Source organism: Dryobates pubescens, chromosome Z (genome assembly GCF_014839835.1).
Source record: "Dryobates pubescens isolate bDryPub1 chromosome Z, bDryPub1.pri, whole genome shotgun sequence".
Classification (NCBI taxonomy): Eukaryota; Metazoa; Chordata; class Aves; order Piciformes; family Picidae; genus Dryobates; species Dryobates pubescens.
In genome coordinates, this window is record NC_071657.1 from 122527797 (window position 1) to 122671975 (window position 144179).

A 144179-nucleotide genomic window follows, 5' to 3' on the forward strand; every position below is an offset into this window, starting at 1 on the left:
CCTGGATGTCCACTGGCAGGTGGAGAGCACCAGTTCCAAAATCTCTTGTCTCAAAGGAGCAGAAACTGTGATCCCTAAGACACTACAAAAAGTGAGTAAAAGTTCAATGAGAGCAGTATCAGGAAATTTGTTCTTAAACTCAACCAAGACAACAAAGTAGATGAATCTTTGATTTGAATGCTTAATACATTGCATATCTTTACCATAAGCTGGGTGGGAAGGAGTTGTGTTGCTACCAGTCAGCCTTTTCCCATATGCTGATGTGAAACTACTGAAGAAGCCTAAGAATAGTGCCTAACCATTTGGTTCAGATCTTCCTGGGGCAAAACTGGAGTGTGCAGCTGCATGCGTACATTCACTGCCTTGCTGCAACTTGGCTGGACTTAGCCATTGTGATAGTTTGAGGCTGTGCCTTTAAGGACAAGCAGTGCTGAGACACACTGGCTAATGTTTTCGGTACTAGAACCAAAACATTCTGATATTCTAAACGAATTTCATTGGTGGATAAACAAAAATTCAGCTTTAGATTGTGAAGCAGTTGGAAATTTTTTTTTCCTCAGTTCAGTTCGGTTTGGGAGTTGGGGGAGTTGGTGTTTCAGCCTGTTCTCCCTACCTGCTTCTTCTGCGAACTGCTGGAGTTGGCCTTCAGATAAGCAAAAACTAATCCTGCATGGGCTTTTGAAGCTTACCAAAAACTCTTTTCCTTAGTAACTTGCCTTTCTCTCTCTCTAACCCCTTTTTGGGGAAAAAGGGAGGTAGGGGGGGAGAGAGGGGGTTCCAAGGAGGGGATCCCTCCCTCAGGGAGGGATTTTTGTCGTGTTATTTCTCTTTGCTGTGTATTCTGTGTATATATTGTAAATACCTGTATATATTGTGTTATATATAACCTGCTTTCCATATATGCTTGTAAATATATAGCTTGCTCTTCAACTGGGCTAGTTGTGGTTTCTTACTCTGTGGAGGAGGGAGAGCTAAGCCCTCTCTCAACCTACCACAGCCATGTACTCCTAAATGCCAAAGGCACAGGGTTATTCTGTGTGCCCTCTTCTTTCACTTAACATGCTAGGTTTCTATTCCTGCTTCAATATTTGCCTTCACTCTTTTCCTACACTATGCCTGTGGTAGTCTTTGCACTTCCACAGAGCCACTTGGGAGCAAAGAACTAGAGTTGCTGATACTGGACCTCCTCCCACCTCTTTTCTTACCACAACTTTGTCTTTTTCTGGACGTACCATCCTCACTGCAAGTCAGTATACTGAGTGTCAAGGGAAGGAGACAGAGCTTCCTGGTCAGCACAGAAAGTGGTTCCTGGTAGGTAGGAAAAACCATAGTGAAACATTATGAGGTACAAGTGCCATATGTTTCTGTATCTATATTACAGATAGATAACATTTTGGAGTAGAGGGGTAGATATATAAGCACAATAGAAAATGCTTGACAAGGATGTAAGATTTTGACTACCAGGGTTATCTGCATTTCTGAAGACTTCCTCTACAGCTTCCTATGTAAAGGTCCATGATCTGCACTCAAGGACAGCACATGGACTACAATTAGAAGAGCTAGTCTAAAAAGGGAGAGAGAGTGTACTTATATTCCCAAAAGAGCTGAAAGATTATAGTCTAGGTTCTCATATCAGTACAGCATGTTCTCATCCCTACCTCTCCAGAATCATAGAATCAACAAGGCTGGAAAAGACCTCAAAGATCATCAAGTCCAACCTGTCACCCAAGACCAAGTGCCATGCCCAATCCCCTCCAGAACACCTCCAGGGACGGTGACTCCACCACCTCCCTGGGCAGCCCATTCCAATGGCTAATGACTCTCTCTGTGAAGAACTTTCTCCTCACCTCGAGTCTAAACTTGCCCTGGTGCAGTTTGAGACTGTGTCCTCTTGTTCTGGTGCTGTTTGCCTGGGAGAGGAGACCAACCCCCTCCTGGCTACAAACACCCTTCAGAAGCTCCACTGTATATGGCCTATGGTTTTGCAGTAAGAGAATCAGCTTCTCCTGTCCATTTACTCAGACTTTGTTTACTCAAACTTGTGACACACGGAATTCTTAAGGGGAAAATACGCACGTAGATGCACTTTCAAGAATAACTTTATTTAAGAGAGCTGGCTGGAGAACATATATCATGTCCTAAAAAAAATATGACATTTGAAGTATTACCCAGAAAAACCAAACAAAAATCCACAACCAAACCAACGTACAAGGCAAAAACAAGAGCTATCAGCTTTCTTCTAAGTATCATTAAAAAGAATATATTGCAATATTTTGGAAAAAGAAAAGAAAAGAAAAGAAATATCTTATTATAATTTGTATCTATTTTTACAGAAAACCAAATCAATTTTCAAATTTAAATTGCTGGAAAGAAAATAGTTCATTAGTTGTAAAAAAGGAAAAAGAGAAGCTTTACTATTTCAAAATGTTTTCTTTTCCCTCCCTTGTCAGACTCCCTTCTCATAACAAAATTATGCAAAAATTGTCATGATAATATGAAAGCATTCATCTGTCTGTCTACCTATCTATCCACCTACTTTTCATTTGCCTCATAAGCTTTCCCATCATTTACTCTCTCAATAACATTAAGTGTGAACTGAAATCCAAACTGGCTGTACATACACCAGAGGTTTAAGGTAAACTAAAAAAGTTTAGCCCAACTCCAGGGATTATCCAATTCCTTGAATATAAAAGCAGTTGAGGACAATTCACTCTCAACTGTTCAAGTTTTTGTATTACAGAGGAGTAGAACATATTTATAAAGCAACAGTGATGAGTTCCACTTCCTCTGAGTACTAATGCAATTAAGAGTGCTAATAACACCCAAGGAGAGTCTTTTCCCTGAAAACATGTCATCGTCAAGCTTTCTTAATGATTATTTTTTACAGTGGATTGTTACTATCATTCCTGAGACAGAGCCTGAGAGTTTATTGATATCAATGCCTTTCAAGAAACATATCAAGAAATAAAACCACTGCACCTCCAAACATATTTGTTGAAAGCAGCAGTAAGCTGACAATACACAAAAAATGTAAGCAGATGTTCATTTCTCTCTGGGTCCATGCCATTCAGAACATTCATCAAGAGCCACAGCTGCATCAGTTTTACACCAGAACATTCTAAGAGACATTATGCACTTTTCCTCAGAATGGGCTAAAACCTCATTGCACGATTTTTTTATTGTATGCAAATGAGAAGTATCTGATTAGGTCCTGAGGCAGCTTCACCTAGGTGTTCACAGGAATAGCAATGGGAGTTGGGGAAGAATATTTCATAACTGAAGTATGTTTTCCCTTGGGGGACACCACCATTTGATTTTGACATTTATTTGTCCTGTGCTGTAAAGGACAAAACTACAATTACACTTTTTTTTTTTCCCTTTTCCTACAGTGCAATGGGCATAGTGTCAGAAAAAATTAAATCAAAGAGTGTGTGTTCTCAAAAAAAAAAAAAAAAAAACAAGCTTTAAAACCAAATTTAAAGAACATACTTAGAGTTAAGTAGCACTAGACACTTTTTCCATAGTCTACTTTTAATACTATTTGCAATATTATTAACATTATACAATTATCAGTTTTCCACTGACAGCTTTATATAAAAGATGCATCAAAACCAAATCAGTTGCTTGAGCTTATTTCTATTTTATTTGTTAGGCTCTTTTACTTATTTGGAGAAAGTTGATGTAAATTAACTGAATACCAGACTAAATGAACAGTACCAATAACAACTCTTGCATCTTGCATTTCAACCATATACAAATGTTTAATATGCAGATTATCACGCAACAAATAGGTATTCATTCTTCAATTTCACCATCACAATTCACACATCTTTATGTTTGTGTTGGATGGCTGCTGAATTGGTTGGGTAATAAACAGCCAATTTTTGAAAAGTCATCAAGCAACTTTTTAAATTAACACTAACCCTCTTTTTTATTATTATTACTTTTTCTTCTTCTTTTCTTTCATAGCAGTACAATAGTGTGGATTGTTTGCTTAGCAGAGATAGCTCTCAGAAAGCCATTTCTCACTCTGGGATAGCTTGAAATACAGTCATCCTCGGTTCCGGAGTTTGGGAGGGGGAACACTTCTCATTATACACATTTATTTCTTTAAAATTTTGATAGTGAAAGAAAGTGGAACATTATTATGATCTATATTTTTGTTCCCCATAACGGTTCATGCTTTCTACTGAAGGCTTCAAAATTTCATCATGCCTCTTCAAAAAATGAAAGCTATGCATTTTTATGATTTTATATTGCAATTTTTAAAAAAGCTAATATATTTGCTCTTTAAAATGTACTGGTTTATCATAACATATTATAACATTTAGGATTTTAATACCAGTGCTTTAGTGTAATAAAACTTTTAGTGATTCCCTGGCATGTCTTGTTCAGACTTAAGTTCCTCATTTACATATCTGATGTCCCCCAAGAGACAGACAAGCTCCAAGTTAATTATCCATGTAGCTGTAAGAACTCCTGTTTCTTGGTAAGAACTCTCTAAAAGAAAACTAACAGTTATTAAATATTACTCTGAGTTTCAAAAGTAATTGAATTGCATTTAAAGAGACACTAAAGAGATACTTAAATTTAATATTCTTTGCAAACTAAATAATATATAAACCATGTACAACTCTCAGAAAATTCACAAATAAAACAATTGTTAAAAACTAACGAAAAGCCCAGCCTTCAGTAATTTCAAGTGCTGCAAATACTCAGAAGCTAAAGGATTCTTGAACAGGCTGTGCACTCCTCCCTAACAAGTAATCATTTTACACAAAGGCAGAACAGAACCTGTTGAAAGCAGTGACACAATCCTGACTGTTTCTAGTGGAGTGGGGTTGCATTACTAATAGCTTGTAAAAACGTGGAGACAATCATGCTCTTTACAGAAAATAACAAGTGACACATTACATACTTCTGAAATTAAACCCAACTGTTGAAAAGACACCAACACGTCTCTTGTATCTCGCCAAACTGTAATTATAGGGAGGAACAATACAGTGTAATGGGTTAAAAGCCTCCTTTCCCAATCCCTTTTTCTTCATGGAAGTGAAGGAACGTAAGATGCACAAAAAATTCCATGTTGAGGTAAAGAGTTGAAATTAAAAGAGATTAACATATATTTGAGATAATATAATGCACAATTACCTTAGCCTATGTGCAGAAAAACGCAGAAGCCAGCAACCTATCCACCACTCCCATCCCACACCAACCCAGCAGAAAAAGCCAACACACCAAACATGGAAGCCAAAAGCACCAACCAGAACAGAAAGCCTCTCATGTTACAATCAGAACTTCAAACCCCATAACACTTTGCTCCATCCAGCACTTTCATTTTGAAGCTGGCATGGCACAGCATGATAGGAAAATCAGCATCAGATTCAACTCAACCTATGACAACAGAAATACTGTATAGTGTATGTTGTCACTTGTGACTAGAAGCATCTTTTACAAAGTTTGATGTTTCACAGAGAAGAGGAACAGAATCACCAGCAGTCATAAATTTAATTCTAACTGTTATACACAGCTTCCATTCACATAGCATTCTAATGCCTTCAGTAGGGTGTTAGGCAATGTACCTAATACATGTCATCTGTGCCTCATTCTCTGTCATCCTCAGCTGCAGCTGGCAACTTACAAGTACAGATATCAGGTGAAATAATTAATCTGAGTATTTTACAATAAATGAACATGTGCATCTATTTCCCAGAGTCTCATGATGACTTGTATCAGAAGCAAATTCATTGACTGTCTCCAAATTATTACATGCTTCTATAATTAAGTTACAATGACTGAATAAAATGTGAATGCTCTTCTCCACGCAGAAGACAACAATCTCATTTCACAAAGACCTTGGAGGTCATTCAAGTAACAATTAGATGTCCTACTATCTATACTAAAAAGAAAGAAGGTCGAGGGCTGAATAGCCTTTCTTCCATTTTTTGTAGCTTCAGTGCTCACACAGATGAAGCCACAGATCAACACACACAGAACACCTGCCTTGCAAAAGTTATTTCTGCCTGGCAAAATGGGAAGAGTAGTACCTCTTACTTTACAGAAATTGATTTGATAACAAATTTCTGTCATTTTGGTTTCTCAATATCACTATGTACAAAGTGAAAAGCACTAAATGAAACCATTGTTAGTGTTCTGCTATGCAAAGACAGAGGAGAATCAGTACTTATGTCAGCTATGTACACACTTTAACTCTGGGGTAGAAAGCACTAACATGAGAAGAGAGGCAAGACCTAGCTTTTCCATGTCAACCAATAGTCTTCAATTCTGCATAGAAAGAATATCTGATATTTTCTGGCACTTTACATTTGATCAGATGTTTGATTTATTGTGATAAAGACAGTTAAAGCCAGTAGTCTTCGCAGACTTTGAGAATGCAAAATCTCACAATCCTACCACTGGCTTTAAAGAGGACAGCTGAAGAAGACTTCAAATAGACAATATCTACTCAGAGATGATCCTTTCTGGCTGAAATAAGGAGCAATGCTGACAGACAGCTGTAAAGGGAGTAATTTCAATAATCAGAACAGTGTAAAATTGCTTTTGGATTCTTGCCATTGTTTTCAGTCCATGCAGTAGTTATTTCACGTGAAGAAACTGAAACTAAACAGTTCTCTATGACAGTCTTGGTTTTACAGTGAAATCAATTCAGGCACAGAGCACATTCTTGGGTCTACAGCTAAGTAGCTGGTATGAAAGTTTTTGATAAATAATCAGTGGTTTCCATATCTGTTCCCTTGCATCATTCCCATGGCCATATCTCATCCCATAGCAAAATAAAATTAGTATCTGAATTCGTACCACAACACTACATGTTTATGTTTGCCACTCATTGAGTTTGTGCAATACAGAATATTTCACTGTTCCATGCCTAAGAAGAACTGAAACATTTCATGCAGTATTTAAATTCATGTAACTGTTGATGGCACAAATTTCATGCACTTCATCATAGTATTTGATGTTGTTTAGGCATCATATTCAAAAGGCAAAGAATATATCCTGTCTCCTCCTTGTGGCACAGAGAGAAGAGATCCATTAAAAAGGTGCTCATGTTCAGACGAAATAGCCATAGAGTGCTCCAGTGTTCAAATTATGTGTGTTCTTTTTAAAAATTGAATGCTGGATAATGATTTGCCATACTGCTATACTACAGGTAAGTTCAAAAGCAGTCATTGTCAGTATGCTGATTGATGTAAAGCTTTCAGTCTCTGGGGAGAAGAGTATAGTACTTCCTACTGCTTGATCCACAAAGCAGCATTTACTGCAGCCCACCTTCCTGGTCTGTACAGCATAATACATTGCTAGATTATGGGAGTTAGGGAATTAAAAGGAAAATTAAAGAATGGACAAAAAAGCCATGACCCCCTACTCCACAGGTGAAATGTTTGAGTCCCCATCTCAGGGTACTGGAATTAGACACTAATTGCCATCCAAATACCCACTACTCCCTTTCACCTAAATATTTCCCACTTCTGGATGAATAACCAACCTAAAATTTAATTGAAAAAGTTTCAATTTAACATTTGCATCCTGTGATGACTAGCTGGGACTGGAAGCATTCACAATCAGAGCTACAGTATAAAAAGGGAGAATAGCACCATGTGAAAGAGCCCAAGTTAAAGGCAAGAAATCAGAAGGGGGAAAAAAATAAAAAAAGAAAAGAGCTCAAAGAACACACACTTCAAGTTTCTTTTACTAAGAACCAGCAACTTACACTTCGAGTGATACTTATATGCCAGGTGGTTTAATTCTGTATGTGTTACTTAGTGATCTCTATCTGGATTTTTGTAGGCATTTTCTCATGACTGTTGAACAGAAACTTGCAATACTACCCATAACAGGAAAGCATTATTGATTTGTATCTGCTTTGATGTGATGCTTTTGGGGAGTGAAAACCAATCCGTTACAATCAGACACTGCACGGCCTGAATTATATTGAGGGTCCCATCAATATATAGAATATGTGGGAGAAAATAAACAGTACTGACAAAAGGTAGACCTGACCAGATTATTAACCAACTCTGAGTGTTGAAAAAGGAAATTCATGTGGGATCCAGACAGGTCTCATTCTTAAAGACCTTTTGGGGACAAAAATACAAGAAAAGAAGTGTGAGTTTGTAGAGTTTTTTGGGGGTTGGTTTTTCAGGTGTTGGTTTTTTTGGGGTTTTTTTTGATAGCATGCAGGGAAGGCAAAGGAAAAGATTTATATTTTATGAAGCATTACAGTGACTTCTCTAACAATGCTCTTTCTGGTACAGAAATGCAGGTGATATTCAGAACTTGCAAACTTTGTTGGCAGCCTTACAAGTATTTTCTGTTACAAGTTTTACCTATGAAGGAAAAATGGAGCACAGAAAACCAAACCCCAAAATCCTTGCTCAAAAATGTTTATGATCTGAGAGGCTGAACATGAGAACAAGCAGTCATCAGAAAGAAAGACCCAAAAGCAATGATTAGAAACAATAGGAACAATATCTGAAAGACAAAAAAGAATATGAATTGATAGTGTTGAACAGATAACATTCTCCCTACCTCCTCAGAGTTTGTCGCCATCTACCTATCAACCTTCACGCAGGGCAGGCAGGCAAAGGGGAATATTGGTTACAAAGAAAGATGCCAAGATGAGGCTGGCCAAAGGCAGGAACAAGTGTCAGAAACAAAGTTCTTGCAATGATTAAAAGTTTAACAACAGAATAGAAATACAGGTGTGTGTTTTACAGATTTAATAAAAGTTTGGATCTGATTATGCAATGTTTTGCATCTTGTTTTTTTTCCTTAAACTTAGAACTCATCTGTAAATCTAAACAGTACCTATTTTTGCAGAGACAGAAATACATGAAGTTCAAATGTTAGGCTAGTGCAGAAACAGCTTCCAGCTGCCTCTCCACATCAAGACTCCTGGTAGGTATTTCACTTTAAATGCAGAGATGGTAGTGCTTTGCCAAGCCAAAAGTATTCCATAAAGGTGGTCAGATGAAATGGTCAAATACATGACAATAGCTGATTAGAAGCAGAATTACATAGGCATAAGGGAAATGAGAAAATACTGCAGGACAGAGTCGAAAAGAGCTTAAAAATATGACATCATGGTTGGTACATGTACAAGAATGACACAGGAATATAAGGAAGATCTTTCATTTTGCTTGACTCATGTGACACATTTTCAGCATGCAAAGGTAGAAAACAGATAATCAAAACATAACACTAAGAGTGACTTCACTACACACGGGTGGCACAGGTATAGCACAAGACCCACAGAAGACTCACAACATTGTGAAGTCAGGCAGAATACCTTGGAGTGTACCAAATGGCACTTGACACTTACAATGAGACACTTGAAATATTCTCCGTCAAAAAAAAATTCTTTTCTCTCCAAAAATACAAGAAAACTCTCCCCTAAATGCAACCACCAACACAAGATTTCTTTAGACTTTTTATCTTTCTTTAATGCTACTGAAATATCTTTAGATGGAGTTCTTAAAGAAAAAGTCAGGTTTCACGGAGAAGTGAAGGCCTCTGAACTGATGACTTTGGACATGGGTTATTTCTCTTGCAAATGTAAATAGTCATGACCTAGTGAGTTAGACGCAGAACAGTATCCTGCATAATAAAGGCAGATGAGTCCAAAGCAGGGTCTTAAGTTTAATTATTTGGAGAGGTTTATGAGATTCTACTCTTCTTAGAGTTTCAATTTTTCTTTGGAAGAGTAAATAAAATTAACTCAATTTCCAGCTGTGGACAGATTGTGGGCAGATAGATAATTACCCTGCCATACCCACAGGTAGTCATCTTTCCCCACTGTTCAGTAGCATTTGAATTGCTGGCCTTATCACTCACTGTTTTTGACTTTGTTGAGAAGAATAGATGTGACATTTCTCTCTTAACACAAACATATATTAGTAAGCCATTTTTAGAGATGCAGGTTGAGGGACCATAAGGCACACGTTTGGGCAGATACATTATAGCAATTTTGGTAACAACAAAGACCTGAAGAGAATTCTTACATTTGGAGAGAATGTGATTGAAAGTTAAAGGATAAAATCAGGTATGTGTCACTATTCTCTCAATGCTAAAAGAAAGCAGGAAAATAATGACCTGTAATTCCAACAGGGAGCAAAGAATCAGACCTTCTACAGACAATAGGGGTGTTTCACCCCATACTTTGCTTTTGATTTCCACATGAAACCATACACTGAATAAATTCCTGGCACAGTTCTGTCAAATTACCTATCACTGCAACCAGTTATTAAATATCTAGGTTTGACAAGAGAGGTGATAAATGACTATTAGGTGAAAAACAAGCATGTTTGTGTTTTGATAGTTTCTTGACACAGCTGCTATGCAACCAATAAGAGCTGTGTTCATCCAGATGGCAATGACCTATGGGCAATGCTATACCACTTTGAGTGCTAGAAAAAATAAGTATCTGACCTCAGTCAGGTGATCCAGAATGTGTTGCCCTGGCACCAACATACTCCACAGCGAACAGACAGGTACTATGAAAAGAGATCAGAAAAGCCTAAGGTTGGCTACAGATGGCCAGGAATGAGACTATCTGAACTCTGGCCCCTCGTAAAACTTCAGGTATGGCTCTGCCTTCAGGCTCCGACCCCAGATCTGTCTCCTAAGGTCTGATGCATAAGTAAGAATGGGCTTTTTTGCCAAATATCCTAGTGACCAGTCCACTCAGAGATACCTGCATGCCATCTTCTCCAAAGCTTAATGAGATTTGATTCCCAAAATGCTATACTCGGCAAGAGTGCCCTACCATCAAACTAGAGCTAACTGCAGGAGTAAAAGAGGGTAGTGAGAAGATACTCTGTAACATTTCTCTCCAGATTGGGCCACTGTGCATTGAAAAGGGGAAAAAATCTTGGAGTCAAAATGCAATAGAGAATTGGGATTCTAAGTCTGAAACCTGTGGGTAGATGGAAATAAACAGTCATGTTAAAAAAAATTATTTATGGAACATGTGGATAAAGACTGAAACATCTTGGAAGCCTTCTTTTACCCAATTAAAAACCATTCTTCTATCTTTGCATACTCTGCAAGATGAAGATGACAGAATGAAGCATATATGACTAGAAAATAAGCCAAGGTGACTTTAAAAAATATATTTTGTGGCATAAGTGATGACAGAAGCCACCACTCTGTCAATGCCCAGAGTTTTGAACACATTATTCCAAAAAATTAATTTCATTTCATTACAAATTCATGGTATTCTGTAACTAAAAGTTTTAAAAGAAAATTGCAGTATATTATCAGTAAATTCTTTTGTCTTTATTATTTTCAATAGATAAACAATGGGAAGGCAATAAAAATGCCTTCACTCTGAACTCCAGACAAGAATGAGAAGGTAGTCAAGAAAAATGAATAGAACAGGAAAACATCATAACGCCTGAGAGCCATTTGTGACAAAAAAGATTTCCAGCATGAATACTGGCCTTGCAAGTAAAATGGGGGAGATTTTGCACAGATTCATAGCCAGTGTAGCAGTCATAATCTTTGACACGTATTATTTTTGAGCCACTGCTGCCCCTATGCAATGTGTTAAGACATTGAACTTCCAAATCCAATGAGAAGATGTCACAAACTCTACTGCTCTGCTCCACAACACACAGTAGTGAGTCAGGGCAAGCCTCCAGGAGACTTTAAATGCATGGTGGAGTTCAGCACCAAGGCAAGAGAAGCCTTCAGAAGCTTAAACTCTCGTACTTGTCTCTGCAATTTGGTCTGACTCAGATCCAGCAAACACTGCAGCTGCTGCTTTTCCTCATACTATCTGTAAACAAATGTACCCTGTGTGATTAGCAGGTTCTTGTTAAAAGAAAAGAAAAAAGCAACCTGTGCCAGGTTAACACAGCCTACTCTCACACCCCTGCTCCCCAGGATGGAAGGGAGGGAAAATAACACCAAAAAAACCCCCAACCAACTCTGGGTTAAGATAAAGAGTTGAGATGGAGTGTTTTAGTGGAAATGAGATAATGCAATGCACAATTATCCTATTTGCAGAAAAGCACAGCAAAATGCAGAAGCAGAAGCAGCATAAGCCAGCAAATTACTCCCCACACCCACCCACTTCCCCCCGACCTCCCCCCAACCCTCAGCCAACCCAGGGGAAAAGACCAACACCCCACACCCAAAAGCAGCAACTGGAACAGGAAACCTCTCATGCTACAGTCAGAACTTCAAGCCCCATAATACTTTGCCCAGCCAGCATTTTCATTTTGAGCTGGCATGACAGCAGCATGCTATTGAATATCAGCAGCAGACTCAACCCATGGCACAACTAAACACCAAAAAACCCCCAAAACAACAACCCACACACACATTTTTTTCATATTAGAAAAATCCATTTCTTTTATTGCTTTTTAGCCATGGGTTCTTTTATTCACTGTCTTGCAGTATTGTACATCATCTCAGTCAAAAAGAAATTGATATATACTTGTGGCATATCTATGGACTCAAAATTTCTCTATCTTGTGTTCTCTGCTACTCAGTTTACATGGGTAATAAGGACAATAGTATTTCCACAGCTTTTCCTCCTTCCATACCCATTACAGGTTCTTAAAATATCTCTGAGAAACCAGATTTAAGCTACTATGTAATGGCTCATTGAAAACACAAATTCACTAATTTTACTTTTAAAATGCTACTCACTTTGGTACACAAAGTTATCTGAAAAGTGCTTTAAACCAAAATATATATGATACCAATTGCAAATGATCACAGGGAGTTTTAAGACACAAAATTCAAAACATCTGTTGTATACAAATTCTGCATAGATGGAGCCAGATATTGCTCCCTGATCCATATTTAATGTTTCCATTAACATAAAGAAAAGATAAATATTTTCAGATTATTCCATAACCCTTCTATCTTCAGAGAGCCAGAATCCACAAGCACCTGGTTCATTTCCAGAAGGTTCTGATCTCTTTTATCACACAACTATATCACCAAATACAGACACTGATTGAGGATGTCAAGGGGTAAAATTAAGTCTGCAGTGAATCTGAACTTGCAGATTCAGTTCACCTCTAATGTACATTCAAAGACATTGTGAAAGTGGTTCCAGCATACTTATACACTAAAACTTTTAGGATGCATTGGTTTTGCTTTAGCTGTCTTTGGATGACTTTGTTAGAGCTCTCTAACAGAGAGGAGTTTGGAAATAATCTGCCACCATTTTGATTATTATTGCAAGGCCTGGAGTGCCATAAACACAGATTAGGAAAGGGATTAGTGGGCATTTATTACATGAAACTACTTACTTTTAGCATGGTATTTCCTGTATTTATAGTAAGAAACACATGGTGGTAAAATAAATGGCATACAAGCCTTACTTGACATGATCTTTGATATTTGAATACACAAAAGATGCCCTAATAAGCTGTATCTTTTGTGCTTCTTCAAACCTGAACAAAATCTTCAAACAAATGTACTTCTATGGGCTAAATTCTGCAATAGTTAAAGGCCAAATAGGTTTATCAATTGCTGTTTTATCTGAGGCTGAAAAGACAATGACCAAATGCCTTGAGCTCTTTCACCAGTCTCATCATAGCTCAAAGGAAGGATAAACCAGTTAAATATATTAAATAAAAAAACAAACCCTGAATTCACAGGTTCAAACCTTCCAAGCCAACTCTTCTGACCTGCTGCTTTTAATGATAGTTACAGATCAGGGTCAAACTGTGGAGTTAAGTGAAGACATTTATTGTTTAGGGCAATATCATTCCTTGCTTCTCAGATTGCTATTTAGCCAGAAATGGTTTTATTCAAAACAAATCTGATAAAAGAGAAAATGACAGGAGTAAGATGTAGCTCCTCCTCTTCTGCAAAGGATTCATCCTCCCTAGCAGAATCCTCCTCTCCTTCTCCTTCAGTTTGACAACTGCAGAGTGCCAAGACATGGAAATCATCCTTCCACTGATGACATCTGTCTCCCCAAAGAGCTCTGGAGGCAGTTATTGTCATAGCTTTGGAGTCTGTCATATGATTAGGTGAATATCGAACAGTCTGGGACTTCATTTCCTTAATGCTAGTTCCTATGACTCACATTTGATTGGCTGGAATTAATGCAATGTATCATTTTATTTTAATTTTTGTGTGTGTGTTAAGAAAGTGAAGAAAAATGCTTAAATAAATTTATCCATCAGGCTTGAAGTTTGGTGATGCCTTCTCATTCATTTATTGTACAGTACATCCCTCACTCTCAGTCATCATTGTCCATTTATGCATCTACTGGAAACACTGAGCTTTCCTTGTTATGTGCCACTTCTTTGCAAACAGAGACTTCAGAACACTCTCATTAATGAACTGTAAAGGAAAAAGATTTTTTAAAATAAGTCTCCTAAGAAATGACATTCAAAAAGGAGTAGTGATTAATATCAGAAACAAGACAAAAGAGTTAAAGAAGTTTTAAGTATTATCCTTTCCAGCACAGCTATCAATAGGAAGCTAACAATAGTATTATTGCTATTTACATATTGGTAACATGCTGGTATGAATTTGCATAACGTATTGTGGTTCTATGCTCTAGGGAGTTGCATTGTAACATATTGGTGCTTAATGAACTCTGAAAAAATTGATTTTCCACAGAGTAAATTAAGGAATGCATTATAGCTGTTAAAGCAATCTTAAGGGAAATCTGAGGCTTCCACTGCAGCACCATGCTTAGTAAGTAATAAATTACATGTTATACTTATTTGCCTTAATTCATGCTAATTTTGTCCAATTAATGTATCACAGTAATTCAGAAGCCTGTCACAGGAGAGCTAATTATTTATTGGATTTTTGTGTTCAGCTCCCTAGGAGTCTACTAGCAAACAAACTCGCGACTGTCTTTCTGTTAGGTCCACAATGACATTTTTATGTCTTACTGTGGAAAGAAAAAGAATGTTATTATTTTCTGGTTTCAGTTATAAAAAAAAAAAATGGATCATTATTCATGTAAGTTAGTTTTTTGTTTACAAACTAGTGTCACATCGTGACAGACTGCCATACTTTTAGGCTGAGATCCAGTGTTTTTCCTCTTCATGTAAATGCCTGAACATGACATAATTCTTATTAAAGACCCTGGCAGCACTTTTCACAACCTGAAAGCTTCTGCCGAGTGCGTGTAAAGTTCAAGAAAAAGATTCTTCTTATTCTTTTCACTGAAATCTATGTTTTTCAAAACCCATTACCTTGAAAAATCAAGCACAACCTGCCCATTACAATTGATGCTCTTTCACAAAAATAGATTTTTATCGTGTGGCAGAATGTTAATTCACAGCAAAAAATGAATTATTTATGAGATTAACTTGTGCAATTCATACTATAAATAATATGGCAGTTGCTAAATAATTTGCACAGAGTGATAAGATGCAGACATCACAGTTAAACAATAAGAGAGTCACCAGCTGTGAAATATTCACTATCTGCTATCATTCTGTCATGCACAAGCATTTATAGAAAATTATTTGTTGGGGGTGGAAAGTATTAGATCTGATACTTGGCTTCTTCTCATGGGTAGAACGAGAATACTTGTCAGTTGATTGCTGTCTTCTACTTCATATGCAAAGAAGTGATATTTCTTTAAATGCATAATACAAAGTGATGTTACCAGTAGGCTACATGAAATCGTGATGTAACCTGCCGTAGCATGATGCCCATGACCGACTGTGTCACAAATTTAAAGACATTTATTTTAGAAGAACTGGTGAGAATGAAAGCATTACCCCTGCTCTTTTTTAGTCAGTTGCCATTGATCTGTGTTTGCCTATAGCCAAATGAGTACCTGGTACTTCAGTAAACATCTCTGAGCAATATATCATCTTACACTTACTGCAGCTATTATTGTCACTTAAAAAGCATCTGTCAAGTACTTCCTAATTTTCTACTATTGTTTTTCAGTTTCTTCATTCTGGGTATATAAAAGCTTGACAAATAATTAATTTTCCAGCCCTTGTTTCTTGTAAACAGTTGTTTAACAGTTTATGGCATTTAGAATTTGAATATTAGGTGGTTTTTTTCCATTTTTCTCCCTTGACTTCTCCACTCTAAAAACCATCATTTACCCTCAGTGTTAAGCCTGTCTTAAATCCTATGAAAGACAACAAGGATAACAACTGAGACAACAGGGATAACAACTGAGTTTCCCCTTTAAATAGGGGCTTCATTTTCAGAATGAAAATGCACTACCTGTACATCCATGGCAAGTGCAAAGAGTATGGGTATCACTTCCAAAGATAGGAGCACGGTAGGCAACCATACCACGTAAACATGATAGCTGTTTTATGAATTATTCAGGAAAAGGGTGAACTATCCAAAAGGGTTACAATAAAAAACAAATTAATTAAATTAATTAAACAAATTAAAACAAATAAATGAAAATAGAATCATGAAAAAAAGACCTTATGACAATTTCAAAAAAATTCTTCCTGTCTGAAAATATTAATAACTTTTTCCATCTCTCAATTATTTTACTTCTTACTTTTATTCTATGAGTAGTCTGCACCATTGAATACGGAGAAGTTTAAATAACCTCTTCTGGTGATCCAAAATCTGCACTGCCTGACAGTAAAAATCATCTAGAACACTAATCATAGAAAGCAGGTGACAGAGGGGTTGTATTGTAAAGATGTCACACTATGGATATACAGAATAGGAAAAAGACTAAAAAAGTTAAAACAAGATTTGGAATCCCTAGTTGGAATGAATGTTTTAAAGTGCCCATGTATATTTTCTTGTTAACTTAATATGTTTGCTTCTGCTAGACGTAGCAGAAACTTCAAAGATAACTTTTGTATTACTTTAGTATAGAAATGTTAAAATACCAAACCCACCAAAACACCCTTGGAGAGGGAAGGCTGGCAATGAGGAACTAGATATTCATTAGAGATTCCATTTGTAATAGAGCTTTGACTATGTTTGCTGTGTCTTTCTCCAAGCCACCATCCTACAGAGCCCAACTGCCAGAGGAAGGTAAGGAAGAAATGTATTATAGTTTCCTCTGCTTCTTTCTGGTTGTGCCACCCCATAAATGCCTCACTTTAAAATCCCCTTCTTTACATGGAGGCACTTGTTTTTCTGCTAGTTGTTTAATTGGGTTCTCTTCTGGTCACTCAGAATATGATAGAAGGATGTATAGAAATCTTGAGGTAGAGCAGCAAGTGTCAAGACTGCTATGAACTTCAACAACCCAGGAGTTCATCAGCACTCTCTTGTTATACTAAATGCCTGTAGACAGTAATTTCTGAATCTGTAAGTTTCCCAGCACCAATGTATTTTGTCATTCTACACAACACTTGACATGTTCCAATACACTATTTCTTTCCAACACAAAAACAAGTCCACATCTGGAACATCTTTGTGTCACTTATTTCCCCTCTCATACCATTGCCATCTCCCCAGAAGAGTTCCATCAGTAAAGGGTTTCACATCTCCCTTTCAGACTGATGAGATTTTAGTGGTCTTTCATCATTCAACAAATGAAGAAAGGCTTTTTATGAAAGCAGAAATGCATATTTAAATCACATTCATGTTACAGATTGTGTAATCAGTGTTTCCTGCTACACACAATCTGTCCTGTTATGCTGATAGACAACCTTTGTCAGTCCATAAAAGTGGAGGAAGGGAAGGGAAGGGAAGGGAAGGGAAGGGAAGGGAAGGGAAGGGAAGGGAAGGGAAGGGAAGGGAAGGGAAGGGAAGGGAAGGGAAGGGAAGGGAAGGGAAGGGAAGGGAAGGGAAGGGAAGGGAAGGGAAGGGAAGGGAAGGGAAGGGAAGGGAAGGGAAGGGAAGGGAAGGGAAGGGAAGGGAAGGGAAGGGAAGGGAAGGGAAAAAATGGAGACAAGGAGAGAGGAGAGGCGAGGGGAGGGGAGGGGAGGGGAGGGGAGGGGAGGGGAGGGGAGGGGAGGGGAGGGGAGGGGAGACTCAAGGAAAGGGGGTGGGGAGAGGGGAGGGGACCCTCTTAGGGAAGATTGCCACTCAAAGCAAAATCTTTCACTGGAAGCAGCATTCCTTCAAAGGAAACAGAAAAATTTTGTAGATTATAGAGATTTCCAAACCAATCCTGATCTCAGTGGTTTCAGAAAACAGTGCTGTTTGATATAGCTGCATCATTCTAAGCCACAGCTGGGTACAGAGATAGAATAAATGTCTTTCTAGAGGTTCATATTATCATGGACAAAATCAGTGCAGGTATCACTAGAGGGAGAGAGAGAGAAGGATGTGGAAACACTCATAAAACTGCAAGCCTATACAAGTAGCATTCATTTACTCACTGAGTTCAGAAACAGATTACTTAAAGAAATAAAGGGCAATGATAGCAAGACTTTTAAATGATAAGTAAGTAGCACCTTGGCCTCAATTGCAACACTAAATTAACCAGAAATCACGTAAAGGAAAAGGTGATCCAACTCATCATTAATTATAGAAAGAGAAACGATGCAGGTTGGAAGGGTGCTCCAGAAGTCATCTAGTTTGATCTTCTGCTCAAAGCAGGTCTGTTGGCTCAAGTTGCCATACTATTGAATGATTAGCTTACTAGGGCACAATGGAAATTGGAGATAGACAAGGATGGATGTTAGTAGTTTGTTATAGAGTGAATTGTAGCAATAGGGAAGAAAAGGGAAAAGAAACTTTAAAGTGGCTGTAAAAAAAGAGGCAGACTATTGCTACAAATAAAATTGCATCTTGGTCCCATGTTGCCTTACAACATAGGTAACTGTGTAAATAATTCTAATGGACACCACTACAGATCTGCACCTGCCTGCTCATGCATTGTTGGTTAAGAATACACGCAGACTTGCTTCCAGACCACACTCATGACCAGATTCTTCATCCTGGACACCATGGGCATTCATTTCATGTCACCCAAACACTATCATAATTAATTATAGGTATTTTTCTGTAATTCAAAAGCTGACTCTCCAGTTTTATCCAGAGTTTAAGAACAAGTTTTCTTGTTTTTTTCTATTAATCTAGTTAGCAGAAATAACAAGAGTTCTGCTTGCTTATCATCGTCTCATAATACTGTGGATTTCCTTTATTTTTTTTTTCCCATATAGGAATCCTGTTATACATTTATGTTCATTTACATTTACTTCTTGCTGCTACACCTTCAGCTGTGGATCTACAAACCTCTGTTTCTTGCAAATGATGGTTGCACATATATAAATACGGGACTGGCAGTAATCAATTTCAGAACCTCAGTTCAATAAAATCACCTATGAATATCTCCATTATACAAGTGATGCCACCTGATATGCAATTGACCCTGTGGTCTGTTGAAAGATTGCACCTCTCCAGCTGCCCATACTAAACTCTGTCTTATTTTTTTCTTTTTTTTGCATACTACTACAGTTCACTGTTCTGTTTTGTGAGTGTTTTATATTGTTCTACCAGAATTAACACAGGGACTGCTTTGAGATCTTCAGGTGAAGGTATTACAGAAATGCAAATAAACTACTAGGTTATTATTTGATACAGAGGCTGCTGTATAGCTCTACCTAGACATTACATTTACTTTCCATGCCTATCAGCATGCACTCAGAGATTGATAGATGATGGTTTTATAATTCTTAAATACTTTTTTGATATCCTAAACCTATAGAGCCTTTAGACATTTTGTTCAGGAGACTTGGAATACTTTGCCACTTGAAATAAAAAGAGCTTCAATTGGCAGGGTTTTAAATCCAAACATTTAAGGCACTGATTTTACTTAGTTTTTCTAAAGTAACTCCTTTAGGAAATTGAGTGCTACACTGCTAATTTTAACTTTATTCATTTTAAAGTGCTCCAGGATACTAGCACAAAGGGCACTGTAAAAATTGCATTGTGCTGTATTAGGTTTGAGTAGGATGAGTTATAGAACTGTTGGAGACTTTGAATTTCCAGAATTTAGTTATTACAATGCTTGTAACACTAAAGATTTCTTATGTATGCACTTTATGTTTGTGGTTTTTTTCTTTTTTTTTTTTTGTGTTAATAATCATAATTTCTAAGAATTATCTACTGTATACAGTCTGTCACTAAAGCTTTGTAATATTTTTCTGTTGCAATACAGCTCTATGAAAAGATTTTACAGAACAGTTATTCACACCTATATAAATGTTATTTAAGATGCAAATGTCCATTGCCTAAATTATAGTGGAAATCCATTTTTCATGCAATGAGTCTTTAAAATATTTCCAGTGTTGATTAACCTGAAATGGGATTTTTCTTTTTCAATATGATAAATATTCTCTTTGTATAAATCTAACTACAGCACGCAACAGTGTGTCTGAATATTACACCGTGAAAGTAAGTTACTGTGCATTCAGGGTAACCAATACAAAATTAAGTAATTTGTATTCTTTTTAAATTTTAGAACACTTTTATTCTGCAGTATCTGGAGGTTTATGTCCTGCTGCAGCACTATCAAATGTATAGTAAATATATAAAAATTATTGTACTAATTTTCCTTTGATGATTATACAAATTTATTCAGGACTATATCATTTATTTCAGTAAAAAACTGGTTCCAAGTATTTCAACTTTTAAAACATTAATAAGATATTATAGGTGTATTGTCCCCATAAGTATTCTTTAAATAGGTGGCACAGTGTGAAAATGAGAAAATACTCTGATTTGTCCTCTCTATTTTCCAGTGATTTGTCTCAGTCGCATGTATAATCTCACATTCACTGGAAGTAATAAATATCTAACACAAGCAGGCATAGAAGCACTTTAAAATAAATAAATAAATAAATACATAAATAAAAGTAGCAAAACTTGAAAAATACTACCAGTTCAGAGTGAAGGATAATCAAAAGCATTCAAAAAAGTAAACACTGTCTTTGGAAGAATAAATGGAACATTCCTTAACTGCTTTTCAGGACCAGTAGAAAATATTCCTCACACACACAGTGGTTTGGGTTTTTTTCTCATGCATCTCAACAAGGAATAATTTGTGAAGGGATAACTTGGTGTAGAAACCCAAGGTGGATGAACTTAAGCAACATTTCAATAGATATACCACCAAACTTCAGTGGGTCACTGGGGAGACAGATCGATGGAATGTATGTTATCACTAACATCAAAAAGAATAGATCTATCCCAGTAAAAAAAACCACCAAACTCTTTAAAAATTTAAAGCATTATCTATAGCATTTTTATTCAGAGGGTTTTTTTAACAATTGTTTGCTTGCACACTTCTTTGACAATAGTAAGTTCCCACAAAACCTACCCTTATGGTCAAAATACTACATGGACTTTTTTGGATTCTATGTATAACTAGATTTCATAGGTACTTCAGTTCTGTTTAAAAATATAAATGTATTAATGATTATAAGCCTTCTTAGCTTTAAAAGAGGGCAATAGTGCAGTTACCCCAAACCCACCAACAACAAAAAATTGTAAGTCAAGCAATTACATATATTTTTACATTCATGTTCTCTATATTAAAGTACATGTTTATCACAATAAAACATGAAATACTTAGCATTTATGTTATGTTATCTGCCTAAGCATGGCTCTTTGTACTTTCTTGGAATACATCTTCAAAATTTCCAGTGTATCCTTCACTCATGTACTATAGACTCACCTTTTTCTTTCTTCATTGAGACCAACAAAATCTGTGGTTTTATCATCACCCACTTGTTCAGTGCCAAAGTATAACAGGCACTTTTTTTATGAACATAAAGTGCAGTGTTTGTGCTGAAGAGACCCACTGAATTAAATAGTACAGGGCCTCTAGAGACCTCCACCCTGCAATGGATTTATGGCAAAACACAGCCTGATGTGCCTGGAAGAATGTAGACAAGAGCAGGCATTAACAGGGAGGCAGCAAGAACCAGAAGTACCACTCAAAGTCATGTGTATGTAACATTCAGAGCCTCCTGTAGTTTCAAGGTGATAATACAGATGACAACTGACTGAGAAAGAAATAATAACTGTAAATTTGTTACAATCCTGTGATAATCAGGAAAGGTAACTAAGATCTGTGATGTATTTTACTGTTCAACTGTAAAATAGTATGATTAATGTAAATTAACTTAATCTAATAAAATACTTAATTTACCAGTAGTAGTGATACCTGCAGCATGTTAGAAACTGTTTCACACTTCTTATAAGCTGCACAATGGCTGCTCTTTTTTATTTAGAAAATAGAAATTCACAAACAAGAGGGAGGACACAGTCTCAGGCTGCACCAGGGGAGGTTTAGACTGGGTGTTAGGAAGAAATTCTTCATAGAGAGAGTGATTGCCATTGGAGTGGGCTGCCTGGGGAGGTGGTGGAGTTGCCATCACTGGAGGTGTTTAGGAGGAGACTTGATGGGGTGCTTAATTTTGTTGATTAGATGGTGTTGGATGATGGGTTGGATGCGATGATCATGAAGGTCTCTTCCAACCTGGTCTGGTCTGGTCTGGTCTGGTCTGGTCTATTCTATTCTATTCTATTCTATTCTATTCTATTCTATTCTATTCAGTGACATACCTGGGGAGAACAATTTCCGTTAAAATATACTGGTTTCCTAATGAAGAGTCAAATCTTTTCCTAGCAAGGAGAAAACAAATTTATTTAAACAATGTCTTGCTTTTCCCATCCACAGTTTTAAGTCTATTCTGTATTAATCATATGGGTTGTTTTTCTTGAATAAAAGAGTTGTACAAAACGATCAATCATTTACTTTGGCTGAAATTAGCATCTTTTATGTTATGAATTTGGCTTAAAGTTTCATTCATTATGGTTATTAAGGAATGGATAACAACACAAATCACTTTTCCCCTTGGTTTTGGGTTACAAGATAGAATACCATAACAACTTTATTGGAATATATTTGTGGTTAGAATGAGTCAGAAAATTTCACCCATGGAAAACTTTTAATTGGAAGCAAAATGTAAGAAAGTGAAATATTTTTATTTGGAAATCTTGCCATACTCTTGCCAAGAGCTGTGCTCCAAGTCTTTTTCACTGAGTGTAGTTCATGATGAACATATTATACATACAATAGTAGCCTTTCCTAGCTGATCTGGCTCAAGAAAATCTTCAGAATATGTAGTGGAGGTGGCCAATGCAGCTTCTCATTTAATAATACAGAGTCAGGAAAGATGGCCTACTACTCTTCTAAACTCCACAGTAAAAGAACCAGAGTGGCGCACTGCAGCTTTCTAGAACATTGTCCTTACACTGGGTTTTAATGTAAAGATCACATCTCTTCCATTAATAAATAAATTATTTTAGGTCAGAAAAATGTTGGCCATTTTAATAATCTCCAAATACTGAAACACTACTCTCCGAGCAAAGAATGTCTTCATAATTAGTAAAAGCAGTAGTCACTTCCATGCCACAATTGCTTTAGAATAGGTCAGATAAATTGTACCCAAAAGCACCCCTTTCTATTTGTGGGCTCCCAGAAATGTTGGGGTAACTCATTCAGATATAGATCTCTGATACTAGGGAAGATCAATCCCAATTCTGGTCATCAGTTACACACTGTTCTAGTGCAGGGAGAAAAAAAAGAAAGCTTTCCCTTGAGTTAGGAAGTAACTTTTTTCTCCTTCTTTTGAATTCTTTGTGTCCACACCTTGATGCTATATCACAGAGTGACTGCTGGATCTCTTTCAGAAGGCCTTCACACCATTTTCTGAATAGTGAAGAAACAGAAATTTTCAGTCCTATTTCTTCTTTGTACCTTCATATAGCTCTCACAAAATTTCAGAAAAGCTACACATACATTTTGCAAAAGAAAACAACACAAGGGTCTTGCTCTGAGCAAGAGTTTTAGTTCAATTTTCATGTTCAGCACTGTGAATTAAATAATAAAATTTTGATATGTTTCTGCAATTCAGTTAATTTAACCAGTATCATATGTGAGTTTTAAGAAACGTCAGTCTGTGGTCTGTATTGACATCTCAAGTACAACAATTTAAATTTACATTGACTCCTTAGAAGTCAACGGATTCAATCCAGAGTAAGTGACAACAAAATCTACTCTGTGACCCCTAAATCCTCCCAGTACAAGGACTCCATTGCTGCAGAAACCCACTTTTGAACTTTGCATTCTTTTCTTACAAGAAAAGCACTTACAAGACTAGCTAGGATATACGATATTGTTTTCCTTTTGCCTACCACAACATGAAGGTATTCAGAAAGGTCCCATTTTGAATATTTTCACAACTCTAGTCCAGAAGCCCCTCTCTACATATAGAGGCAATTTTAATGCTAGTTACATATTGTTTGTATGTTTAATTTCCAGTTGGCAATTATCTTTGGAGTAAGCCCCTACCCAGCCCTCCATGTGTATTTTGTAGAAATTTAACTTGTTAAAGCTCATTTATTTGGAAGTTTGATACATAAATGAACATAAATCAGTGTAAATGGTTAGAGGAAAAATTCTCCAGATAAAACATCATTCTTAGGATCAGAGTATATTAATAACATCACTAGTTAATATGAGTGTTTCGCTGTTTTCTCACATACTTTTGTTGCATTTAATTTCATGTACTGCAATAACTACCAATTTCTTCATGCAGCTCTAATAACAGCTCTTAACAAAAGTATGAGCATAACTTACATGAAAAATCTAGGTATCTGCAGAGCACCTTTAAAAAATACTAAAGATTTGTTCCACTTGTTTCTTGACCAACTACCTGTAACCATTGTGAGTATGTATTGCACAATGGAGATGTTGATAATTACCCTCAGACTGTACCTTATCTTTACTATAAAACTCTTTTGTGGTGCATTCACATTTCTTGTCCTTTCACAGTGCAGTTAGTTCACTTGAAGACAAAAGCAAGAGGAATCTGTTTCAGTTGAGCTATTCCTTTTTAACAGACGCTTTCTGGCTCACTTGCAGAAGAAGTCAAAAGGGAAATTAAGGATTGAGATTAGCAATTTATTATTTTTTTCCCCCAAGCTTTGAAAGAACAGTAAGGTCATGGGTAATTTTACTATGTATTTGTCACTGATGCAAGTATTTTCTAATTGATGGGTTGACAACTATGAGACAGTCCTACACTTCTGATCCTCTAAATGTACAGACTTCCAAGATGTCATCATCAGATCTTAAATTTGTCCTACTGGAAATTCCTTCCAAGTTTTACACTTTCTTCAATCACTGCTATTGAATTGCTACAAGAACAATGAAAGACTAATTATGTTAATTATATATTAGTCTCAAGCTATGCATTCTAGACACAGTAATAAGCTTTCATTTTCATACAGGTTGCATATTACTTGGAGATGGTTGGGTTTTTTTCAAATATTGTTAAATATACTACTAAAAATAAGTGGCGTTTTTTTCTTAAGCTTTTCTACTTTCATTTCTATGTTGCTTTTATAAAGAATGAAGTCTCATCCAATCAGAATTAAAAGAGTACATGGATTTTTTTTACCACTTATTTTATGTTACACAGAATATACTGACTAAAATATGTATTACCTATAAACCTTAAAGATTATTACCACCTTGCAGTACGAAGTAGTGTTTTATGCAGTGGTGGACACAGTCACTGATTCAAAGTCTCACTATGAAGGAACCTATTTCATCAAGAACTTGTGACAAATGTTTTGGCTAACACTTTGGTGGTTTGAAAGGAAAGGCTCTGCTTTCCCTCCCTCACTGAGAAAGAGACTACAGCTAAACCCAGCTGAAGAAATGAGAGTATATTTTACAAGGAAACAGATTATATGTAACACAACAAATACAGGTATTTTACAATATATACAGGAATATACAGCAAATGAACTCAACCAGAAACCAGACCCCCCACAGAGGGGGCTTCCCCCTGTGCTCCCCTTCACCCCCTACCTCCCTTCTCCCCCAAAGAGGTAGAAGAAGAGACGAGGATGGTTAGCAGGACAGGGGAAGAAGCGGACAGGCCTGTTATAGGAAGTGAGTTAGTTCTTATCTCTTGGCAAGAAGCCCAGAAGCAGATCCAGCCGAAAGGGACAGCGAAGGAAGGAAGACTGAGAGAAAGTTCCCAGCTCCCCTGGGTCCAATCTCCAAGTCTTTTTCACTGGCCACCTATACTTGGCCAATGAAATTCATTTAGAATACCAAAATATTTTACAAACATTTAGCCAGTGTGCCCCTTTCTTAAAGGCACAGTGTCAAACGGTCACAACTTTCTACTGCACAAACGGTCTGAAGTATATAGTAATTCTTCTGTGCATCTTTCTAGTCTATTTACAGCTCCTGCACAAAATCTCATTACAGAGGGACTGTTGGTGTTCACAGAGCCAGAAGATTCAACTATTTCTCATCTCTAAATGTAGAAATGTAGTAAAGGTTCTCTCCAACATAGGTCTTAGCACTAGAAAACTTATCACAGAGAAACATACCAACTCCCAGTGTGGTGCAACAACTGTTTTCACATTATATTCTCCAAAGTTCCAATAGAATGACTCCTCTTCAGGCCCTCTTGGTAGCAAAGGTTGGTTCCCTGGCTAAAGACTATAAAAGGAGCATAATTTTAAAAAGTACTTTAATATTTCCTGAGTTAGAACTTACTACATAAATGTACACCATTTTCAAAATTACTAAACAAGAACAGGAGCAGCACTGGAAGACTACTCAGAGGCAACAGACAAAACTCTGTTGATCCCCTTGTAATGTTTCCTCAAAAGATAGTGTAATAATTATTCATACTGCCCTTTGTGTGCTTACTGAACCTTTCTTTCAAGAGTGAACTATTGTGATCTAATTTTGGATACATAATATAATGGTGAGAGTATTTAGGGGGAAAAGAAATAAGTATTCTTTGCAAAATATTGTAAGTAATTAATACAGTATGTTTCCATAATTTCTCTCAAGGTCCAGGAGCAGATGGACAAGATGTATTTCCGCATTGGAAAACATCATTTGGCTTTTTTTATGTACCTTCCAAACTGAAATGTTATGGTTTTCTCTGGTAGAAGTCTGCTATTGTCAACTTTCCCATCAAGAAAAATATTACCCAAACTGGTTCAGATCATCTAAGACCTACATAAGGGACAAGGCTGCCTATGGGGGTCTTTACCTTAATACCGGCACTGGGCCTAAGCCTTTATTTAAGTTCCCAGGCAGCAGATCTATTAAAGCTATATTACTAAGGTTCACACTGCCCCTGAAAGCTTTATTAAATGATTATTTCACAGCATGGAGGGAAATCTATTGAAAATTAATATGCAGCATCAACCAGACATGGTTCATAGCTGAGATATGCTCTTTGTGGCAAAAAAACAAGTCAAATTTTCCAACAAAAGTGTAAGTGGAATTCCTCTCATTAACTTTTCTTGTCTAATCTGACTTCTAGGGCAGTATTCGATGGGGAGAAATGGCTATTCCTAGAGATGATTTAATCTTTTTTTCTGTTTTAGGAAACTAATCTCATGTAGGATGTATTGCTCTCTGAAAGTGCCCCTCTGCTTCTGCAGACCACAGAAGGAGCTCAGCTGCCTCACTAGAGAGGCTGAACTTAAACAACATGAAATGCAGCTTATGTGAAAGGAGTAAGATTTGATGTAACCATCTGACTCGTGGGATTCTGACAGACTCCAATAAGCATCTTGAATATACACAGGGATTTAGTATATTAGGTTATCTTTTTTGTAGAAAACAACTTGAGGCAGCTAACACCAAGTAAAACCATGCTCACACATCTTCAAAAGAATTGTTCAGAAACAGTTAATTAGCTAAACTTTGCAGTGTTGCCACAGTCAGAATATACATATTTTCTTCTATAAAAACACAACTACATGTTTTATGAAGGTTTGGGTTTTCATGTATGGTTAATTCAAAGACACAATTTGATCTTAACAAAATGTGTCATTTTACATTACATTTCTAAGAATTGTAATAATTTGAATCCTACAGTCCTAAAGTTATGAACAGTTAAGTAAATGGACAAATTCTCTTGCTGACCCTAATTAATTTGGAAGGTGAGAGGTAGGAAGAGGCTAGGCAGGCATCTCCTATCCCTGTGAGCACCAGGTGGCAGTCCGGCATTCATTGACAGGTCATTTTCTCCTGCAATCCCCAGCCCAGAAGCTTTCCTTATTCCAGTACTTTGACTTTCTAGGTTTTGCCTTCCTTGTGTTTAGATAAATAATAAAAGATCCTTATAATTGTGAAAAGGTTCTCTATACCCTTTAGGTGTCATGTTTCACCTATCTATTTTGGGGGTTTTGCAGCTTTCTCTAGAGTAGTCATGATCTTAAAAGTATAAACATCTGAAATCAAGTACCAGGCAAAATCCCATTAGATGGTATCAATGTAGTCAAACATTATTTTATAACGTTTAACTAATTTTTTTTAAAAAGGAAATATTGGGGGTGGGGGGAGACTAACTAAAGCCAAATATTCTAGAAAAAGAATAAGAATTTGACAAACTGTACACTAGCTAGCATCAATAAGCCACAAGTTAAACAGAGTAGCCTTATACTTCTCAAAAGTCTTTTCTTTAACCTCTACCCTGAATTGTCACCATGTCTACTCAGACATGGTAACACAGTTTTAGTTCACAGTGCCTGTCCTTCTGAGCATTCTGAGCAAGATCTATGGAGTTCAGTGTAGAGAAAAAGGAATTTTCATGCTTTTTACTGCATCTCCACCTGCAAAACCAGCACAGCTGAGAAAGATGGATCCTGTTCCTTCTTGTTCATGTTCAACAGAATTTTTTTAAATGCCAATAAATAGAATGCTTAGTTGTCAAATGTCATCAAATGTAGAAGTTCTCAGGCATGAACAGTGATAAAGAAGCAAGAAACAGAGTTCTACACCTGCATTATACAGGCTTGCAGGACAGGTGCCTCATAAATGACTTGGAAGCAAGACATATCTCCTCTGAATAAAAAGTTGAAGGGAAAAATACATCACACACTGAAAAACAGCTCACACTATCAAAGTCACTTAAATGCAACCACCATCATTTTCCAGACAGAATTCCAGTGGCTCTGAAGAAGCAACTACATAATCTTATCTCTTATGAGCAATACTAGACCAGGTTTTGTTGTCCAGGAAGCCCCACACTATTTCCATACCATCCTGCATTGCTGAACACAGATTCCCTTCATTATCAAAGAGATAATGGTGGGAAAATGCTTTTTCCAAAGGTGTCTCTCTGTTTGTCTATCTATCTATCTATCTATCTATCTATCTATCTATCTATCTATCTATCTGCCATGCACAGGAAGTGGCTTTTGCTATTGATCTTCCATAGCCTTGATTTCCTAGTCTGGAATATATAGCAAGCCTGTTGTTCTCTGTCATCTTAAGGTAAACTTTGGTTAGCTTTTGAATTTTGATTAGAGAGGTGTATACCTGTGATGGACTATTTTGTATTATCTCTACCCATGGTACAAACTGAGACAATTACTGTTGACATTAATATGTCTATGGAGAAAGCAGTGCATGGAATGGGCACTTATTGAGAATTTTTCATCAAACCCCAAATACTTTCTAAACATGTGCAACACAGGATTTGCTGTGTCCTTTATAATATGAACGACATTCTTGTCATTTTAGAAATTAGCTTTAATTGATTTTCAGATTTCAGGTGTCACTGCAAGAGCCTATTTTTATTTTATTTCACTGGTTTCTACTTTATTGTTTAATTTTTTTGTTAGTCTGTTGAGATCTCTTTATACGAAGTATTTCCTTCTTAGCTATATTTTTTATTGAAATGTCAACTAGTACTAGGAATCTTTCCATGGTTTTTTGAAACTTAGAAAGAGCTTGGCTCTTACATGATACTTTAATAATGTTGCCAATCCTCTGATAAGTTGTTCACATCAGATATTTAGCCCCAATACCTAATGCTTGAGAATCTACATTGATTCTCTTCACGTTTCGCCTCTGCATTCCAAGATTTATGAATATTAAGTTGTGATTGCCCCAAAGCAAAAGTATACTCACTAAGATATTTGCTGAGATCAGGAGTCTCTCTGCCCCATTTTTAAAACAAAGGCATTAATAAGGAAGCACTCTAAAATGTGCAACACTGGAAAAAAATAAGGAAAATTCAGTGTTTTTCACTAAAATGAGAAAAAAAAAAACCCAGAACACCAAAACTCTTGTTCACCATATCTGAACTACCCTAAATAATGCAAAAGAGAAACAACTTATAACACTTGTACACAACTATGTCTACTGAGAAGTGGGGATAAACCCTCATGTCCAAGCGATGAATACTCTTTTTAAAAAAGCAGGTAAAAAGACACTGTACTCTGTAATTTTTAACTCTTTCAAATATGTGGGCAGGTACTATGCACAGCACCTACAGAGGTCAGTTAAACTCAACATCAATGGTTGTGCCATTACCCAGAACACACATAATTTGGGATTTTGTGTACTAAGCGCAGATTTCATAGATCTATACAGGTACTTTGTGTGTACTGAGCACAGAATTCATAGATGTATGCAGGAGGCACACATGTTCAGTACTGAACCATCTTTCACAAGGACTAATTGAGCCTTATAATTTCAAATGCATACATAACATGTGCTCTTGACATTCCTGAAATGTAATATTTTTTAAATAATTAAATTTCATATATTTCTTTCACATGTACATCTCTATTTTTTTAAAAAATTGAATACATTTCTTATATTCAATTCTTCTCAGTTTCCTCTGTAATTTGGTCCATTTTTATGCATGTGTGAAAATAAGGAGCTTACTTAAAATGAGGTGAAACTGGCACAAATGAGAGGGAATGTGGATGTGGTGGTTTGTTGGTTTACCAACGGGTGAAAGAAATGTGCCATGGCAAAAACATCCCATTGAGATAAGTGCTGAAGCAAACTAATACCAAACATTTATGCAGACATACATTGAAATGCTCAAGGTTCAATTTCTAAACTGTGACTACATAATATTACTTCTGCCCCTCTGTTTGTAATTACATTGCTTTCAGGTTTATATATTAAACAGTTCCCCAGCTGCTCTTTAGAAAATAATAAACTGGTTAATTTTAAAAGCAACCACATATGGTTAAGATAATTTAAGAGATACAACTCTATTTTTTTTTACACAAATCTTTGTATTAAACTAAAGCCAGAACTCTACTGTGTTTATTACAATAAATATTCTTATTGAAATCAACAGTATATGAGGGATTCCCAGCAGGTTCTGCATAAGCCATTATTGAAACATCTCATTGCAATTATTTTTCAGTAATTTCTTCCCACTGTTATTCTATATATTACAATATACTGAGCACAAAATAAGACGTTGGTATCTCTCAGTATAGCTTCTATTGGATTATGAATTAAGATGGATATAAATTGGATTGTAAATTAAGAACTATGAAAAGTCAAGGCACCCCTTGGATATAAAAAGCACACTCTGCATCAGAGATCTCACCTCCCCACCAGCATCAGGGTTGACACTCGAGACACTTCAGGATAACTCTGTTATTTGCCACACTGGCAGAAACAAGAAATTCCCTGGCTTCAAGAAGTGCTAGAGAAATTTATTCTTCTCTTTACTGGCAATTGCTATGTAGGACATTATATGGATTCCTGGATAGCATTAATGGTGCTGTTTTCTGCATGCCTCGGGCCACAAGGCTGTGATTACTTTTAATCAGTTTCAAGACTACCCACCCTCAGCCGTGCTTTGGTATCTTCAGACTGGATCAGTGCATTGTAGCCTACCTATTGTAACACTTGGAAGTTCCCCCGAGGCTTTCAGGCTATGCAGAATGAAGCCAAAATGAGTTTAGGTCCCTTCCTTTCCCTTCATTTCCCTACAGGAACTTTGTTTTCTGTTCCCCCTTTCCCACCAGTAGTCCCAAATACCATACAGTAACCAGAAATCCTTCCTTTCATTAGGCAATACCATTAAAAAAAAAAAGGGGGGGGGGGGGGGGGGGCATAAAATAAATTAAAACAAAATAAAATATCATTTTCCTGGAAGCTTGCAACATTGTTTATTATTCATATTATTCTTAAATTCCTTCTGAATTTAATAATGCAAATACATGTAAATTCATTTTACATATTCCTGGTTAAAAAAAAGACAAGTCTCAAAAGCATCAGTGAGATCAGAAATAAACTTCACCAGTCTGTCCGGAAGGGTCAAACCCTAAAACATGCCCTAACCCAGACAACAGGCTAAGCACCTGTGAATGGGTTAAGCTGGTCACTTCCTGGGGTCCAGATGGCCAAGGCAAATATGAAGTATGTATAATTAATGTTGTGACACAGGTGTGAACTGTGAGTGAGCCTCTGGCCATGTTTGGATAAGCCCACCACACCCATCCTATAGGTCCAGTTATCAGGGTTCCGTGCTACCAACCAAAGGGCATTAATTGTCTTGGGACAGTATTTAAACCAGCGGAGAAGTTAGGCAACTTGTCTTGCTCTCACCCAAGAAGCAACAGGAGCCAAATACTGCCGGAGTAGCAGATGAAGGGCCTGCATTAGCAGACCAACTACACCCAGGCCTTACACCTGGACCAAGGCAGAAAGGGAAAAAGCTCCAAGAGAACTGAATCCCAAAAGAGGCTACAGCCCAGCAAGGCAGCACACCAGAGAGAGACCCCTTAGCCCTCTCTGAGCTAAGGACTGTTCAAATTATAGCCACAGCATCTGGGAAGATAGCAGACAGAGGAGCAAATTGTGAGTACCTGCCGTGGAATCCCACTTGTGGGAAAACCACAGATTACAGCACCTGTATTTCCAATTTGAATTGCTGTATTGGAAATTCTAGATCTGTGCTTAAATCATTTAACCCTTTTCATGTGTGGAAAGTAATACCCACAACCAAATATAACCTGTAAATATACTGTGTAAATAAATTACAGTGGTGTTTGAAGATACCTGCACCAGGAAATATTAATTATAAAATATATAAAACTATACATTTTATTAAACAGTCTTCAACCCCATAAGCTCAGTCTAATTGGTGTAATGAGACAATTCTTCATATTTATCCATAAACAGAGTGAAACAGAGTCTGCCACTCACACTCACCCTTGTTCCTCAGTCGTTAGCCTTCTTAATTCCAGTGAAATTTAGAACTTAATTGTAATTGACCCCTGTTAATATAACAAGCACACTTTCTGTTTCAAAAGATCTGTAATGGTCATTGCACAGTGAAGATGAAATTTAACACAAGTGCTTAAAGAGAGTGAATACTGTCAACAACAGTACAATAATTCTCACCACCATATGCTAACTATCAGTAGCATAATAAATACAAATTCTTCTATCCTTATGGTAAAATCATGTCATGGTAGGGCATGGGGAGCAACTGGGAAGGTGCAGTGACAGTAACCTGTGCATATGCAATCATTATTATTCAGGAAAAAAAAAAAAAGAAGGGAAATTTGGAGGAAATGTATTTATCCCTGGTGAATAAGATATTAATTATCAAAAAGGTCTCAGCCAAACACTTGGAGGATTTGTATAGCACATCAGACAAAATATGCCAGCTATTCAGAAAAACAAGGCAGATGAGATTGGGCTGGTGCAGGCTGTCTCACTGACATGCAGCATTCTAGACAAGCTAGTGAACATGCTACTAGACAAGCAAGTGAGCGTAATACACAAGGACCTACGCAAACTACAAAACGATCAAAGACTGCTTCAATATCATAATGTAAAATTGTAACAGGAAGGCAGACAGGATGATAAAAAGAAGCAGAGCTCTTTGAAATGTGAGTCAAGAGGAAAAAAAGTGACAGGCTCAACATTTTCAGATGAGAATTCAAGATTATGGCACATTCTGCAAGAACAACATAGGAAATAAACGCCAAACATGTGGCTGTTAAAAAAAAAAAGAGGGGTGGGGGGGCAAGCAAAAAGCAGCATAATTTTCACAAGTTATATAACTCCACTATTAGAGAACCTGGCTAATTCCAACAAGGAAGATATCCGAGAACAGAGGGATGGAAGATCTAATTAAATAGAGAGCAATGCTGTTAAATAAAGTCTGAAGTGATTTTTCTGCCTTCAGTAGAGAAACTGCAGCCTTCTATGAAGTAACAGGAGTGGGCTCCACTGATTTTCCAGTAGCAATTCCAAAAGAAAGAAGCTGCAAAAGCCCAGCAAGTGCAAAAAAGTGATGCAGTACCACCAGCTTTTAAAAGCTGCCACTTGCAGAACTGACTTTGGGAAGCCTAATGCAATGAAGGTTCCAGTTGCAGGAAACCATGCGTTTTTATTTATTGTTGACTACAAAACATTTCTTTACTCATCATTGAAATACAAGTTGCAGGAAGAACAGTTTTGTTCTTCACCTGGCAAAGTACCCAAGTTCCAGTTAACTCCTGCTGGCAAGACTGACTGACCAGCCATGCTGTGATGAAACGAATAAGGGCAGAATGTCTGTACAAATAGACAAGAGACTGTCAGCAACAGCCATGAAAAAGACAGGCCAAAACACTTCACAGGGTGATAAAAGGGGAAGAAAAATAAATAGAATAGAGACAAATGAGATAAAGCGACACAACCAACTTACATTGGAAAAAGGCAAAACCAAAACCACTCTGAAACCATTTGTGGGCAAAATGTGTTTTTCATATGATGGGGGAAAGTGTATGCAGTTGCTCCACAGGTCTTAAAATGTCTTTGTTTTCAGAACAGCATCAATATTCCTGTTAAAATCACCATTAAAATCAAACAGGAATTGGGATGTCTTCCCACTTTTGGACAGACTCTTAATGTGGCTACCTCTTACAGTACTTCTATAATCTAAATCTCCCTCTTGAGACAGAACACAACACCAGGTAGCAGGTTCAAAGTGCTTCTAGAAGTATCAGCCAATTTTGCTAGTTAAAGGAGTGTAATAAAATCAGGTTAAAAGAGTGTAATATACAAACACAACACTCTAGAACATAAACAACAAAGCAGTTGCAGGTTCAGTATTAGGATCTACAAATTTTATGCTGAGTACAAAACACTTGGTATTAAGCAGAAAACAATGAATTTATGAATTTATTATCAAGCTTACGGAAACAGACCTGCAGACAGACATAGGGGTATAAATTGCTTCTGCACATAGTCTTTTGTGTCTGCAAACACATGATTCAAACACTTCAGCATGAGCACTGGTTACCTTTCAAGATTAAATAATATCACTTTGATAATCTCTTTGAATATCTCTTTCTTGTCTTGCTAGTGAACACTGGCTGAAGACCAAAGTAGCTACCACAAGAAATCAAGGCAACAAAAAAAGTACATTTTTACAATCACCTTTACCAAGGGAGCCAAAGTTGGAGAAGAAGGTAATAAGCCCTAGGTTGTCTCTCAGTGTCAGCTAGTAGGATGCAGGCTGTAAATCCCATGAGGGGATAGCTTGTCAGGCAAACAGGACCTCTAGCACAATTCTGATTTGTGGCATGGTGCAAAACTCCAAACAACCTTAACCAATATTAAATTGAACAGCTTGTATAGTACCAATATCTGAAAAATGGAGGGAGGATGGGAAAAAAGGGCAATAAGTTGTTTATTTAAAATGAAGTATCTTTTGTTCCAGGGAGAACTGTATATTTGCTTTGTATGAAGGGAGATTAGTTGCTGGTGCATTCAGAGAGGTGGAGAAAGGGAAAGGTGTTTGAGTTCTTCAAATGTGTTTATCAACAAATGCTTGGCTTTGGTCCAACAGTCTTTTTGTTTCCTCATTGTGACCTTCATACAGACCTAAGCAAAGTGGCTCCTAGAGAATAATGTAGCATTTATAATGGCTACCAGTTTTGTATTTAGGTGTTGGTTTATGAGGTCAAGATGGAAGGCTTTTGGAGGCTTATGGGAATCTTCATTTTTCCTCCTTTTGCTCTTGAAGTAGACAAATATTCATAATTCTTCATTTCTGCAGAATCCTTAGAAATGTTTTTCTGCAGTTTAGCTAGCATTGTAAATGATTCCCCTTGCATAGCTCCACAAGCTACCCCTGCACAAGGAATAGAAGAACAAGTTAAGAAAATGATAAGAGAAGTGCCTAGGGAAGACAGCACTGTACTGTACATTACAAAGATCAGAGGGAGCCCAGAAGCAGAACGAGAAAAACTCTGTTCGCAACATGCACTGTAGTGCAGAAATTCCCAGAAAACTCAAATACCATCATTGTCATTTTTGAAATCAAGAAAGCTGGGGGTGGGGGAGAGGTGTGGAAATTGCAGAAGGGACCTGATAAAAGTAGAAGCTAACAAGTTGCTTCTGTGGAGAGATTTTATTAAGACATTTGACCTTAAACAGATGTAGTAGATTTTTTTAAGTCCAGTCAAAAAACTATCAGTTCTTGAATCCAAACTATCTCCATGTCTGGTGAACAAAGACACTAAAAATCCATAGATTATTTCCTTCTGTGGAAGGAATTCAAAAAGAGCTTTCAGCCTAAGCAAACAAACAGAAACTCTGTTAGGAGGAGTTTGGAGCAAAATACTCTTCCAAAAATATTTATTATGACTGAGAAGTAAGGATTTGGTGACAGAAGTAGAGAACATGTCCAAAACACAGAATATGGCAGAAAACAATCCTTAAGGTTGTACATACACAACAATTCAAATCCCTCAGTTTCATGTTATGTCATCTCTTGTTGACAGGCAACCTTAGTTAATAGAGTGAGTGATAAAACATGTTTTCTTGGTATGTTTACCGGGTCTCTGACTGTAGGAGAGAACACAAAGAATAGAAACTAAATGGCTGGTTCCACAGAAATAGAAATGAAATTGAGAAAAATGGCATTAGTTCTTTTAATCACTAACTGGAAGAAAACATGTAATAAATAAATCTACCTGGCAATGGACTGAAATTAGAAATCTTCAGGATCATTTATGTGACTAAATTACTTGGGAGACTGAAACAGACATCTGTGCTGAACCTGATCCTACTCTACATAAATTACTGATCAATAAACTGAGAACAAGTACACAGTGGCTTATTTAAATTATTTTAGTAATACTTATGACACTCCTCTGAGAAGCATGCTGCGAGTTGGTGCAAAATTTGCATAACAAGGAGAAGGAGGAGGCCTCCACTAGTGCAAGCACTGCTAATGAAATAAAGATAAGCCTTTGTGCTGATGTCTGGCATATCCTCACAGTATCTTGTATTGTCTTTTAAATATTAGCTATTGGAATATAAAGTTTAGCCAATAATATTTGGTTTCTTGACTTCTTATTTAAGTTATTTTTGCTACTGCTTTTTAGGGAAATATTTAGCCTCTGTAAATTGAAATAGTGGTTTCAGGGAACTTATCCGTTGTCATCCAAATGCTACATAGTTCAGGATCATAGAGTAGAAGATCAGTGAGTTTGCTTCATGGTTAAAGATATTCTAATACATAGCAGTTCATAAACTTTAGTACATATGGATTTGCATTTCTATACAAAACAAATTTAGACATCAACCTAATTTGTGATATTTTGACATTTTATTTGAAGAAGGAAAAAGAACCAAAAACTAAGCATGAATTACAGTATGGCTAAGTTGGGAATTACAAGGTCTGCAGAAGGGATGATGTGTCATTTGGGAAATGCACATCAACATAAATTTTGCTTTTTCCTGGATGGCTAGACTATCTAGAGAAGTCCAAGTTCTGCATGCTTACATATGATATTCCCCTGATGCAGTCTCTTCCACTAATCTTCTAAGTGGTATATGTGATTCCTTCTGTGTGCAAAAGCTACAGGGCAAACAGCGATCAATGTGTAATTTGACTTGATGCCCTTTGAGTTTCCCAGTACTCTGAAACAGGCAAAATCACTTAGAGCAGCTGATTCAATTTGTCAGGCAGTACTGTGTGTAACACGTATTGGCCCTAATTCAGCTGTAGCAGATTAGGGTGCCTTGTCAGTCCATCAGCACATTGGGTTATTCACAGGAGAAGGGTACAGAAGGACTACAAGCAAGAGCATTTAGTTAGAGAGGAACTCATGTGCATACACAAAGATTAACGTTTACAGTCACATAGCAATACATTTTATAGAGATAAATTCAGTTCTTGTAGATATTAAAAGTGCACAGGACAGGTGCTTTCCACTTACCTCACCAAAGCTCTCCAAAGGAACAAAAAACCTCTCCCTTTGGTTGTTTTTAGAACATGGTTTCCAGTTTTCCAGGCAATCACTGCTCATAAGGTTTTGAGGGTTTTCTTTTGGTTTTGGCTTTGGTGGTGGTTGTCTTTTTTTCTCTCTCAAACTGTCTGATAACATCTGTCCCAGCACTCTGAGTTGCATTTCTGAAAACAGAAAGGAAGACGAAGATGCAGGTTCCTCTGTGTAATATTGTTTTCATACAAATCAGCAAAGACATAAGTTCCCATGATATCACAGACTGCTAATCTGCCATCAGACCTCTATATACAGTGTTTGAAATCAGTTTAATAATAGAAACTTATAGTAGAATAATGCATTTAATTTTTTTTTACTATATTAATGTCAGGAAATAATGATTTACACTAATTGTATCCACATGTGAACAAACAATTCTCTTGTTTATGGTTTAAAAGTCCAATAAGATCATTATGTATTGATATGATCCCCTTAATTCCAGGATTTACCTGAAGACTATGGTTACATCCCAGGATCATATCTTATCTTCTAGTTGAAATATGCCAGAATACCTTGGGCCTCTGTTGAAAACACTAAAAGATCTAATCTGAGAAAATGTGAGGCATCATGCATTTATTTAAACCACATACTACTACACTGAAGAATCTTTTATCAAGGATGCAGGAGTACTTACCTTCCCAGATACATTATTTCTTGAAATGTCAGGATCCTAGAGAATTACCTCGAGACAGAACATACTTTCTCTGATTGTGTCTTCTGTTGTGTTTCTGGACTCAGAATTGGGCTCAAATAATTCAGACATTAGGCTTCAACAGGAAAGTTAACCTATGTAGTGCTGCATGCAGTGCTTCATACAAAATTAGCAAAAAATGAAGCATCAGAATTACAGTCAGTGCAGAAGATATTGCACACAAATTGTGGCCTTTAATTTTAATAAAAGGCTTCAAAAAGCCTTCACACTTCTGTGTAAGTCACCTGCCCTTTGTGCGCCAGCGTTCATGTTGGGGTGCTGACAGCCCACTCAGGGCACCTACAGCCAACAGGATCTTGCTTTTCACTACTCTGATTAAGTAATGTTCACTTCCTAGGAATCCCCCACAGAGTAGCGATATTCCTACGTGCCTGACCATCAGTAATGACTGGATTCTGTGAGAATTTGAAAACCTTCCTCAACACATTTATTTCTGGTTTTCAACCTCTATGCAAAGCAATACTTTGGCATTGTTATGTGATTTTTGACAGGGTTACAGTAAATTCATTGTGCTAAACTGAAATGTTTCTGGCAGATGTCTACTCTGCAACAATCAAGCTATGTGTACAGTAAAATATGACAACCACAGTGCTACTTCTAGTTGTAAAAATTATGCATGTAATGCTTTATTAATGCTAACTGGGAGCACAACTAAGCAGTATATTATTTATTTTTACATGAGAATGTTTTTTATTACAAAAAGTTACTTCAATATGTTCTATGGGATTAAAATTTTAAAAAATTTAGTCATGAGTCAAAAGTTGTTGACAAAGAGAAAATAAAGAAGCAAACGTGCTAGGAAAACCAGTTTCTTTTCAACCCTTCAGACTTGTTTTCCTATCCACTATCAATGTATTTTTTCAGTGGTCTCTAGTTTTCTTCCTGAAGGCTACCCTGGAACATTAGATTTAGAAAGCTATTTGGTGGGGAAAACCCCTGACTCGTTCAAGGGGAATACCATTGCTTTTCCAAAAGCAAACATTACACAACAGGAGACACAGAAGTAGGATTTATCTTGAAAGCAATTTGAACTATCCATATTTAAGGGCATCAAGCTTAATTAATGAAAAACAACTTGTTTCATGTGTAGTGGAATTAATTTTCATTTGTGTGATTCCAGTCCCTCAGCTTGGTTGCTTTGCATTTAATAAGATGGGAACTTCAGCTTTAGGTTTTACTGCAGTGAAACATTTTTTAGTAAGTTTCCCTTCTGTGTATTCTTTGACTGTTTGCAAGTGCTGAATAAATTCTGCAGGTGCCCCCTCAGTGGAGTGTGAATAGGCCCACTCTCCTCTTTTTCTTTTTCTTTTTCTTTTCTTAAATTTGTTTCTAATTGCTCCCATTTTGCATTTGGTTTAAATGGAACCAACAAGCTTAAAAGTTATTAGCAGAGAACTGAATAAGCACACATTCAAGTATATGCATCACAATATATTTTTGACCCCTTTTCTCTTTGAAAACCAGAATAAGAAAAGGGGAAATTTTATTATGTTATTGGAGGAATCTTCGTATGTCTCACAGTATAGCGTAACAAACTACTTATGATGCTCATAAGGGCCAATTTTCATTTTATCATTTGACTTCCTCAAGAATACCACATAATCAGGGAAGTAGCCTGAGGAAAACAAACAAACAAATAAATAAATAAATACACCTAATGGTGTAGTCCATGAGTTAAATTTCTCCTGGAGTAGAGGAATGCAAAAGTATAGCTGAATCAATGTAACAAAGCATTGCATTAACCTCTAAGGAATAGGGAAGCAAAACATGCAATAAATCTCCACACATGCTCTGTAATTTCCTGTATTGTAACATATGGAAGTATAGTGTACAGGAAAAAAAAAATCCAGCACCCACTTCTTTTCCCCAGCCCAGAGGAACTGGACCTTCTAGCTGTTTGTTTTTTGGTTTTTTTTGTTCTTTTAACATTTCAGAGTTGATTTGTCATTCTTCTGGTGAGCCTACTGACAACTCACAAGACATTAAATCCCAGTGGTCCTTTGTTTAATACACTAGAACACATTTTGTCTTGCAAATTTTCCATAAACTTCTATATCAGAGATGACCTCTCATGCTTTATTTTAGTATGAGTGGACTATTTATCTTAACATTGCTGTTCATCTTCCTCTCACAGCCCATTTTATTAACTTGTTTATACTACATAAATTCACTTTTTTTCTATGATGCTTGTTTCACAGGCAAGTCATCCAACTACAAAGATTTTTTAGACTTCAATTTAGCTATACCTTTAAAATCAATATTTAATGTATTGGTTGGTCTCGATCCTTGGGGTCTCTTCCAACCTTAGGTATATTGTGATACTGTGATACTGTGATATTTTTGCCATAGAAATTAATCTTTATTGTAATTACTAGTTCAGAACTATAACCTACATTCACCATACTTATATGTTGGTATGGGAAACATCTCATTCATGTTACCCCAGACAACTACTGTGAGTTAGGACATACATCTCTGTGTTGTGAAGATCCTGCACTAGCCAAAAAATTACATTTGAGGTACATTTCAATAGATTAGACACAAATACTGACATTTCTTATGCTCCCACCAGTAAGGGTAAGGAAAGGGAATAAAACTAGTCACCAAATAAAATCCAGACCCACAGAGATGTTATAGAACCTGGTACAGGAAGACGGTCAAAGAGCAAAACACCTTGTAGACCCAGAAAACCTATCCCAGACTCACATATTTTACTTGCAGAGCATAGGACAGAAAAAGTCACTTCCTTGTTAGATTATCTCTCTGAATATAGATGATAAACCTCCCACTTTTCTTACTCACCTAGAGAATATTTCTATTATGCCAATGAAAATTTTATGGAAAAACATTTCCTTCTATTCTTTTCAGTGTTTGACAGAAATAACAATTCTATGAACTCCATTTAAATGATCAAAATAATCTACTACTTCTGTTACAAAACAAATCCATGAGGCATTACTCCACCTACCTTATCTAACCTCTCTACTATAATAAGAAATAAAATTCCACTCATGCAATGTTTATTGATTTCATATACTCTTTATATATATACAATATATGTTATATATAACTATGTATGTATGCATGTGAGCTATGACCATCAGGAGGTGAGTAAACAAATTATGTGTTTGGTACTCTGTTCTGCTCTTTCCTATCTGCACAATTACACTCAAGTAAAAAGTTTTGCATCATTTTTCATTTGAGTTTTGATTTTAGTTCTTTCTGTGTCTCTCTGGTGGAATACAAAAAGCATCAGAACACAGTGATTTGTGCCTGTGAAGATACCAGTATAGAGTGATGAAGTCACATCTTAGTCTTCTGCTGGATAAACTGACTAGAACAGGCTCTGTGATTTTCCCCTTTCAAATCAGTTTTATGTCTCCAAGTAATTTATGTGGCTCTGTTCTGGACTTTGAGTGGTTTTCAAAAAATGAAGTTCAGAAAGCAGTGTTCTGAACCTGCTTTCCTAAGCACACACTCTTTCTGGCACCTACTCCCTGCATTACCCATTTAAAATCAAACGGTCACCATGAAAGGCCACAGGATTTCAAATGAAAACTATTGTTCAGTACCTTCTTCATTATGACCCTCAAATCTTTTCAGTGTTTCATCTTTTTTTTTTTTTCTTTCTAAAAAGTAAATACTAAATATTTCTTTTCCATTTCATAGCATGAAAAACAACCAAACCTTTTTCTCCACAGAGGTTCATCCTGCGAGGTCCAGATTGTTATAAATAAGCAACTTGTAAAAATGTATTTCATTTATTGTTCCGTTAACTCTTGATTCATCCACAAATTCTGCTAGAAATGTTTCTAGATCATTGATGAAAATGTTGAAGATTTGCAGGTCGAGTACCAGTTTGGGCAGAACCCCTCTAAAATCACCCTTTTAACAATTATTTCATTTGACAACTACTGTTTGAGACCTATCAGTTACTTGGTTTCAGACTATCAGGAGATATTAATGCATAATCTTGCAAATTAAGATGTCATTTTGGTCCTAGGTCAAATATGTTAAGAACCCAAGTATACAACACAATTACTCTTATCAGCCTAAGTTTTATCTCAGTGATTAATAATTGAAAAGTATTTCCCATAAAACTATATTGACATGCATCAGTACTTTTCCAATACTTTATTACTACTACTAGACCATGCTTCCAGTCATTTTCCATAAGAATAAAATCAGCTTTCCCCAAATGCTAATTACCATTTTTAAACATGAAGTGTAGGAAGGTGGCATAAACCTTTTGAAATGCAGTTTGTTTTTATTAAAATCCACTCTCACCTAAGGTCGTAAAACTGTATTGTAAAACCATATTGTAAAACAAAGCTGAAGGGTAGTTTGAAAGGCAAAATACCACTTGTTAGTAGCAACATTTTCTTTCATAAATAAATATCTATATTAGGCATCAAAGAAGCAATGGGAACCAATAGAACTGGACAGAAAGTTTTAGTGAAAACATGGAGAATGCTGGATTTGCAAGCAGAGGGCTGAACAGAAATGGCTTTAATGACATGGTAGAGTCATTTCTTTGCTAAGAGAAGACCTGCAGGGCTTCACTCTGGAAATTTTTTAAATCCCATGAAAATCAAGTGTTTTTGTAGAAAATCATGAAGCTGATTCTTTTAACCACTTCTTTTACAGAAGTTAAAGGCAGAACCAAAGTTCTTTCAACATTCTTGCCACAGAAATGTGCCATGCATGTTACAGTCATTAATACAGTTCTTACCTCAATACACTACCCAAGACCTATGTTTCTCATTAACAAAGTCCCTTCACAAGTTGTTCCCTCAGTCTTGTGATACTTAGAAATGAGAAGTACACGTCATACAGTTTATAATGCCCAAAATTAATACATACTGAAACCAGACTGAATGTCTTTGGATTAGGTAAGTGAAACCTATGCAGGAGTACACAAACTATATAAAAGGTTAATATATGAAAGGTTATGACAAGAGAATGGTGATTGTTCTACACATCCACAGATTCATCAATCTTACTTGCAGAAATGAAAACAAGATTAAATGGGATGTTAGAAAAAAGCTTTCTGTCTGTAAGACTACTAGAGCATCTATGCCTACTGTTTCTAGTGTGTCCCAAATTCCCTTCATCAGAGGTTTTCAAGAACACTTTTTTAGACACTGTATCAGCTTAGACCACTGAACTAGAAGTTCCCGAGAACTTCCTTCCAACCACGTACTTGGGTGTTTTCACAATATTTGTGTGTGCATTTTGGAATTAATACCCTTTTGATATTAGCCTTATTTATACAAATATTCTGCACAGTAATTTCCAGCACAAGTTGGAAGTAGGTGTTACTCAGAAACAGTATATTTTTATCCCTTCCAAACAATGTGTAAGATGTAAGCTTAGTATGATATAGCCTTTTATCATTTACATGTGCCTATACCTCAATAATATTACCATTCTGCTTTCAGAGGTTATAAAAATTAGTATTTTGAAATGTAAAAATATAATTTTAACTTCAAAAAATACATCTTCATCACAGGTTATTCTATCAAGACTTGCATATACAATACATGGAATGATTCGAAAATCTTTTTGATGCATAACATATCACCTGTGAAAAAATAAATAAGTGAAGACATTCTCAATTTTGGTAAATATTTATAGAGCCAAACAATATGAAGTATATGTAACAATCAAATTTCTAGTGAAAATGTGTGCAAGTGGGTTTATTTTGAAAGGAAAATTCCTACTCCCAGTGTCACACCCAATTAAATTCTCCAGGTAATGACCCCATTTGCATAGAGAGCTGAACCCACAAGTGGGAATTTTAATGGGCACACCACCTGAGTACATTAATTGAGAGTGACACTACTTGAACTAGTTTTGTGCTTACCCCACTGAAAATTCTACTCATATTATTTTTAATGTCAAGCTACAAGTCAAATTTCAAGATGATGGATTTGTTCTTTTTTTAAGCATTGAATTTGAATAAAAGAAAGCTTTAATTCTGTTATGCATTGCATAGCTTTAACTAATCTGTAGTTCTGATTCTTACCATTGCTTCATTTTTTTTCAGTGATTGGAATTTAATTTTATTCATTAATTTGTGAATAATTAGATAGAAAATAATGCCTTCAGCAGCTAAATTGCTTTTGGATTGCTGTTTAATGTACTTTTACCAGAATATGTGTTACAGTTAAGCTGGCATAATAGTTTACTAAAATGTCATTGTGTAAATATATCAAATTATTCTTGCTGAAGAAACAAGACTGAATACAAATAATTTTCTTATAATTTTATAAGTTTCTTAATCTTAACCTCATGAAAGCTTGGTAGTTACAAAGCAGATTACTGATGCAGAAATAGCAGTTGTCAACAGTAGTGGAAGTCCTGCACCGCATTTCCCTTTATCCTTCACACACTACTTATAATGACCTTGAAGTTATTGTGGATTCTGAACACTGCTGTTAGTCTACATTAAATATGTAATCAAGGTGTCTTATCCTCACATGAAGAAACAGACCAGCGGAGTTGCATGTCCCAGGGAGAAAAGTAAACCCATGTTGTCTAATACATTTCCTTTCCCCTGCTTGTTCTTCTTAAGTCTTCATTAACTGAAATGCACAGAATCTGAAAGCTAGCTTAATCATGTCACTGTAAAAACTATTAACTTTAAACTAATGTTTAGATTGCTCTTATTCTTGTGAGTGAAACTAATCTGAAGACTGGAACTGTGCAAAGTCCATCTCAACAGGCCTTTTGGTACTTTTTTTCAACATGCAAGACAGTATCAACATAGTTTTAACTGCATATATTCAAATATGAAACACTGTTTCTCAGAGCTATTCAAAACTGTTTCTGGAGATATTAAAAACTTACCTGGATGCATTCCTGTGTAATCTGGTATAGGTGATCCTGCTCTGGCAGGGAGGTTGGACTAGATGATCTTTCGAGGCCCCTTCTAACCCCTGAAATTCTGTGATATTCCAAAGCTTCAGAGGTATCACATTCACAAGTATGTTCAACTAGGAGTCGATTTTAACAGTGAACATAGAAAAGATGAAGAAATTATTTGAAACGTAACATACATCTTGGTATTGTTGTAGACCTCCATAATAAATGACTTTTAAAACAAACAAAACAAAACCAAAAAAGCCATCTTGTGGTAAAGTTAAAAAAACAAAGGTAGGCATTGTGGAAAAAGATTGTAACGTGAAACACACGCAACTTGAAGTTCAGTGTATTCACAGTGTGGTCACTTGTGCAACTTGGAGATGAGACAAATTGCAGAAGCCTACACCACTGATTGAAGAGGAATTGTATAGTGCTTGGGCACCAATTACATACCCCACTGAGATGATATAAAGAGCCTCAATTATATTGGAGTATTTTGTCAGTTAAAATAGCATATGCATATTAGAATAAAAATTAGTAAGATACTATTAAAGGTACAAAAGGTATTATACAATCCTTCATCTAACATCCCATTTTTATGAGTACTGAATGATAATGCACTAACAATTGCTGTAATATACATACATAAAGGAGGCAAATAGGATTGTATGTAGTGTTTTTATTAAATTAAGTTTTAAGTGAGGTGAACTGATATACTAAAAACCATATAGAGATTAAGATCACCTAATCAATCTCAGCATCCGCCTGGTTTGCAGAATGGCAATTCACAGACATTTCTTTCCAACCATAGTAGAAATAGCCCACCATATCAAATACTTTTAAAGAACAGAAAGGCCACCCTTTTACGTCAGTAGCACCAAATCACTGGTAAATAGCATAAATAAGTGCTTATGAGATGGCTGAAATTTGTGCATGCAATCAATTACATATCTGAGTACACTGAGCACAGTGAATAAGTACGTCATTAAAGTGGGCACAGTATGTTATATTTATTGTACTTCTTTCAATATCCTGATGCTAAAACTGAGTTAAGGTCCCCTTGCTCTCTTTGGAAGTGGCAGAAGGGTTAGAAGGTATGAAAAAAAAAGTGGGATTAATACCTGTAGGATTTCCGAGCTACTACTGTCACCATCAACACTACCTTAAGTCTTCCAACACATGGTGTAAGCACACATATAGACAGAGAGAGGACCAGAGAGAAGACACATGGGGGATATTTCTCTAATCTTTAATTCTGTTTTGGGAGAAAGAGTAAAATCTCTGGTATAAGATCCATTCCATATTCTATCTGTTGACTTTCAGAAAGTCACGAGTGTTGACCAAAGAGACTTTACTGTTGCAACACATCAGTATAATTGACATTGCTCTCCAAGAACACATATAAAACATTCCAACCATAAAGACTTTTTTTTTTCTCCTTTTTTTTTAAATGTATGAACAGCTCAGAAAAGTTTCTAATTTAGAATATTGTATAAACAATGTCCCATCAAACTCAACAAACAGTTCTTAGCATGAATAGGATGGCTGAAATACAGCCATTATTCAATCCAAAAGCTCCCAAAAGTTCTTGATCATTCATTACAGAAGCCATTTTTTTTTTTTTCTAGAAATATGATGTATTATGATACTGGCTAGAACACTAAGTCTCAAATGGTACTGTCTATGCATTTAATAGTTCTCTTAAATGATTACTTTGTCATAGTTTCAATGGTGAGACTTCACAGTGCACACTCAAGCACAATTTATGTCAGTTTTAACATCTTACCTCTAAAGGCCCACATATCCACAGACATGGTACAACATTCAACAAATTTAAAACAGGCATAGAAAAAAATTACTGCATGAGACTGTGAGCATGCAGTTTCTGCAGTATTAAACTAGCATAAGCATGTCCACAATCAGCTTAAAAGCCAACATGAAAAACCCCCACTTTGCTTAAACCACAGCTGAAACAGTCTATTCCATGTATGCTTAACTGATTTTAAAAATATACCTTACTTTAAAATGCTGTTACTGCATGTAAGCCTTTGCTTTACAGGCCACATAGGCCATTAGACCTTAACATCAGTCTACTGCAATACTGTGTAGCAACTACGCTCTTTCCCATCTTGGTTTTAGCAAACTGAAGACTCTTGCTGTTGATACACAAAAGCAATTTTAATTTAATTTAATCATGGATGGAATTCCACCTCATTGATACAATATCACTAAGGAATGAACCTGCCCCTTTAATGACAAATGTTTTTACCTTTGGAGAGTCATGTTAACATAGCTTCTACCACCTGAGCTGGTTTAGCTCCATTTGTAAGACAACTCATGTACACTGGCTCACCCTCAGTGCAAATCACCTAAAGGCCAAAGCCTTCAGGAAGTGTTATAACAGGGGAAAAAAATAATAAATCACAAATAAGACATTAAATTATCATTCAGAAGAATAACAGGTCAAGACCACATGAAGAAGATATCCCAAACTTTCAAAATAGATCTTTATTTCAAAATAGTGTTTGAGAACAGCACACCCAGTTGATAGAAAATACAAATAGTAAGTTACCATTTTTCAAATGGACCAGTTCGCAGAAATATATACTGAGACACTGTACAAGTTCACAAGAATTATTATAAAATAGACAGCTAAGTTCTGATGTTTTTATTTTATTTAAACTATATTTTCACATTTGACTCCTAATTCTGCTTGTTTTAGTTACACAGGGTGCCTACAAGATTGCCTATATAGTAAAAATTACAAAACAGAGGAATATAAATATAGAAAAGAATTCCTTAAACTACATACTAATATCTGTTGCTTCAAAGATACATTTTACAAAAGTGCTAATATCTCTATGACAAACAGTAGACGATTACATTTAAATGACAAAATTCACACCATTTCTTTTTTTTTTTTTTTCAATTGTCTGTAATACTTCGATACTTCTAATCACCAGAAGGGTTAATAAACACTACTTTCACTTCCTTGCATTTCCCGAATGAAGTGGGAAAAGAAATAATGTATCTGCATATGTGCATGTGTGTGTGAGAAAGAGGGAATATGTACACATATGCATCTATGCACGAAGTACTTATTATTTGTATCTTAAGAATAGTGGAAGTGAATGCTTAATAGCAAATACATGTCCCAGGTTTTTGTCATTTCAATAAATCAAAAAAATCTCTGAGTTCCTGCAAGTAGAAACAAGGGTTTGTGCAGAGCAAACTGTATAGCTAAACTTTTACACAGAAAAAAAAACTCCCTAGGTTGGTATTTTTCCTTTCTAAAAACCAATATCATCCTGTGGTAAAAGTAATTTTTACTAACACTGATTATTCACTAAAGGTTCGACATGAAAAGGTGCAGTTTTCTAAGCACAAAACTAGAAGTGAGCATGAACATTGGGGCAGGACAAGAGACTGGAAGTTCTCTTCCTTGTTCCAGAAAGCACAATAAGAAAAGAAACCACTATAATTCACCTCTCAGTGTCCAGAAGGACATGACAAAGGACATTTCATGATGCTGCCTAGCCCCAGGGAGCATGTCCCACTATCAGAGTTATCAACCATAGACCTAGAATGGGTGATGCCCAATCTAGACTTTTTCCAAGGTGCATTGAGTCCCAGTGCTCACTGTGATGCCCCCAATTTCCCCAGAGGCATTATGCCGTACAAAGGCAAAATGCCTCCAGGCACTGCCACTCAACCAAGGCACCTTTTCCCCCTTTCCAATGTAGTTCAGACTTTTAGGAGTCATAATTGAGCCCCATGGGCCTGATTCTGAGTTCTCAGAATTTATCAGTTTAACTATACAATTCCTTATTAGCCTGCCTATTACCATAGTATCTTTGTACTCTTTAGCTGGAGCTAAACCAATAAAAAAATTCTGACATTAATGGAAATGTACCTTATGCAATATTGATCTGAATTTGGTCCAATATGTGGGGAAAAAATAACCATGGTAAGATCAATTCTTGTTGTAACTACCAAAAAATGGGTAAGAAACCCTGTGAGTAAAATCTGCATTGCATCAGAATACATCACAATATTGCATATGATAAGACAAAATGTAATACTTCTCAGCTTCCTTATAGTTGAGGATTTGGCTATGTTACCTTCAGTGATAACTTGCAGTAGTAGGCACTACTAGTCAGTGTTCACAGGGAGAAGCTTTGGTTAATATCAGACCATTTGTTGACTTAGCTTCACATCCCTGTGATCTTTAGCTTGTCACATTTGCATAAACTGAATTCACTACAGTGGAAAGAGACATTTATGGTAAATTCACTCAGCAGAAATTTGCTATTGGCTACCAATGACTCTTGCAACAAGACCTAAATTTATGAGGTCCAACAATCTACAAAAGGAAAATCTGAAGTGTAGGTAGGGAAGTTTAAGTATGTGAGATCAAGAGATGTAGGTGTTTCACACAAAAAAGTCAATGAGCTACAGGAATTTAAGTGAGAAAATAGCAGGTGGTAAAGAAAATGGGTACCATTATTTCCTAAGTCTGTGAATGCCATAAATCTATGTGCTGGACTGATTTAGTTTCTCAACGACAATGACAAAGAGAAATATTTTTATAAAAATATTAATTGTATAATAAGGAAAAAGTTACCCACTGGATCCTAGCTGTATTTCCCAAATATTTTAAATCCCAGTCCTTTTATTTTTAAAAGATGTCACACACTTTTTAAAAATTACTTTTTTTTTAAACAATTATCTAAGAATAACACTTAAAATGTATGTGAGAATAAGTATTTTTGCATTTACATTTTATGTTCAATGACAGAATTCCTTAATCCATTTTAAACTGGCCTTTGTAACCAGTTTAAAGTCTGCCATCTTCTGAGGATCTTTCTCACATAGTGATGAAATAAATACTAAGTTATGTGACACTAGGTCTAAAGCCACAAACACTCGACAGGGCCCCTTAATGTATAGGTTTAGATTCTTGAATTAGACAAGATTTGAAGATTTGTTAGTCTACCAACAGGTTGGACTTGGTGATCTTTGAGGTCTCTTCCAACCTTGGTGATACTGTGGTACTAGTTAATCTGTCAGTTTTAAGGATATATTTCATGTCCACACATATTTCTAAAGTCTCTTTCTACAAAGAAGCATTTCAAGTAATATTAGTACTGAAGTAAAATAGAAGTTCTCTATTCTATCTTGATTGATAACAATGAAATCTTGGTACTCTAATTTATGGCAAAACTTAAATTGGCTTTAGTTTGCCAAATCTTCTCATAGTATCAATACTGACAGTGGAAAATACAAGGAATCTCCCGCAAACCAATAAGATATTCAAAACAAAAGATATATTGCCATGGTGACCAGTGCAGCAAAACCAACAGTAGATTCCTGATGCTGACTTTTGAATGAGTTTTAAAATAACAAAGTTCCTTTCAACCCAAAGAGACTGAAATAAAGACATCTGACTTTTCAGAATGCCTGTAAAGGCATGTTATGCATGAGGGCATTTAAGCATTTAAACATTAATGTAGATAAAGGAAAATCCTTAAGGCTTTGCCCTGTAGTCTCTTCTCTGACCAAAACCTGTTACTCAATTCTGATGGCACCTTTGCCCTCATACAGCCTGAGGGACATGGCATATAATGTGGCATCAGTAAGTCTTCCGCTTGCAAAGTCAAAACAAAGCTGGAACAGAGCTTGAGTTCCATATATAAAACTATACAATTTGTGTTAGAATACATATTTGAGGATTGCTTTAAAAAATATATATATAGGGAATTGACAGTGCAATACCAGTTGGTTGTGTGAAAATCTTACCTTGTCTTTCTTCAAATATATTTAAAGAAAAGCTCTCCAGTTATATAGAGAATAAAATAAAAAGGGATAAACATTTCATGATGGGAAGCAGATCCCACAGCATTCCATGCAGATTTCCAAGCAATCTGAAGATTCACAACATGCGTCCATTATGCCACAGTCCATATCACATGGGCAGTTACAGTCATCCCCCATCTCGTCCCCACAGCAACAGCAGCAGGCTTCCGATGTGCAGATGCCACACGATGCTTGTCCCAGAACAATGTTACAGAGGGTAAGAAATTCACAGAACAAGCAAGCTAGGATACAGTGAACACAGCAATCTTCATAAGCAGCAGTTTGGTAGCATGTCATGCAGGATCAAACATAACAAATAAACCAAAAAAATACAAGAGAGAGAGAGAAAAAAAGAATAAATCATTATTATGTTATTCTAACATAACTGTCAAGACAAGTAGTTGAAAGACAATGATTCAGAATAGACATAATCTTACACCATAAAGAACACACCTGCCATCTTCAAAGGCACTTTTGCAGCCTAACTTGTCTCCAGCTCAGTAAGTACTGGGTTTGCTGCAAGTTTCCTTTCCCTGCTTCATTTTATGTAAATCCCAAGTACCAAACACTTAGATCTATTTCTCCAGCCACTTATTATGTAAAATTTCCATATCTGTTATCTTTAATAGTAACTTTCCCCAGCAGGCCCACAAAGTGATTAAAAAATTAATGTAAAAGAATGAAAGAAACAATTTCCAGCCTCTCCCAGTATATTTTTTCCTTCTGAATGTAATTTGTTGGCTTGATAGCTATGAAGAAAAATAAGGGAGTTGCCTTAACATTTTTGTTTTCTTTATAGTTTTATGCACACCTCAAAACCAGTATTAACAAGAACTTGAATGTGGCCAGAGAAGGGCAACAAGGCTGGTGAGAGGTCTTGAACACAAGCCCTATGAGGAGAGGTTGAGGGAGATGAGGTTGTTCAGCCTGGAGAAGAGGAGGCTCAGGGGAGACCTTATTGCTCTCCACAACTACCTGAAGGGAGGTTGTAGCCAGGTGGGGGTTGGTCTCTTCTCCCAGGCAACCAGCAGCAGAACAAGAGGACACAGTCTCAAGCTGTGCCAGGGGAAGTTTAGGCTCAAGATGAGGAGAAAGTTTTTCACAGAAAGAGTAACTGGCCAGTGGAATGGGCTGCCCAGGGGGGTGGTGGAGTTAGTGTCCCTGGAGGTGTTCAAAAAAAGATTGGATGTGGCACTTGGAGCCATAGTCAGGTGGCGTTAGGACTTGATGATCTCTGAGGTCTTTTCCAACCTGGTTAATTCTGTGATCATATGAATTTCTGTACTTTCAACAATATATAAAACACTGAGTCAAACCAAAAATTTTTCTGTTGGTTTTCTACACAAATCTCCTGGCAATCCTTCTTACTCTACTACTTTGATCTTCAATAAAGTTTATAACTACATCTGCACATAAACACTCTTCTTTCATAAGTACTAAACTACATGACATAACTGTGGTGTCTTACGAACTCGCTGCACAAAGTATGGCACCCAAAGTATAAATATAAGGAATAACTTCAAACAATTAGTAATTCCATGAGACCTGAAAAAACTTAAAGATTGGAATTAAATGTGTCAGTGAAAAGGAGACTGCAGGAGTGAGGGATATACTGTGTTCTTTTCATTCTGCTCCCATAATAAGCACATAACATGTATAACTATACGTATAAATACATTTAACTTGTAAGATATAGTGAACAGTCCAGAAATGTTGAGGATAGAGAATTACTTTTCTTTCCTAGGCTCAGTTTTCATTCTTCTTTTTACTATTTGCAAGCTTTGAAATTCTATACTCGCAGACAGTTGAAGACTAGGGAAAATGTTCTGGGGAAAATATCCTGCACCATCTGATCCTTTCCCTGTCCCTATGGTCTATCACAGATATCTGCTATGACAGGCCAGTGAGAAAGACAAGATATTGAGCTATATGGGGAATTGGTCTGACCATCTACAGATGTTATGTTTTTATGGTTCACAGCTGAAGACTGTTATAGAATTATAAAATGGTTTGAGTTGGAAGAGACTTTTAAAGGTCATCTAGTCCAACACCCCTGTAGTGAGCATGGACATCTTTTTATCAGGTTCCTCAGAGCCCTCTCCAACCTGACCTTGAACATTCCCAGGGATGAGGTATCTTTTGTGTCTCTGGGCAGCCTGGTAAGAGAGTTTCATCAGTCTCATTGAAAAAAATGACATCCTTATATCTAGCCTAAAACTAACCTCTTCTAGTTTATTACCCCTTGTCCTGTCACAAAAGGACTTGCTAAAAAGACTATCCTAATTTTTCTTATAGACTCCTTGTAAGTACTGAAAGGCTGCAATAAGGTCTTCCCTGAGCCTTCTCTTCTCCAGGCTGAACAGTACCAACTGTCTCAACCTTTGTCACAGGAGAGGTGCTCCAGCCCTCTGATCATTTTTGTGGCTTTCCTCTGAACCCACTCCAACAGTTTCATATGTTTCTTATTCTGAGGACTCCAGAACTGGACACAGTAGTCCAAGGGAAAAGCTCACAATTCATTGCTACAGTAATACAATTACTGGGCCACCTAAAGATACTTATAAATGTCAAAAAATATGCAATAACCATGGCAAGTATCTTGATTAAGTACTTCTAACATTGCAGAAACTTTCACTGGAGGATAGTGTAGTTACGACTTTACACAAGAAAGCAGGCTCAGACCTGTAAATGTGTCCCAAGAAGCAAAGTAACTACCTGAGCTCTTAGCTTACTCTGAACATCACACTGCTGGGGACTGATTTCTCTTACTGGCTAAACTACATAGATCCAAACTTAGTTTTGGAATACCTGTACTGTACTGTGGTCACAGTCATACATACTGAAAACTTATGAACAGAATAAAAAAGAGAAAAAGCAAAAAAAAAAAAAAAGAAAGAAGGCAAAAACCCCAACACAACAAAAAAAAACCCCAACCTAGAAAGCTCTCTACTACCATGCATGAAGCAAAACTGAGAGGAAATTACAGCTAAGATTGAGCTGTTTTTTTGAAGAAAGTTGTTGCTTGTATTAGAAGGCTGCTTTTGCCAAGGAAATACTGTTGCTAAATAATTGACCTTTACAGAAACCCCAGAAGATATGTGAAATAAAGCTGGGGACTAGCAGTTCACTGAAGAGGTCCAAAGCCAGACTGATAGTGATTAATTAGCTGGTTGTCATGGAGATGGTGTTAAATTTGCTCAGGTAAAAATCTCCTTTCATATTTTCTTTTAATATGAAAGAAAAAGATAAAAAAGCTGAGTTCCATCTAAGAAACCTTCATATTTGAAGAATTGAAGTGTTTACTATGTTGCATCTTCAAAAAACACTGGAAAGATGACAATATCACAACAAATTCTGTTCTACAAATGTTTTTTTTAAACAAAAAGTAAAAAAACTTTAGGTATATCAGTACTGAAAATAAAAAACTCAAACAATTTTTGCCTGCTTCATGTGAAATTGCAGGGAGATAAATACTCACAAAAATTATAATGTACATATTTATTGCTGGGCAAAAGAGAGACCTCATAGATTAAACAAAAGGGGCTGCACTCAGAAAGAACTTTCTGCACCCAGAAAAGAACTTTTCTCTTCTAATCTGAAAAAAAAAAAAGCCCCAAGATTAAAACAATAATTACAAGAAGAGGCTGTGTTAATTTAAATAAAAGTCATCCAAAGGTAAAAGCTATTAAAAATGGTCCAAGATACAGAAAGAAATTTTGGCTATTAGTGCTATGATGGAAACTCTGTGGAGAGTCTGTCTTTCCATCTCTTCTTCACTGACTGAAATGCTGAAAGGATTTGTTTGCCTGTTACTTTTATTTCATTCCCTCCAGATGTCAAAACTATTTTTCTAGTCAGAAAATCTTTATATAACATTTCACTCAAGCTACACAAACACTTAACATAAAGTAGGGATACCCTTTACTGCTCTCATTCTTCTGAAGACTCATTTGTACAATGAACATAAACTTTGATCCTTATTTCAAGGACAAACATGAAATAACCATACTTTTATATTCTTCATGTTATTGACTTTTAATAGCCATCTAGGCAGCAATTATTTAACACATGGCAAAGCATGCTGCTACCTAGTTCTACTTAGCTTACTGAATTCAGAAACATGAATCTATAGGTCTGTAACACCTTTGGATAAAACGGCTGGAAGAATAATTTCTTCCATGTATGACCCCTACTTCTTAGCTTCTCATTTACAGATGCAATTGTAAGGGAAAGGAACAGATATAGTCACAATATTTGTTGTTGTAATAAGAAATCTGCATGCTACACAAAACTCATACACTATTCTCTAACGCCCGTATTCCTACAGCAATCTGTGTAGAAAAATCTGCGTAGTTAAAACTCATTTACTTTGGTTGTTTTTGCATGATGTCACAATCAGTGGGATCTATCTATGAAGAAGGTGCTACATAAAGCTCACTTCAAAAGGGATGGCCATGTTGTTCAGGGCCATGTTGTTCATAGCCATGTTGTAGACCACTAAAATGTATTTCACTGCTTGCCCAAGACTTTTTAATAATTATCTTCTTCCAAGGCCAAGGAGACTATTTTAAATCACAGACTACTTCAAATTTCAGAACTATTTTAACATGCTAAGAAAAAAAGACTACACTTAACTTCCACATTAAAATCCTAATAGTTTTTGCAGATGAGTGAGCAGTAGAATACATTAATCCAATTGGAACTAAATTTGCTTTATGTATTTGGGAAGAATTTGGACAAAACTGCAAGTCAGAAGATCTTAATGTCTGCCAATATGTGTTCTGGAAATTTTGCATAAATTTTAGACTTTTCTGATAAAGAAACTATTTTGTAATATCAGTATAACACTGTATCACTTTAAGGAGATGGTATCTTAAATTATTTGATTTATGTCTTTGTTTTGTTAGAGAATTAGAGATTTTGTCATGCTTATTTTCCCAGTTAAGAGCTAGGAGTGGGTCTTTATCAAGGACTAAACTCCATCTGTCTTGATGTTGACGATGCAGTACTGTTAACTCCCAAGATCACATTTGTTGACTATGACCTAGGTTTCCAAAAGTCATGCTGAATAACATAAGATATGATAGGTTTGTTCGGTAGATACTAATAGTACACTTTATTAAACAAACTCACAGTTGGGCAAGGGGAAGAAAAAAGATAAGCTTTCAGACACTTATCTTCAACTATCTTTTCATTTTGCCTGGGATGGAGGTTAGACCTGAAGTTAAAAAATGTTTTTCTAAACATTTGCATGTGCACAATACTTTATATGTCTAAAATCTCTGCAAACAGGTATTAGCCTGATATTAAATTCCTTCTAAATGCTCAGATATATATTTTATTTCAAATTCCTTTTCATTGTCTCCTCCTTATTTTTATGAAAAGGAAAGGCTCTACTTAAGAAACTGACTTTTAAGAGAACTATCAACATTGAAACTGTACAAGGGATGCAGAAGTTTAACTGAAAAATGTACAGAGAAATGCACACACAAGCTGATCTGTGCTTCTTTTATAATGGTTGACACTAAGCTGTCACAAACTGACCCAGTAAGCTTTCATACCAAGCAGGCAGGTCAGATATGATAAAAGGTTTTCATGTCTGCAATGGTAAATAATCTCACTTACAGGATGGTGACCTTGGTCAGATTCTTAATAACTATATTCACCAAGTTCAGACAACTCGAAACAAATCTCCAGGCACTCCGCTGTCTCACAGCAAGATTCAAAAAGGGCAAAACCGCAATCAAAAAAATGCAATCAAAGTGGCAGCTGAAGTCCTCAGCAGGGGTTTACTCTAGGCCCCTGCAGAGTGTGGAACAGAAGGCCCAGCAAGTGCTACATGCATCCCATGGGCTGGCAGCACAGGGCCAGCAGCAGTGGGGATGAACACAGTGCTCACAGCGGAAACAGCCCATGACCAGAGCAGCACAGCCAGGCAACGAGACAACACCTCAGCACAAGTTTCTTAAAGTCATGCATTGCAGAGAGGCAGGGTGTAAACTTACTGAGTAGTGGTATTCACATCATCACACCATGATTCCTACAATGTACATGGTTTGTGCGCAGCCCCTGCTACCCATTCTCTTCCAGAAAACTCACTCCACTCAGGAAAATGGTCAAGAGAAAGAAATACAGACAAAACTAACTGCCAAGTCACATGCAGTATAGCTGTTCAGTTCAGAGAGACCTACTAAGAAATGTGCTAATTTCCACTATCTAAGGCTTCCTTTGAATATGAAGCTTTCACTGATGTTGCTGATCACTGCAAATACCGAGACTAGTTAGGCACAAAATAGACCATAACCTTATAAAATGCATACAACAGGAAGACCTTTTTATTACAGGCCCTGTTTTCGACCCACTCTGGTTACAGAATGTGTAAGTCACTTCCCAAGGCTTCTATGAAAACAAAAACATAACCATGCTTAAAACACAGGACTCTTCAAGATGTCTTCTTAAAAATCGCAGGTTTGATGGTGTTATTTGCCCACTGCTTGACTGACAACTGCATCCCCATACAATGTTTAACAAAAAAAATAAATAAATCTGTTTTGCACTTCATGCTCAGACACAAATCTTTGAGAAACTGATTCAAAGTGGATAACAGTGGAATTTTTTTGTCTAAGTAGAGAGATTTTCAGCATACTAATGAACTAGCTGCCTAAATGTTACTTAAGGTTATGAGATGGATTTCAAAAGTGTATGTATATTTGAAAAAAATGAAGAGGGAGAGACAGATGGCCAGCAGATATTTCTGCAGTGTCAGGCTATTGATGGTGAAGTGAACATTCAAAACAAAATTCAGTAAACACCACCAATACAATGACAGAAGAATTTATAAAAGAAAACATATTGCTGCTCTTGTGATATTTAAGGGGGAAAAGAAAAATAAGTTTTAAAATCCTATTCAAAATCATATGCCCAAAAGGAAAGTAAAATTGACTGAAAACTGTTTTTCAGTTTACACAAACTTGCATAAACCAAAGATGCTCCTACTTCAAATAGAGGTCTACTAACCTGCTTAGAGAAATACTCATTACTTTCCATACATAAGCAACTAGTAGTTCTTGAGACCCTGGCTTAACACAAAGGCTATTTGATGGACTTACTTTGTCTTCAGTTAAGCCATCAATATCTCTTGGGATACTCAAATTAATGTAGTCAGCAGAATGAGTTAAATAGTATCCATCAACCCTATGCTTTGATTCAACATCCAGAACAGAAGAAGTTACATTATACTAAAAAGAAGGGGTAGAAGGGAAGGTCTCAATCAAATGCACCCTGAAATGTTGAATTTTAAACACTGGATTTTAAAACACTGGGTGAGACTGATCACCACATGTCCAAGCTCAGCAGCACAAGATACACAGTCTAGAAGATTGAGGAAAGTTGCTTCAGGCCTTGCTCCTGGAAAAGTACACATGGCAACTTAAATCTGGTGGCACACCTACATTGTCTGTCCTTTCTCAGAGCCTCACTTCCATGTTTCAAGTTCTTTTTTTATCTACCTCTCTCCTATACCTAGCCTTGTTACACTTCCTATAACCAATCTTGAAAAAAAAAAATCCTTGGAATAAAAACAGCTTTCTAGTGCCTCTCTGGTTTAGAGAGCCTGGGTAGGAGGGCCACAAGGATGATCAGAGGACTGGAGAGCCTCTCCTATGAGGACAGATTGAAGGAGTTGGGGCTGTTCAGTCTGGAGAAGAGAAGGCTCCGAGATGACCTAATTGTGGCCTTCCAGTATCTGAAGGGGGCCTACAAGAAGGCTGGGGAGGGACTTCTCAGGATCTCAGGTAGTGATAGGACTAGGGAGAAAGGAATGAAGCTGGAGGTGGGGAGATTCAGGCTGAATGTGAGGAGAAAGTTCTTCACCATGAGAGTGGTGAAGCCCTGGAATGGGTTGTCCAGGGAGGTGGCTGGGGCACCGTCCCTGGAGGTGTTTAAGACCAGGCTGGAGGAGGCTCTGGCCAGCCTGATCTAGTGAGGGGTGTCCCTGCCCATGGCAGGAGGGCTGGAACTAGATGATCCTTGTGGTCCCTTCCAACCCTGACTGATACTATGATACTATGAATACAGGAAGATCTTGTACATACAGGATTCAGGCTTATGATCTGTTCACCATAGCTTAACAAGCTATCATTTCCAGACTAATGCAGCAATTGTGTATGCTTTTAGCCTTTTGAATATGAAAAGTACCACGCTAAACTCAACTTACCATAATTTGCTGTAGTTCTGGGAACTACCCTAACATGGGGACCAGTGCTGTTTAGCATCTTTGTCAGCAATGCAAACAGTAGGATTGAGCACACCCTCAGCAAGTTTGCAGGTGACACCAAGCTGTGTGGTCTGGTTCACACACCGTAGGGAAGGGATGTCATCTAGAGGGACTTGAGCAGGCTTGAGAGGTGGCCAATGTCAAGCTCATGCAGTTCACCAAGTCAGAGTGCAAGGTCCTACAGCTATGCCAGGGCAATACCAAGCACAAATATAGGCTGGGCAAGGCAGAAGGACTTGGGGCTGTCAGTTGATGAAAAACTTAATATGACCCAGAAATGTGCACGTGCAGCCCAGAAGACCAACTGTGCCCTGGGCTGCATCAAAAGAAGTGTGACAAGTAGGGCAAGGGAGACATCCATTTCAAGTGAATTAAATCTCTGTACCCTCTTTTTATAAGCAATTGCTTTGACTAAAAAAATGTGTAACACCAAGCTTCATAATGTTTTGGAAAGGAAACATTGTTTAGGAAGGAAACAAAGGAAAACTTTGTTTAGTTTTTACAAAATAATCAATGCCCACTTCATTTTGCCCCCTGCACCTCCTTAATTAAATACCTTTTCCAACCCTCCCACCGCCCAGCTTCTTTCCTTTCATCTTCCACCTCTGCATATGTCATTATTTCCTTTCACTACTCAGATATGTATATTTATGAATTCAGTTACTCATTTTTTCTTCATGTCCTAACATTAAGATTTACTGTTCACCCACCACATAGACCTCCTCCGATCTCCTACAGACCTCCTCCTGTTTTCAGGTTCCTTTGGACAGGTGCCACTGCTTTCAAACACAGCAGCTGAACTGCCTTCTTTTTATTCATCTACTATTGCTTTTTCAAATTACCAAGGTGTTTCTCTGCTCTATACATAGCAGGTGCAAGAAAGTGACAATTCTCATTGCCAGTGCCAACAGTTTTGGAAAAACTATGACAACTCTGACATCAATAATTTAAAAGATGATTAAAATTTCTTTGACTAAAAAAAAATATTTTATTCCCAATGTGCACTGAAACATACCCAATTCCTTTGAAAAATCTTTAGAACTGAAACAGTGTTTAAAAACTGCTTTTTAAGAGAGACACTCCTACTATTTCACAATTCCTTTAGTTTTCTGTAGTGCAAGTTATGGAGCTGAGTAAGATTTCTTCAGGGACAATATGGATTAATAATAGATGAGGGAAAAGCAGAACTGGTGAGTGCACTCACACCCTCCTAAGCCTCATTGGATGTGAAAATGTTTCAAAACAGCATATACTCAAATGCTGACATGACTCTTCCATACAGGCTCATTTTAAAAGGGAGTTTTTAAAGGTTTTATACCACTGCTACCAAAATGTCTGTTACAGTTTAGGCATTTCTAATGCGACCCCAATTCCAACATCTCACAAGATATGATCTACAGTGCAAATTGAGTTTGCAGCTGGAAAAATTAATAAAAGAATTGTTAACTATGGAAGCATGACTTTTGGTGGGGAACTAGGAGGCTTTATGGCTTGCATTAGGGCAGTCTAGTACCTTGGAGATGAAGAGGAGCAGTTCTGATCTTCATGGGAATATGTGATGTCCTGGGTAAAGTAATACTGGATTTCATTTAGCTTTCTAGTATATATACTGCGGACTGCAGTATATGAAGCAGCAGGCCACATTTATAAGCTTTTAAATAAACATGACCCTAAATATGCTCCTGAGCAGGATAGGTAGCAAACCTGGATGTTTCTTGATTCTGTCCCGCTTCAAGCACAGGTAAGTTTTCTGTTCTGTCACTAGATAAGATGTTCTAGAGCAAAATAACTACCATATCTGGACTTATTTTGCATTGCAAATAGGTGTGGTGCTCCAGAAATATGCAATTCTTGTCTTCGTAGAACACAAGAAGAATGGCAGCTTTTATGAGGGAATAAGAAAAAATGCAAAATATTTTCTCTTTCCAGCTTGATGAACAGATTTTTCACTTTTCTTCCTTTGAAGCTATAAAATATTTATTTTCTCAGGCCACTTTGCTTCACTTAAAACCAGTTATTCTTCTGACTTTATTGATAGAGCAGAGCACTCATGGTGGAAGAGAAGACAGACAAGGTAAAAATATATGTATGTTCAAGTTAAAAACAAAAGCTGTAAGTGATGAGATCACAAAATATAAGATACATAGAATACATAGAATACATAGAATAAACCAGGTTGGAAGAGACCTTCAAGATCATCGCGTCCAACCCATCAACCAATCCAACACCACCCAAGCAACTAACCCACGGCACCAAGCACCCCATCAAGTCTTCTCCTGAAAACCTCCAGTGATGACGACTCTACCACCTCCCCAGGCAGCCCATTCCAATGGGCAATCACTCTTTCTGTATAGAACTTTTTCCTAACATCCAGCCTGAACCTCCCCTGGCGCAGCCTGAGACTGTGTCCTCTTGTTCTGGTACTGGCCGCCTGGGAGAAGAGACCAACATCCATCTGTCTACAACCTCCCTTCAGGTAGTTGTAGAGAGTAATAAGGTCACCCCTGAGTCTCCTCTTCTCCAGGCTAAGCAACCCCAGCTCCCTCAGCCTCTCCTCATAGGGCTTGTGTTCCAAACCCCTCACCAACTTTGTTGCTCTTCTCTGGACTCGTTCCAGCAAGTCAACATCCTTCCTAAACTGAGGGGCCCAGAACTGGACACAGTACTCGAGGTGCGGCCTAACCAGTGCAGTGTACAGGGGCAGAATGACCTCCCTGCTCCTGCTGGCCACACTGTTCCTGATGCAGGCCAGGATGCCACTGGCCCTCTTAGCTGCCTGGGCACACTGCAAGCTCATGTTCAGTCTACTGTCAACCAGCACCCCCAGGTCCCTCTCAGCCTGACTGCTCTCCAGCCACTCTGACCCCAGCTTGTAGCTCTGCATGGGGTTGTTGTGGCCAATGTGCAGAACCCGGCACTTGGATGTGTTAAATCTCATGCTGTTGGACTCTGCCCATCTGTCCAGCCTGTCGAGGTCCCTCTGCAGAGCCTCTCTTACATAAGGAACAGCAAATCTAAAGTGACTTGGAATACCTGAAAGTGGACACGTTTAACTGCATTTCCTTTATTTCTTTCTGCTAAAATTATCTGGACATTATGGCCTTTAATGTATCGACATTTCTTGTTGTATATATAAAAAAAAAGTGTATTACCAGTTTCAGCACAATTAGATGTTGGATATTAAAATCAGGTTTCATGATTTAGAGCTAAATCTGAAAGTATTTTATTAATTTTCTCCTCAATCATTTAGTAAGTTGACATAATCATTACCAAGGCTATTATGAACAAACAAAACCTCACACTGACTATATTCATTACAATATAATTGTAGACAAAAAAAAAGAGCAAGCATTTGCCATAAATTCTATAGTATCATGAACAGGGCAAGCACTGTCTCTTTAGAAGTCTGCAATTTTATTTTTTTAAGAGGTTGAATTTCTTAAATTCAGGGGCCTGCACTTTATACCACTTGTGTGAACAGATCTAGGTGTCTTGACTTACAGTTTTTTGATACTGCACGAAGGAACAATTTATAAGAAAAAGTATCAGGCTGGAGACTGAACTGGATTTCACATAAGAGAAAGAGATAAGGGGAATATAGGAAGTACGAAGCTGTGATTTTGGAAGGAAATGTTAGAGGACTGAAAGTGCAACAGAAAAATAACAGTAGGTTCTTGAAGATCAATATGAAAATAAACTGCAGCAAGGAGGACCAGCCCATGGTACAGTCTGAGTGAAACTGTTCTTGATATTACTACACAGATTCGCTGAATAGGTTTGACTGAAGTAGTTGAAGTCAAAAGAAGTCACTCTACAGACATCAGTAGGCTTCATTCAGGCCACTACGTGCAGTCCTTCTGATCCCTCTTCCTTTCATCTAGGTTAAGAATCCTCCCCATTTCACTGAACAGTACTATCTCCCATTTCTCTAAGAATCTGTGCCTGTATCCACTCTCCAGAGGTTTTCCTTTTAACCAGTTGCATCTATATCTACCTCAAACCAATAAAATTTACAGAGCCTCTGCACCCTTCTTGTAACAGGCAGGAGTATGTTAGTGCTAACGGGGAGGCAGTGAATTGAGGAGGAGCTCAGGAACTCTGGGGCCATTAGAGTAATTAAAAGCTGTGAAAAGACATCTAAAACATAAGGGAAATTATTTATTTTTGTTTATTTAAACTGTGCATAGGGAGCACAAAGCTTTTTCATGCAAATTAAGCATCTGGCATGTTAAACATTAAGCACAGGTCCAAATTTGATTATCTAGCTTCCAGGCCTCATGGCTAGTAAAAATATCAAGTAATAGAACATTATCAAAAGCAAACTCTAGCTTCATGGAGCCTGCCATTACTGGATTTAAATACTTACTATGGTTTGAACTACTAATTTAACTTTTATTTTCTCCTGGTGTATATATATATATATGACAATGTTGACAGGAGTTTCTATCAGTTCAGGATACTAACTAGAATGACTAAAACATTATCAGACTACACTGGCCAAATGTTCGAAAGCAAGAAATGTCCCATTCCCTCAATTTTCTTCAAATACTTTATATTTTCCTTTGGGGAAGTAACTCGTGTTTTATCATCATGATTTCTATTTGTTTCTGGAGCATGAGTCATACTCTTCAATTATTTTCAGTTGATTGTGTAATTATTAGTGAGAACAGGGTTTGGCTGGTCTGTATTCAGTTTGAGGTTTTTTAATAAGAAATTCTGCTTACCTTCAGGTGTAGTACCTGGCTTTTGAGAAAACACGGAGCTTATCTTACTCTTCTTGCTGCTGTTGCTGTTGACAGACAAGGTAGACTGAATTTTTCTGTGCATTTTTTCTGAAACAGGAGCTGAAAGTTTTCTGTTGTCTGCAGGTGTGTGCTTGACCCCGTTGTGAATGCCACTTCCATTACTTAGACCCACATGGCCGTTTTGGATTTTAACGCTTTCTTCCTCACCCCTTTCCAGTGCTGAAGTGTTTGGCTGAGGCAAACGTTGAGGTTGTGCTTAAAAGTAAATAAAGAATGTATTAATTTAATCTGTAAATTGAAAACTGAACACTATAGGTTAGATTGGGATGCAACTTTCATCGCTTCTAGTGATCAAAGAATAGAGTGAAAAGTTAACATCTATCTTTATATTTCCATTTTTAAATAGTCAACGCACACCTAACCACAGTTAAAAATAAAACCTTTGGCAATATCAGGAATCAAAATTCTACTCTCGAAAATTCAGTGTTGATAGCTCCTCATAGCTATTATTATCCTGCTCACATGTACTACTAAGGAACAACGTCTCTCACATTCCATGTAACAATGTTCTCTCAAACTGTGCTGCCTATGATTCCCTACCAGTGGAGTGGTACAGTTGCACCAATAACCTAGAATCAGTGGGGAAGGGTGTTAACCCTCCTAAATCAATAAACACAGTAGACTATGCTAAAACTTCTGTATGTCTGGATAGGCAAGTTTCTGTAACTGACAGCTAAATTGGTGGTGGCAGCTTACAAGTTTTGGGTTATTTTTAGTGCTTTGCTACAATACAATAGTTTGACAAAATTATCCAAAATCCAATCTTCAAAATTAGGTGTGTTTCTGTCATTACAGGTGAAGGAAAAGTCTTGCTGAATCTAAACAGTTGTATGTTTTGGCTTTAATTATTATAAGAGATTTGGATTTTTTTTGTGCGTGTGTTTTAATTTTTAAATTAAACAGTCTTCTTTCCAAAGTACTCTTAGTTCAGTCTTTTAATATTAACATACAAATTTTTAGCTGACTGGCTTCACAGTATTCACATGTGATACACAGGTCAAATCAAAATGGAATAAAACCCCAAATGTATTAGTTATCTCAATTTAAATTTATTTTAACTTTATTGATAATTTTGCACTAGGGAGACTTGAATCTTATGGTTAAAACACACTTGAAACCAATTAGGAACCATATGACTGCATTCTAGCATAAAGAACAAAAGCAACTGACAGTTCCAAGATTAAGCCACAACCACTCAGTTTAAGATAGAAATATTTTTACCTTATTTTTTAAAGGTTGTGTATATCTTAAAAAAAAAAAGAAGGTAAAAAAAAAAAAGAAAAGGTGTAATGTGGGGAACAACACAATGCTTCTTAAAACACAGTGATACCCAGGGACTCTCACTCTCTCTTTAATGATCCACTGCTCTCATTCAGCTGTCTTTCTTTTTTCAAATCTTTACATATGTGACAGCTCTCAAAAGTAGACCATAGACCATCTGGCATTTTCAGAGGTGTAACTTGTGCAAATTCAGCTCTACTGGGAACACAATGCTATCTTCTGCCTGCGTTATAAAAGATACAATAGAATGTAGAACTTATGAGTTGTTTTGAATTATTCATTTTTTGCCTGTATATTCAAGAAATTTTACAAACTCTGCATTTTGTACTACATAATCACATGCGTTAAAGGTACAAAGAAACTTTTTGACACCTCTTTTCTACAGAAAGATGGCATTTTGTTTGATATGTGAACATTCAGCGCCTGTTATATCATTCTAAACAGGCCGTGTGCTGCTACAAAAGATCCCATTTTACACTCTATGTATGAGCAAAAATTTTATTCTTGATATTCAGTAACTAATGTAATACACATCAAAATTTCTAATATGAGTTAGATGAACATTCAGCATCTTCAAATCAGGATGGCACTGGTCACTTACTGTATATCAAAGATTGAAGAAAAAAAAAAATAATCATTCCTCACAACATAGAAATGTTGCCGTTTCAAACATCCACAATGAATAGTTTCAAATGTCCTAAGTCATACTGTGCTTTTTAGGTTAATATGTTTTTAATCTTTAGCAAAACCAGTAGATTTGAGTCAATATTTTATACAGTGCTAACACTAGTGGATTTGCAATAAGAATGATAAATATTGGATTAATGATTCAATAGACTGAGTCTTTTTTGATAGAAAACTAGCAGATAATGTAGCTAGTAATAACTATACATGAATCTGCTGCCTGTGGAAAAGCAATAAAAAGGCAATATATTGCTATAGCATATAATCTATTAGTGTACTTCACTGCTTCCTTCCTTGTCATTGATTTCCTTACAAAGTGGGCTTTAATACAGTAACTTCTGCTGCTATTTAAATAACTTTACATAATAATTTAACTGTGAGGTTACTATCTGGTTAGTAAATATTCAAATACTAAACATTAACTATGGCTTTGAAATAACTATGCACATTCTCATTCAGACTCCAAAATCCTTAGCCCAGTTTTAATAACTATACAGACTGACAAGACATTGTTTACATGTTGCAAAATAACAGCAACTCTTGGGAGAAAAATTCCGATGTGTGCATTTAACACAAAAATGTATGTCAACACAAGGAAATTCAACCAAAAGGGGACAGTCTAACTAGTCATTAGGGATTTTAAACAAAACACAAAACTAAACATACAAGGAATACAGACTCCTCAGAGTCAAAGTTAATCAGCAAGTTTGCAGATGACACCAAGCTGTGTGGCCCAGTTGACATGCTGGAGGGAAGGGGTGCCATCTAGAGGGTCTTGGACAGGCTTGAGAGGTGGGCCCAAGCAACCTCACAAAATTCAACAAGCCCAAGTGCAAGGTCCCACACCTGGGTCAGGGCACTCCCAAGCAGTGGATGGGCAAAGATGGCTCAAGAGTGGTCTTGAGGAGAAGGACTTGGGTGTGACAGTTGATGGAAAACTTAACATGAGCCAGCAATGTGTGCTTGCAGCCCAGAAGCCAAATGGTATCCTGGGCTGCATCAAAAGAAGTGTAACCAGCAGGACAAGGGAAGTCACTCTGCCTGGGAAAAAGAAGGCTCAGGGGAGACCTTATAGCAGCCTTCCAGTACCTGAAAGGGACCTACAAGAAAGCCAGGTGTCACTGTATATGGTGACGGACAAAGTGACAAAAATATACACTCATGGCAAGCAGAGTATAGAGACAAAGACAAAGGATTCCATTTATTCTAGCAAAGCAATACCTATTTGTATGTATGTGATTAGTGTGGCTGTGTGTGATTGGTAAACAAACTTTTCTCAAGATTCTTACTGGTTAGTGATTGCATTGCTATGGTTACGTGTTAAGCTAGCCCAGGTGGCCCCTCTGTCTCATCTTGCGGTTTCTCATCCTCAAACATTCAGTTCAGGGACTTTCCAGATTCTCATGGGAACACAGTGATATTTTCGATGTCGAATTCTTCCTATCTCATCAGAGGGTCCACAGATTCATCAGTTTCCCACAGCCAGGAAGAGACTTTTTACAAGGGCTTATAGTGATAGGATGAGAGGGAACAGGTTGAAGCTTGAGGAGAGCAGATTTAGAGTAGATACTAGAAAGAAATTATTTACAGTAAGGGTGGTAAGACACTGGAATAGGTTGCCCAGGGAGGACATGCATGCCCTCTCCCTGGAGGTATTCAGGGTCAGGTTGGATGAGGCCTTGAGCAATCTGGTCTAGTGGAGGGTGTCCCTGCCCATGGCAGAGGCATTTGAACTGGATTATCTTTAAGGTCTCTTCCAACCTAAACCATTCTATGAATCTATGAAGCAAAAGAAAACATCAGGAGGAAGAGAAGAATTGAAACAGCTAAATAACAGCTTGATCACAACAAAAGAAATACAGATGCCCATGAAGTTTGCTAGGCTAGTCAATGCCACCAGTGGAAAAAAATATTTTCCAGTTTACAGCCTGAGTCATCTGACTGCATACCCAGAGAGGTAAGAATGTTGTTTTCTTTCATTTATGACACAATAGTTTATGACATCAGATCAGGCCACAGAAGCAATATTTTTGCAGGTGGACTAGGGAGGAATAAAATGTACAAATCCTGGGTAACCTTTGGTATTCCAAATACTGAGAACTTACAAAGTAATGATTTCATCTGAAAATATCCTCTGTAGCCCAAAACATTTGCAAACACCGCAAGAGGAGATATTCTTCTTAAGAAATACAGAGGTCTTGTTTGGGTCCATTTAATGCTGAAAGCCAAGATCTACATGCTAATTTGAGCTGGGGAAATTGTTTGATCTCAGTGGTAGCTGATCCTACTGCTCTGCATGGACCACATGGAAAAGAGACTACTTGCAAAGGAGGTAAGAATCAGGCCTCTGTTTTTTATCAGTGCTTCTTTGTAACACTGACTTAAGCTTGAGGGGAAAAAATAAAGCAGATGAGAGATAGTTGTGGATTGCACAGTAAAACCAGAGGCTGCCTGAATTCTAGAGTAAAATTAAGGTGATCCCAAATTGCTTCTGGAAACTACATAATTTCCTGAGATATAAAAGGCAACATTTCCAACTGACTAGCAAAAAATCTTACCTTTTCAAAAATATTACAAATTGTATGTATTCATATGCTCAATAAGCATAATGTTTCAGTGAAGCTGAGAGAACTCAAATCTCTCAACCTCTCTCCCTCCCCACTTTCGTAACTAAAATCCTGACTAGTCTCTACATGGATCTTCAAACTACATCAACAGTTTTCTCTGCCTAGCTACTCAGAATATTAACATTCAGATTACAAGATGTACCTCTGAGTCAACCTGTGAAGTGGCTTTTGTCAGCAATTATTTTTGAATATTTTCTAGGACATAAATAGCATATACTGCAGCTTCCATATCACAGAAGGCATACATTAACTATATAACAAGGTACCATCAAGGTACAATCTATCTTTTAAAATCAATTTTTTACACTGAATTTTTTATACCATGCTGACTTTACAAGGAAAACAAAGTACCAACTAACAGCACCGACCACTTTTTTTAGAATTGCCTCTTGTAAGACACGAGATCTTTAAAATGAATACAATATATTACTATGAAACAGGATGTCCTTTGTGATGAAAATACTGTAGCAAAATTGCTGGTATGAGTTTTACAGGACCCACACTGAGAACATTTTGTTAAAATGCGTCTGTGAAGACATCCAGGGAACACCAGGTATAACAGAAATGGAGCTGGCAGGGGACAAAAGGAAAAGACATTTTATCCCACCAGCTCTCAGTTGGTGAAGAGCTGATGAGAATGGAAATCGCATGTGTGCGTGTGTGTTTATAGGTTGAGAAAGCGACACAAGTGCACAAGAAGGTGCCAAGAGTACTCTTAAATCTGTGCAAAGACACCTGCAATTCCTTCCTTTGGAAACACTGCAGGACCTTACACACTCTTTGAAGGGTTGCAGGCATTGTATAAAGATGTCTTTGACGTGCCCAGAAAGAAGCAGTTACCACAGGGAAGCACGAAAAGGGATGGTAGCCAGAGGTTTACAAAGTTGATAGCAATTCCCACTGAAAATGTCGAGTGAATTTCTCTATTTACAAATTCTCTTTCTTGATGTGTTTTTGCAACATGAAGGAATGCTTGCTGATTTTTTTTCTAATGATATCAACAGTAAATTTTTAATCATTGTTGAACTGAGTAAATCCTTAACATTTTTAATTACCTATCTTTTAATAATTATCTCAAAATCCAAATATCTTTTTGTCTTCTAATTACCATTAAATTATCAGTAAACTCTCATTTATCATACACATATCTTGTCATCATTAGCAATGTTTTTTGTGAGACTGCATATACTGGCATCTATGATAAACTTTGCAGATAATTTAAATACTTGCTAGATCACAATATAGTTAAAGATGACTCACATAATGCAATGATTGTCAACCCACATCTACATAAAGTGGAATATAGTTCTTACTGTAGCATACAGTCTCACTTCTTGACAACAGGCAGCATTAGCTTACAATGAAAAATCCAAGAGAAGAGCCAAACACAAAACAGGGCATTACAGGTAATGGGCCCCCAGACACCTGGGGAATAAATTTCTATAAGAAGCTGTGTGCAAAAGTGGAAAATTTTATTGCAAGCTTTCCACTTCTAATATTTATCTGCCCGTTTTTCTCCTCATACATTCATACATCACAGTGTATTTGCTTTTATGTTTCATAACAGTACAACTATTTACAGCGGTAATTGTTGCACATATGTGTGCAATGAGAGCTTAACTCCTGGTCACCAGTTCAACATTCCATGGGCATATTTATGGTGCTTTACACATTCATTAAATACTACTGAAGTGGGGGTTTGTTTGTTTTGTTTTTATTTAAGGTGAAATACCTTGTTATTTCATCTTTTTTTTTTTTTTTCCCAACATAAATAACTTTTCGAAAGGCATCTTAATCTATTTGTTTTTCTTGTTAAATCTTGCTTTATAATGCACAGTGGTTTGTACAATTTGGATTTGAGAGTAAAATAATAAATACATTAAGAAATACATTTAAAAAGCAGCCATCTTGTTAATTTCTAAATTGCTGAAAGGGATCCTTTTCTTCAACACAAATAATCTGTATTTTAATAACTGTGAAGACAGTCCCCCAAATTCTAAATGATACAAAGAGGTGCAAGCCCAACACAATTCCATTTCACTGAGGAATAGAATGCTTTGTTTCTGGATCTCTACTTTTAAAAGGAAGGTTAGTTAACTACTAGACACAAAAAAAGGTAATCCAAGCAATTACAGCAGGTATGCAATTAGTGCCTATTACAACATATGGTTATACCACTGCATAAAGACACACTGCTGTCCCATGGAATTTAAGACACTACGACAAATATTTGGAACAGGTTTGATGCCCCTCACCCTTGTGTTAGTTATTCCCAAATCAAAAAATGGACATCAAAGAGAAGCTACAAACAACAGGATATCACTTGCTGGGTATTGTCTCATAAGCAGCACAGCAGGATGTACCAGGCAGGAGAGATAACCTCCATATCATTAACAGCTGTAACCTGGGCAAGTGAACAAACAGGACCTCTTGGCTCTCACATCTCCTGTTCCCTTCCTGAAAAATGCAGTGAACACTGAAAAAACAGACGCTGTCTTACTGCAGGAAAGAACATGGTAGTGAGGGATGCCAAGGCAAATAGCTTCTCAGCCTACTCCATTCACCAATGAGTGAGAAAGTGCTCAAAGGTCAGATATACCATATATACTGAGTTTTCAGATGACAATATTACAGTGTTCAGTTAAAGTCATATGAATATATACAAAACTGGCTGTACTCGGTTTTTAAAAGAACAGCCCTTCTTGAAGTTCACGAGGTTCACCTTTGCCTAGCTCTCCAGACTGTCCAGGTCCTGCTGAATTGTAGCACAGCCTTCTGGTGTGTCAGCAACTCTTCTAAGTTCTGTATTACCAGCAAATTTGCTGAGAATATCTTCTGTCCATTCATGCAGGTCAATGAATAAGTTGAGCAAGACTGGACCTGGTAGTGACTGCTGGGGAACACCACCAGCTACAGGCCTTCAGCTGGACTCTGCACCATTGATCATAAGCCTCTGTGCTCTGACTCCCTGTTCTAGGTGCTCTGTCTTATGTCATCTCTATAATTCTAAGCAATACCCAATGCTACTATTAACAAGACAAACAAGATGCAGAAATAAAAAATAGGAATAAAAAATAGAATGTAAGCAACAAAGAGAGGGTGATATAAAAAGTTAACAGGAAAATACAGAACATCAGTACAACAATAACAGATACATTGATAACTGACTTTCTGATTCCTTTGTTGTGCTTATTTCTGCTCTGATATTCTTTCTCATAACCTAGAGCTGATGCTAAGTATGGCATCAGCTGATGTAAACTACCAGAAAACCAAAGGAAGAAAGAAAGAAAGCACAGCTGCAAGGGAAATGGAACAGGAGAAGCAAACAGGCAGTAACCACAAGGAACAGCCTAAAACTTGGGATTTTACATTATTAAAACAGTAGTAGGGCAAAAAACATCAGAAGAAAGAAGAGAAGATAGTAATCACCCAGAAGACGACAACACTAGAGGGAAAGGAGACAGAAAAGGAAAAACTAGACAGCAAGCCAAGCCACTTCAGTCTGTGAGGGCAGAAAAGAGTAGAGAAGCAGCAAAACAAATGTATTAGTAAAAATCTCACTAGAGCTGAAGTATTCACTACAAATTTCACAATAAAATAATTAAATCACTAATTGACAAGCAATGAATTGAAATCAAGATAAGCATATCATACCCTTCTGCTGGAGGTCACAGAGGCTCCTGGAGCCCAGACCAAAAATCAGCCATATTCAGCAACAGTAGCATGATGGAAAATGGAAATTATGTGTCAGGAGAGTGGGCGAGGACTTCAGGTCCACAACAATAACTCTTCATGACCCAGTTAGTTGTTAACATTACTTAATAGTGATTGTCAGTAGGAGAAAAAGACATGGAAACATAGCACAGGTCACTAACTGTCCATCTATTTCCTGATTCTGTAAAAGCAAAGCGTGAGTAGAAAGAGAAACAATACATATCTGCATGGATAACATTAAACACATGAGGAGGTTAGTGTCTGCTACACGTCTGCTACAAGAATTCCCTCATCCCAAAGAATTCCAGGGACTTCAGGGCACCAAAGGATTTTGAGTCATACACAGAAAGTCCAGGCAGAGCAGCCATAACCAAAGCTGGCTCTTGGACTGCTTTATGCCACTAATGCTTCAGCTTAGCATCGGAATAACCCAGAAATGAAAGCTTTTTCTCTTTTTGAGCTGTTTTGGTGTGGTTTGAATAGATATGGCACAATTGCACCCAAAATACTCTTGTGCAGGTTGTACAAATAAGATTCTTGAGAATACACCTTGACAAGTCTTTTTATCAGAGTTCTTGAGAAACCTGTATTATCTTTTTTCCTTCACTAAATTCAAAACTGCAAGCGGCTATGAATTAAAGGCTGCATTTGCATCAGAGCTCATTGCCCTTTCCTTTCCCCACTCTACAGGCAGTTTAACTTTGGTGTGCGCTAAAAGATTAGTTTGGTGTGCACTAAAAGATTAGCATCACATGCTGAAGGGGAAGGGAATGTTGTATTTCAGAATGTAAAAATGTATAAGCTAAGATATTTGGGTGTTCAGTTTAAAGATGAATGTGCTTACTAACTGTCATCAAAACTAGCACATAGGAAGATGGTTTTTGCTTCCTTCTTATTTACTGTATTATACCAATATGATCTATGAAGGCCTCTTTCTGACTCAGCTGGACTATCCTACCCACCCTGGGCAAGTTCTCCATTATATGAATTCAACATAGTAAAAAAAATAAAATGTAGGGTTTGCCTGCTGCTCATGCACACATCCCTTAGAACAGTGCAAAAGTCAGATTGCTAACCATTTCTGGTGAAGACCAAACTTCCTCTAAAACCTATGCACTTAGTTTCCTGAAAGGAAGCAAAGCATAAGCTGTTCAAACAAGTCACAAGAAAATTCTGATAACTGAGACACAGTTAAATCCATCCTACTAAAAAAACCCAAACAAACAAACAAACAAACCCCAAAAACCAGCCCCACATGACTGAACAACATCTACAAGGACAAAAATTCAGAGAAAAAAATGCATTAACACAAAGGAGAAGGCACCAGATTATCTGCAGAAACAGACACATTTTCCAAAGGGGATGAAATTATCTCTAAGACTTTTATCTTTTGAGCTATCTTTTATCAATTGAGCTAAAATTCTGATTTTCCACTTTGTCTGTGAAACAAGACAAATTACTTCACTATTGTAGAGGCCAGTTGCACCTGCAAGTCCTTGTATTACAGAATCAACCAAATAGAAGCAGAATACTGTGGGTTTTTCTCTCTAACCTGTAGAAAGGGGGCCTTCTTATTTCAACATGTTTAAAAGCATTCAACACTGCATATGGAATAACTCTCACTCTCTATTAAAAATATAAAAAAAATATTTGTTTCAACTTATAAAACTATACCATTTGGCCCACTGAAGTTTATTTCGTTCACTTTTCTGTTTAAAAATACATAGGTAGCATTTATATTTGGATGAGGCCCATGCTTTGAATTAGTGCTTCTTGTAATAAGGAGCCTTTATTTGCCAAAAACATTTCCGTTTGTCTTATTTGCAAGACATTGTTTCCCTTACTTCCAGAGAAATATAAAATCCTTCTGTACACTTCTGTACACAGTTACTTTTTTTTTCCAAACAGAGTGCAGATACAGAAGTGAAAGCTATCCTATGTCAGCATTATTCACAATACTGAAAAGTGTCCATTTTTAGATTTAGAAACACTGGGAAAGATTTGCACAGAAAAGAAACAGTATTTTAAGTGAAAGTATTAGAATTTACAGTTTATTTCTACATTCTACATATTTCTACAGGCTGGACGTGAGGAGGAAGTTCTTCACCATGAGAGTGGTGAAGCCCTGGAATGGGTTGTCCAGGGAGGTGGCTGGGGTGCCATCCCTGGAGGTGTTTAAGACCAGGCTGGACGAGGCTCTGCCCAGCCTGACCTAGTGGGAGGTGTCCCTGCCCATGGCAGGAGGGTTGGAGCTAGATGATCCTTGTGGTCCCTTCCAACCCTGACTGATACTATGATACTACTATGATACTTTTATAAGTCAAGAGCTTTAAAAAGTCACAGCTGAGGCAGTAGCCTCCTCTTTCCCCAAAAGACCCAAAGTACAGCATCAATCCTTTTCTCATTGCAGACAGCAACTGTATCATGCACATGCAACCTTTCTTTGCTGCTTACACAAGCCTTCAGTCCCACAGAAACATTCACGTCATCAGCAGCAACAGCAGTTTGACCAGTCTGGTGACAGGTGAGCCAAACTTATGCCTCTATACCTTTGTGCTGTGCTGCTGTTTGACACTTGGGAAGCACCTCAGCCTTGCTTCTTGCATTTCTTGGCTCCAAACAGAAAAGCTCTTAGGAAATAACCCAGAAAACTGCCAAAAGGACAGAACTGGACTGTTTTTTGATACATACTTATCCACTCTACTAAAGAATCTTGCCATCTGCCATTTTATTTGTACTCCTGCCATATTCCTGCCACTTGGAGTTAATTTCAGCACCCCCTTTTTACTGTTCCTTCAGTACAACCAGCTACATTTGATAGTGTCATAAAATTTTCCTAGGCTGTTGGAAATGACAGCTCACAAGAGGATCATCCCTCTATTGTATTATATTTAATTAGTGTTATATAATTTAGACAAAATTCCTTGTTTCTGTAGAGTGCTACTTGTGTTTCTGTACAGATGACACAAAAATTGTCAATATTTTATAACACCCTTTTTATTGTTAGTCCAAATTTTGAATCTTTAGCTACAAACTAAGACAAGTCTGATCTTTTGTTTATTTTATGAAAGTTTTAATCTTACTACATCATATAACTCCAGGAGTTAAGATTTTCATAGTGTGTTATAATATTTAACAGTTGATTTGTTGTCTGGGTTTTTTCCCTGAATACACATTATCTTTTTTGTAATGTTTTATTTACTGTTAATTCTCCAATAGTCAAAATCCTCCTTCTAAGAAGAAGGTTCATTGCTAGTTACAAAATAGCTTAAATATTTATGTTAACACAGAGAAGCTAAAGTAAACAGGCCTTTATACCAAAGCACTTTAAAATCATGTCCTGTCAGCCTCAAAGCACAACCTTTATGTCACTGCTTAGAGATATGTAATTGTAATAGAGAAAGAAATGGGGAATGGGAAAAAGGAGTGTTCAAAAAAAAATAATGAAAAGAAGGAAAGCAGGGGCTAGAGAAAATTCTGCCAACAAAAAAAGTGAAAAAGGACTTACAGACAGCGGCTATAATAAGGATGAGTCAGTCTTTTCTCTCTCTTCTTCATTTATAAAATTAATAAGGGAAGAAGATTTATTAAGAACAGGAACAAACCTTCAGCATTCTTCCAACTCGGACTCCCACCGTGACAGCCACCACTTCTCTTTCCACCGTATCACCACATACCCTTTGCTTTCTTTGAAAATTACCATAATTTCTAAAGAATTCCCTTTTTAATTATCAAAACATTATAGTAATTGTGAAATAGATTTAAGTTTTGAGAGTAAAATGAATGATTCTACAGGAAACTTTCCTGTGCTATCAATTAAGCCTTCTGTCTTTTTCCATAAGGACTTGTTCAACAAATAGCCAACAAATATTGATAATGAGACCTAAACTTCACACTCTGTTCCAGCTGTCCTAGCAGGATTCTGGTGTGGATGCAGATGTGATAACAAAAGAGAACTTTTGGCAGGTTATTTTTGGTTGTTCAAGGAGGAAGCACAGCACAGCAAATGAGGTCCTTCCATTACTCCCCGCCCAGAGTTAGAGGTAGGAGATGTTCTGTAATATACAAACAGTCAAAACCAAACAGTCATTTATTTATTCAAAATTAAGACTAAGTTTACTGAGTCAACCACAGGCAAAAGATTCCTCAGATATAACGCTGCCTTACAGATGGGAAGAAGAAAATCAGAAAGACAGAAAAGTAGATGAAATAACAGAAAGGAACAAGAAGAATAGAGAAAAGAAACAAAACAAAAAAACCCCACCTTTTACTAGAATTCCTGATTTAAAATGGTGCTGTATGTTATTTTCTCCCTTCAATATCTTTCCAAAGTTAAACACTGTCTTATTTGTTGTAAAGAAAACTTACACTAGTATCAAGTTTTCAAGTCTCAATCCAGCACAGAACAATTTGCAGAATGACAGCGATGAAGACTGCTACAAAACATGTAGATCTTTAAATCTACTTGAGATCCATGAACCTTCCATTGTTAGACACTTTATAATCAGTGCATAGTCCCACTGAAAGATCTATTAACATACAGAAATAAGTCTCAAGACTAATTTTACATTATAAATATTATATTGACTATTATCACTAAAAAAGGTGAGCACACAGAAGAATATATTTTGAGGTAGGGAAATACTTCATAAAGTCATAGTTACAAAGTAAGCTAGGAACTACTAAATTGCTAAATGTAATTTAATAGAATTACATATATGAAAATTACATGTGTGTTACATAAAGTTACCTTTGTATCCTGCCTCACATCCAAATATTTTTTAGACCACCTCTGTGAAAACCTCAGTTTGATCACTCAGACAAACCTTTCCAGGCAGGCTGATTTCAAATCTTCTCACCAAAACTTAATATGTCTTTCAACTTAAAATTCAAGCAAAAAGAGTACTGTTCATTAATTTCCTGTATTTCTGCATTACACAGCCTAAAAGATGTTCAGTCTGGTTTGACATTGCTCTTATGGCTAGTTTTGGTGAGTACAATTATCTTTCATTGCTTTTCTGTTAAAAAGATTATTTTATTTCAACTTGTGGTTTATAGAATGCAGTTAAGATATGCATCTGTCCTAACAAAGAAAGGAGATGGGAAAAGGTACAAGCTTATACTGTCTCTCAGGGACAAAAACCTTGCTCTGAAGGTCAAATTTTTACAGGTATGCTTGACAGTTTGCTCTACTTGACTTGTCTCAAAAGCAAACTTCATAACATTTTATGCAAACATTATACAACCTTAAGTTTGAGCTGTAAATCAATAAAACACAGTTAAACTTCAGGAATCTCTGCAACAGGAAATAGCCTCTTAGTTGAAATTCTACTGTAATTAACATTAGCATTGCTAAATCTTGACATTTTCTCTAAACAAGTATGGTAATATTTACAGCTTTGGATTAAAGTCAAAACATGATAATCTAGTTACTGCATATAATTTGAGGCAAGCAGGTTTAGAAGCAAAATTTAAGCTTTTAATTTTCATTGGTCCAGACATAAAATTCAAAATTTGAAAGTTCCTGTATTAGAATAACATGGTTCTGCATTTCAGGATCACAAATTAAATGAGCAGTCTCCATACAAAAATGTGTTTTCACAGAAACATTCAGAATATTAGTTCAGTTAAAAATAGTTAAGGCTCAGGTGGCTAATAATTCATCATTCTCATAAATCAAGCCCCAATATTTCTGGAGGCCTACCTCATCAGTATAATGAGTTAACAAAACCAGTATTAGAAATAGCCTGGGTGACCACAGCTGTTTGACATTTGAATGTTTTTCAAAGTGATCCTTTGGGTTTGGATCATGAAGAATTTTTTTTTAAAGGGAGAAAAAAACCACCACTGTCACCACCACAATAACATGCAAATAGGTCATAGGCTCTTGTTTTCCCTTGTCCTTTATAAAAATATCTTCAGGAAAAGGTACTTGTGGTTACTTTTGCACTGCAGGTATTACCAGAATGCAGAACAAGCAAGCAGAATTCAGACCTTTCCTTCCTCTGGATAGCTATATAAAGAAGAAAAATATTTAACCTTAATTACTTAGGAAAGCCTTCTGCTGGGACCAAGAGCTCCTCTTTCTTTCACTTTTATCTCAGTAAATCCAAAATTCAAAATATTAAAAAACTATTTTGGCTCTCTGCATTTTGAAGAATTAATTTAACTGTTTTGATGTACCCACAACACACAGTACTACTTTTCAGCTGCATAAACCTACTCCAAACATTCCACACAAGTGACAGAGAAAAAATTAAATTTCAAAATGTGCAAAACTAAAAGCATTTTTGCCATTGTTAAGTTTTGACAGAAAACAGGTTCCTAAAATTACAACTTCCATGACAATACTTTCACAGACTTTGTAATTTGGTGTTTCTTTGCTAAAATAGCCTAGCTGAATACCATTAGTACTGAAAATAGCAGTCTAAAATACCACTGACTCACAGGTTTCACAGTATCTTATTTAATGTAGAATTCAGACAGCGTTCCTCTTTAAGGAGTCACTTCTTTCTCATCTAGACATAACAGCACATTCATTCTGCAGCATAACCAATACAACAAAGAAAAATATTCTGAAATTAAGATACAATTTTCTTCAGGTTCAAACACAGTGCAGTAATCTTCATATTACTTTAAGAATCTCATCTTTATCTGATATTGATGATTACTGCCATCCAAACTTCCCCAGCCTCAGCATGAATTCAGATGAGGTTCTGGGAGTCAGAAGTAAGGCAAAACAGAAAATTAAAGGCTCCAGGTAGTTCTGGATACAGGTGACATGCAGAATACACACATCTGTCTTATGGTCATCTGGTGCACAGTAAGTTCTCCATGATATTTGACTACTGTTCTGTAAATGGATCAACAATAGCAAGACTCCACATGGAGCCAACACAGAGTATACAAATTCCTCACCTATTGTAATCCATTATTAACTGCATTGCTTCAAAACATTAATAGAACCACAGAATCACTTTGGTTGGAAAAGGTTATGGAGTCAAACTATTATCTAACTCTATCAAGTCTTGTGCTAAACCACATCTGTAGTATGTCTACAAGTCTATTAAACACTTCCAGGGATAGTGATTCAACCACCTCCCTAGGAAGCCTATTCCAGTGTTTGATAACCAATTCAGTGAAGAATTTTCTTCTAACATCCAATAAAAATCACCCTGATGCAACTTGAAGCTATTTCCTCTTATCCTCTTATCCATTCCTTGCTATCTGGGAGAAGAGACCAAGACCCATCTAACTACAACCTCATTTTGGGTAGTTAAGGTCTCCCCCTCAGCCTGCTGTTCTCCAGACTAAACAACCCCAGTTCCCTCAGCTGCTCCTCACAACACCTCTTCTCCAGACCCTTTACCAGCTTCACCACCCTTCTCTGGACCTGTTCCAGCACTCTAATATCTTTCTTGGAGTGCAGGCTCCAAAACTGAACATGGTACTCAAAGTGTGGCCTCATCAGTGCTGAGCACTTTATGTTGTTAAACTTCATACAGTTGGCCTCATCCCATTGATTCAGCTTGTCCAGATCCCTCTGCAAAGCCTTCCTCACCTCCAGCAGATCAGTGCTGCCCCACACAGCTTGATGTCGTGCAAACTTACTGAGGGTACACTCAATCCTCTCACCAAGGTCATCGACGAAGATGTTAGAACTGGCCCCAATACTGAGCCCTGGCAGCCACCACTTGTGACCAGACACCAGCTGGATTTAACTCCGTTCACCACCACACTCTGGGCCTGGCCATTCAGCCAGTTTTTGACCCAGCAGAGTGTGCCTGTCCAGACCATGGGCAGCCAGTTTGTCCAAGAGAATGCTGCAGGGAACTATCCTGAAGGCCTTACTAAAGTTCAGGTACATGACATTGACAACATTTCCCTCATCCACTATGTGGGTGGCCTTGTCATAGAAGGAGATCAGGTTCATCAAGCAGGACCTGCCTTTCATAAACCCATGCTGACAGAGCTTCATACACTGGTTGTTGTGGATGTGCTGAATGATGGCTCTCAAGATGATCTGCTCTATGATCATCCCCAGCACCAAGATCAAACTAACATGTCTGTAGTTTCCCAGATCCTCCTTCTGCCCCACCTTATAAATGGGCATCACATTTGCCAGTTTCCAGTCAAATGGAACCTTCCCAGTTAGCCAGAGCTGATGATAAATGATGGAAAGTGGCTTGGTGAGCACTTCCACCAGCTGTCTCAGTATCTATGGGTGTGCGCCATCCAGCCCCATAGACTTGTGTATATCTAAGTGTGCAGCATGTCACTAACATCTCCTCTTGAACTACGGGGGCTTCATTCTGCTCCCCATCCTTACCTTCCAGCTCAGAGAGATGGGTATCCATTGAACAACTGGTCCTACTACTAAAGACAGAGGCAAGGAAGGGATTGAGTACCTCAGCATTTTCTTCATCCTCGACCACTATGTTACACCCTATATCCAATAAAGGACAGAGATTTTTATTAGTCCTCCTAATGTATTTGTAAAAGGATTTCTTCTGGTATTTAACAGCTGAAGACAGATTAATTTACATTTGGGCTTTGACCCTTCTAATTTTCTCCCTGCATAACCACATGACAACTTTGTAGTCCTGTTGAGTGGCCTTCCCGTTCTTCAATAATCATGAACTCTCCTTTTTTTCCCTGAGTTACAATCATATCTCTCTACTAATTTGTTACCCTTCTTCTCTACCAGCTCATTTTTTGGCACACAAGGACAGCCTGTTCCTGTGCCTTTAAGACTTTCCTCTTGAACAGTGTCCAGACTTCCTGAATTCCTTGGCCCTTCAGGGCTGCCTCCCAAGGGACCCTGTCAACCAGTTCCCAAACAGGCCAAAGTCTGTTGGAAATCCCACTACACCACCCACAAGTCCTGTGCTGTTCACACACAGCAGGTCCAGCAAGACACCTTCCCTAGTTGGGTCTCTCACCAGATGTATCCGGAAGTTATCTTCCACACACTGTAGGAACCTCTGTGACTGCTCCCTCTCAGCTGTGTTGTATTTCCAGCAAACATCAAGGAAGTTGAAGTTCCCCATAAGAACAAGGGCCAGCATTCTGGAGACTTCTCCCAGACGCTTAAAGAGTATTTAATCTGTCTCTTCATCCTGTCTGGCCAGTCTGTAACATGTTAGATGCCTTACTGGTCTTCTTCCCCTTGATTCTTATCCATAAACATTCAACCCTGTCATCACCATCATTAACCTCAAAACAATCAAAACACTCCCTGACACACATGGCCACAACACCACCTCTCCACCCTTGCCCATCCCTTCTGAAGACTTTGTAGCCATTGCCTGTGGCATTCCAGTGGTGTGAAACATTTCACCATATTTCAGTGATGGTTGCTATATCATAGTTTTTCTGATGTAACCTAGATTCAACCTAGATGAATTCTAATTCAGATTTGAGTCAAAGGGAAGATGCTACACAGCAAACACTGGCATCCCACAGCAGCTCTGTTTACAAGGGTCTACACCAAGTTCACTTAGGTCTTTCCACAGGCAACTTTTGTAAGCAGTGAAAAGTCAGTCTGTAACTATACAGATAACAGCTATCTGCAAAAATGCCTCTCTGCCCAGGATATGGTGGCATGGAAACTAAATGAAAATGCTATGGCTGTACAGCAATGAGGTGTGAAATTCCCTAGATCTAAAAATTATCTCAGCTGAGAGGTTTGATCCCTGAAATTCCTAGGGGAAATCAAATTGGTGAGAAGATGGATACACTTTCAGCAAGAAAAGGTCTAGCTTTCTGAAGAAGTCTACCAGACAGAGGCTGGAAAGAGTGCATCATCTTTATCCATATTTGGGGGGGAAAAAAAAAAAAAAAGAGAAGAAAAAAAAAAGAAGGGAAATCTAAACAACCCCAGCTGAATCACCAAGACCCAGGTGACCAGTAGCAAATATGAGCTCCAGAAGCTCCACTTGCTTTTCTGTGCATCAGCTGCAAAATCTGATTAGTTTAGTTGGAGTACAGAAAATGTTTGATCTCTTGGTATCCTGTATCCTGATAGCACTGGCTTCTGATTTCTCACTTGTACTTCTGAGGCTACTGAAAAGCACTATTATTCATTCTTTTCAGCTTTAACTGGTGTACCATCAGCAGAAGCAATCTCATAGGTCCTTTAGAGGTCTGGATAGGATAGGATAGGATAGGATTAACCAGGTTGGAAAAGACCTTAGAGATCATTGAGTCCAACCTATCATCCAACACTATCTAATCAACTAAACCATGGCACCAAGCAACCCATCCAGTCTCTTCCTAAACACCTCCAGTGATGGTGACTCCACCACCTTCTTGGGCAGCCCCTTCCAATGGCCGATCACTCTTTGTATGAAGAACTTCTTCCTAACATCCAGCCTAAACCTCCCCTGGTGCAGCTTGAGACTGTGTCCTCTTGTTCTGGTGCCAGCTGCCTGGGAGAAGACACCAACCCCCAGCTGGCTACAACCTCCCTTCAGGTAGTTGCAGAGAGCAAGAAGGTCTCCTCTGAGCCTTATCTTCTCCAGGCTTAGCAACTCCAGCTCCCTCAGCCTCTCCTCATGGGGCTTGTGCTCCAAACCCCTCGCTACTGATGCACCACACGTTGGCCTGCCTGTAAGCCAACTCAATTCCAAAATTTGTTTAAATTATGTCATTTTCCATATCACTTTTATGAGATGCTTTATCATCTGTGAAATCTTCAGAAATACTCCAAATATTCTGTACAACATATTTAGGTAGCTTTCTTCCTGTTTATAAAATCAAAGTCACATTTCACTATTTAGTGCTTGAAAACTTGTCACAGCATAACCCCAGTAGATAGCTATGAAGAAAATTAATTCTTTCCCAGAAAAAAATAAAAATCAAGATATAAAACTATTAAAATAAATCACATTTTACCTCCCGTGTCGTGCAAAGGGAAGTAGCTGATAAGAGCATTTTTGGAGAATGTTTTTGAAAATGCATCTGTTGTTAGCCAGCTTACATCTGGCTGAGAAGTTAAAGACCCATCAGGCTCCCCAGTTAGCACGGAGGGAGTCTTTTGAAAGACTTTTGGAAGAGAAGTATTAAGAGATCTGCCAGGTCAGAGAGAGACAGGCTAGTTCTCTGCTGGGGAATTAGAAAATCTCTCTGGGAAAGGAGTTCTCAGGGAGGACCTTCATGACTCCATTCCTTCTACTGGCCAAATTCCTCAGAGATATATTTTATTTAAGAAGGATCTAAATAATAAAATACTGCATTCCTGTATTTATGTATTGAACTGACTGGAGTTTTGTTCATGAGCAGGCTCACACTATCTTATTCTTGGTTATATTTTGAATATTGTGCATAAATTGCCTTTTTTTTAAACTAAAAGAATATATAGTTCAGACTCAGCAATATATATTTTTATAATTTCCATTGATCTATTATGCAAAATTTCTGTACTTACAGTGTTATACTGCAAGAAGACCATATCTGTCATATTTTGTAGGTTTGAAGAGAACCATTTAAGTTAACCCACACACATAGAATAAACAGTCATCTAAAATAATAATTGTAAAATGACTGTGCCCCATAAATTAGCCAAAAAAATAAAAAGATAGCTGGATTACTGTAAAAAAAAACCAAACAAACCAAACCCAAACAAATAAACAAACACCCCCACACCAAAAACAACACCTGCAACAATTCTAACAGTAAATTATCTTCTTGATGGGAAAAAAGTCCCAAACCCAAAATGTATGATGTAAACTATGAAAATCACTATCACTTACTCACTTAACCAGAAGGAAAAGGGAATATCTAGATGTTAAAATTAAACAAATAGCCATGTAAAGTTAAAATGTCAACCTAAAAAATATAAACAACAAAAAGATAAAAATACCTAGTTTTTTATTTAGATAGAAGAAAAAGCAATAAAGAAGAATGTAGTAAATAAATAGTGGGTGTAAGAACATGTAAAATTGTTTAATCACTACACAGTGAAATGAAGCATCCCTTTCTCTTAAGAATCATGCTTATCAGGAGGGTGTTTCATGGAGGAGAAAGAGCCATTTGAAGCTTGGAAATGATGGATAGCAATGACCTTTCTGTCTGTAAAACACGGGCATATTTTAGGTATTTAATTTCAAGAATTGGGTTATTATTAATCAATTATTCATGACAATTTGAATCTATGGTAGATGTTTTTTGTTTTCTTAAATATCACATGGATAAGGTCCTGCTTGAGAACTGGAAAGGAGATTAAATCCTCACAAGCAAATAGTGTTCAAGACTGGCCTTTTCTTCTCCCCTAAACATTTCTTTCCCTGCGTGACAACACACATTGAAGATAACCTAGTACCATCTGTAAAAATTCTGCCTAAAGATTCTGAAATTCACATTTATAGCCTTGTTTTTCCTCAAATCTTTCCCAAAGAACATAGCAAGGTATTGTGGTAACATGAAGCAGCAAGCACTCCTATAACTTAATTCCTATAGCCACGGTTTGCTCTGTTGCATGTTTTATCATCCATTCTTCCTCTCTTGCCAAACGTGAGTGATAACAAGGCAGAACATCTCCATTACATGACACCAGATCATAAAAGAAAAACAAGCAGAAGGTATGTGCACATATTTTAAATGCGGTGTTGAAGAATTAGGAAATGGAGATGGAGCTATTCTAAGACTAAGATCTTTTCAAAAGCAGAACCTCTACAGCCTGAAATAATAATAATAAAAAAAAAGTCTGTGTGTGTCTGTGAAGGGAAAGGAATAGTTCTCAACATTGCCTTGAAGAATACCTGAGCTGAAAAATACAGAGTTTTTCCCGGTTTGAGGCAACTGCTATGCAAGAGACACTCCCTTCCTCAAATTCTAAAGCTGAAGGATATGGATAGAAATGGCCTCCTTGTGAAGACTAAAGCCAATATAACACACTTAAAAACACCAAGTATCTGTCAGTCCTCCTGTTCTCAATTACTCTGTTAAAAAACATATACCTTATTTCTAGTCTAACCAAATTCCCAAACAGTGTTTCTAGTTCTCCATTTGCTACGGTTGAAGAATTGTCTTACCAAATATCTGTTCATTGTGGTATCATACTTCTTAAGAACCAGGCAAGCCCCTCTTTGCCTCCCTTGTTAATACTAAACAGATTGAATTCCACGAGTTTTTCCACAATAAGGCATGTTTTCAACTACTCCAGTCATTCCTGAGATATTTGTGGTTCTCCACTAACTCTCCAATTGAACACAGTATTCCAGTTACAGTTATGCAAGTGCATTAACAATTAATACAAAAAGGCAATATAACTGTTTTGTTCTTATTTAGCTCTTCCCTGTTTATGTTAGTATACAGGGTAACCTTTTGGCTCTCAAGTTCTCTTCAAAATTAATTCCGTGGTTGAAGCTTCCCCTAGGATCACCCATTTACCAGGGATATTATGAACATTTCCTTCTGGGGGAGAAGGAGAGTTCCAAAGGATGTGAGGAAAGGGCTAATCTGGGTGAAACCTCTTCATCTAGAGATTAAAAAAAGGGATGTTAAGAAAAGGACTGCAAGGTCAGCGTAAGGTGAACTGAAAACGCCTTACTGTGGAAAACAGGGGCAGCATTTTAGTTTACTGGTGTCGCCTGGTAAACTGAGTTCACAAGTGCAAATGAGAAATCATGCATAATGAAGTCATTACAGAGTCTCTAACACTGGACTTTATTGTTGGTGTGCCAATAAAACTGACAGATTAATCAACTTCCATATCACAGCAGGATAAAGCAGCTACAAACAAGGAAATCCTTGGAAATTAAATGCTGGAAACATTTATAAACTCAAAACTAAGGCTAACACAAATGGAATATTTATCAACTGTGGGGGTGGAAAACAATCTGTATGGGAAAACAAGAGACTAAATCATTAGGACAGTGGTGAATGGTTGCTAACACTTAAGAAACTGAAGTATGCCCTGCCTAAAAGAATTTAAAGAAACAATTTTAAAATAGACTAATGTTCAAAACATTGTGTATTTCTAACCTCAAGTTTCTCTCAAGATGCAGTATTCTGCAAACTGTAGTCTAGTTTAGACTGTAGTCTAGTTTAGATCTGGTTGAATCACAGCCATTCTTAGCTACGATACTTGTTATTTAAGATGAAACACCCAAGTAATTTTTGTGAGAAGCAAGCTTCTCTTTGCTCTGCTTGTTCTATTTTTCAGACTTTAGTTACTACGTAGATTAAGTTGTAAAATTTCTGCAAACTACTTGTCATTGAGCTAAACACTGTACCTCAATGGTTTGTTTTTTAAGTAGAACAGGCTTCTCTACTCATAGTTACAGCCACATAAAACAAGAAGCTTACTTAATCATTTTCATTTCTTCCAACTAGAGAACTTTAACATTAAAGGTTAAAAAAATTAATGAATTTGAAATAAACGAAGATTGCATCATAGCACTTACTCAAACATGTCTCATAATAAAACAACTCTACACAAAACTCAGTTATTGCAACCAGAATTTAGAAACTTTCAGCTTTCACCTAAACTTGCTCTTCACAAAGTCAAACTACTTGTGACTATAGGAGGACCATAGTTATGCACACTAGAGCAGTACATGATACCTCCAAATTTTCTCTTAGCCCTATTTTCCTATCACTTTCTTAATTCAGCAGGAGATAAGCCTCCTATCGTAGAGACACGTAACTGTACATAACTGTCAAAGCACTCTACCAGGAACTTGTGCAATGTGCTGCAATGTCTAATATACATTTAAAAAAAAAAATAATGTCTTTTCCTCTCCCACAGTGCAGCCACTACAGGATGGCTTTGCAGTGAAGAGATCAGAAGTAGCACCACCCTACTGTCCTTGGTTCTGTCCGCCACAGCACACACATGCTGCTAACTGCTATGAAATAAATCTGCTTTCCCATGGGTCTGGGAATAAGGAAGCCTTTAGGAAGAAGGAATGAGAAGGAGGCCTCTCCAAAAGCAGCAGATGCCACACACACCTTCACATGTACTCAACACAAGCACAAAGCAATTGCTTGTCCAGGGACAGTTAGGTCTACAAAATAATCTTTTGGAATTAAGTGAACTCTCAAATTGTGTAGGACAATTCTTCTTCCTTGTAACCCTTTAAGAAGTATTTTCAAATTGTCAGATTAATATATGACATGCAAAATTCAAGTTTCCTGTAAAAGATGTAGTTATCCAATACACTGATGGTATAACTATTTACCTGGATTCATTCTTTAGAAAAAAGGATTAACTATGATTTGAAAAGAATCTTAACACAAAGATCAAGAGAAGTCATTTGTATAGATATGATTAAAAAAACCCACAAAACCAACCACCAAAAAAACCCCCCCACCCTAGAATGAAACAGGTGACTCTAGAGAAAAATCACTAGTTATGACAACAGCAGGTTCAGAAATATTAATTTAGCCCACTGTCTACAGATACATGTGCAGTGTAAAGACAAACTGATACTGAAGTGTCTGGTCAGGCAACTATTTCAGAGCTGGAGCACCACTCAGCATTTAGTCCATTTGCTTTCTGAATACACCCTGTAATTAGAGAAGTTTCTCATGCTGCCCCTCCCTTGAGCAACTAAGGTTCAAGCATTCACAGAATTTTAAAGCAGTATTAGCTCTGGCAGTAGACAGAAATATTTTTGCCTCAGGAAGGTGCAGTTGTGAACAGCATATGATCTTTAAGGAAGAAAAATGGGAATAATCTTGCATCCCTTTTTATGTTTTAAAGCACTGAAGACATACAATAAGAATGTGAACTTGTGAAAATGCATTTAAAAAGAAAACAGTTCCATAGCACAGGTCTAAAACCTTGCCTTACAGCATTCTTCTAGTTTTGAAAGGAATAACTACTTTAGGATTCAAAACTCTTCAGAAACTTACACCTGACCAGTACGCATTGCGTTCGGAAGCAACTGCTTTTGGCATAATTTACTCTGCCACTTAAACATATAACCTGAGAAATCAAGGGTGATGACATCCAGCACAGTTGAATACTGCAACTAAATATGCAGATCTCATTATGAATGGTGAGAGAAGCATTTAACATTAAGGCTTTATAATATAGATGGTACAGAGTTCTGTATTACACTGTACTACTCAAATCACACCTTTCTTTGAAGTCCTTGCTTACGCATGCTGCCAGGAGTCATTCTGGGAAATAAAATCAGTATACATGAATTATAGTTGCAACACAATTGCATTTGACACACATTTAACTGAGTCAACAGGCAGTATCCCGTTACACAGTGAAAGCAAGCCTAAATGGCATAATTTGTTCTGGAAATACTTACTTCTGATGAGGTCACCATCAGTGCAATTTCCCCAGACAGACTGGTCTTGTATCTCTGGTTGTATACTTTGGTTACTGGAAGGCTGTTTTATGTTTTTATCTCCTGCCACAGTATTCTCTTGGCCAGTGTTTTCTAAGTCAAAAGAAATTTTAAGATATTAGTTTCTATGGTATTTTTCCTCTATGTGAACAAAACTCATCTTTGAAAGTTAAAAACAAGAGAGCATAAAATACAACTTGTCTTAGCAGCTCATTTAGTTTCCTTAGAAATAATTCCTAATAAAGTTGGTTTCCAATTTGTTTTCTTATCCATATCAAAATGGTTCCATTTCAATGACACTGTGTTTATCAGGCAAAATAATATTCAGCAGCTTCTGTTAAAACAAATTATAGTTGAAGTTGCTTATATTTGGTTACCTTCCACAAAATTTTCAGATAAAAGCTTTCAGTATCTTTTTCACAAAATCCCAACATTGTATTTTGCCAAAGTACATGGGGCTCTGGTATATAAAAGCCACAAAAATTCCACAATCATCTGTTTTGTATTATTTAAAATTGAACATATAATCAAAGAGAAATATTGTTGAAACTTCAAAATTTATTAATACAGAAATTCAGAAAATTTATTATAACACAATCACCTATTTTTTATTGAAAAGAAAATAACCCTTTCAGTTCCATTCCTGAATAAAAATCAACATTTAGCCTATGATGAAAAGAAAAATTAACAAGATGCAGGGAAATTTCCATGGTAAGGTTATTTGAGGGATTCTTAAATTTATTTCAGAAGATTTCAGTTCTTGGGTTTTTTGATGATTTTGGCAGTTGACACATGCAGACCTGCATTTTCTCGTGACAGCTTTCATTTTCACTGTCATTAATATTTTAATAGTCAAATTCAAACACATAAGCATTTCTGTTCTTGATTGCTACAGGTTTTTCCTACTGGCATTCAAGAAACATTTCCAAATCTGGAATTACTTTGTTCATTATTAACAGTGGCAGATTATCAGTTTATATTACTTACTCTAGGGATCAGTAAAACATTCAAAATTTTTAGACTTCACTTTCTTGGGGGTTTTTTTGTGGTTTTTTTTTTTTAGTGTACATACAATATTTAATATTTACAGCAAAACTAAATGAGCAATGGTTGAAAAGTCTGTTTGCTCTGCTTCTTTGTTTCAAACATGAAAGTGTTTATCCTTACCACAATATAAGGATACCATATCCTCTAGTAAAGCAATGATTCCAGTTGGAAGATGCAGAAAAATCACATACTGCTACTGCAACATATTAAAGGTTGGTTTCTTTATGTAACCAACAGCAGTTTGATTTTAAATCCTAACGTTCCACTTTTGTTATCCACTCTATTAAACTGAAGCACTGAACATCATTCAAAATAATATATGCCATATTGTATGTACAGTAGCATGTTCCTTCAAGCACTGCTGCTTCCCTTCTATTAATTTACACTTCTGCAATGTCTGACCCAGCTACCTCCAAGGTACTTCTCTCTCAGCCCTCACTCCTGTCACCATATCTTCAATAACTTGTCAGTATTTCCTCAAGCCCACCTGAAATGAGAACCATTTCACTGCGAGTGGTGCAAAGTTACTGAAATGACTGGGAAGATGTCTATCAATGACTTCTTGCCCTGATGTCTTAATTTTACCTAGATGCCCATGCTATCCAAAGACAACCCCAGACAGAAATTATTTCTCCCTGATATCTATCAGATACAAATCCGACTGTACTGAAGGACGATAGTTTGCCCGTGCAGTTAGGTATTAGGTGCAGATGTGTTTCAAAAGTGTATGAGAAGTGCCCTGAATCAGAGTGAACACACATAAGTAGTGTCCTGGAGTTAGCAAGCATAAAAGCACTCTGTTTTCTGCATATAGTAAGCTTAAATGAGCCATTTTTAAAGCTTTTGCTTCTAAAGTACTCTACTGCAGTAGCAGTAACAACACCAAGATTATGAGATCTACCTAGCAGCAATAGTACAAAAATCAGAGCTATTGTATACAGTTTTCTTGTATAGGATACAGCCTTTGCAGAGCCCTGTTACTTCATGTGGTAAACAACAAATAACTCTAAGAAACACTAATGTTAATATTATGAGGGCCTCAATGTTCTAGATTAGATTTTTATCTAAGAAATCTGAAGGGAGTGCAAAATACAAGCGATCACCATTATTCATGAGAATTTAGGTTTTATTCCTGGAATTATTTTTTCCAGTTCAGTTCTCTTTTCCTCTCTTATTTAATGTGGGTTGTCTGTGTATTTTCCATGTTTATTATTCTAGCTGGCTATGGTAAATGGCCAGTCAAAACCATGCAAATGATATTTGTAGTTAACACTAAGTAAGAGGCATTACTAAAAAGTAAAAAAAAATAAATAAATAAAAAATCCCATGTTGCAATTGAACACCAAACAATTTTGATAAGAAGTTTGCAAAAAGGAACATTAATTATTTGTTCTTTGATCTATTAGAATTCACAGGAAGACCTTCCCATGAATGTGCATAACAGATACCTACACTGTTATGTGGGTAGTTAAATTTGTATTTGGTACCTCACTTTACATTCCAAAATTATCTGCTGGAGCTGCTAATCTCCTGTCAAATGCTGTTCTGCAGGTGAGATGCACTGACCCCAGGGAGCAGCGAAGGACTATATGGCTACTTCTGCCCTCCCCAGCTCCCAACAAGGAGAGAACAGAAAGACCACTGAGTGTGGAAACTTGTGGGTTGAGATCTAGTTTAGTAAGTGAAGGATAGAGGAATTAAAACAAGTGATGTAAAGGCAATTGCTTGTCACCTCTCACAAACAGACCAGTGCCCAAGCCAGTCTTTAAGCAATGGCTACTTCCCTCAGAACCTCCACTCCTCAGTTCCTGCTCCTCAGCATGGGATATCCCTCTGGTCAGCCTGCACTAGCTGTGTGGGCTGTGTCCACTCCCAAGGTCCTGCCCATCACCAGCCAGCCCATTCACTGGGAGGGCAGAGTGTGAAAACACAAAATTCGATGATGTGCAAAGTGTTGCTCAGCAACAGCCAAATGACTTATTTTAGTCACCAAATACAGCACCACAGGGGCTAGTATGAATAAAATTAACTCCAACCGAGGCAGACCTGAGTACAATGGAGCTTTAGAAAAAGTAGACCTTAAGCTATGTTTATTTAAGATTCGCCCAGACACAGCTTCTGATGCATCAGAACGCTGAAAATAGGCAAACTGATAAATTGATTTGGTTTTTTTATTTAATATCCACCAGGTCCCAGTTTTAGTACAAATGAATTTATTGATTACTCCCTTATAATAAACAGCTGATGCCAATCATGATTTGTTTTCTTTTTTTTTTTTAATTCTGCACATGCATACCAATAACAAGCAATCATGAAGACAGGCTCAAGAACACTCCTGACTGTGTTTTGTTGATGCCATTATTTTTGTGTTAGGTGCATAAGAATATGGATAAAAGTAGTTTATGAAACTTATCTATGAGTCCAGTAAGGAATGACATGAAGAACTTAATCTTCTCTGATATGCCACTCTAGTGACAGAACAGCTTTAATAAAGTCTACAGCTGGCACAAATATTAATGGCTGGATCTGGCCATAGGCAGGTATGTCTTTTTGTACTGTATCTTCAAATAAATTTATAACACATCTCTGTTTTAATCAAGCTTAACCTTAAGAATTTTTGTGTAGTAATTCCTTAGTATTTTAGTTTCTGCTTCCTTTAGTACTTCCTTCCACTCTCGTGTTACTAACCTCCAAAGATGACAGCCAAGATGAAAAAGAGATGCTCTTCCTAGCAGTTCAAATAATGGAAAGAAAAGACTCATGTTCCGACTCTGGCAGTACTGAGGTAGAAAACCAATCTGTCTTCAAAACCACTCTAGCTCATGTCATAAAAGCAATGTAATCTTCTTACCTACCACAGTTCAGCCCCTAAAACAGTGGCCTGTGTGACTACACCCCTCTGCTAAACTAACAGTCCTCAGGCTGAAGAGCTTTTTATTCAAAAGCCCCACAAGAGTGACATCCACATAGAATACCTGATGATTTATCCTGAAGGTAAGCATGGAGATCAATGCAAGTTTAAAGTTTAAATAAGGAATAGATACAACATATTGGTAAACTACAGAATTGAAATGGTTAACAACCCAAATTATATCTATATTACAGACAACTGAAATTTTAACCACATCTCAAAATGTCTGTTTTGTGAAAAAAAGTAAACAAAGTGAACTCCTATTTCTTTGTCGTTTGGAATTATTGAACTGTATATAAATCAATTTCACAGTATCTGCATCTATTTTACTATGATTTTATAATGTTTATTTCAAAAATTACATAGTAATATATGTATTTCATAGAATCAAAACTTGTTTGCCAAGAATTATCAAGAAAGACTAATGTATAGTTAGGCAAGAAATGTATGCAAGAAAATTTCTCCAGATCCCTCCCACTCTGTCTTCAATGCCTTTATAAAGCTGCTGGGATATAGATCAAACTAATTCTTGAAAATTTCTTAGAACCTCCTAATGAAGTATCCCTCTCCAGAGCTGCATTTATTCTACCTTTATGATAATGTAGTACATATTGAATGGATGTCAAATACACACATCCTCAGAATGTGATTGGCAGCTGATTTCTATTAATTTCATGACACATAATCCTAAAGACTGACTAAAGCCACCTCTTCCAAGCATGTGGACTGTAAGAGTGCTTGACTAGGAACATGACAAACTGGACTTGAGTAACAGGTTTAGAGTTTGTAAATTGACATAGGGACACTGTGGATGTAAAATGAGTTAAAAATCCTGTGGCTGGAAGAATAGAAGGCTTTGTTGCCCTGACACATTCACTTTCTGTTTACCAACAATGTGATGCGCTGTACCAAGTAATAAGTAAAGCAAAGACTTCTGGAAACCTGAGTCCATTGCTTTCATCAAGGAGAGGGTGACAAGCAAAATGCACTGGCACAGTATAGTCATTATGACCTGCAAAATTTGCAGTCAGGAACAGCAGAATAGTTTTTAAGAGAAGAGGAATGATGGAAGCCTACGGTAAAGCTTACTTAGGTACCTACATTTGACCTAGCTGCTGAAATGCAGCCATGAATCCTCAGAATGCCAAGGTTATCTCTGAACAAGTAGATACATATTTAAATGCACATGGGCAAAGCTCAAACCATCTCAAATGGGATTTTAGCCTTCAAAGAAAAGAAAAATTACCAAAAAAACTAACCAAACAAAACCAACCAACCAAACAAAAAACCCTACCCCACCCTAATTATGAAAGTAGATATATGAGGAGCAAAAAACATGAAGACTGTTTCTAAAAGGAAAGATAGCAAAACAGTTCTTTGTCTCAAGCCTACAGGAGTTGCAAGGGAGTGAAAAGCTTGTAGCAAATGCTGTACTTCTAATGTTTCCTTTGTTCATTAGTACCCTTGCTGTCAAGGAACCACTGAGGATGCTATTTCCTTCCTAAACTTCCACTGTTCACACACCACCACAAAGGAACCGTGATAATAATACAACCATTATCATGCACCTACTACTTCATGAAATGCCTAAAACTTTTAGGCATGTCAAATAACAAGTAACTTCAGCTGTTCTATTCATGCAACAAAATTTCCATTCCAGTTCATTATTTGCCTGCAACAATCTCATTTAATCAATGACTGGTTGTACAATCTCATTAATATTGACAATCCACAAAGTATGGAGTTGGAAACCTCCATTTAGATGTACGATTGTTTGAAAACTAAAATAACTGATTTGGTTTTATTTCATTTCAGTGGCTTTCACTTACACGTCTCATCACAACTTTCAGTGGTCTCAAAAATGTCACTAAAATTCAGCCCCTTAAAATTAGAGCGATTTAACTATTTGGAAAGCTCTTGCACAGAATTTTCCAGGTGCAAGCTATGGAACAAATATGAATGTACTACAAGTTTGACTGCCCTGGACAAATTTCAGTCATGACAAATTGAAAATTAATAGCAATATTCAAATAGATATTCTACATTTAAAAGTTCAAATATGTAAGTGAAAGCTTGTTTTCACAAATAACAACATTGTCACGTGATCAGTTACAAGTTTATATCATTTATCCAACGTTTCACATACGTACAAAATTATCTTCATGTTAAGCACTAAGCAATACTCAGTGGCTATGGGTCCATTAGCACCAGCATGAGCCAATAAAAGTGAAAAGGGTTGATTTTAAGGGGACATGCCATATTATACATTTTACAGGGTGTTCCTGTACTTTGGACTAGCTCTCAGATTTAATCTCAGAGACTGAAGCCTTATTAGTGGCTGGAGTGCATTATGCACATTCCTGCAGTGCATCTTTCAAATTATTATGTCCAAAAGGAATTCAGTCTAGGTCACTCCCCTGGATCACTCCATAATGTAAACCAAAAGCAGGGGAGAACCGGAGATGCACTTCAAAACTGCATTGCCGATTCAAATGAAAACACTAGCATAACACATTCATTGCTGGATGCTACTGATTAGTTAAAAAGGAGTGTTTAAAACAAACGTAAGTCTAACTTCTGAGGGCCTGAAGTTGAATTTGAGAAAAATTATTCTGGTATAAAATAAGTTTATGAGCTGGAACAAAAGCATTTCAAATTTGAGGCAAGACCTTTACAGTCAACTCTATGAAATAAAAGTGTCTCACAACCATGTGAACATGAATCACTTTACTGAAGTAGCACGCATGTGAAACTGAAAGCAGAAGTATATTTTTATGACAAACTTAAGACACTTAGGAACGTTTTGAGTATTTTAGTTAGTAACGTTCAATAAACACTGCAGTACTGACAGATAGTGAAAAAACAAATTAACACAGATTTTGTCAACTCGTCAGATTGCAAGAGGGAACACAAATATAGAGGAAGTATTTGGCAAGTCTAAGCAATCTGAGTACACTGGTTAACCGTTAAAATAAAAAATCCATTACTCATAACACTGAGGCATTGCTGGTAAAATGCAATTATTATGATGATAGTAATCAGTGTTGCCTCAACAATTTCCAAGCATTTCCTGCAGTAAGACTTCTGTCACCCCATGTTCCTTTAGTGCTCCTCCTTATGAAAAGTTAAGCAAAGAAAACATGAAGAGGTTTGAATGACACTTGGGAGGACATGCTTTTGGTATTCTTCTGAATGAAAATACTAGCTGATGTAGATGATTTCTTCAGACACCAAATCAGAACCATATCTCCATCCAGCAACAGTGACATGATTTGCAATAAAGAGAATGGTTGCCATTATTATTAATATTTGTAAATTGAGAAGCCAAATACTATTCATTTTTTCTAGGTTACATTCAGTTACCAACAGGCAATGGTAAAAGCATTCCTAACACTTTATGTTTCACAGTCCTTCATTTTCTAAAATGTGGTCTGACTCTCTAAATATAGTTCCTTATCCACTGAATTTCTTTCTTGTGTTCCATGGTTTATTCAAATGCAGAGAATTTAATAAACAAAAAAGGGTTTACACACAGTCTAAGCAATAATCATTGCCTCTCAATGAGCTCTAACATATGAAACATTTTCCTTAAAGCAGAGAGGCTAATGGTCACTAATTGTCACATTCCATGCTCAGGGTCATTATTTTGGTTACCTACCAGTGAAGAAAACACTTGATCACAGCATAATTTAAAGTGGTCTGATCATAGAGATGACACTGTTGACTGACTACCTTATACAGCACACAGGTAGAATTAGTCATAATTTGATTCAAAGGCCTACGGAGCTACAGAAGACAGATGGCATGACCAGGATCTTGAACAAGAATGCAAGAGTAGAGCTACACTTTTGGGACTATGCAGAAGAAAATTAACTAGATGTTTGCTGAAATTAGGTTATACCTTTCATTCTCTAGTCTGTACCTTAGAGTAGCCTACACCACTTAGTATAGAATAAATATAGACAGCACATTAAAATATGCTGTTACTAATCAAAAATCCTTCTCATTAGAATGTGCTTAATGCTTTATTATATATACAACACAAGCCATTTTTCTTTACTTGCATGTAGACACAGATTTCAAGCATCTCACTGTAAATATATGTAGTCAGCACAAATACAACAAGATGATTCTAAGTAAAGTAGTAATTATTTAAAATGATTGAAAATTTTTCCAAATGTCTCTAGCCTATTTCCAGCAATAATGTGAATTTCAACTACATCTTTAAAAGTTCCCACCAAATTCTAGAAAAGTCAGTATGCTTCAGGATGTCCTGGGCATAGTGCAGAAAGAGCAGAGGGTGTTGAAAGTTCCAGGCATATTATCTTAGCTCTTCAGTCCTGGAATATCTGGACTACCTTACCCTGTAACCACACACTGCAAAACTGACAACAGAAATGCTGGAATATAGACTGGAAATGTTATGAACTCACCTCTTCCTCTTTCCACCCCCATTTCCCCAACAGACTTAGGATAGAAAAAAGCAACAAATATCCACAGTTATCCTTTAATCTAAGTTTATTAAAGTAAAAATTACGTCTTCAAGTGCTGAATTCTGTAAAATAACAGCCTTGTCTTTCTGTGAACTATACATATGCTAAAGCAGAACATGCACTTTGAAAGGTGGGGCCAGTGAACAAACCTGAATCAACACATTACACTTGTTTGTAACTTACTGATCCCAAACTTTATAATCCACTGTCTCAATAGCTGTGATTGTGTCATTCAGATGTTCTGCACATAACTTGCCCATGGACAGATTTACTTATCTTTCATAAAAAGAAGAGCATATATCAAAAATGTTACAAAATAGAACCATATAAAACTTTATTTCATACTGCAAACTTGGTGTAAAGTGGCAGTGTAATAACAAGCCCACTTTCCAGGCAAATTAGATTATTGACTTGAAAATTCTGTAACTTCGATGTATGGCCTACATGCAGAATTTAAACAGTATGGCCACTTGATCACATGACAGATAAAACCAACATAAAATAAACAAGTATCACAGGTACTCATGCTTCTGGCAAAAACATGATTCTAGCAGTTCAGTCCTGCATACTTGATATTCTGTATCTAATCTTTCATTATTATTATTATTATTATTATTTACTGTTTAGAAGTTATGAGTCATCCTCTAGGAAAGAAAAAATGAACCCAACAATAAGATAAGTATAAGCCAATTAAGTATGTCTCCCTGCCAGCACATTTTTTTACTTAGCTACAGATACTTTCTGATTTCTCAAATGAATCTTCAACTTTGATTTTACACAGCTATTGATTTCCCTAGTTACGAAACCAAGACTGAATCTTTAATCCACAACTGCAGAACTGTGTTACCAGGCTCTGCTCCAGTTAATCAGGTATGAATAAAGTTAGACTTTTTGAACAAGCTTATTTGTCTGTTTTTTAGAGACTTTTTAAATTTCTGACAGAATTCTGGAATACAAATCTGTAGCTGTAAACAACAACAAAGTCTCCTCTTCACATGCAGGTACTCAAGAGGCAAACATACTTCCCTGTTTTGAGGATATGCTGCAATACACCTTGTTGCACTTCTTGACATGCCGGTGATCAGGATATAAGTGTATTGTGTGAAAATACAAGACATAAATAATTTTTCTTTAAGTTGAATGTATTTTTAAACAACATTTTGAATATCTGATACAAAACAAGTTAGTACTCCTAGAAACTAGTTTTAGCTGCATCATCACAATCTAAGAGAAAGAATAATTAAAAAAAAAAAAAAGTGATCTCCAAACTGAACACCACTTTTGCTCCTGAATCGACCTTTCTCAGTTTACTTCAAACCCTGGAAAGACAGCTTTACAGGAAAGAGCTTCTAGACACAAAGCTGAGAAACAAGAAAGTGATTTTTAAGGAGCAGCATTTGCCTCTGAATCACTGCAGTTTCCCAGGTACTGAGAACCGGTGCTGGCATTGGTGCATCATTTTTTAATGTTGGGGGTTTTATATATATATATAGGCATTTCTGGTTAAAACAATAAAGGGTTGGGAGTGAAAGTGTTACAGAGTTATACCAAAGAGGGGAGGTCGGGGGAGGGAAAAGAGAAGAGGATTTAAAACCCACTAAACAAATCAGTAAATGTATCATTCAAATAAAAGGCGCAACAATTACAGAGAAACTTTAAAGCAACTTACCTCGAGGGAGAGAGATCAAAGAGCTGTTTTCAGTCGGAGCTTGCTCTGGCCCTTCAGGCCCCGGAGGAAGAGGTTCTCTCACTTGGGACATCTGCCAGCTCTCTCACTGAGTAATAAAGAGCCTGCACCCCCTCCAACAAAACTAACACGCGACCCTGAAGGAACAAGCAAATGAAAGGGCTCGTTAATGTATTTTATGCAAAAAACGCACGGCTCCGGGGCGAGGGACTGAGAAGGGACAGGAATGAAGCGGCGGCAACTTTGCGGCGCGGCGGGCGCGCCGTCCGCCCCCCGCGGCGAGCACCCACGGGGACGGGGGGCGGCGGCCGCGGGGCGGGGGCGGCCGCGGGCTCTGAGCCGGGAGCCCGCGGGAGACACCCGAAGGGGAGGCGATGGGGGGTGTGGGGGAGTGGGGGGCTCCGTCCGCAGCGGCGGAACCCGTCGGCAGTGCGGCGCGCCCTAGCTCCGCATTTCCTCCCGCTCCGCTGCGGCGCCCGGCCCTCCTCCGCTCCCCGGCCGCGGGAACATCCGCGCTGCAGCCGCTCCGTCTTCCCCGGCGGCTGCCGCCTGTCCTGCCCCGCGCCCCCACGCTGTCCGCCCCGCGCCCGTGGGCCTTTCCCTCGGGCAGGGGCGCGCACAACCTGTCACTCACACCCGTTGTCCCCCCGCCGCTACAGTCACTCCTCCATCATTTCCGGACAATGAAACATCCCGCTCCGGCTGGCGGCGGCCGCGGCTCGGGGCGGCGGTTGTACAGGTCCTGCCGCCCGCCAACAACGGGCCCGCGGGCTGGGCTGGGCTGCGCGGGGCCGGGGCCGGGGAAGGGAGGCCAGCGGGGCGCCTCGGTGCCCCCCCGCCCCCAAACGGGCCTCCAGCCACGGAAATTCCCCTAGGAGGCTGAAACCCGTCAAGAAGAAGTAGAGTAGAGGAGAAAAAAAAATAAAAAAGCAGCTCTGAAAGGGAGGCTTTCATGCCTGGACAAGGTTTGCAGCTGTAGCGCTTGGCAGCAGCGCAGGGGCACTTTTAATGGTGCAGTCACTGACTCAGAAGTTGTGCACTGCGGTTATTGTTTGCCTTCAACCAGTTGCGCCTCAGGAGCTGGGTAGGCAGGCACGTGGAACGGCGTAGGCCTTCACGCCTGTTCCCCCTGTCGTTCCAGTTCTCTCAAAGATCAGTTCTCAACTAAACCTTCTCATGTACCTTAACGGGTAACACACAGATACATCCACAAGAAGTACTTCAAAGCAGGAATACAAAAGTATTCAAAGGAACACGAAAGACAGAACATTTCTCAAAAGTAAAACCCTACAATGCAAACTACTGCCTCCACTATCATCTGATGAAGTGTTAAACTCTGCTTTCTCTCTCTATATATATCATGGCACAGACTTACTTGATAATCATCTCATGCTCATCTTAGGCCCTGTTCTTGCCTGCACTGTGGAGTACTGGTTACTGCTCATGTGTGTGCGCTGGTGTCCATAAGTTGCATGCTTCACCTTGCTTACTCTTAGTATATCACTTTACCAAAGAGAGCCATTGTTTAAACAATAGTTTCCTTACAACATGATTTTTTTACTTTATTAGGGGTTATTAAAAATAGCAGTATGTCTCATTACAGTGTACAACCAAGTATTTTGGTGGGGAAATAAAACTACAAAGATAACATAGCTGTTATAGGTTATCTTCATCTCACTATAAGAGATTATAACTAATGGATATTTGCTTTGATATTGTAAGTCTTAAGGAACATGCTCAGGTATTAAAAGTTCACTTCTCAAAGTTCAGCATTTCCCTGCAGTTCTTGCAAACCATCCAGGAGAGTGGAAACACCTGAGTAGGAGACAGTTCTGTCAAAAATTACATGCACTTCAGGGCCTCCTCTTATTTCAAAAATCATGAATAATTTTGCAACACTGTATGGCTTTATTATTGGTCATTACAGCTGCAAAAGAGAACAATATGGCGAAAGGTGTGTATACTTTCCTCTGAGAAATACAACTATTTTAAAGTATTTCAGTAACCTAAGGTGTCCTTTGGTACAACATAATCTTTCTTTAGCATTTTTCATTACAAAATGGAAAAAAAATGTTTTATGTGAGGAAGAAGCTATGTAAAAAAATCTATTTTGGGCACATAGAATTATTGTGGTACTGCATAATAATAATATTGGTCTCAGTATCTATACTTTTCATCTATGGAAAAACATTGCAAAACTTTCCATAGTTCCTTTTCTCCTTGCTGTCCTGGGGGCAGAGCGATTGAGACATAAGGTAGAATGACTTACCTCAAAGTCCCAAGTGAGTCAGTAGCAGAAGAGAGGTTATGACTCATATTCCACATACAAGCTTGTGTTTTTCCCTCTGAAACTGGAAACACAGCAGAGCACAGTGGGAGGAGTAATAAATTAGCCAGCCACACCCTGCTTTCAAAATATTTCATTGGATAATAAATGCAAATACTATCCACAGTTAATGTTTGGGGTTTTTTTGCAACCTTATCTATGAAAACCATATGGTAAACTCCATGACGTTCAGTTTATCTTCTTAAAAAATATGATAGGATGAGCTCACCCTGCCACAGTTCAACTGTGTAGTAGCCTACTTCAGAATTTAAAGCAGCTAAATGAATGGAAGAGGATCTTCAGCTGATACTGAAACCGATGCAGTGGGAGATAATTCTAAGCAAAATCAGATTGAAAAGGAAAAAAAAAAAAAAAAAAAAGAAAGAAAGATAATTTAATATACAAAAAGCAATTAATTGAAATAGAACATTAAAAATATTGTACAATAGATAATGTATTGCATACCAGACTGTGGTGATTATGAAAAAAGATTGGTCTAGATGTGGTCACTATTAATGAGATATCACAGATGGGCAAAGTTCTTTGGCGTAAGTCAACCACACAGCACTTCCTGGTGGTACAAATACACAGCTAATCTAAGATAATTGTTTTAATACTTTCTTTTAAAATATGTATCATTCTAAAATGTTGTTGAAAATTCTCAGGAAGTGGGAAGTTCAGACATTACCATCATCAGCCTGATGAAATCTAACATCAAGCAGGCTGCAAATATGAGATATATTGTTTCTTACTACAGCAACTGAGTTATAGGCTGTTGCACATACCTATTCCAATATAATCTTTCATTTCTACATTATAAAATTCAGATATGGTATTCTAAGCAATTAATACCAAGTTGTGGGATGTGTAGAGAAGCTCAAAACATGTAAATGGACAGTAGTCCATGGAGCCAATCCAGAGGAGGGATTGGGGGTTGGAGCACCTTTGCTACAAGGACAGGCTGAGGGAGCTGAGGTTGTTCAGCCTGGAGAAGAGGAGGCTCCAAAGAGACCTAATAGCAGCCTTCCAGTTCCTGAACAGGGCCTACAAGAAGGATAGAGAGAGACTTATTTACAAATGCCTGTAGTGAAAGGACAAGCAGCAAACAGCAATGGCTTCAAACTAGAGAAGAGTAGATTTAGATGGGGTGTTAGGAACAGGTTCTTTACTATGAGGGTGGTAAAATGCTGGAACAGGTTGCTCAGGGACATGGTGCAGATCCCATCACCAAAGATATTGAAAGGGAGGCTCAACAGGGCTCTGGGCAACCTGATCTAGTTGAGGATGGCGCCTGCTTGCTGTAGAGGGGATTGGACTAGATGACCTTTGGAGGTCCTTTCCAACCCCGATCATTCTATGATTCTATGGTTCTATAGTCAGGTAAAAATTTCCTGAAAGCAAAAAAAGAAAAACCACCCCAAAACACTCATCTGGAAAAAAAAAAGAAAATCTCTACTAAAAGTGCACAGAATGTGAAATATAATCATACATCTTCAGGATAAAATTAGTCATCACTATTTTCCAGTTTAAACTCCTACAGAAGCCGTGCCATAGATATTACCTCGAGTCAAAATAGACTGAAATGAATGAAAGTGCTTTAGAAAGACACAAGTTGTTTATTTAAAGTAAACCCACAGTATCCCAAAATTAGCTGCTGCAAAGGTTATTTACTTATTAAAAGCTGGGGTTATATATCTAGTTTGAATTTTCCAAGGCAAACATTTAGCTTTGAGGTTTTTTGGGTATCAGATAGTTCCTTGTGGAGGCAGTTTTGGATATCAGTCTTCCAGTACCTGAAAGGGGCCTACATCAAATCCAGGAAGGGACATTTTACAGGGGCTTGTAATGATAGGATGAGAGGAAATTGGTTGAAGCTTGAGGAGGGTAGATTTAGACTAGATATGAGAAAGAAATTCTTTACAGTAAGGCTGGTGAGACAATGAGACACCTCTCTTGCCCAGAATGGTCGTGAATGCCCTATCCTTAGAGTTGTTCAAGACCAGATTGGATGAGGCCTTGAGCAGTCTGGTCTAGTGGAGGGTGTCAACTTTTAATATGCATTTTTAGCATATATGTATAACTCTCAACTTCACAGTGCTTTTCATAGTATTCAGATCATAGTAGGATCTGTGTCCTAAATATTTTATAGTGTATCAATACTGTCATGGAAAGACTATTATAGTTAAAAGGGCTCAATAAACTAATTGGAGTTTAAATTGTATTATAAAATAACAGTAGTACAAGTGGAGATTACAAACCATTGTGGTTTTGGTTTTGTTTAACAGAAATATAGCCAGGTAAACACAGTGAAAGGGAATTTGAAGGTCACTACCACTACTGGCTTTAAAGTACTTTTTTTTCCCCTTGGTGTTCATGGCTGTGCTTGTGTATTACTATTCTGTGAAACCTCCTGTTTAAAGCCATGCAAATTGTCAGAAGTCAGAGCAGAGCCAGATGCAGCTGTGTTGCAGGTGAGAATTTGTACTCTATAAAGCATAATTACTGAAGGGCTGTGGGATTGATGGTGCCTTGGACAACATCTGGTTCTAACAGAGCAACCAACCCTTCTAGCTTAAGGAAATCCACCTCCAAAGAGCACAAACATAGAAACAAGCAGTGGGATGACTAAAGTGAAATTAGAGAGGTGCAGATTTAACTCCTCCTGTAACCATAAATGGAATACAGGCATGTGTTCTCTTTTAAAGAATTGTTTTCCAGTAGTGCTATATGTTGCCCTGGGAGCAAGTTTTTCTGTCATAAATGCTTCTTGTCCAGGTTTGATGTTTTTCTGCCACAGGATAAACTCCACAGTAGAAAGAAATATGTTTAATGACTTCATCACACTGACTCAAGATGGCAATTGAGAAATGTATTTAAAATATGAAAAAGTATTTTTCTTAATTTTGTTTTTCTGTTTATAGTATGATGGTATTAGAAATCTTTTGTTTCTCTAAAGTATTTGCTAATACAAATGGCAAAGATTTAATTATAATTGATTAATTATTAATTAAAACAAAATAAAATATTCAGAGATTAATTAATTCTGATGTAATTCCAATGAAGTCCAAGAAGTTGCATGAAAATGAATACAGCTCAACAAGCTTTATCCTACTTAGGGTGAAACACTTCACGTGGCATGGTTTATGGTAGTTTCAGCTATTCTTTAACAAGCTCAGGCAAGTAGCTCACTCAAGCAGGTAATAGATCTCACATGAAAACGTAACAGATCATATATTGAGGCATGCAAAATGACGTTTCATCACAACAAAATGTCAACTAGTAATTCATTACATTCCTACAAATAAGTCAAGTATTCAATTACAGCTAAGTGTGCTGGATTGCAACAGTCAATTTATTTACATATATTCCCTTCAGTTATTCAGCCTTTCATTTCACAGTTAGTATTGCACCTTAATAAAAAACTTATTTAGTACTTCAGAAGAAACTTGAAATTCAGCAAATATGAATGTTTCAAACTCTGCACTGATTTTTTTAGTGCATTCCAGATTATTTTGTACTTGTCTTGACAATAAAGACCATCTCATCTAAGACAAATGATGGACAATGGAAACTTTTATGTTAACAGGACAGGATGTTTAAGGAAATATTGACTACAAAGTGATGCTAACTGAGCATGGGATATTGTCACATGGACTATATAGAAAATTAGTAAAATTAGAATAATTTCATGTATTTACCTGAACCATTTAGTCATAACAATCCTAGAAGCTGTATTTATTTGTACCATGTAAAAAACCCCAAACCCTAAGCCAAATATTTGTATTGCTTTTCAGGTTAACAAGTTTCCTTTTGCTTCTGTAGCCCAAGCAGTATCTGGACCTGGCCTTATTCTACATTAGTATTTTGTGCACAGTCCTTAGAGTTGTGAATATTCATAAAATTTACATTACCTTTTCGCAGCAGTATCAAACTAATTGCCAATATCAAATGATACTTGAAAAAATACAGCATTTAGAATTCCACCAAAATAAAAATGTTTTCATATGAAAAGAATACCTGATCAGTCCTTCAAAAAAATTGTTAAAATGAAAAAATAGTAAAGCATATTTTACAAACAGAATAAATAATGCACTGGATTAGAAGACTGTATGTCATATTGCTATATTAAATCATGGTATGCCTACAGATCTATAAAAATGTAGTTAATTTTGTGCATTTTCAGTATGAGTTCCTAATAGACAGTACAGTTGCTTCTTTTGAGCTGCCAGACTGTACACTATGGTTATTAAAAATATGATGTAGTCCATGCTGTATTTTTAGAATGTAGAATGCTTTTATTTATATATGATGTATTATTCCTAATACATATTCAAAGTATATATTATAATAGCTCCTTCAGAATCACTAACATGTATGCTGTGAATGTGTATTAACAGCAGAATGCATTTGCATGTTATGAGTCGGTAACAATGTACAATCAAATTGTTTATGAAAAGTCATTGCTGTACCTGCAGGAAGAAGTTATTTTCTCATGCTTCTCACTCACAGTTGTCTCATCTTGCACAGTTACTTTGCATCAATATCTTTACTACTCACAAAGAAAAAAACAAACCAACAGTACAGCAGCAATTCTGTGAATTATCATTTTCTTGAAGTAAAATATTTCATGAGATCTTTTTTTCCCTCTCTTTGTTCTGTCTCATATTATTGTCTTTAATTTCCTGAATACGTCCTCCTGATTTTTCATTTTGACATTGTTATAAATTATTGGACTAAGGTCTTAGCATCAAATGCTTATTTGGCTATTATGTGTGAACTACAGGTCATAGGAAAAACAAACAAAAATTCAGTCTAACTAATGTTTTTAACTGTCATTATTTTGTTTGTTTGTAGATTTGCCTAAAATAACAGGGGAGTTGTCAGCCAGGAACATACAATTCTTTACGATGGAGAAAACTAAAATTACAAAATAGCATTACAAAATAATATGATTGCAAAACTTTATTTGGGTCAAAAAACTTATTATTTTTCTGCTTAGATGAGCATCCTGGCAGCCATGCAAGTATGGGTAGAAAACTGCACTCTTACTTGTTGAAAACAGGGAATTAAAGAAAAATAGTCTTCTGTCTCAGTTTCTTGCTTAGCTAAATGAAAGTAATCCAAATATTGGATTCAGATCTGATATAATTCTCTGTGTATGCTCCCAAGAAACAAACTCCTTCATTTCTCTTTTCCTTTTTCTCTGGTTTACTTCTAATATTTAAAAGTGTTGATGGAATGCTGTAAAAGTCATAATGTTGAAGTATAATTTTATTTAACATTGTTTTAAATTAGATGAGCTATAAACAGACTCCTGTAAACTTATACAAGCAATTATTTTGAGGTCTGACATTTTTTTCCTTTTATAGTTGTAAGTAGAAGATCATTTGTATTGAGTTATTTTATAATTCTGATCTACTAGCTGCTCTTCCTCAGATATTGTTTCAAGATATAAATGCCAGCAGTTTGTAAATTGCCTTGACCATCAGTGATCAACAAAAACATGCGAGATTTGCATCTTCTTCATAAATTATTTGAATTTGTTATAAAGAAAGTAAAGTTCTGATAACTGTATTTGACAACCAAGTTATATTTAAAGAATTGTGGAATGGGTGCTTTTGCTGTAGAATCTCTGGTGTTCCTGTCCTGGATCTCTGACCTGTTCCCTAATTTTTCCCACTGTTGTTATGTTAGTAAAATACATTTTTTAAAAAGTCAGATTTTTAAAATGTAACAGTGGTAAACCAGTCCTGAGCTTGATCTAATATTCTCCAGAGCCTAGCTGAACTTTCAAGCATGCTTTTATCGTGGGCATGAAGAAGATTTGACATCTTGATTTTAGAATGTACTTTTAGTTAATTTATACCATGAATATAATTATTGAGTACATCAAGGAAATAGCAGAAATGCTACTGCCATTTTTTTCTTATATATTTGTCACAGCAGGGATAGGCGATATGCCAGGCTGCTCCATTTTTCCACACCTATTCATCAGCCTGTTCTGAAGATGGGAATCAGAGTGCTTCTCCTCACATTTTCAAAATATACTTATCACCAGAACTATATCTTGCCTCTTTCCACTACCATTTGTGGGTAATTCTGAAAAAGAACCATGTAAAATTTAGAAAGGGGTTATTGAAGTGCTCTCACAAAATATCATCAAGATCTTCTTTTCCTGGGGAAAAAAAATACAGTTTACATCTGGAATTCATGGCCTGTATTCAGTATCTCCTTCTACCTGCCATTGTAATAGGACCAAATATGCTAAAAAAAAAAAAAAAAAGCACCACCCAAACCCAAACAAAAATGTAAATAATTTGTGAGAATGTGAAAACTATACAGGATCACAGAATCAGCCAGGTTGGAAGAGATCTCCAAGATCAAGTCCAACTGATCACCCAACCCTGTCTAATCAGCTAGACCGTGGCACTAAGTGCCTTGTCCAGTCATTTCTTAAACACCTCCAGGGACGTTGATCCCACCACCTCCTTGGGCAGCCCCTTCCAATGGGCAATCACTCTTTCTGTGAAGAACTTCTGTCTAAGATCAAGCCTAAACTTCCCCCTGCACAGCTTGAGACTGTCATCTTGTTCTTGTGCTGGGTGCCTGGGAGAAGAGAACAATCCCCACCTGGCTGCTGTAAAAGCTGGTTACAATATATAAAGAATTATTAAAAAAATAAGTCTTCAGAAACATCTAAGTTATCACACATTTTATATTCTTGTTACAAAACTGTAGCAGGGAAAAACAAAACATGAAGGCAAGCAGAAACACAAAGGTATGTTATTTTTTTTCCTTTTTAATATCAGAAAAGCTCTCTCTCTTGTCACATGCACTGCTTCTAATATGTTGTCACACTTTAAATTCTTTTCTTCTGTGAGATTTGTTATGGAATGAGAAGTGGTGAATAGCACCAACAAGTTCCTATGACAAAGGAGAAAGTATGATAGAATAAAGCAGAAAATAATTGGTCTCAATGAAAATGAGTGAACTTGGGAACAATAGGGTGACTTTGGCCTCTCTTTGCTGCAAACAAAATCACAATCTTGACCCATGGGCCAATCTGCAAAGTATTGCATTAGTTTGTCCTACAGTTTTCAGGGAATACACAGTTTGGGAATCTGATAAAATAAAGCAAAGGTTTGGGAAACACACAACATGTTTCTGCACTTACTCATTAATGTTTGTCTAAGTATCTGTCTAGACAGTCATAGTTAACTACACTCACAATGTGCATGCATGAAGGATACGCTACAGTAGACCATGAGATTATACATTTATCCTCATTTGTGAAGCTGGATGCCTAGAACCCATGAATGGAAAAAGATATGTTATAAAGTATTTAATCCTAATCAATATTTATTAAAGGAGACAAAGTAAGAGTAGGGCAAACCTACAGTACTTTAGAAGAAAAGGAGCAAGCTGGATTTCTTATCTTGCAATAGTTAATGAAGTTTTATGATTTATTTTAACCCTGAAGTGGAGTTTAAAAAGCCCTAATTACATTAATGTACTAAAAGAAATACAATTGTCACTTAGTTTCATTAAGCATGACAGGTGACAGTTCCAAAGATAAATGCTGAAACTTGTGAAAATTAGAATTTCAGGTTGAAATGACAATAATCTGTTAGCAATGGGGTGGAATTGTGCTGCTCGCTGCATTAATCAATAATACAGTTTATTTTTTAGTGTATGAAGAATGTTTAATTTCATTAATTTATTACAGTGTTCTTTCTACTGAAGTCTTCCTTTTAGACTTTGAATTTTGGGTTCATTTTAAAGCATTCTGGCTATTTATAAATCCACAGACAGTTTCATAAAATATCACTGTTGGGAAAGAATTGGTTTACTGCATGCCGTATTTGGGAGACTGATAATATAACTAAATAAATTAAAGGGGATGTGCCTCTAATAAGACTGGAAAAGTTGAACTATTGTCACCTGTGCTATACTCCATGTAAAATTAGATTATTTCAAATTTTTCAGCTTATATCTCAGTGATTTTGCAAACCACAGGCTACATCTGCAGTCCTCTATTGAAATGTAGCTTTTTTTATTTCTAATTTTGAATGCATATACTACTGTAACAAGTCTGGCTTATATTTAGATTAACAAAGCCTGTATTATACTGTCACATATCTTATCCTCTCTAAGACTGAGATGATCCTACCATAAATATTTTCATTGTAACTTTATGATTCAAAACACAAATGCACCCAATCTGTGCTACCATGTAAGGATGGGGTTTCCTTATATTGTATTTTGCAAAAGCCCACCTAGTTGAGTTTTAGTACCTTGGGATAAGCAAGCAATTAAAAACTTGAATTTCTAATACAGTTAATGAGCAGTGGTGAGGTGTGTGTGCAGTAGACCTTTACAGACAGCTATCAACAAGAATGCTTCCAGCACCTAGAATAAGCATATATTTGGAATATTTTCATTAAGTATGGATAAATAAATATAAATGGTCATTGATACATAAATTTAAACTTCAAAAATTGCAATAATGAAATCATTTAGGCAATCTCTTTCACAGTACTATAAAATCAACATGCAAAGGGGTTTTGTAGTAAACCTTGAGCTTTGGTTTGGGTTGCAAAACCCTTGCCAAGTAAAACCAGAGGCAGTACTGAATATCAGGCAGTACTGAAATCTGTCTTTGACACCATTAAGGACAATAAATAATGTAAACATTTTCATATCAAATGTAAACAAATATATTGTCAAGTGGAAATGCTCATGAACCTGTTGTTAGCTTTGTCTGCTAATATCATGTATTTCAGCTCTCTGCATATTGTATAAACTTTAACTTGCAGACTTACAACTTATATTGCTCATCATATCTCCTGTACACCAATCTTATAATTCTCATAACTTATCAAAATTCACATATACGTTTGTAATGTCTCTTAAACTTCTTAATCAATTTCAATTAAGAGACAGTGTTCATGGTGGAGGAGTATATTGGACAATCTATGACTTTTAAGGGTGATAAAATGCTGAAGTGGAGCCAAAGCATTTGATAATCATAACAGCTATTTATTGCTGGAACATTCCAGCCACATGAACCTTTTATCCATTAGCCAGTAAGAGAATCACCTTTAACAATCACTATTAAAAAGACTGTTTTTCTAGGTAATGAAAGTTTTAAGCTCTGTATGTAACTGCAATTGAGAACCTTTGTTCATGTCCCATGAGAGACAAATATAGATAAAGCAAATATGGAATTCATAAGAAATATGTTCTTCTCCCTAAAAGCAATGGCAAGGACAAAAAATTGCATGAGTTACCTGTGTAGAAATTGAGGGCTGTGACTTGAAGTGTGAACATATATGATTTGAGTTAGGATTTATGACTCATTTTTCATATTGCTACTGTAAATGAGCAACAATTATCATCTGCCAAACTGGCCTGTTAGCACATGTTGGAAACCAGTGCCGAGTGGCTGCAATTCTCCAGCCTCATGGGAACAGGCTTGTTTCATTTGTACTCCAGAAATATAAATGAAGAAAGGAATGATGCAAGGAATGACGCCTTAGGAAGAGGCCACTACAGAATTAGAAGAAGGGAGGTTCTGGTGGAAAACCCACATAAGATCTTGGAGAGGAAGTTGGAGTTGAGGGTTTAGGGGATGGTTTTGTTTTTTTAGTTAATGCTGTGAGTCACAAGTAAAAGGCCAATGCAGGGATACTACGTCATATTTATTTATACAGTGAATACCAAAAAACTCAAATCATTCACAGATCACATACAGTAGTCTGTTATACACAAAACAGCCATGTTTGGTTATTCTTTCTTTACAAAGAAGGCATTACTGATACCTGAAAACAAGGTAACCTCTTCAGCAGCTGAACTACTAAGCCCAAGTATGTTAGGCTGTAATCTTATGACTTCCAGAACTGAGAAAAACAATGTGTACATAACCAGTTTCATTTCTTATCATCCTTCTCCTTCATCCTATTGCATCCCATATGCATCATTGTAAACCTGTATAAAATTAAATTTTCTCTTCATTTAGTGCAAAGGAATAAGGAAGGTGAAAGGAAGATGCTGGAGAGTTGGACGGGAAGGTTTGAAGAGTCTGCCCAAGCAGACTACACAAAAAGTAGGCAACTGTTTCCATTGGCAAGCTGGTATTGCTTAACTATTAGAAAAGAAATACCATGTGTTTGTCCTTTTCATTGACTGTTATGGAGAAGAAGTAAAGAGGGCTTCATTTGTCCCAGCAGTTTTCTGTCTTCAGCTTTGTTCTCTGTTCACATCTACCAGCGACGAGTCACAGAGAAAACCTGACTTAATAAATGTACCTAACAGTCTTTTCTAACAGCACCCTGGAAAGGGCTGCAGATGGGCTATTACTGCACAGTAAATTACTGTATTTATAATTGCTAGATAGCTAATTTCAATGTTTAGTTTTTGCTCCCTAGATAACCTTAGAAGTGAAAGAGGAAGTAGGTAGGAAGACCAAGGAATGCAATGTTGTTGTGGCACGGCTCTGATTTTCATTCCCCTTTGCTCACAGATGCTCTGTAACTCCACTTATACACATGCTTTCATATGGTGAGAGAACAGAACAATGGAACTCTCTTAGTGAGTCACTCTGAAGATTCTCTTAAGAGTAGTCCATCTCAGACAACAGGCAACATCAGGTTATTTCAGGGAAAAGTACAAGAAGTAAGTAGTGAAGGTGTGGAATAATTTCTTCATGTCTACAGATAATTAGATTTTATACTGATTTGCAGTTGATTTTCTTTACCTCAGACATCAGACTTTGTCCATACAAGAGACCATTCCTACACATAAATGGCTTATACAGTTCAATCATTGCATTCCATGCTTCACAGAGAAATGTATGAAGTTTCGTTCTGATATGATGAGGGATTCTAATATCTTTCTGTAAAAATCACCCAAGCCTCTGAATTCTGATTTCCAGATGCATTTCTTTAAAAATGTTTCTTCCACTTGAAAGAGTCCAGTGTAGAGCCACAAAGATGATCAAGGGAGTGAAACACCTCCCTTATGAGGAAAAGCTGAGGGAGCTGGGTCTCTTGAACTTGGAAAGGAGGAGACCGAGAGGTGACCTCATTAATATTTATAAATATGTGAAGGGCAAGTTTCAGGAGGGCAGAGCCAGGCTTTTCTCAGTGATGTCCAATGAAAGGACAAGGGGCAATGGGTGTAAGCTGGAGCAGAGGAGGTTCCACATGAACATAAGAAAGAACCTTTTCACTGTGAGGGTGACAAAACACTAGGATGGGCTGCTCAGAGAGGTTGTGGAGCTCTTCTCTGGAGACATTCAAAACCTGCCTGGACACATTCCTGTGTGACCTACGTGAACCTCCTCTGGCAAGAGGGTTGAACTAGATGATCTTTCGAGGTCCCTTCCAACCCCTACCTTTCTGTGATTCTGCATCTACTGATGCTTGGTTTTTTAATGTAGGAAACCTCAGCTTGCTTCTAAAATCTAACACACACTTTCACTGTATCTACTAAGAAAACAATATTTGCATGTCTTCTTTTTATTTAATACCTATGAACTAAGAATGGCAGTATTTGCTTCCCAGGAAGGTTATATTCACCTGAGATCAAGGGATGGCAAGTACCAAGTAATTCCAAGCAGTAATTATTTGTTTAAGATTATAAGACAAGAATTTTGAAAATTACATACACCTGTTAATCATCTTCCACAGGAGGCTACATTAGGAAGTCCTATTAGCAGATTTTCAGTCTTACCTGACTATCAGCATCCAAGTTTGTCCTGTGTGGCCTTTAGTATTATTGATGGAGACAACGTGACCCACTCTTGCTTTCCTCAGGCAGTCAGAAAGGATGTATAATAAAATTAGAGCTACCACTGAAATAGCAGGGTAGTTATCTCTGACAGCATACTGGGCAATGGTTTCAGAACAATCCCACATCACTATTTAGAAGTTGACTTACTTTTTGTTAAGAACATAACAAATCAGTTTGTTCATTCTTGGGATGATAATGCTTTTTCACTGAAGTACAGCTGAGTTCCTTTTACATTTTCTGTGTGCGGCAGAAAAACCCCGTAACAATACTGTTGAGCCTTCTGACATGAATACCTCTTCAAGCAATAAATCTGTTAAAGGGAAAAATGGTTTCTGGGCACCAGGGCTATTTGTTTGAGGATTTGAACTTTCTTACTGCCTAAAACCTGGAAAAAAGTCCAGAAAGGACACCCAATTAGAAGGATGTTGACTATCCTGACAAAGGGGGGAGGGGGAGAGGGGGGTCAGGGAGAGGGGGGAAAGAAAGGGAGGAAGGAGGGAAGAAATCAAGACTCACAACAAAAGACCTATTCATTTATAACAGCTTCACTGTGGAACCATTCCAGCATGCTTAAAAATACTTTATCCATTAGTTAGTAACTATTTTGTAAATTACAACATGCTGCCCACATCTGACCACAGCCAGCTCCCTTTTCACATTGAGCATAGCAAGGTTCATGTTGTCAAAAGCAGCTTGCTACCTCTTCTGGACATTATAGGAGGGTGCGGCAGAGTAAAGTAGAGGTGCCCTGTGTGAAACAAAAATCCCTGACCTCCAGCATATAGAGTGGGGAAGTACAATGCTGTTCAGTTCCTCCCAGGCTATTTTATGAAAAGAGGACAAATGAATACAACACTTAACCAGACTGCCCCTCATATGAAAAACAGGAAGAGTATATGAAGTTAATCAAGTTATTGAAATTAAGATCATTTAATGATCTCAACAGCAGTCTTTTACAATTTTATATGAGGCTGCTTTATGTTAAGCTCTGATCTCACATTTGAATAAAATCATTGAACATACATCACCAATGTTCCTACGTATCAACCAACAGGTAATATTTTTTAATTACAAATACTGTGTACTTGTTGAACAGCAGGATTTTTTTAATCAAATGAGTCTCTCCTCTGAACACTTTCTCTTCCATTATAGAGTGGTACTGCTGAAATTATTAATATTTTATGCTAGAGACTGTGGATACAACTTCATGTAAAAGCTTTTCTTTATCTAAAACATGACTATTGCTGTAAAGTTGGCGTTTCTACCTTTTCCTAGTATTTTGCTGCATATGCTTTTGGAGCTTAGTTTGTGGAAAATGAGTGTCTGGTTTAATATGTGTTTATTTCTCTTGATGTATATGTTGCATCCTTATGTTAGTTTGCATTGAAACTCTAGAGAAGATTCTAGGAGAATATTGTGCAGTTGATCTTCTCATCAAAGTATCAGCTTTTCTAAACATGTCAGTCAGCTACAGCAAAGCGTACTCTATATTACAATATATGCTATCTGATTCACCTTCTTATGGGGATCATCTTTGTAACCTTTTCTCATGTGGATATTCCTAATAACACCAGGCCTGTGTAAATGCAGAAAGACTATGTCTGTATCTACAGCATCTGTTTAAAGTAAAAATACAGTGAACAAATGCTTAAGTTCTTAAAACAAAGTGAGTATTCAATAATTTATATTTAGGGGTTAGATTTTAGATATGAAGCAATAAGGTTTGTTAGAATTCCTTGTTTTCTTTTCTTAGTTTAGTTGATTGCTTTCAAGCCAAGATGGGGAAGCAGTGATGAAAGTTGGCACTGGAAATAAATATTCATATGTGTCCAGTTGCTCAGGAACATGATTGCATTGTACAGAACTCAATGATTGTACAATGGCTGCCTTTTTAACTTCCTGAGACGTTATCTCTTAACCTAAGTTTACAGGTACCTTGAAATGTTTATGAATTATACAATACAGATTCTAAGATATATCTCATTTTATTAATACTGGCATATTGTAACCCAGCTCCGCAGAAGGCCTGAGTAAAATGGCAGATCAAACATTTTTTCACATCTCACCTCCACCAAAATATAATTTTACTTTGGCTGACCTTTAAATAAATGTAACAATTATGTAACAAAGCAAGCCAAATAGAGAAAGAAAGACCACAGATCTCATAATCCAAAACATATGAGAAAAAAATCTGGTTACAGTTTTATCATGAGAAGTGCTATCTATGTTTTATATGCAATGCTGGACTTGTAAATGTCTCTAATTTAATGGGGAAATGTATCCAGTTTTTAATAGCTCATTTCATTTTCTAGGCTACATCAAAGAGTGAGATGACCTCAATGCAATACCAAGAAGGAAAAGAATTCCTAAATTCTGAGCTCAGCTGCAGGGCAGTTTCAGAATCCTCTCTCTTACTGCCTGACTCTGGTCTTCTGGCAAGTTGAGTAGTTGGATTCTTTTATTTAAGAGCAACATTTACCTACAGTGTAGGAACAGTCTGAAGATTAATTCATTTGCATGCCATGTGACATGTAAAATAAGCTGGGAAACAGATCTCAGTCATGAAAGTCCAAAGGGCAGTTATGGTGCTGATAGCATGCTGTCCAGGAGAAAATGCCTAGCTGTCTCCATTAACTTTAAGTTGCTTGCTCTGTTACTCCTCAGAGAACACATGAGGGAAGAAAAGAAGAGGTCTCAGGGACTGACTTCTCTTTCCAAACTGAAGTGAAGAATGCTCTGCAGCCCTCAGGCCAAGCTGTTACAGATTGCTTCCATGTCCTTACAGCATGTCAGGTGTTGAACCTTGCAACCTTGCTTAATGTATATGCAGAGCTACTAATCAGCCAAATCTGACTCTCAAGCAAAACAGGATGATCAGCTTGGCCACACAGGTCTAGTCCAAATATTATGTTCCACTTGATTGTTGAATTCTAATTTCTGGGGCTAGTGAACTCCTTATAACAAAGAAAGGCTTAGAAATCCCTGTCCCCTCAAATATCATCAGTCTTAAGCAAGGCCTTAGAACAGCAAAAGCTAAATTTTAATAGCGATATAGTGTTTTTAGAATGAGCATCTCAAACCCAAAAATGTTACTATTCTCCATGTCTACAGTAGCACTGTCCTGTGCTCCATCTAAAGCAGAATTATCCTCACAACTTAAACTTACCTACAAAGAAAACTATGTGAAATACAAGTGAGGCAGAATAAAGCACTTGTGAATTCTGGTTTCAGTGGTATATAAGGAAAGCAAACTTTATTTAATGAAATATAAAAAATAAGTGTAGAACATAATAGACCACTCATCTCTGTGCCAGGTAAGATCAAGTCTCGACTCTGATATTAGCCAGCAGTGGATGCCTATACAAGAACAATTACACTTCTGAGTTTACTTTTGCAGACCACACATATTTGCAGTTCAAAACTAGCTGAAACAGATAAATTCTTCTTATTCAATAGCTTTTTGAGTACTTCATGGATTTTTCTTCCAATTCTTTGTTGAGCTTCTATCAACTTTAAACTCCACAAATGTCCTGTGATAGCTTAATAACAAGAGGCTTCTTGTTTCAATCTTTTCATATTCCAGTTTCATCTGATAGCAACTTTTTCTCCCTAGAAGAAACAGTACACAACCATTCCCTGTTTAACTCCTCCATAACCTTGATGATTTTATAAAGTGGTGTTACATTCCTCTTCATTTGTCTTTTTTTTTTCTAGCCTGAAGAGTCTTAAGATGTTTAATTAAAAATCATTTTGAAACTGTTTCATGCTTTTGATTATCCTTGTTACCTTCTCTATATCTTTATGACTTGGGGAGGGAGGGGAGAAAAGTGAACCAGAAGTATACAGAGTGTTCAAGATGAGGGCACACTGCGGAGTTACAGAGAGGCATAATCATATTTTATGGTTTGAGCTGATATTTTCATAGAACTGCTTCTTTACAGTTAACCACTATTTATAACTTGAAGATCTTATTCCTGAGCAACAGGCTGTGTATGTTAAGTTAGAATTTATATATATAATTAAAACTGAGGTTATTTTTCCCTGTGGTCATCACTTAACATTTATTTACATTTCCTTTCACTTGCTTTTTAACTACCAAGTATGATGTTCTACAGCTTTTACCAACTGGTCCTCATCCTTCTTGTCCTGAATAACTGTAATACCAGCAAACTTCATCCTCTCACTTTTGACCCACCTTTCTACCTCGTTTTCTATTCTATTGAGAAGCACAGGTCTAACACATGCTTTTGTAGGTACACTTTTAGAATAGCATAGAATAGCATAGAATAGAATAGAATCAACCAGGTTGGAAGAGGCCTTTAAGATTATTGAGTCAAACCTATCATCCAACACTATCTAATCAACTAAACCATGGCACCAAGCACCCCATCCAGTCTCTTCCTAAACACCTCCAGTGATGGTGACTCCACCACCTCCCTGGGTAGCCCATTCCAATGGCCAATCACTCTTTCTGTGAAGAACTTCCTAACATCCAGCCTAAACCTCCCCTGGTGCAGCTTGAGACTGTGTCCTCTTGTTCAGTTGGTGGTTGCCTGGGAGAAGAGACCACCTGGCTACAACCTCCTTTCAGGTAGTTGTAGACAGCAATAAGGTCTCCTCTGAGCCTCCTCTTCTCCAGGCTAAGCAACCCCAGCTCCCTCAGCCTCTTCTCATAGGGCTTGTGCTCCAAACCCCTCATCAGTTTTGTTGCCCTTCTCTGGTCTTTTGCTAGTATTCTCCCTCAACTGAGAATATTAACTATATAAACTTATTTTATCTCTACATTTTAAGCAATTTTTGATTCATTCAAAGACATTCCTTCTTACTCAATGCAGCATATAAACACTTTTAAAAGAACAAGGAACATTTTAAAAAGCCTTTTGGAATTAAAAAATTACATTGGCAGCTAGATTACTCTTGTCTATGTCATTGCTGATTCCTCCAGTGAACAGTACTCACTTTGCTTTAGAAAACCCACACAGCTTCCCCTCAGATATTATATCATATTTATTTTCATGTCTACTGATTCTCTTCTACTGTCTTCATATTTGCCCATTTCCAAGGGAAACAAACTTTCCTCAATGATCCTTGGAAATTTTGTTTTGTTTTGTTTTGTTTTAATTCAGCATGTTTACTTTCCATACCTTAGATATCAAAGTGGTTTAAAGAAAAAGCTTGCATGCTTTAGTAAACAATCAAGCATCCTCATCTCTATATTACTGTAAAGTTCTTGATTTCACACATTATCTTTTAATCATGGTCTTCCACGAATCCTTTTCTTGAAGTAGATACTTCGATGACAGAACCTGTTTTTCAAGGGCTTCAAATGCAAAACTCACATAACACAGATACCTTCCCTAAGTCTTTGTATGCATACCTTGATTATCTAATATCTCTGCAAAGTCTTGTTTCCTTGAAAGATTCTTGTTCTTCATGTGTTTGAAAAAAAAATAATCTTTTTATGTATTTTCTTTTTTTTTTTCTTAATTCTTCATTCTGCTGTAGTTCCCACCCCCATCCCCACCCCCTTTTTTTTTTTTTATTAATGGTATTCTTTGCTTTATTTTTTCTGGCAACACTTTTGAAATTAAGTACATTATGGCCACTCTGTCATTCTAAACTTCCTGTTTTGATTTCAAACAAAGATTAAAACATTAAAACTTGCTATAGGTTTGCTTGCAAATGCATATCCATTAACACCCTTTTGTTTTAGTGTAAAATTGTAATGTAAATTAACAAACTCTTGATATACCTATAGAAGAGCATGGTCGTAGTAAAGAATGTTAATCTTGGAGCAAGATAATTAGGATAGCATCCTAGAATTCAGAATTGTTGACCATCCCAGAACCAGAGAATGGCAGTAGCCAAAAATCAGCATGACCCAGAGCAACTGACCTTCACATCAGCACCAGCTAGTGGCAGTTGGACAACATCCCATGAGTATTGCTTAGCTAAGGACAATTGTCAGCATCATTCCACAGTTTTTTGGCTCAGGCAGAACAAACGATTGCAAGGTCTTGGATATTGTCTCATGCTCACCTCTTCCTCAGACCTTCTTTTCTTTTTCACACCATTCTCTGGCTTGTCTTCTCTTGCCACAGTATGTTCAGGCAGTCAGGTAATTGTAGTGAAGAGCAGTGAAAAGCAGAGCCCCTACATAGAGCTGATGGGGCATATGTGGTGCAGAAAGCATAGCTACTAAAAGGAAATAAGGCACAGCATGTTGGGAGTCCAACCACTATATAGGGCCTTCCATGAGTACCTGATGGCAGCCAACCTGCTCTCCAGATATCAAGATGTTTCTCTAAGCTAGAACAGTCTGCACATGGCCTCTGATCCCCACATATGGGACTGCAACTGACTACTGGAAATAAGACTATGTGAAATAGACCAAATATGAAATTGAATACAACAGGCAACACTGAATAAAAAGAGAAAATTGGGATAACACTAGCAAAAATAGTATTAAATGGGACACAGGTGGCAAGTGATTTTTATACAGAATGGTTAAACAAAAACAAGGCATGCTACAGTGTGGTCAGTACTTGACAGGCTGGTGGTAAATTTTGCTTGCCTAATATGTAAGGCAGAATTTGAACACAGAGATTTGGCTAATGTGATAGCATTCAATGCTCACTGCTACAGAGCTGCTCCATATTGAGGAAGACTGTCATAGAGCAGTTCAGAGTTTGGTCAGCAATTGTGCGTGTTTAACATTTGGCTTCCAATTTGAAGGATCCTAGCCAGACCCGCAACATTTGGGCTATCCTTGACTTATCCTTGTGTCCATTACCTGCAGCATCTGTAGTCTCAATCAGCTGTTAATGCTTCTCTTATAAGATTATAAAATAATTGCAAATAGCTCAGATTAGGAGGTGTGAATGTCACTTAAAGCTCATTTCTGTTTCATATGCTATCCAGTACTCTCCGTAGGCAGCAGATAAGAGTCTACAGAAAAACAGGAGCCTAGAAACAAACAGTAATAACAAGCACTAATCAGAGTGTAATAATCTTTTGAGTTGCACTTATGTTAAAAGGTAATCACTGATATTCACACGGTACTGAATAAGTAGCATTTCATATGGACTTCATAGAAAGAAAATAAGAATTTGATTTCCTAAAGGGCATCAGGAACAAAATACAAAGAAAACAAAGCTTTGAATTTTAACACCAGCTTTCAAGAGAGAGAGATTTTCTCCTTTATGGCATTATATCCTGTGCAAGCTTAAAAAAATTTTATACCAGTTCTGTATTAATGCTGTGCTTTAACACATTTTGCTGTTGCAATATTGCAGCAGATGAGTGTCCACCAGATTAACAGTATGGAGACAAGTGCACCTGGTGGTAACTTAGCTGATGGCAAACTTCTATTGAAAAGAGTGTAAAACCCACTCTGATTAGATGGTATGTGAGGGAATGGTATCATGACAAAGGGTCTCAAGAGACATCACCAATGTATGAAGTTGCAACTTCTGTGTCCCTTGTTCCAGTGGTAGCTGGGACAAGCAAGGTTTGCCATAGATAGGAGGGATGCTATTGCCACAGCCTCCACATGTAAGCATTTGAGCTGATATGAGCCTTGCAACACAGAGATGCAGTAAGACATCCAAATCTGTGGATCTAGCCATATAGTCCTGCCATAACTCACCTTTCACATTTTTAATACCTACTTCACTAGTGTGTGCAAACATCAATTTCCAACATATATGAGGTACTTGAAGAAAGGGTGTTACAGATTTAGAATTACTATTTTTTCATTTTTATATCAAACACAGGAACAATTACATTCTTCTAAGCACTATTAAGACTTCTTCACACAATTGAGGTGCCCTAAAACCATAAGAAATTAATAGCAGAAAGCTAAATACTAATTCCAGATACAGATGAACAGTATTTTTCACAACAAAATTAATGCAGAAAGAAAATAAGATTCAAACATCTACTTTAAGCCTTTTTATATGCATATAAACTTATATATGGACATACACACATACATATATACATATATACACACACACATACATTTTATACGTGTGTGGGCATAATGCAGGTGTCGTAGCCACCTTTTCAAGCTTTTTATCTGCTTAAAAAGCAAAGTGTATCTGCAATATGATAGTGAATGCATACCTTTCATATAGGTTTATTTCTTTTTGATTAAGGTATTTCTTTTTGATTAAGGGTCTACAATGTATCGATTATTAATATCCTAAAGGAAAAAATAGCCAGCAAATTATTTATATGTTTATCATATTTGATCATGTAATCGTTGCATTCACAAATATGGTAATCAAAAGCTATGGACTTTAAAATCAATGCTATAATTGCATAGGAAAAGTAGTAGAGTAGGTTTATAATAACCTTAGTGATATGGCATTCTTTATATACACAAATCTGATCTTCAAAATGGCTTAAAAAATGGACAGTATCTTGAAACTTGTTAAAACCAAGGTGAACTGTGGCACCATATCCAAATGCAGAACAAGACAATCACATTTTTTGACATTTCTACAGCTGATGGCATTGAAATGTCAGCAAAACTCAAAGCAAAAGTACACAATAAATTTGATATTACACCACATGTTTGATTAAGCCCAAGGGTGAAATTGTAACCTGCAATTTTACTCTGAGTCAGTAGATTTCTGACACATTTTGATTTTTAACAAAAGAAAAATGAGTCTTAAGGCTTCACAGAATTCAGCAGGATTGCCATTGTTTTATTCAGACTCTCCTAGAAATGGGTCTTTACAAGCCAAGCAGACACAAGTGCATTAATAAATTTTATTATTGAAAAACTGTTTCCAATGAATTGTTTCAAATAGCAAGGCTATGGCTATACTCAAAACATAGGCTATTACGGCAAGTGTGTGGTGAAACAGCAACAGTATTTTCTGATGAAAATTATACTGTCTTCTACTTCAGATTTTTAATATATTTTAAAATAGCTTTATACATTTATACCTGAAGTTGTTCACATTTAAAATGCAAGAGTGTTGTCCAGGAAATATTCAAGGAGTTTTTGACCCTACTTGGTTATTTTTGCAAATCTATGTATATGCATTACAAAGCGTAGGATAATTACAGTAACAGTTTTAAAAAGACCCAACTCTGCTTCACCATGAAGACACAGGGAAACTGTATCTGTTATTGTGACAGGTCTCAGAGAAGAAATGCTTGACTACAGATTAAAGAAATACAAATGCTGGAATCTGCTCTGGTTTATGACCATGGAGCATGGTAATTAACTGACACATATTCAAACACTTTTTAAGAAATAGCCTGTTCAAAAGACACGCATTGTTTTTTGTTGTTTCCTAATTTTTATCACACTGCTGGATGGCTCAGAAGTGATGTTGTCAAAGCAGCAGTCAAGGACTGAAGTAATTGGAACTGCTGGGTGAAAAGACAAGCTCCATACAGGAATTTTCTGCCACTACGGTGAATGTGACAGAAAAGCTCTGAAAATGCCGGTAGAGATTTAAAATGATGAATAGCTGTTATGGTTAGTAAGAAATCTTGGAAGTTCATTTTTGTTTTATTTGCTGAAATATTACCAAAGGTTTGAAGCCTGTAACTTGTAAAATGTGACTCCAGAATGACCTCTGACAGTTGGGGTTGCTGTAGATGTTATGCTTGTATTTATCTGTGAGTATTGTCAGGTCCTTTGTCTCATTTCTCAAAATAAAAGTGCAACCTTTGTCCCACTGTTTGTCATTATTTATACACTACAAGGTCAATTCCTTTTATTTTGAGACCTTCTAATTTTCCTGACATTATTTGTTGGGGCTGTCATTTCTACCGTTCTAGATAATTATCCTTGTATTCCATCCTCTATTCTTCAGAGATAAACTAACAAGGCTATGTCTACTTAATGGACTTCAAAGTAAATTGTTGCAACATTGAACCTAATTACCCTACTGCTATGTGGAATCTGTAACCCCGCAGCAGGCACATGGGCTCCTGCTGCCATGAAGCTCCCAAAGAAACAGGCTAGTGAGAATAAAATCTGCCAAAGGCAGGGAAATGACAAAATGTAGGAAATGTGAATAAAGCGTGTGTGTGCGTGCGTGTGTGCGTGCGTGTGTGTGTGTGTGTGTGTGTGTGTGTGTGGCAGGGAGCCACCCATCTCCTAGGTGGAGACTGATTGACTCTTTCCACTGCTGAGGTTCTCAGACGTGACCTCTCTTCTAGTTTGTGGTGCTTAACACAGTTTAATATGCATGATCACAGCAGAGAGCCAAGAGTAGTAAGAGAGTTTAAGTAATACAGTAGACCGAACTAAAGCATTCACCTGCAGGAGACCCACACTCAGATCCCAACTCTGAAAATTTAAACTCTTGAGCCTCTCAGGTTTTTGGAGAGCATTCCCCATAGTGCAGTGGTTTGAGCAACTGGGAACAAAAATTACCTCTTTAATGTCTCTTTCATGCAAGGAGTTATATGGTAAGTATGATTCAAGGATATCAACATGATTAGAAGTAAAAGACAAAATCCATGAATTTGAGAAATCTTCAGGTATTTAACCACTGAACTTTATGGCCTCATCAGGCCTGTGGGTGTGCTATCCAGAAATCTATGTCAAGTACTTTATAGACAGTACCTTGGATACATACAATAGAGGTAGAGCTTTGAAGATCTACATGAAAATATTAAGCACCTGCAAGTTATTGGAAGTGAATGGGCCTTGACATGATTTCACCCAAGTGGATCCAATTTCAGAAGCAGACCCTGGAGACTTCTCTGGAGAACATATTCTGTAAACATTAAAGCTTGAGACTGGCAAAAAACCCAGCAGTACTGCAAGAGTGTCGGGTAGATGCTCTCGGATATAAAAATATTACCCAGAATAAATGCTAAAACAATTTTATTTTGTATATGATTTTCCAAGATAGCTACAAAACATCACATGAAGCAGACAAAACGAAAGCAATAATCTTCAAAGCCTGACACCACATCCTTTTCCTTCCTGGCATAAGTACAAAAATGCAAGCTAAAACAAGATACCTTCTTACTGAATGAAACTGCTTTCACAGACTGGATCTAAACTGCTTTCCTCTCTTCTGCTAGTGTCTTTATAAAACAAAAATAAACTAATCTGAGGGAGCAGGCAAGAAGGACTCTGGCAAACCTAATACATAAAGAAAGAAACATGTTACACAGAAAATGTAAACTTATTGGTATGGCTAAACATAAGGTTCTTTCATAAATTTTTGCTAGGAATTGATGTAGTTGAACACTTTCAAAAGGAAAATTTTGCTTCAGAGTTATAAATGCAAATATATACAACTTATAAAGTTAATTGCCAAATATGTAGGCTCTCACTTTCTGTCCCAATTATAAAATACAGAATCCCTCCAAAGAATATACACATTTCACAAAGACATAGTGAAATTAAATTGCATGCCTCTAAATTATTTTTCTTCTAGTTTCACTTATTTCTCTTGTGCTTTTCACATAACATTCTTTGTCCTACACAAATTCTTTCTTCCAGTCCTGCTTCTAAGTATTATACTGTATTTTTGTTATAACAATGAACATCTGAAAGATTTCAATAAGCCTCAAAACTAAAGCCTCAGAACTAAAAAATTATTAAATTATAATCTATTATTATTTATTTACTATTATTACACTGATTTAATTTACTTAATTATAACAGATGCTGTGCTATACAAACAAAAAACCCTCAGACTTTTACCCACAGTTAATGGCACAACCAATTCAACTGAAATAAGAAAAAACAGTGACAAGGATCAATGCAACTGACACTCACCATCATTAAAATAAATCTTTAAAAAATCCTCTCTAAATTTCGGGTGCAATACATATTTAGGATGTGAGTTGAAGAATCAGAGTAGCACTGCTTCCAGGACACTTTCATTATGACAGTGCTCAGCTATTTACTGAAACACCAGATAAGGAGAATATCAAGCATTTAAATACAAGACTGATGCTATTGTTCAAGCTACCAGCCATTCTCTGAGAATAATCTCTAACCTTACCACTGCTTTCTTTAAGACTCATATCCTCACTCTCACCAGATTTTCCAAAATGACTCCGTTTTTTCTGAGTGTGCTGAAACCATGCAGAGCAGTCCCTTGCCAGCATTGAAAGAATTATTGATAATAGGAACACAAGTCTCACTTAGAGCTTGGTTGATATTTTCATTTAGTCTGCCCAGTCTGACAGATTACCTAGGATTAAAACAACGCCATTGTCAGCATAGTCTTTTTTCTTCCCCCCCTTAGCCTGCTGGAGCTGCATTTTGGAGAGGAAGAGTCACAAAACATTCTGGCACTCTTATAAAGGTAAATGCTCCTTGGCCAGTGGAAGAACAATAGGCCGTTTTCTGTTACATTCATATGTCTGTAAGTTATTAAAAATGCTCTAAGGCATGCACGTCCCAGGAGAAGTGCCAACTGAAGGGAATATCGTTTATATTATGCCTATTTAAAATATATTCAAAAGAACCATTAAAGTTGAATAGCCAATGTTTCAGTCAGGATTCACATATTAGGGAATGCCAGAGAAAAGGCTACCTACCCAAAATTCATATATATCTGCATGTTCTTGGATCTTCGATCATGCATTATTTTCCACTTCACAGAACATCAGCTGGACTTTGTGTGGAGGCTTTAGACCACCAACAAAAAGACACTAGTCCTGAAGCAGGTATAATCACTCCTTGCCAATTGCAAAGCAATCCATGGAAAAAGAGCGAAATGTAGGTGAGTTAGCATCCATCTTCCAGGAAGAGGCTGATCTGCTGTCTATAGCTTCTATTAGCTGATGAAACCAACCACATTGATTTGGCACATTCAGTCTGAAGTGCATTATGCTTATATTTAAGTCTTGGCTCTTTAATATTAGAAATCAATATTTTACTCTTTCTGCTAGATTCCAATTAGATTGATTCTAGCTGTCTCAGATCTATGCAGTTTTACCAAGACAAAAAGTTTATTTCAGGGTTATCTCACTCAAAATTTTATGATTTTTCCTAAAGCATCTTCACATGAAACACAGATATCACTGGTGTGATCAGCATATAAAAACAATCTGCACAGTGTCAGATACTCAGATGTATTCACTTCTGCCATTTCTTGCCCTCTGACTGTTTTAGGACTCTGGACAATCTGAAAACTCCAAACAATTTTCTGGTTTCATTCACTGTCTCAGAGAAAGTGAAATTCACATCTAGGTTATGCCACTTTTTGTGAATTGGTAGTTTTAGCAACGGATGTACACACTCTTGAAAGAGAGGTCACTAAATAGTTTTATTAGATTTTGCTCCTAATCATCCTTGTGCTGAGAAGAGACCCAAAGCCAAAAAAAAAAAAAAAAAAAAAAAAAAAAAGGGAATATTTAGGGATATAAAGGTAGCTTCAATTAATGTATATCAAGTATCATTACCACTTCATAGTGTGATAACTGTGGTCCTCTAATCATCTATCTCAAAATCCCAACAAGCTGGTGAGCATAGCTACACCTATGTGATTTCTGAATTCAGGCAGTCTTAGTAGATGCCATAGATCTTTATGTGGCCGTATAGATCACACAGCTGGAAACTATGAAAAGCCTTTACAATGTCCTACTGTACATTTTCTCCAGTTAAAGTGAAGGGAAATTAAATATTCATACGATATGAAGCTTCCTAGGCTGGAAATAAAGTTTTGCCTGCCAAAGGAAGCAAGCACCATCTATAGAATATTTTGCTTGCCAGCAATATGGAATAAGCATTACCCAACTTCTTAAAATCACCCTTTTATTTGACTTCTTACCAGACTGAAGTGAAATGTGAACTGTAGCTTTAAGGCCTATCCCAGACTTAATAAGCTCCAGATGTACTTGAAGCAGTTAATTGCTTCTAAAGGGAGCTAAGAGAATATTGTTCCAAGAGCCTGTTCTTTCTGAAAAGACACTAAGATCGGGGTTTGCTGCCTCAGTGAGTTCCTATGGTGAAAGTTATTCATGTACAGGAGCTATCAGGCTTGAAAGAAAGAGCTTTTATGGAGAACCTCTTTGTGGAAGGATGAACGTAGGGAAGATTCTCTACAGAAGGCTATTTGAATTATATGCATCTTAAACAGTGTATGTTGAACCAAACCCCTCTGAATTTTATGGAAATGGGCCCAAAGTATGAAGCTGAGCTCATGATCCAGATTTATTCCTAATAGAGGGGGCTAAATTAATTTTTTACATAAGGCTCCTCTCAAATTCTATTAACAATGAACTCTAGATGGCTCTTTTGACAACTGAACTGAAATCTCTTGGAGTAACTAACCTTCCTTGATAGTAATTCCACTGCTCTATCATGTTCTGAAACAGTTTCTATTTTTCCAGCAATGTACAATTAAAAATGCATCTGTATTATTTATGTTAGCTAATAATAAAGATGTATACATGAAGAAAAATTCTTCAAGATCAATTCTCTCCTTTTTCTCTCCACATTATCACATCCTGATAACAAGTATAACAGCCGAGAGATACCACAGCTACTTTGGTGTGCTCCTGTGATTTTACATGACTATTGTGTTTAAGTGTGGAGGGGTTAATATGAAAACAGAACTGGCAGGTGTTTCTTTTCAGGGACAAATATTTTTAGTAAATCACATGGAATTATGAAGTACACATATCATGTTGATTTATAAAGAGGAGCTACCTTGTGACCGAGAGAGTACACTGCAATTTCTAAGGTGCAAGCTCAGTTCATCTCTTTCAACTTTCCATTGTCGCCCTGGATAAGTCATGGCATCTTTCAGTCTAATCTTGTTATTGGAAGAAACTTATCTATTTGGATTGAAATTTTCCAAAAATTCAATCTGCATGGGAAATTTCAGAACAGATGTTTCAAGCTTGGCAAAATTACAAGTAAAGAAAACAAGCTTTTATTTTGGGAAGCATGAAGCAGTTTTAATGATAAGTTGAGTCCTCTCTATTTGAATGTAAACAGGTTTTTAGTGAGTAATTTAAAAAAAAAAAAAACTGACTTTGCCTATTTATTTTTTTTGTATCCCAAAAACTTATCCTTAATCTACTGTCTTTTTTTTTTTTTTCTGTTCATGCATTTGGGTTTTGAATGTCAAGATCTCTAACACATCCGCATACATGAAAATGTCATCTTCAAATCTGGTATTACTCAAGTACTGTAATATTCATGTCATTTTCTTCCTATTTAAACTTCCCAAAGATCTTTTCTAGGCATGAGGTGAAAAATTTCAGTGACATACTATCTCCGTATCTACCTACACTTCAAGTCAATTTCTTCACACTTTTTGTCATGCTAAACTTAAACATTTCTGTCCAAATAATAGAGCTGTGTTTCTGGGTTATTATATATGTGGTTGTTCTACACCTTGCCTTTTCACAACTTTCAACACTACTTGAATTTCCATCAGTTCAGAAATCTGTTCATAATTCCAGGAAGGTATGCACAATCTCTTGTTTTTTCTGGCACTCAAGGGTTATTCATTGTTTGCAGGTGATTGGTGGTTGAAACATTATTTCTAAATCCAGACTACTCTTGAGCATTAAAGTGTCATTAAATATTTTTTAATGTACATAAAGTGCTGGCTATAAACCTCAACCATCTGGCATTGCTGTGTCCTAGTGGTTGGTAAGACAGTAAAAGAATATATTCAACCCATTTGGCCCCTAAAACAATAGCAACAATCCATCAGAAAACCAGGATCTGTTGTCCAGAGAAACAGCATTTCAGTGATGCTGAATATTATGTTAAGGTCATTATTATTTTTATGCAGTATGACTATAGCTACATCATGGAAGGCCTCAAACATACTTTGTAGTATCAATAGTTTAATAATAGGACATACCCTCCTCTCAAATGATACTACAGCTAGCAATCTGGATTTCCAGGAAGATCCTTAAAAGGCTCATTTGTTTATTTAGTTTTACATCTAGTAAAACATGAATGTGTTCAAGATGCAGGCAGAGTGTGCTTGACAAGGAGTGTGTAGATGAAGGGGACATGCTTCGATGTCACAGCAAAGCAGCCATGTCATTATGCATGTCATACCTTGAAGCACTGAACGTGGGAGCAGTGCCTATAATCCTCTTACTTCCCCCTGAAGAAATTAATTTAAAATACATTAACTTGAGGGCCTCACCTAATTCAGACATCTCTATCTTTTTTTTTGTTGTTTTTTGTTTGGTTTATCTCAATAGAAATTCCTTAGATGTTTCTTCAAAAACATACAGAAAGGAAGATGATAAGTGATACTTTTTTTTTTTGTAAATTAAGGAGAAAGGGAAAAAAACTACCAAAAATTCCTACCAGCTCTCTATCATATAGAATAGAATATCTTAAAGTGCTGTTCCACATAATAATTACCCTTCCTCTGTTTCTAAATAAGATTGGGCTTCTTGTGTTTCCTGTAAACTGCTCTGTTTGGACTATTTCAGACCACAGCAATAAGCTAGTTTGAACCACTTTGGAGAACACCAAGTACAAATCTCATGCTCGTATTAACAAACTTTACTTTAAACATCCTTCCAGTTGCAGTTTTACAACTGCAATTCTCAGAAAGAAATAAAATCCTCACAAATATATTTTTTCCAAATTGTTTATGGTCTCATAGCAGAAAATTTTAAATTCTACCCAAATTCAAATAGGAACCAGAAACCAATTAATCTCCTGCTTTAATTAACAATTTAATTTAAATTTTGTCTCACCTTTGAGACTCTGATATGTTCCATAACTGAGTTGATCAAAGCATAGGCTTCAGTAACATCTAAAACAAAACAAGTCACATTTCCATTTCAGAAACTCAACAGCATGGACACCCATCCTGGCACTTTTAATTTAATTGACAAGCATTGTGCCCTTTCTAGCAGCCTTATACCCTCACATTGCGACAGAACATTGAAATCTTAGGATGTGGCAGCCCTGTCCTCGTCATAGTATTTCTTAGTATCTCTAAAATTATGCCATCTCAAATTAGTCATGAAGCCATGAATGTGCCACCCAGGAGAATTATATAATTTTTTTTAGATAGTCATCTTGTTCTCCTAAGATATTTTAAGCCCTCCAGCAAATTGTTAAAAAAATCTCATTGCCTTTCCATTCTGCTGAGGCTGTATTTAAATGCAGGTAACTGAACTGAGGCAAACCAGTGTGCCCAGTGGAGTCAGGCTGTAACTTCTAGCAACAGCACTGACCAGATGTGTTACAGGAATTTTACAATATAATGTTTGAAATCTATGTTACCATTCAACCTGCTCTGTCAACGCTCGAATTCCACTGAACAGTGTGTGCTCCCATCATGAATCTTTTTTCTACATGTCCTGTAGTGAGGAATGGCAAGAAAATGAACACGGTCTGTTATGCTCATGCTATCGTACACATAATAAAGGACAGTCTGTTTGCCAAGTTGTATGGGGTAATATTCTTGGCATAGCACAAGAAACAAGCTCAGAAAGTGTTTTACGGCGGTAAAATTTATAATGTACTCATTTCCATCCATGACAGTGGCTAGTAACACTTTGGGATTCCCTATGGGTTACCAGGGCATGTGAATAAGAATGGAAGTCTTTGGGGTGAGGTGATTCATAGGCATTTCTCAGCATTTGCTAAGGGTCTTTCTATTCTTCCATTCCAGGGTGCAAGAAATAAAAATAATTCACACAGAAATCAAAGAGTTACACTTTCAAACAAACAACAGAAACTGTTTTTCAATAACAGTAACCATATCCTAAAATGCCATATGAAAAAGCTGATTCAGTGCCAGTTTATTGGCATAGAAGAGGCACATAGAAGCTTCCTGTTCCAAATTTGGCTGTTGTCCAGTTTACAGGTCTGACTACTGACTGTCTATTCTAATACCAGTTCTGTAGTTATCCAATTAGGTAGAGCTGGGAAACATACATCAGACATTCATACCCACATCTGTATGTGACAGACAGAACTTCTGATAGTCAGTGAAGCACACGGAAAGTGGCTGATTAAATTCTTCCATCTGAATTTGTAGGCTGAAAATCCGATCTCAAGTTTTTCCACTCTTTCTAAAATCTGACAGTTCGACATCCACCTCCCCAACTTCAACTGATTCTTAATGTGATTTAGAATGACATGAGGCTGCATTTTTACTCAATGAAATGTGCACTGTAATTTGTTCTAAATGTTAAAGGAGGAAAATTAGTTATATTTCTATATTAATAACCACCTGCACTAAGCAAAAAATCAGTGTCTTCTACCTGTTTATACTTAACAGGAAAAATATGGAAGGATTTTTTCCCCCCTATAATAAAAGCATTATAATTAATCTTTCTTTTAACAATAGTTAAATTAATAAGCATAATTAATACACATCAGCTTTCATATGTCTTGTTGTGAGAATGTACACCCCTATCCTCTTATTGTTTTTGTTGAGGAAAACCGAGGAATCCTTTAAGAGGATTAATACATGCAACGTGCTTTTAAATGATAAAAACCCACAACATTTGAAACATTCTGAGCAGAAAGCACTTAATAAAATCTATTAGAAGTAGTAACAAAATATTCAAAAAGTCAATTTGTAAAGCATTTACTTGTATTTCCTATGTGCAAATCATTTTGTATGGACTACAAGGATCAGAGAATGAAGTGTCAGCAAATAACTTCTGAAATACAAGATACCCTTGTAGTTAAATATTTCATTTCTGCATGAGTGGTCGTGAACATCTATGGATTTACCAGCCTTTGTAGCCTATATAGCAAGATAATATGAGAATACCTTCTACAAGTGAAATTGAATTTTAAGATATTCAGATAAAGTGGGTCAGAATAGTATGGAATTATCAACAAACTTAAAACACTTCATGTCAATTTTTATTACATTCAGTATAACAGAGCTCTCAAAAATGATATAATCTAACCTTTTCAATAATATAAAAAGAATACTCCTTCTTTAAAAATCTGATCTCACAAGTATTTTTCTTTAGGGAAATACAGCTCATCTCAGAAATATCCTTCTCTTCCTTTCACTGTCATTTATCATTGAATTCAAGTGAATCTCTTTCACTGAGACTTTATAATTTCATCTTTAATACCCCCCACTAATCTCCCTCATGGTGGCCTTCAGCCAACAAATGTTCTTTACATTACAATGCCCTCATTTATTCAATTCCCAAGAAACAGATCTGTGAAAGGGTTAACCATTTGATTGTCAAAAGCTTTGGGTTCTGCTGAGATACTAAATTTCATGTGCACTTATTACCCAGGTTAGGTTCAAGTCATTGCTGGGCTGGCACAGCGTTTGCCTAACAGGGATAGACCCCTGTAGGGAAAACTAGACAATTAGATGACACTCTGCACACCTAGCATTTACTCAGCCTAAGCCATACTGGTATAAACTCAAAGGTAAACCATCTTTTCCTGATTACTCACTGGGAGTGCCAGTCCACAACAAGGGGTTGCAACTAAATCTAAATTAGAGGAATGAAATTAGTTTATCAGATCACAGCTATTGCTGCCCCTCCACACAATGCTAGGATGACATTTTGCTTTATTTCAAAAGGGAGGGGAAAAAAACATTTCCAGCTTAAATGGGTAATGTGAAAAGGCTTATTTTTCACCATTTATTTTATCAAAAGGAAATTACCTACTGAACAACCAGAAGCAATATCATGGGGGCTGAAGTGACAACAGTAATGCATTTTCCTCCTGCTCAGTCTTCCCACTTTCAGTATGTTTATCTGGGAGTTTTATTAGTTCAAACTCAGTTTCTCTACCATTTCATATAAACAGTTAAGCATTATTTGGAACAGGTACATGAATCTAAGTTTCCTGTGTCCCAGGAGAATGTCCGTGCTTGCTCCTCCCTTGACCTTTCTCGTAATCCACATTTACTTAATACAGCATTTAATAGCCTTAACAGGAAATATTGAGGAAGCTCTACCTCCTTTTCAAGAAGCCTGGTGAATAGGACGTTCCCACATTAGATGGGGTGGATTTGGATTCAGATTTCTATTTCAGATTACACTAATGGCAGGATCTTAAGGAGGTCCTGTGCTATATATTGATACACATACCAAGTTGGTGTTTCTTTTCACCTATTTTCTGTGACAGCGTCCAGTTCCTCTAAGGTTTGAGAACATTTCTGAGGCTTCAACCTGTGTCTTAGACTTAATATAGAATTATTTTTTTTTTATTTAGGCAGATGATACATGTCCAAATGCAAGAGTATCAGCTGCCCATCCTGCTCACTATCTGAAACTTAGGTACTTGCACAGCTAACAAATATCTATCTGGGCCAAGGATCCACATAGTGCAAAATATTTCTGCATGAAGTGGATTCAAGTAGGCTGTTACTCTTCCTATTTCTTTTACCCAAAGACAGGCCTTCATAATTGGCCACCCACAGCCAAATGGAAAAAAAAAAAAAAAAAAAAAGAAGGGTGTGTTACTTTTATCTTCCTGAAGAAATAGCCTGAAAAATGTTCTGAACCCCTTTGCAATGTGTCTTTACTGAGTTTCTGATGATCTCATCACTTTGAAGTAAGAATGGGGGGGGAGGAGGAAGTCAAAAAAGAAAAAGCATCCTGTGGTTTATTTACCAGTCTGTGTCATGGTATTATGAAAAACTGAGAATACTGTCCAATTTTACTAAAACAGAAGACTCACTTGGAGAAGACACTTGGAAATACAAGGGATAAAGTTCAGGCATTATAACATCCCATTCTGTGAGAACAAGGGCATATCCCACCCACTCTTTCAGTGAAAATGAAACAGAGAAAGTGTAGAAAAAGGATAAAATTTCCTTTCTTGTACCAAAAGAGGGCATAAAGAAAACTGCTACTTGTGATACAAATGGCAGATAAAGGTTGTTTGATTGCACGGAAGAGAGACTAACAGCTTTTCCAATCTTAAAAACAGTGCTATTAGAGACAAATGAAGGAGTTCTAATCATCATTGAAACAACTCTTTTTGATTAAGTCGGACAGAAGAATCATTTAAGATATAGGAGACAATCAACCATGTTCAGCTTTGAAGAGAGTATCTAACTGACATAGTACAAAACAAAAGAAAGGCATTAAAAATTTTATTTATGAAATATTTCTTATTAAATGAACAGTCATATGAAGTCACAGCATAATAATAATTGATATGTAGGCCAAGATGGGTAGGAATTAATATCTTTATAATATAGGTGGTGAGTTAATTAAGACAGAGAGGAGGGAAATGATCCATCATAGTTAAGACAGAAAGCTGTTGAAAATAGTAGGAAGAAACACCAGCTGTCCTGCTTCTGAAAGCTCTGTTATAACCATTAGATCAGTAATTCCCGGTCTGGCAGCCTGTAAGGTCTTCTGGCATGCTTCACGCCAGTATAGATTAAAAAGATAAAGCCAAAGCCAACAGCAAAACACTGCCCACAACATGTTACTTGCTTACTGTTTGGCTAATAAATGGAGCCAGTTAAAGGTCATTGCTGAAACTGCCTATTTCTGCTTTACATGTCTTATGTGTAGAGTCAGGTTTTGTCCAGTCTGTAAACCTGTCTTTGTTGACTAATTAGAGAAAAATAAAAGGCATAAAACGCAGACAGCAGTGATGCAACAAAGGGAGGCAGCTGCTGCTACAGTACAAGAGTGGCTGGAGTCATATGCACAAGCACCACAGAGCTGAGAGATGGCATCACCCACCGGCTTCAGCTTCAATACTGACCCTAGAAGCCAACCAGCCTGCTTCAGTAGCAGAGGGGCATTACTCTGACCCAGTCACCACTCACATATGACGAGCAAATTACTCACAGAGATTGTCAAATGAATATGGACCAAATATAATATAAAGCAAAGCAAATATGATTGGCTGCTGCAAACTCCAAGAACTATTTCATGCCAACTTAATATTTTTCAGACCGATTCTTTGCATGTATTGCAGTGTCACTGCATTAACATAGCAAAATCTACTAGCTTTTCCTTAGAACTTTCTTTTTTTTCTTTTTTTTTTTTTTTAATTAGATTGTTGTAGTCATCAGGGAAATATTAATCAAAATTCATTGCAAGAGAACAAAGATAAAGAGATGCAAAAGTGCTTCTCTTATGAAGCTATACATTGAACATTCTTGATATGTGAAATTAATCACAGCATTGTCAGGGTTGGAAGGGACTTCAAGGATCATCTAGTTCCAACCCCCCTGCCAAGGAAAGGGACACTTTCCACTTGACCAGGTTGCCCAGAGCCATAAGATCAGGTTGCCTATTACATCACATGGGCAGAGTTCAACGGCATGAGATTTAACACATCTAAGTGCTGGGTTCTACACATAGAATCATAGAATTAACCAAGTTGGAAAAGACCTTCAAGATCATCAAGTCCAACCTATTACCCAACACCATCTAATAAACTAAACCATGACAGCAAGTGCCTCATCCAATCTTATTTTAAACACTTCCTGGTGCAGTGACTCCACCACCTCCCTGGGCAGCACATTGCAATGGCCAACCACTCCCTGTGAAGAATTTCTTCCTAAGATCCAGCCTAAACCGCAAAACTGTTTTAGAATCATAGAATTGTTGGGGTTGGAGGGGACCTCAAGGATCATCCAGTTCCAACCACCCTACCAGGGGCAGGACCACCTCACACTACATCAGGTTGCCCAGAGCCACATCCAGCCTTAAAAACTCCCAGAGATGAGGTTTCCACCACCTCCCTGGGTAAACTGTTCCAGTGTCTCACCACCCTCATGGTGAAGAATTTCTTCCTAATATCCAATCTGAATCTACCCATTTTTTTTTTCCCACCCCCCCTAGTCCTAGCATTACCCCACACCCTGAAAGTCCCTCACCCACCCCATTTCTGCCCTTTTTCCCCCTTCTGCCCTTTTATGTAGGAGTCTCCTCCCACTCCAGGTGTGTCCACTTGGCCCTCCCCACCCACTCCCCTTTTTAATCCCCACCAGGAAGGGCAGAAACCCCAAGCTGAGCCCATCTGGGCTGAGGATCCTCCTCTCATCACAGGTGAGTGCCCATGGTGCACACTGGGTGATGGTGGTGGTGACAACAAAGGCCGGGGGGCCTGGTGGCCCCCCGGTTGTTAGGAAGAGAATTAATTGCTACTCCAATATTATCCACAGGTGCTGTCTGGGTCTCCTTACTGGGGCTGAGCTCCTCTGTGTGGTATCTTGGCTGGTGAGGCTGGTGCCCCTGGCTCTGGGAAGGGTGCAAAAATGGTAGTGGTGGAGCAAGAGCTGTTTAGTTGTATGATATTATACTAATTACTTTTTTTTTTTTAACCTGGAGTCCCCTTGAGTCTGCTCTCATCATTCAATAAATCTCTGCTTTTGTGCCTCGTTTACAGACCATTTCTTTCCCCTCACTGCTGCTTTTTCAGAAATCAGGAAGGAAAGGAGGAAAAAGAATAAACCATATCTGGAAAAATGCATTCACATTTCAATCTACTCTGAACAGGAAGCCTTCAGGAAGAGGGGCAGGTTGGAAAGTATCACCTCTTATGAATCACAAGGCAAATTTCATTAACAACAGACAGAAAAAGACTGCATCTTCTCCACTGTGGTTATGTTTCATGGTGGTAAATGCAGAGGAAAAAGAGTTCCACCTGGCTTGGAAATCTCTTAGTCACACTTCTCTACAGAAAGCTTCACTGAGAAAGAGACATTGTGACAAGCGAATACCCAACTTTCACACAGAAATACAGAATTAACCAGGTTGAAAAAGACCTTTGAAATAATTGAGTCCAACCTATCACCCAACACCATCTCATGAACTAAACCATGGCACTAAGTGCCCCATCCAGTCTTTTTTTAAACACCTCCAGTGAAGGCAACTCTCCCACCTTCCTGGGCAGCCCATTCCAATGGCCAATCACTCTTTCTGTAAATAATTTCTTCCTAGCATCCAGCCTAAATCTCCCCTGGTGCAGCTTGAGACTGTATCCTCTTGCTCTGGTGCTGGTTGCCTAGGAGAAGAGACCAACCCCCACCTGGTTACAACCTCCCTTCAGGTAGTTGTAGAGAGCAATAAGGTCTCCCCTGAGCCTCCTCTTCTCCAGGCTAAAAAAACCCAGCTCCCTCAGCCTCTCCTCATAGGGCTGGTATTCCAAACCCCTCCCCAGCTTTGTTGCCCTTCTCTGGACATATTCCAGCAAATCAACATCTTTCCTAAACTGAGGGGCCCAGGACTGGACACAGTACTCAAGGTGTGGCCTAACCAATGCTGTGTACAGGGGCACAATAACTTCCCTGCTCCTGCTGGCCACACTGTTCTTGATACAGGCCAGAATGCCATTGGCCTTCTTGGCCACCTGGGCACACTGCTGGTGCTTGATTGCATGGTTTAGTTGGTTGGGTGGTGTTGGATGATAGGTTGGACACGATGATCTTGAAGGTCTCTTCCAACCTGGTCTATTCTATTCTATTCTATTCTATTCTATTCTATTCTCATGTTCAGCCTATTGTCAACCAGTACCCCCAGGTCCCTTTCTGCCTGGCCACTCTGACCCCAGCCTGTAAACTGCATGGGGTTATTGTGGCCAATGTGTAGAACCCAGCACTTAGATGTGTTAAATCTCATGCTATTTGTTGGCCTCTGCCCGTCTGTCCAGCCTGTCAAGGTCCCTCCAGTGAGCCCTCCCACCTTCTAACAGATCAACACCTGCTCCCAACTTGGTGTCATCTGCAAATTTACTGATGATAGAATAGAATAGACCAGGTTGGAAGAGACCTTCAAGATCATGGTGTCCCCCTAGTCTTATCTCTACCTGACACTCTACAAAGTCCCTCACCAGCTTTCTTGTAAGCCCCTTTCAGATACTGGAAGGCCACAGTAAGGTCTCTTTGGAGCCTTCTCTTCTCCCAATTGGACAACCTCAACTCTCAGCCTGTTCTCATAGGAGAGAACAGAGAGCTCCAGCTCTCTGACCATGCTCATGGCTCTTTTCTGGACACACTCCTGCATTTCCATATCTGTCTTGTAAAAGGGGTACTAGAACTGGACACAGTACTCCAGTTGAGGATCTCATGAGAGTGGTGTAGAATCCTACTAGTCTAATGTAATCATATAGCTCTTCAATACTCAGAGGAAAAAAATCAGACTCACTGCTGGTAAGATAATCTGTATTTCCACAGGGGAAAAAAATATCCCACCAAAAGACTGCAATCCTATGCCTAGGTGTTCAAATACTGCCCCACATGCTGCTGTGCAATTCAGATCTTCTAGAGTTTCTTTCCTCCTATGACAAACATACTGTCTATTTGCCTCTGGGAGTTCACCCACATTATCTTGCCAATATGCATTAAATCTGAACCAGAGACAGACTTATTTAGCTTCTGAGTTAATTCATTTTAATATCTTTCCACTGACACTGCAGATATAGGTGGCAATCAGACAAAAAAATAGTAATAGGCTGTCCACATGATATGGACACTACCATAGGAAGAAACTAATAACAAAGATTGATATTCATTTCAAGTAGTCCACCAATGGTTCTTTCTTTTAAGATAAATGCAGTATTAAACCATTATTGGTTTCTGAATCATCTTTTCCTTTTGTCAATAGATATTTTATATGAGATGAAAGACAGTAATAATGAAGAACCCTGAGAAAAATGTATTTGTCCCTCATTCTAGTTCTGCCCTCCAAATATTAATGGAATATTAACAAGTAATTGAAATTATCTAAATGAAAATGGATTTCGAGTTATCTGAGTCTAAGCTTGAAACTACCATTAGTTTTGTTTTCATCATTCCCATGCAAAATTATACTTCTACTTATCTTTACTACCAATTACCTGAGAAGTGTTTTTTATACATTGTAGGTGCTTAGTAAGTGAATGCTACATGTAGGGACGACTCCCTTTTCTACATTTTAGACTGCCTATATTTTGAGGCCATTCTGTTCTCATGTATCAGGAACTATTTGAAAATTCTTATAGAAAATAAATCGTTAAGGAAAGGATACCAGCAGGTGGAGGATGAATGCTTCCAATGGTTCAAAAAATCAGTCATTAGATTTAATATTAGAATGTACACAGTTAATACCAGAGTGTAGAGGGGACAGAAAGATAGCAAATGTGGACTTTTCACTGAATTTCTACGTGGTTTACTTACAAAGCAAAGGTCAGGTTGGAAAAAAAATAAAAATATGCCAGAAGTGAACAAAAAAAACCCAAACAGACAAAAACTAAACCCCAAAACAAACAAACAGAACCATATGAAAGCCCAAGTTTTTGTTACCTGTGGGTCTAATTTTATAACTTTATATATATATATATATATATAATATATTAAAAAATGTCTTCTGGTGACAATAAACTAGTGCAGGAGACATAAACCAATTTAAAATAGGATTGGAGCAAGTGCTCTACAAGGAACAAAACAATGCAGCAAGTGCTAGAGATAAATAAGGCATTACACTTGCCAAATCAGACACAGAGAGAAACTGTTCACAAGATCTCCAAGGAACAGTTTGTGCTTGTCAGAAGCACTGAATTTATATTTCATTTCTTTGTAATGTTACATTAGGTATGTTCAGCATTCAAAGAAATAAATGTTTCCATCTCCTTTTCAAATGAGTCCCAGGTTGACTCAATTTGCATGCACTTACTTCAAGGTAAGTCATCCAAACTTATTTTTTGTTGCATTAAAATGAAAACTAATTTGTTATTTCTCTGTTTACAGTACTAGACTATTAACAATCAAACATATATCACATAGAGATATAACAAATACTTATCCAGCTAGAATCTTTTACACTGAAAGCAACATGTAAATATAATCCCTAATATAATCTCTGCTGTAAGAATCTTTCACTTGCTGTCAATAAACCAAAAAAAACTTTTTAAAGTACTACTAGGCACAGGAGAGTTACAGAGTCACAGAATCACAGAATTATTGAGGCTGGAAAAGACTTTTGAGATCATCAAGTCCAGCCTATGACCTAACACAACCATATCAACTAGACTGCCGCTAAGTGCCACATCCAATCTTTAACACCTCTAGGGACAGCAAATCCACAGTTTTGGCTCCACTGCATAAAGGAGCTAAATCAGGAGCAAAATTCCCATACTTTGGTGTTGAACAGCCATCATAAGTAATGGCTTCCACTGCTTCAAGTATGCAGTCTGTGAGGAATAGCCTTGATGATATCATCGTGATATCTAACACAGGATCCCCTGGTTATTTAATTAGCATCTAGGATGAGTACCAATGTCATCTAGCTACCTGCAGGGCTCGCTAGCAAGTCCAAGATCTGTGAGACCTCCAGGACCACTGCGTGTACAGGGGCTGTTTTCTGGGCAGAGGTAGCACTGCCAGTTTGTTTTAAATTGAGATATTGTTAGTCATTGCCACAGATGTCTGGAGCACATTAGTGAAGTCATCAGCAGAGATGATGGAATTTTTAATAAAAGGTACAAAATACAGCGTAGAGCAAGTGTGTGGGTCACACAGCATTATGTTTGCATGGTATCTAATGGCATTTGGTTCTGTAGTCACTTTCTTGTAGTACTCAGCCATTCAAAGGGAAACAGCTGGCAATATCAAAAGAAGTGTTGAGAGGAGCAGGATAAAGCTTTCAGGACATGGTAGCAACCTTAGATCTCCCATCACATCACGCTTCTCATTCTGCCCTTGCATGTTAGAAATAAGATCTCACTGCTTTCTTGAGCACTCAGGTGGAGCCAAGTTAGGGGTTCAACAGGGCAAAGGGAACATGAACTCAGTGCAGCATTGCTTTGTAGTGACTGTATTGAGCAGCTGCTGGTTCCCATCCCCTGACACCAGAGGGAAGGATGGAGCTCAGGGACAGCAGGAGGGCTGGTAAGCAGTGAGTCCAGGTGGTAGGCAGCAGTACTGTTACTGCCCCATGGTAGAATTGCTTTGCTGCTCCAACAGCCTGTCTAAAGAACTGCCTGCTCTGCCTCATGCATATAAGCATCATTTTCTCAGTCCAAAAGACTGTGAAGGAAGGGAAGGGTTAGATAGGAGACAGGACTGTGACACAACTTCAAATATGAGACATTTGCTTCTCATTGCAAGACCATCTCTGCAGTTGGAAAGAAATATAAACTCCTTCCTAGCCTCACCAGGAAATATGAACATGTTTATGTTTATGTAAACAGATAAATTGGCTTCAACATTCAGAGTTCTTCAGTTCAAAGCAGCGCTTCCTTGCAAACATTTTGAGCCACAAAAGCCAGCTCTGATAACTTTATTTGCTCACCATTTAGTAATTATATATTTCAGTCACCCAAAGATGTTCAAATGCTGGAAAGTGGAAAGAAGTACCAGACATTTTTATAAATACAGTGACTGGTTCCATGATTTATTCATGAGGTTATAAGGTACATTTGGGTTTAGCAATCACTTCATAAATAGGGCAATAAAAGCACAGACCAACACCTTTCACTTACCCTAATAAGTAACTTCATGGTCAGATTTGTATGGTATACTGAGCAGAAAGCCATTTTCTATCAGATAATGAAAATATTTAGAAAACCTCTAGAGCAGTGAGGACTATAGAACTCCTAAAGCTGTAATTATTTTATACCATTATTAGAAATGAAAATATTGGGAAATTATTGAAGTTTCCCAGTAAATAGGGTTTTACACCAAATAACACTCAGGGTACTAAGAAAAGCCTTTTAGAATTGCACAAAAAAGAATGTGGTTACTTTTTAATCTATCTTCTGTTGCATACCAATAACTATATGTATAACAATACCTTTGTTGTAATAAATCTTGTTTTAGAAGCAAGGCAGCTATTATTCATAGTACAGTGTATTTTATATAATTCAAAATCAGGAAAAAAAATTGAAACAAGTTTTAACAAATGTAATTGTGTAAGGCTCAACAAATGCAGTCACACATACTCTGCAATAGCTCTTTAGCATATCAACTCAAAAAAAAGTTAAAGACAGATTATAACATTAATTATTAAAAATGAATAAAGTGTTCAAGTTCATTTAAAGTTTGGGCCTGTTCTAAACTGAATTCTTTTGTTCCCGGTATTGGATAGGAATGCTGTGATAAGAATGGTCTAAGTCATTCTCCTTCACATGGGAAAGGGAGCAGAATGCATGAGTTGTGCATTTCTGATTTTGAAGAGTTTGTGTAGACTCTGCTTGATCAACAGCTGAGGCATCTACAAGAACAACCTGGGGAGGCTCGAGTGACAGCAACAGTTTCTCTGGCTGATAGAATCCCACGAAAGTGCTCTAAATCATTTGTGTTTATTACACATTAGAAACCTATAAGGAACCAGATTTTGTGCTGTAACCAAAAGTACAACAGAAACTCCAGATGTCAGACAACCCCAAAAAGCCTAAAGAAAATCAGAAATATGTATTAACTTGGCCAAAATGTTCTTAAATCCCCTAAAAAAAAAAAAACCTCTGATTTTCTGTGCTGTATTCCACCTTACTAAAAGTATATATACTCAAAAATTCTGCTAAACCTTTCTTAACAGATTCAGATCAACAACAAAATGTAATATTCATGTGACATAATGGAAGCTGTCCAACATTATTAAAAACAAATACCCTTTGTAATAATTTATTTTACCAGTGCATTAGATAATATAGCTTGGTTTTTATCCAGTATTTCTGTATATTTTTTAAATGTTATCATAAAGTTAAATTACTTATAAAAGATGAGTACATGGCATTCAAATAAGTGGCAGATTCACTAGAAGGTACACTGATGACAGCAAATCCTGTTTAAGTGGTGCCATTCATCTGAGCCGGGGAAACAAGGCAGAGTTAGCCTTGGTAAGTCCCACCTGGTAAATAATCACAGCCCTCACAAGATTTGACTTCCCAAGGACAAATGGATTTGCTCTTGAATACAGGAGTAAATTTACTTTTAAATTTACTGTATTTACTTACTTTATTTTCAGGGGTAAAAAAGAAGAGATTCCATCTGCACTCAAAGCCATGATAGTGGCACAATTACCAGCATAAGCTATCTCATACCATTTATGTGTGGAGAGCAACATGCTTTATCTAAGAACATCATCCTGGCTAGGCAGAGCCAAGTAGATTGCTAGTTGCAGCTGGCCAAGGCACTCTAATGGGTGTAAAATATTCTTAGTGATGAGATCCAGTGTGATTCCAGGGCTAAGGAAAAATCCTAACAAAAGACCAAATGGTCATACATTAGTGGTTCTTGCTCTATCTGTCTTGCTCTTAACAATCTTGAGCAGCAGGCTCAAATGCATAAACTCTACAATTTATTTTTTTTTCTTTTTAAAATGCAGTACTTCAAGATCTGTATCTGATAGAATGGATCCTTCTTTCCCTCATCTCCTCCTCCCCCAAAACTATAAATAAAAGCAGAAGTTAAGTTCATGCTCAGCTACCTCCTTCCAAATCTTTCTTCTAGCAATATTTTCTTTGATTCATATGCCAAACACCTGCTTAATCAGACAAACCATTAGCAATGTGAACTGGTTTACAGCAGGTAAAACTAAGGAGGTTGCACATGATTAGCCTATAATCACAAAAGCAGCCTGTGTCTGATGAAAATATAGAGCTGAGATAAATAAAATAACTTCAGTCCTGTTACCTGACTGCCTTCAGAAGGCAATCAGCTCTGTGCTGGGTTGGGAGAAAGCTACCATTTACGCTGTATGTTCAAACATATTTATATACTTTATATTGTTATGTCAGAAGTAGTTCTGTCAGCTTTTAGGAGCCCATTTGGGAATTTTCCCACTATTATTGGCTGCCTCTGCACTTCCTGTTTTTGCAGATGATTCACTTCAGGAACTGCTGAGGCCACAAAAAATATTCAAATTCATCAAAATAAACCAAATCTGACTG

General features: G+C 37.2%; 1 protein-coding gene across 1 annotated transcript; it reads right to left on the bottom strand.

The window, feature by feature from the left end:
- Positions 1-35682: 35682 nt before the first annotated feature.
- On the bottom strand, positions 35683-117586 carry MDFIC (MyoD family inhibitor domain containing). The gene is given in 7 exon segments (XM_054177861.1): positions 35683-35861; positions 64457-64732; positions 89115-89246; positions 99274-99376; positions 99379-99428; positions 99915-100170; positions 117533-117586. Coding segments are annotated over 7 exon segments (1050 nt in total).
- Between the last annotated feature and the right edge of the window lie 26593 nt (positions 117587-144179).